This window comes from Hyperolius riggenbachi, chromosome 3, assembly GCF_040937935.1.
Source record: "Hyperolius riggenbachi isolate aHypRig1 chromosome 3, aHypRig1.pri, whole genome shotgun sequence".
Taxonomy (NCBI): Eukaryota; Metazoa; Chordata; class Amphibia; order Anura; family Hyperoliidae; genus Hyperolius; species Hyperolius riggenbachi.
In genome coordinates this window covers 274081078-274225256 of record NC_090648.1, presented here as the reverse complement: position 1 = coordinate 274225256, position 144179 = coordinate 274081078, and the positions used below count along the sequence as shown (strand labels likewise).

At 43.7% G+C, this 144179-nt stretch overlaps 1 protein-coding gene across 5 annotated transcripts; it reads left to right on the top strand.

Annotated features, from left to right (window-relative positions):
- The first annotated feature begins 36172 nt into the window (after window positions 1-36172).
- BRD1 (bromodomain containing 1) lies at window positions 36173-114469 on the top strand. 5 transcript variants are annotated; one of them, XM_068276332.1, is made up of 13 exons: window positions 36173-36485; window positions 45031-46404; window positions 53215-53371; window positions 58151-58282; window positions 60168-60296; window positions 60532-60844; window positions 62757-63020; window positions 71737-72231; window positions 95871-95952; window positions 103967-104094; window positions 109743-109852; window positions 111398-111552; window positions 113181-114469. In XM_068276332.1, exons 2-13 carry the CDS (start codon window positions 45041-45043, stop codon window positions 113362-113364), a joined length of 3513 nt encoding a protein of 1170 aa, XP_068132433.1. In that variant the 5' UTR covers window positions 36173-36485; window positions 45031-45040; the 3' UTR covers window positions 113365-114469. The 5 variants fall into 5 exon arrangements, with proteins under 5 accessions (XP_068132433.1, XP_068132432.1, XP_068132434.1 ...); XM_068276331.1 differs by having other exon boundaries at window positions 95871-96006; XM_068276333.1 differs by lacking the exon at window positions 71737-72231 and having other exon boundaries at window positions 95871-96006.
- Window positions 114470-144179: the final 29710 nt, after the last annotated feature.

Genomic DNA, 144179 nt, shown 5'->3' with positions numbered 1-144179 from the left:
GTGGATTTGTACAGCAGAAAACAAAGAAAAACTTTATGCCTTACGTACACATATACATTTTCTTGTTCAATTCTTGGCATATTTGATCACTGTGATTGAAGCTGACTGGATGGAAGATATGTGGCAGGAGGTGTGGTCAATCAGCGACCCTTAGGGCCCATTTCCACTATTGCGAATTCGCATGCATTTTTCGCATGCAAATTCGCATAGCAATACAAGTGAATGGGACTGTTTCCACTTGTCAGGATTCCTTTGCGGTTTTCTGTGCAGAAAAAATTTGCGTGGCAGAGCCATCAGAATTCGCATGCTGCATACCACTATGCGAATCGCATACAATGTATTTAATAGGAAATTCGCATGCGGTTTGGGTATGCAAATTTTCATGCAAATTCGCATAGAAACAATGGAAATACACACCAGCACTGCCATGGTTAAATTCGCATACATCGTCATCCATGCGAATTCGCATGAAAATTTGCATAGACCCGCATGCGAAATTCGCATCCGCATGCAAATTTTTACCGCTGCGATTCGCACCGCACAAGTGGAAACGAGCCCTCAGTGTTGCACTGCATCGAACGGTGCAACGCTACGGTTCAGTTGATTTTCAATAGTTTCCAAAACCTGCAGTGTATGGATGAAATTGATTCCGATCAGAGAGGAGTTTGGGACCATGGGGAAAAAAAATCTGTGTGTATGGCTTACCTTACCTACACTTGCGTTTTGGCATGCAAATGGACCGGATCGTATCAGGACCTGATCCGGATTGGAACCGCACGGTTCCGATCCGGATCCGGTCCGTTTACATCAGGACTGCTTCAGGCTGCCATCCGGATCCGTGGGGGAAAAAAAAACAACAACAACAAAATACCATTAAAATTTGTTGGGGTCTGCAGAAGGTGCACCTGTAGAATTAGGTCCTCCGCTGTAGGCCTCACCTCCACCTCCGACATACTGCCAAAACAGCTCCAGCACGTGTGTCACTGCTGCTCCAATCCAGATATGCTGGGCCCATGTGTCCCCATCCGAAATGGCAGCTATGATACTCATAGGAAGTGGGGTAGAACGTCCGGTGTTGTCTCCAGTGTGTTCTGTGCTTCCGTTTCCCATTGGTTTTCTATATCCGGATGGTGCAGTCAAGCTCCGGTCCGGGTGCGTGGGCCGGATGAGCCGGACCAAAAAATAGCGCATGTTGGAAAAGAGTCCGGATCCGGTCCGGCTCCGTACTGTACGGAACGTACGCATGTGAACGTCCGCATAGCCTTTGCATTGCTATGCGGAACGTACGTTCCATTTGTACAGTATACGGTCCGGATCCGATCAGGCGGATCTGGACAGGGAACGCTAATGTGAACCGGGCCTAACCCTTTGGGGACTGACTGCCTAGGACCAGGCCATTTTACATGGAAGGGGGTGCATTTGGGGGGGGTGGCAGCCGGATCCCTGGTAGGGCTAGCTGGGCATGGTGTGGCCAGGTGTCACCTGTATTGCCAGCAGCCTTTACTCACCTCCCAGGCTCCAGTGATGAGCAGCTCTAGCCCCTTCTGCTCTGGCCGGTGTAATGTCTGATTGTGCTGCCCTGAAGCTTCCTTCCACACAGAGTAGCACGCATGCTCAGTGTGAAGTTAATGATGCTGCTGGAGGTAAAATACTAAATATCTTCACTTACACTCCCCAAATCTTCAGGGTAGGGAGGGGACTTCCGAACTACCTCTATACCAAATTTCAGCTCCCGAGACCCGCTGGTTCAGGATATAGATTACAGAAACATATCTTGGGAACCAGCAGGTCTCGGGGGCTGCAATTTGTCATAGAGGTCGGTCTGGGGGTCCCCTCCCTACCCTGAAAATTTGGGGAGAATAAGAGATGTGGGAGCAGAGATATTTCGTATTTTACCACCAGCAGCGTCATTCAATAGGAAATGTGGCCGCACAGTCTCCTACTGCGCATGTGGGGCAGCGCAAATTCTTTGTCTGGTCCTGTCCTTTCCCCTTCTGTCTGTCATGGTAAAGTCCCTGACTGAGCCAATCTACTTTGTGTTTGACTACTGTGCATGTGCAGCCCTGGCCGTGCGCCTCCTTGGTCGCACTCCTGCTACCGGGAGCATCCTGGGCTGTGCAGTTACAAGCCTTAACTAACCGTGCAGGCACTGAATGCTCCAGGCCACCAGAGTGCGACCAAGGAAGTGTGCGACCAGGGCCTAAATGTACGCTGGCGGAAGCCTACTGACTATAGGGGGCTAGAGGAAGCCTTAGGCAAGTATAGATTCTTATGTTTGGGGGATTTTTGCCCCGGGAGTTTGGGTTGATTAATTGAATGTTCAGCCACGGAGTTGCAGCGTTTCAGGTAGGGCATTAATGCTAAAGAGGTCTCTTAAGTAAAAACAGGGTTTTTTGGGAGGCTTCAGAGTCTCTTTAAAGAGAACCTCCAGGCTGAAGTAAAAAAAAAAATAATCTCATTAAAGGGGAACTGCAGCCTAAACAAACATACTGTCATTAAGTTACATTAGTTATGTTAATTAGAATAGATAGGTAATCTTTTACCCATCCTGTTTTAAAAGAACAGGCAAATGTTTGTGATTCATGGGGGCTGCCATCTTTGTCATGGGGGCAGCCATCTTTTTGGTTGAAAGGAGGTGACAAGGAGCAGGAGACACAGTTCCAACTGTCCTGATTACCCCTCCTAGCTGCACACGCTAGGCTTCAAATGTCAAATTCAAAATGTAAAAAAAAAAAAATTGCACCAAAACAGCAGAACGTGAACAACAAAATCAGAAATCCCATCATGCTTTGCACAGCATCAGAGGAAAAAAGCCCGGGCAGTTTTCTTCTGTGCAGCTAAAAATGAGGCTTGTATAAGAGAAACAAAGTTCTGATGCTGTGAAACTGTTAAAGAAACACAAAGCCTTTTCAGTGCTGCTGAGTTGATTTTTAGTCCGGAGGTTCACTTTAACTGCTAAGTTTAATAAAGGAGATAATATACTGGACATAACTACTAAGGTCTTCGATATGTCCCATTTAAGCATTTTCTTCCCACAAAATGCTGGTATGCTTCTAGAAAGATTTCCAATAGCTTTAGAATCCTGTTCTCACTATAAATCATTTGTCATCAAAGCAGTTTATTTTAACCCTTTCTGGACCAGCACCCTCTGCCCCCTTAAGGACCAGAGGGTCCTGGTCCAGCAAACCGCCGCTTCCCGACGAATCACCGCAAGTTACCGGCGCTCCCGCCGGACACGCCGCTCTGTCCCCGCCGCAGGCTGCTCTCTGCCGTCGCTATGACGGCAGAGCGCTGTGCGCCGGTCAGGAGCCGCTTTCATTGGCTCCTGACCCTGTCATTCCATGTAAGCCAATGGGAACGGCTTACATGAATGACAGGGCCAGGAGCCAATGAAAACGGCTCCTGCCCGGCTCACAGTGCTCTGCCGTCATAGAGGCGGCAGGGCATCACATTGCGGCGGGGGCAGAGCGGACCGAGCGACGGGGACGGGCGGGGGCGCGCGGTCAATGGGACGTAGAGCTTACGTCCGGTCGGGACCGCAGCGCCCACTGCCCGCCGTAGATTTATACTCGCTCGGTCGGCAGGTAGTTAAACTTGTTAACAGTTTTTGTGTTGAAATGCCTACATTTTTTTCTTTCCAACGTCCCTCAGGATGGCCTCAAAATGAGAGATTCCGTGCCCCTCCCCCTAAGGAAACACAAGCCAATTAAAAAATGACAATAAATAGCTCCACCTCTTCCCCCTATCTTCAGTTTTTTGTGTTTCCCGGTCCACCCGGGAGCATAAGCCAATGTCTGCGACAAAATTTTTTATTTTTTAGCATGGCCTGGTGGTTCTGGTGGGAGCCAGGTCCCCCTGTAATTCCCCCTGTATGGTCTCTTACCGGGTTGCGGGGCTCGGAAGGAGGCTTATATGGCGGCTGGTGCGCGGTTGAAGCGGCGTCTGAGGCGGCGGTTAGTGCGGAGACTGATGCGGCAGCCATGACGGCGAGATGGTGTCCGGCAAGGTTGTATCTCGCGCGGAGTCAGGCGTGCTTACGTATGCGGAGGCACATACGTCACGCGTACATGCGTCTAGGGAGACGCATGAGTCATGCGCACTTTCGTCTAGGATGACGCATTTCCGGCGGAGGTACTACGGCTTCTGTGTTTTCTTCCGCCTCGTGGATTCGGCATCCGGATGTGACGGAGGCAGAGGACAGCTGCAGGTAATTTAACTTTAGTTCATTGCCTGGCAGGGGGCGGAGGAAGTTTTATTTAACAGACTCAGGGTCTGTGTTCGTCCTGACACTCTGTTTGTGCGGAATCTGGGAGATGGAGCAGCCCTGTTCTCCTGCAGATTCGATATTACCTGCTACAGTGCAGAGCGCCCAGAGCAATGCTCTTGCCTCAGGACAGGTATTATATGGTTGTTTTGGGGTATGTGTGATTTTGCAGAGCAGGATTCAACTAAAACTCTTTTTTTCTCTGGTATTTTTTCAGAATAAAAATACAGAGAAAGGAAACAGCTCATCCAGATCCAGACCTAAGGGGGAGGTGACGGAGGAGCAAGATGGGACCAGTGTGGATACAAAAAAGCGGGATAAGAGATCGGATAGTAGTTCTGCTAAATCTGGTCGTCCTGCTAAGTGTTTAGAAAAATCCAGAAGATGTGATGTATGTGATGTAAAGTTATCCACTACTTGGAAAAAAGCAATTTGTCAAAAATGTGAAACCCCTGTAAAATCTAATACTAATGTGGTTCAAGATCTGGTCTCTATGATTAGAGAAGAATTATGTACTACTTTCAAGGCTTTTCGTACGGCAATGGTTGATCCGGTGCAAAAGAGCCAGGTTGTGAGTAGTCAAGTTTCCCAGCCTGAGGTTGCTTTGGAGGAAGGGGAAGCCTCAGAGCAGGATTCAATGGAGGAAGGAGAGCAAAGAGATAATCCTTTACTGGAGGAAGAAGCCTCTACTTCTAGGGGGTCAAAATATCTTTTTTCTGCAGAAGATACTCCTGAGTTGTTAAGGGCTATATATGAAAATGAGGGAATCCAGGTGTCGGAACCTGTATTGTCTACTCAGGATAAAATTTATAAAGGGTTAAAGGGTCAGCCTAGCAGATATTTTCCAGTACATTCCTCCCTGAAAGAAATTATTTCGGACCAGTGGAAGGAACCAGAACGTAGAGCCTTTATACCAAGTTCTTTTAAGCGACGATTTCCTTTTTCCGAATCCGATGAAGCAGTTTGGGTCAAATGTCCCAAGATAGATGCGGCGATCTCTCAGTATTCAAAAGATTCTGATTTATCTTTTGAGGATTCTGGGTTGCTGAAAGACCCGATGGACAAAAAATCGGACGTACTTAGTAAAAGAACTTGGGAGGCAGCTACGTTCTGTTTCAAGCCAGAAGTCTCTTCTGTTTGCGTGGCACGTAATTTATTATCTTGGGTAGAAGCTGTTGAGGAGGATCTCATTAAAGGAGTTCCGCATGAGCATATTTTACTGTCTATCCCCTTGATTATGAAAGCAGTAGCTTTCTTGGCAGATGCGGCTGCAGAAGCTTTGAGGTATTCGGCCAGGGCAGCTGCTTTGGCTAATGCTACCAGGCGATCGATTTGGCTGAAAACCTGGGAAGGGGACATCACTTCAAAGCAGAGACTTTGTGCGATGCCCTTTGAAGGTGATTTGTTTTTTGGTAAAGATTTAGAAACTGTGTTAACTAGATCAGCAGAAAAAGGTAGAAGACTTCCTGACAAAAAGAAGAAAGTGGTTAATAAAAAATTTTCGTGCAAAAACAGGTTACTTCGCCAGAGGAAGAGGTAGAGGGGCTCAGTCTGGAGTTCGAGGCAGATGGGCTTTTTCCAGAGGAAGAGGTAGGGGTTCATCTGCATTCAATAAGCCAGGGAACCCCAAGACTTCCGAAGATAAATGACTATCAGATACAGGTAGGGGGCAGACTGCAGTATTTTTTTCAGAGCTGGTGTCTGATCACCGGCAACCGTTTCATTTTGAAAATCATAGAAGAGGGTTATCGTCTGGAGTTTCAAAGTTTGCCCCCAGTCAGAAAATGTATTACAAATCTTCCAAAGGTTCGCAGCAAAGCAGATTTTTTGTGGAGGGCTGTTGCAAAACTAGTTTCTCAGAAGGTAGTTTGCAGGGTTCCTCTAGAACAGATGAACGGGGGTTTTTATTCCCATGTGTTTCTAGTTCAGAAGCCATCAGGGGATCAGAGATTAATTCTGAATCTCAAAGAGTTAAACCCGTTTATAAAGGAAAAGAAATTTCGTATGGAAAATATTTATTCAGTGAGGAATGTGCTGATGAAGGGTATGTTTTTGGCATCGATAGATCTCAAGGATGCTTACCTGCACTTGCCAATAAATCCGGTGCATCAAAAGTTTTTGAGGTTTGCCATTCAGAAGGGAAGTGTGGTTGCCCACTACCAGTTCAGGGCTCTTCCCTTTGGTCTGACATCAGCCCCAAGAATTTTCACGAAGGTAATTGCGGAAATGATCCAATTTCTGCACTTACAGAACGTAAATGTGATACCTTATCTGGACGACTTCCTGATCCTCAACTTAAACAGAGATCAGTTGAAAAAGGACTGTTTACTATGTCTACAGACTATGCAATCTCTAGGCTGGCTAATAAACACAGAAAAATCGAATCTGACCCCATCAAGAAGTATGAAGTTTCTAGGCTTCATGATAGACACGGACCGAGAAATTATTTCTCTAACTCAAGAGAAGAGCTCAAAGTTAATAATGTCGGTAGAAAGGGTCCAGGGGTCAGAAACTCTAACGATAAGGGAATTGATGTCGGTGCTGGGATTAATGACATCGGCAATACCAGCAGTAGAGTGGGCCCAGTCGCATTCAAGAATCTTACAGAGGAGCATTTTGAGGAACTGGGACAAGACACAGGATTCACTGGATCACAGGATATTGATAAGCAGAGAGGTGAAGATTTCACTAGATTGGTGGAGGAGTTCAGAGACTCTTTCCAAAGGAAGGAAATGGAGACAAAACGACCCAGTAAGGGTTACAACAGATGCCAGTGCCTGGGGTTGGGGTGCTCATTGTGCTCAACTACAGGCCCAGGGAAAATGGTCCACAGAGATCTCGAGGAGATCGTCAAATTTCAGAGAACTATTAGCAGTAAAGAATGCCTTGCTAAGTTTCCAGGACAGGATTTGTCAAAGAGAGGTGGTCATTTTTTCAGACAATATGGTGGTTATATCGTACCTCAACAAGCAGGGAGGAACGAGGTCGGAAAGTTTGTTAAACCTGTCACTGGAGATCATGGAATGGTCAGAGAAGTATATAATTTCATTAACAGCAGTTCACATTAAAGGAGAATTGAATGTGTGGGCAGATACTCTGAGTCGTCAGTTAATACTGGAGAGCGAGTGGGAGTTAAATCCACGTATTTTCAATATGCTGGTAAAGAAATGGGGTCAGCCAAGCTTAGACCTATTTGCTACAGCTCAGAATGCAAAGACCAGAGACTTTTGCTCTATACAGACAGGAACCCAGTCGAACCGAATGGATGCCTTCTCAGTCCACTGGGGGGAGGGACTGATGTATGCGTTTCCTCCTTTCAGATTAATCCAGAGAGTTCTTTGCAAAGTGGTAGAGGACAAAGCCCAGATGATATTAGTGGTACCTTTTTGGCCAAAAAGATGTTGGTTCCCACAGTTAGTGAACTTGGCTATGGAAGACCCATTCAAGATACCAGTGTCTCGGGACATTGTGATACAGGGGAAAGCTGTTCATCCAGATCCTCACTGGCTTCAACTTTCAGCCTGGATCCTGAAAGGGTCCTGTTAAGAGAGAAAGGGTGTTCAGAAAAGGAGATTGACACTCTTTTGAAAAGTAGAAAGCCTATCACCAGGAGAATATACTTTCGTGTTTGGAAGACTTTTTTAGCATGGAGAAAGGCTACACGTAAAGGAGTTGGTGTACCTGATGTGTTGGATTTTTTTACAAAGAGGCGTGGATCTTAAATTGGCTCCAGGTACATTAAAGGTTCAGGCAGGTGGCGGCTTTATCAGTTTTCCTTGACAAGCAGCTTGCTAGGGATCCTCTTATCATGAGATTTTTGAGAGTAATCAAAATGGGAAGATGGGTGCCAGAGAAGATTATGCCAGCTTGGGATCTACCATTAGTTCTACAGGTATTAATTAAGGATCCTTTTGAGCCGTTGGAAAGAATATCAATACATTTATTAACTTTAAAGGTGGTTTTTCTGGTGGCAATTACATCTGCAAGGAGAGTTGGAGATCTTCAGGCACTATCAGTGAAGGATCCATTAATGACTATTTTAGATGATAGGATAATTCTTAGACCAGATCCAGCATATCTTCCTAAAGTGAATTCATCTTATCATCGTTCCCAGGAAATTGTCCTACCTTCATTTTGTGATAATCCAAAAAATTCAAAGGAAAAGGAATTACACTGTCTTGATGTAAGAAGAGCGATTCTTAAGTACCTGACTACGGTGAAACAATTCAGAAGATCGAGTCATTTGTTTGTTTTATTTGCAGGTCCAAATAAAGGGTTACAGGCTTCAAAATCAACTATTTCACGTTGGATTAGAGAAGCAATTGCTATGGCATATAAAAACAATGGCAAAGCACTACCTGAAAGATTGACGGCTCATTCCACAAGATCATTATCTACGTCCTGGGCTGAAAGAGCAGGCGCATCCTTGGAACAAATCTGTAGAGCAGCAACTTGGGTGTCTCCAAATACCTTCATTAAGCACTACAGAGTGGACGTTTTATCAAATCAGGATCAAACGTTCGGTAGGAAAGTGCTGCAGGCAGTGGTCCCACCCTAGAGGTAAGCAGTTTCTCGCTTGTCTCTCATTTTGAGGCCATCCTGAGGGACGTTGGAAAGAAAAACCTTGTTACTCTTACCGTTAACGGTATTTCCCAGGACGTCTATCAGGACAGCACCCCTTCTTGAGACTTGTCTCTCCACCCCACCGCTGGACAGGAAGCTAAAAGATAAAAATTTGCATAGCAGATATGCGGCAGCATAAATACCCCCCAGCTCACCTAGAGCCCTCAGTTGTTTTTCTGTCCTGGACGGAGCGCAGGGGATCCTCCGCGGTGCCATCATTGTCAGGCGGCAGGGGCAGCGGTGTTGCGGGCTGTAGCTGGAGCTGGTCAGGGGAGCCGGCGTGCAGCCCGGACAGCGTGGAGGAGGCTTCTCCCAACTTGGCAGCACCTATATACGCGCATGGGCGCGCAAAGGGAAATTCCAGACGTTTACCGGAAGTGCGTCACGCGCTGCGTCCCGCGTGACCGGAAGTAGGAGCGTCATTTGCAGGGGCAATTCGGCGCACCTGGATGGAGATAAGGTAATTACCCAACACTATTTAAATAATTAGCAGTACATGTTCCCACCCTTTGGCAACATGGAGGACGCTACAGGCCCTACTCCACTGCTATCTGCTGAGTCTGGCGCTGAACCCTCTCTGGTAAGCGGCACAGGGGTGCTCTAATACCGGGGGTATAGATGTGTGATGGGGTTTGAATGTTGCTGTATAGAGCTTCACTAATTTAGCCCATATTTTGCTTTATTTTAGCCTAAAAAGGATAAATCAAGTTCCCAGCATCATTCATCATCATCTGCATCTGCTTCTACATCTTCTTCTAAAGATGTCCTCAAGTCGGAAATTATGTCACCATTGTACAGATAAAATAGTGAAAAATGAATCTCCTGTGATATTTAAGGATCTAATGGGATGGATGAGATCAGAAATGACCACAGCTATTAAGGAAATCAAGGATTCCGCCATAGCATCATCATCATCCTGTATCCAGGGCTCTCTACAAACACAGGTGGCGCAGCCTGAGGACCCTAATCCTCCTCCAGGATCCCCTCTAGTCTCCTTAAATCCGGCACCAGTTTCTAGGAAGAGAAGGGCTGAGGAATCGATAGCATCCGAATTATCTGAGGGAGAATTAGGAATTTCATCCTTCGAGGAAATTTCTGAGGATGAGGAAAGAGAGAAATCGGGGAAAAATCAAAAATTTGCTTTTTCACCTGATCTTATTAATGATCTATTAGCTGCCATGCATAATACTATGGGCATTGAGTCAGAGAAGAAGTCTCTATCACAGTTGGATCAAATGTATGAGAGCCTATCTGATCCTCATTCCTCAGTTATCCCGGTTCATTCTTCCCTAAAAAATATGATAAGAAAGGAGTGGGATAACCCTGAGAAACGGGCTTTTTGGCCAAGGACCCTTAACAGGCGGTATCCTTTTGCCGTTGAGGATCAGAAATTCTGGGGTCCCTCTCCGAAGCTTGATCCAGCTTTGTCTAGAGTTTCAAAGAATACAGATTTACTCTTTGAGGATTTCGGGCACCTCAAAGACCCTATAGACAAAAAGACCGATAATCTTTTGAGAAGAGCATGGGAGTCCTCCTCACTTACATTCAAACCCGCCGTGGCGTCTACAGCTGTAGGTAGATCCCTTAAAACCTGGTTAATGGAGACTCAAAATAAAATTGCCACGGGAGTACCTAGGGAGGAAATCTTACAGGATTTTCCTAACCTATTTAATGCCACTAATTATATGACTGATGCAGCAGACGACACAGTGAAACTTACTGCTAGGACTACTGCATTAGTCAACTCAGCCAGGCGTGGTGTTTGGGTCAAAACATGGAGGGGAGACAATTCCTCCAAAGCCAAACTATGTGGAATTCCTTGCGAGGGAGAATTCTTATTCGGGTCTAAACTAGATGAGACATTAGACAGAACTGCTGACGTCAAGAAGAACTTTCCTGTTAAGAGGAGAGTTTTTCCTTCTAAACGTCCCTTTCGTGCCAACACAAAGTCAGAGTCTGATAATAAGGCCCCTACCAGGAGAGGTGGAGAGAAAAGATGGGCCCCTTATAAAGTACAGAAGGGTAAACCAGTCTTTGCCACCCATTCTTCTACCCAGGCTAATAAACAATGACGCCAGCATCCCAGTGGGGGGAAGGCTTACCCACTTTTACGAGACATGGCAGGAAACCTTTCAAAATCAGTGGCTATTAAAAATAATTCTAGAGGGATACAGCATAGAGTTCTCGCAGACACCTCCTCAAAAATTTCTTGTTTGCCCAATTCCAGAAGACATTGTACAGCGTCTAGCATTGGAAAAGGAAATATACTCTCTGCTACACAAGAGAGTGATCAGGGATGTTCCAAAATGTCAACAGGGATTGGGATTTTACTCCCCAGTTTTCCTGGTAAAGAAACCTCAGGGAGAGTTTCAATTTATCCTGAATCTAAAGGAACTAAACAAATCAATAAGATACAGAAGATTTCGAATGGACAATATTTACTCTGTGATAACTCTCTTACAGAAAGATTGTTTCCTGGCATCCCTGGACTTAAAGGATGCATATCTGCATGTTCCAATTCATCTGAATTCACAACAGTTTCTCAGATTTGCGGTGCACCTGGAGGGAAAGCAGGCCCACTACATCTCCCTCAGAAAAGCAATGGCGGTTCTGGGACTCCTAACTTCTGCCTTTCCGGCCATTCAGTGGGGTCAATTCCATGCCAGGACCTTGCAAATTTGGATTCTGACAAAATGGAACAGGGATATAAAACTTCTGGACAAGAAGGTGTTCATTCCCTACAGTGTAAAGGTCTCACTCATGTGGTGGCAAGATCTCACTCATCTATCAGAGGGTCGGCTGTGGCATTATCCATCTCAGTTAGTGATAACAACGGACGCCAGTCTATGGGGTTGGGGAGCACACATGGATGGTCGTCCAGCTCAGGGACAATGGTCCAACAGGATGAGAACCAGGTCATCGAACAGCAGGGAGCTTCAGGCTGTTTGGTTGGCGCTACAAAACTTCAGTCAGGACATAAGACAGTGTCATGTGCTGATAAGGTCAGACAACAGCAGCGTGGTAGCTTATCTGAATCGTCAGGGAGGAACGAGAAGTTCATTACTGTGGTCCCAAACCAGACAAATCCTAAATTGGGCAGAAAGGAATCTAATGTCCTTAAAGGCCCGACATCTAAAGGGTACAGCCAACCAGTTGGCAGACTTCTTAAGCAGGTCCCCTCTGAAACAGGACGAGTGGTCCCTAAATCCATCAGTTTTTCAAGAGATCAAGGATCAATGGGGGTCCCCGGAAGTGGACCTCTTTGCCAACAAGGACAATGCCAAGTGTCAGAGGTTCTGCTCACTATGTCCCCTAGACAAACCTTGGGCAGTGGATGCTTTTTCAATAAATTGGGGAACACAGTTGATGTACAGTTTTCCCCCAATATCACTCATTCCACAGGTTCTGAACAAGGTTGTACAGGATCAAGCTCAAATGATCCTGATAGCCCCCTCCTGGCCGAAGAGACCGTGGTTCACTTTGTTACAGAAATTGACAGTAGGTCAGCCAATTACTCTTCAGAGTCGACAGGATCTACTACAGCAGGGCATAACCTTTCACCCAAACCTTCAACTTCTTCCCCTTACAGCATGGAGGCTGAGTGGAAAATCTTGAAGGCTAGAGGATTCTCGGATAAATTATCCGAAACCCTGATACAATGTCGTAAAAAGGTAACCAGGGATATTTATAATAAGACATGGACAGTGTATCTGAATTGGTGTAAAGAGAAATCTTTAGATTTATCTTTATCTACGTCAGTGCTTGAGTTTCTTCAACAGGGATTACAAAAAGGATTAAGTGTCAGTACCTTGAAGGTTCAGACATCGGCAATCAGTGTCTTCTTGGAAAGGAGACTGGCGGCAGAAGAATACTTTATCAGATTTTTCCAGGCTCTGAAGAGAATTCGGCCATTAGTTCGTTCTCGAATTCCCTCATGGGACTTAAATACTGTTCTCCAGGCTATGTGTGAACCACCATTCGAACCCATAAAGGAAATATCCGACAAATTTCTTTCTTTAAAAACCACCTTTTTGTTAGCCATCACATCAGCTAGGAGAATTGGTGAAATTCAGGCTTTGTCAATTCAAGAACCGTATTGTATTATTGCAGACGATCGAATTACACTAAAGTTAGACAACGCATTTCTCCCTAAAGTGGTATCTAAATTCCACAGATCCCAAGAGATATTTTTACCTTCCTTTTGTGCTAATCCAACCAATGAGAAGGAAACACGTCTACACTGTCTAGATGTAAGAAGATGTGTGATTCATTACCTTGAAAGAACTAAGGAATGGAGGAAATCTGATTCAATGTTGATACTGTATGGAGGAATATCTAGGGGGAGACAGGCCTCCAAAGCTACATTGGCCAGATGGATTAAAGAAGCTATTACTACATCTTACAAATCCCAGGGTAAATTACTTTCTACTCCAATCAAAGCTCATTCAACAAGGGGTGTTTCCACATCCTGGGCAGAGAGGGCTGGTGCATCCATCGAACAGATCTGCAGAGCGGCCACCTGGTCCAGCCAAAATACTTTTGTCAGACACTACAGGCTTAATGTCTTATCCAGTGCAGACTTAAGTTTTGGCAGAAGGGTTCTTCAAGCAGTGGTCCCACCCTAAGATTTCATCTTGTCTATCTCTCAAGAAGGGGTGCTGTCCTGATAGACGTCCTGGGAAAGACCACATTTACTTACGGTAAAGTCTTTTCCAGTAGTCTGAAGGACAGCACCCCTGCGACCCACCCTGTGTGGGAAATATTAAGGTAAATATACATATGGTTTTGTTTTTTGTTGTATGCATACGTCCATATAATCTTTTTATAACTGAGGGCTCTAGGTGAGCTGGGGGGTATTTATGCTGCCGCATATCTGCTATGCAAATTTTTATCTTTTAGCTTCCTGTCCAGCGGTGGGGTGGAGAGACAAGTCTCAAGAAGGGGTGCTGTCCTTCAGACTACTGGAAAAGACTTTACCGTAAGTAAATGTGGTCTTTCTTCCAGTCCCTCAGGATGGCCTGGGTTTCCCGCCCTATAGGGAAAGCGTAAGTATGAAAGTGTACGTTACTAGTAGGCTTTATATGAATATGCATATTTTGGGCTTTAGTAAATTTTTTAGAATTGGTTATTTAGAGGGTGTTTCTCTATACATTAAACTGAAGATAGGGGGAAGAGGTGGAGCTATTTATTGTCATTTTTTAATTGGCTTGTGTTTCCTTAGGGGAAGGGGCACGGAATCTCTCATTTTGAGGCCATCCTGAGGGACTGGAAGAAATACCGTTAACGGTAAGAGTAACAAGGTTTTTTTCTTTTTACTGAGGAAAGATTCAAGATTCTCTTTTTAGAATTTCACTTGTCTGTACATTTAGTACTACTTCCCTTATGGTGATGGAATAATTGATTGTAGAAAGAGTATTTTTACTTTGTAGTTTGTAAAGTTATAGTTCTTTGTCACTGGTAGTTACATCACCACACATATACCCATATAAAGGTTTTTAGGAAATCGGCAGAAGTGAGGTAGTTCCAGTTCGGCAGCAGCAGTGGATAGGACGTTGGTGGTCTTAGCCTTCCTCTTTAAAATGAGGGGCTGGCAAGACATTTTTAGTACGGCAAATCGTAAAAGGTTTTCACTGGAAACCCTCAACACAAGGTGATAAGTGGGACCCTATAACCTTTTTTTATATTTATTTATTTATTGTATTTATAAAGCGCCAACATATTACGCAGCGCTGAACATTAATTTAGGTTACAGACAATATTTAGGGGTGACATACAGCAATATGACAATACAGGAATACAAGAAAACCAGATCACACAGCACAGTATAAGTACTAGGTAATGCTTAGTCAGTCACTGGATGGAGCATGGAGATTAGGCAAGTTAGGTTCACTCAGATGCATAGCATGGGTTCACAGGAATGGAGGTGCATGATCAGGTAGGACACAAAAGGAGGAGGACCCTGCCCAAAGGCTTACAATCTAGAGGGAGAGGTAAGGACACGAACGGTAGGGGACCAGAGTTCAGCTGTGGGTTTAGAGCACTTGTGAGGGGTAGTAGGCCAGAGTGAAAAGGTGAGTTTTGAGGACTTTCTTGAAGAAGTTGAAGGAGGGGGCTGCCCTAATGGGTGGAGGTAGGGAGTTCCATAGGGTTGGAGCAGCTCTTGAGAAGTCCTGGAGGCGTGCATGGGACTGGGTGATGCGGGGGGCGGTTAGGCGAAGTTAATTGGAAGAGCGGAGTGAGCGGTTTGGTATGTACCTCTGAGTAAGATCGGAAATGTAGGTTGGACAGACTTGTAGGTCAGACACAGTATCTTGAATCTGATTCTGGACTGGATAGGAAGCCAGTGGAGGGATTCTAGGAGGGGATCTGCCGTGGTGGAGCGATGGGAGCAGTGGATAATTCTGGCTGCCGCATTCATGATGGACTGCAGTGGGGCTGTTCGGGTCATATGGAGAGCAGACAGCAGGGCATTGCAGTAGTCAAGGCGGGAAATTATGAGGGCATGGATGAGGAGTTTGGTGGTGGCAGAGGTCAGGAAAGGGCAAATCTTACAGATGTTACGAAGGTGGAAGTTGCAGGACTTTGTGAGGTTTTGGATGTGGGAAGTGAAGGAGAGTGCGGAGTCCAGGGTGACACCCAGACAGCGGGCTTGAGAGGTAGGGCGAATGGTAGTGTGGTTAACAGTGACATGCACATCTGGGAGGTTTGTGGATGGCCGGGGTGGGAAGATCATAAATTCCGTTTTGTCTAGATGTTTCAGGAACCTAGCGGACATCCAGGAGGAGATGGCTGATAGGCAGGAGGAGACCTTGTCCATGGTAGTGGTGGATATGTCAGGGGTGTGGAGGTATACTTCTAGATTTGCTTGAAGCAGTGGGGCAGATATGCTGCGATGAGTATGAAGCACGTTTGTTCAGGCTAGCTTTTTATTTATGGAGTTAGTCAGCCCCAGAAAAGACGGGAGCGGGGGACTGCAGCATAAAAATGTCTCTGCAACAGATAACATGCTTACAGTCTGAATATTGTGGTCAAAAACTGATCAAAGGGGTGTACCTTTCAGCTCAGAGCAATCACAGGTTGTAAATCATGCCCAATCAACTTTTACAACAAGTACATATGGCACAAACCCAATGGCCTGGGGCTGCTCCTAATACATGAGGATGGCTCATCGCTTCGGTGCAGCAACACAGGCAACCAGGAGGGGGTTAAGCGAGGAAATAGTCAAACAAATAGGCCATTGGCAGTCCCATAGGTTCAAATCCTATATTCGCCCTCCCTTAGTGTGCGGTGTATCACATATAACTTGCTAAGCATATATAGGGGCTGAATCTTCTTTTGTAAATAGCTAACCCAATTCTTCCTTTGTGCAGGTATAGGGTGGAATTTTCTTGTGCAAATAGCTAACCCAGTTATTTCCTTGCGCAGGAAATCAGGTATGTAGAGTGTGGTTGATGGGTCACTCATTTATCGTTAGGGCCAAAAGAAGGGGGGCGATGAGTTGGGACGTACGCTCAGGCAGGTATCTGGTAACGTGGAAGTGCTTTCGTTTGTGTATCTGGAATTAACCATAGAAAGAATGATCAAAACGAATTTCTATCTCATTGCCCTGTGGGGTCAACCTGATATAATAATCATTCACATGGGGGCAATGACCTGCGGTGGCTCCCAATGCATGCTGTAATGGGGTCATAAAGTCCGGGTAACAAAACAAAAAAAATCCTAATATCATAGTATGGTCTGAAATTATCCCAAGGCTGAATTGGCGTTCCCTATGCCGGTAAAAAATTGTATAGAACAGGTAAACAAAAACGTATCAAGGTTTGTATGTAGCCTGGTTGTGTTTTTGTCTATCATAATGTTTTCACTGTCATCGTTTTCTTATTGTCACATACTGCTGCTGTAATTTCTTTCTTTCCTTCTGTTTGTCAATGTGCCATTGACAATCAGTGTTTTTATTTCCATGGTGCCCTGTTGTTGCTAAAACCAATTCCGGGCATGACCCAATCATGCTTGGTGAAATAAACTGATTCTGGAAGGGTCCCCGGGTCATTTTCAGGAAGGTGGGGGTACACCTCAATGATCTGGGAAATGACGTCTTCCTATTTGGTCTAAGGGGAGCGTTAGAAGCATGTTGGTGGGCATTCGAGCTTGACTGCCAAGCATAAATTACATGAATTGCTGTGGCGGGTCCTTGACAATGCCGTTCCTTATTGTTCCATTAAAATCAAGGATGGATATCCTCACTTCATCTTTAAAGCGGAATATAACCCTGCATTTCAACTTTGCTCTAAAACATTATTTACAGCATATTATATGCAACCAGCATTTTTTTTTTTTTTACTAGACCAGCATTGGAAGGGTTAAACACAGAGGTTTAAAGTTCCTGGAGAGAACTGCAGAAGTTCAGATAGATACATTTAACTAAATAGAATGTAACAAGTGAGAAATGTTACACACTCTTTGGCTGTCCTCCAGCTCCTTCTCAGTCAGAGAGAGTGAGTCACATACCACACTTAGATACATTTATGTAAACAAAATGTATCTATGTAAGCTTCGGATGCGTCTGCAGTTCTCTCCAGGAACTTTAAAGAGAATCTGTAACGACAAAACGTCCCCTGGGGGGTACTCACCTCGGATGGGGGAAGCCTCAGGATCCTAATGAGGCTTCCCACGCCGTCTGCCGTCCCTCGGGGGTCTCGCTGTAGCCCTCCGTACAGCGGTGACGTAATATTTACCTTCCTGGCTCCTGCGCAGGCGCTCTGGCGGCTGGCGGCTCCGAAGGAGGCGGAAATACCCGATCGCCGTCGGGTCCGCTCTACTGCGCAGGCGCAAGTCTCCGGCGCCTGCGCAGTAGAGCGGACCCGACTGAGATCGGGTATTTACGCCTCCTTCGGAGCGAAAGCAGCCACAGCGCCCCCGCTGGAGCCTGCAAAGGTAAATATTGAATTGAACAGTCGGGCCTGTCGCCGGCTGTTCGGAGGGCTGCAGCGAGACCTCTGTGGGACAGAGGATGGCGTGGGAAGCCTCATTAGGATCCTGAGGCTTCCCCCACCCGAGGTGAGTACCCCCCAGGGGACGTTTTTGATGTTATATTCCGATTTAAAGGGGCACTACGACAAAAAATTGTAAAATTTAAAATATGTGCAAACATATACAGTGATGTGAAAAACTATTTGCCCCCTTCCTGATTTCTTATTCTTTTGCATGTTTGTCACACTTAAATGTTTCTGCTCATCAAAAAACGTTAACTATTAGTCAAAGATAACATAATTGAACACAAAATGCAGTTTTAAATGATGGTTTTTATTATTTAGTGAGAAAAAAAACTCCAAATCTACATGGCCCTGTGTGAAAAAGTGATTGCCCCTGTAATGTCAGATATTGCAGCCCGGAAGCAGCCTTCCTCACTGAGTATCGCGCATGCTCAGTGGGAAGTTAGACATTATTTACCTGAAATATCTCTGCTTCCGCACCACGTACACTCCCAACATTTTCAGGGGAGGGAGGGGACCCCCAGATCTAGCTCTGTGTCAAATTGCAGCCCCCTAGCCCTGCTAGTTCCCAAGATCGGTTTGCTTCAATCAGTCTCGGGAACCAGCGGGGCTCGGGGGCTGCAATTCGGCACAGAGCTAGATCTTGGGGTCGCCTCCCTCCCCTGAAAATTTCGGGGGTGTACGTGGTGTGGAAGCGGAGATATTTAGGATGTTTTACGTGGCTGCACAATTTAATGGGACGCAGGCTCCTACTGCGCATGCGGGGCTGCACAATGTGCTCGGCTGCAATAGCTGGCATTACACCCCGCTTGTTAAAAAATAACTTAACTGTGATTTATCACACCTGAGTACAATTTCTGTAGTCACCCCCAGGCCTGATTACTGCCACGCCTGTTTCAATCAAGAAATCACTTAAATAGGAGCTATCTGGCACAGAGAAGAAGACCAAAAGCACCTCAAAAGCTAGACATCATGCCAAGATCCAAAGAAATTCAGGAACAAATGAGAACAAAAGTACCGTAATTGCGATCTATCAGTCTGGTAAAGGTTATAAAGCCATTTCTAAAGCTTTGGGACTCCAGCGAACCACAGTGAGAGCCATTATCCACAAATGGCAAAAACATGAAACAGTGATGAACCTTCCCAGGAGTGGCCGGCCGGCCGACCAAAATTACCCCAAGAGCGCAGAGAAAACTCATCCGAGAGGCCACAAAAGACCCCAGGACAACATCTAAAGAACTGCAGGCCTCACTTGCCTCAATTTAGGTCAGTGTTCACGACTCCACCATAAGAAAGAGACGGCAAAAAACGGCCTGCATGGCAGATATCCAAGGCACAAACCACTTTTAAGCAAAAAGAACATTAAGGCTCGTCTCAATTTTGCTAAAAAAACATCTCAATGTTTGCCAAGACTTTTGGGAAAATACCTTGTGGACCGACGAGACAAAAGTTGAACTTTTTGGAAGGTGCGTGTCCCGTTACATCTGGCTTAGAAGTAACACACCATTTCAGCAAAAGAACATCATACCAACAGTAAAATATGGTGGTGGTAGTGTGATGGTCTGGGTTTGTTTTTCTGCTTCAGGACCTGGAAGGCTTGCTGTGATAAATGGAACCATGAATTCTACTGTCTACCAAAAAATCCTGAAGGAGAATGTCTGGCCATCTGTTTGTCAACTCAAGCTGAAGCGATCTTGGGTGCTGCAGCAGGACAATGACCCAAAACACACCAGCAAATCCACCTCTGAATGGCTGAAGAAAAACAAAATGAAGACTTTGGAGTGGCCTAGTCATAGTCCTGACCTGAATCCTATTGAGATGTTGTGGCATGACCTTAAAAAGGCAGTTCATGCTAGAAAACCCTCAAATAAAGCTGAATTACAACAATTCTGCAAAGATGAGTGGGCCAAAATTCCTCCAGAGCGCTGTAAAAGACTTGTTGCAAGTTATCGCAAACTGATTGCAGTTATTGCTGCTAAGGGTGGCCCAACCAGTTATTAGGCTCAGGGGGCAATTTCTTTTTCACACAGGGCCATGTAGGTTTTGAGTTTGTTTTCTCACTAAATAATAAAAACCATCATTTAAAACTGCATTTTGTGTTCAATTATGTTATCTTTGACTAATAGTTAATGGTTTTTGATGAGCAGAAACATTTAAGTGTGACAAACATGCAAAAGAATAAATCAGGAAGGGGGCAAATAGTTTTTCACATCACTGTACAAGTAAGAAGTATGGTTTTTTTTTCAGAGTAAATTGAGCCATAAATTACTTTTCTCCTATGTTGCTGTCACTTACAGTAGGTAGTAGAAAACTGACAGAAGTGACAGGTTTTGGACTAGTCCATCACTTCATAGGGGTTTGTCAGGGATTTATTTATTTTCAAAAGCACTTAGTGAATGGCAGTTGCTCCATCCAACTGCCAAAAAACTGTTTAGCGAGCAGGGGAGCTGGCCAGCATCATTGTTTAAATCCTTTTTAGGGGATATCTTTATAAAGAATAAAAGCCCTGCTGAGAATCCCCTATGAAGAGATGAACTAGCCCAAAACCTGTCACTTCTGTCAGATTTCTACTACCTACTGTAAATGACAGCAACATAGGAGAAAAGTAATTTATGGCTCATTTTACTCTGGAAAAAACTTACTTCTTATTTGTCTATGTTTGCACATATTTTAAATTTTACAATTTTTCCCTTTAACTATGTACCCACTGAGCTGGTTTAAGAAACTGGATCGCTAGTGCCCGGTATGGTGGTTGTTTAAAAGCAGAGGCATTGTTAAAGGACCTTTAGAGCACAATGCTTATGATTTTGATTATCCAAATATGATTGTATTATGTATCACTATGTTTTAAAAAAAACCCTGTTAGAACTTACCGGTAGCGGTATTTCAACGAATCCTCCAGGATGGCTAATACATGAGAGGAAGCCTGCTCCACCCCAAAGGAAACACCCCATCAATCATTCAATTAGATAGACCATATAGGTCCTCCCCTGCCATAGTCCCCCAGTAATTATAGAGTACAACCCAGGAGGACCCAACAGAGAGAGCAAAGAACAATACTTGCATATATAATTATATTCATAAATCTAATATCTCCCAAGATAGGGAGGGAACTAAGGTAGCCATCCTGGAGGATTCGTTGAAATACCGCTACCGGTAAGTTCTAACAGGGTTTTAACAACTCATCCTCCAGGATGGCTAATACATGAGAGACCAACGAGAAGTTTAATAAAGTTACCTTAGGGAGGGATGATATTTTGTAGAATTTTCTCCCAAAAGATAAGTCTTGACTTGATAGTAGGTCGACTCTGTAATGCTTCACAAAAGTCTGATGACTAGACCAGGTCACCGCTTTACAAATCTGCTCTAAAGAGGCCCCTGATCTTTCGGCCCAGGAGGTAGCAAGGGATCTGGTAGAATGTGCGTTCACAGTTTGAGGAATAGACTGTCCTGCCTTGCTATAGGCTAAGGTGATAACCTCTCTAATCCATGTCGCTATAGTACTTTTTGAAACCTGTAGCCCTTTCCTTGATCCTGCAAAGGCTACAAACAGGTGATTAGATCTTCTGAAAGGTTTTGAAGCTTCCAGATAGGATAGTAGAATTTTCCTGACATCTAACCTGTTAAATTTTTCCTCCTTTTCATTGGAAGGCGGATCACAAAAAGACGGAATAATAATATCTTGAGATCTGTGAAAGGCAGAAGAAACCTTAGGGAGGTAGGTGGGATCTGTTCTAAAGACTATTCTATTGGGAAACACAGTCATGTACGGGTCCTTTATTGAAAGGGCTTGAATATCCCCAACCCTACGTGCCGACGTTATGGCGACTAAAAAAGCCGCCTTCAGAGTTAGCCATTTTATCGAAATTGAGTTGAGGGGTTCAAAGGGAGACTCAGTTAAATAATTCAAGACTAAACTTAAGTCCCAGGGAGGTAATAATTTTGACGGGATCGGTTTTGATCTGGATACTGCTTTCAAAAAATCAATAACTGCCTGTTCCTTGGCTAGTTCAAAATTAAGAAAAAAGGATAGAGCCGCAACCTGGACTCTTAATGTACTAGTGGCTAGTCCTAGCTCAACACCATCTTGTAAAAATTCCAATATAATAGGTAGTGTAGTTTCTTTTATGCCCTTTCTTTTCTTCCAAGAAGCAAATACTCTCCAAACTTTACAATAAATTTTTCGTGTCGTCAACTTACGGCAATTGACTAACGTAGAGATAACCCTTTTCGAGAATCCTCTTAATTTCAGAGACTCCCGCTCAAGAGCCAGGCCGCTAGGGCAAATTTCTGAGGGTTTGGGTGCAAAATCTCTGCTTGTGACAAGAGATCCACCCTGGGAGGTAGAAACAAAGGCCCCTGCATAGAGAGTTGAAGTATTTTCGAAAACCATGCTCTCCTCGGCCAGTGGGGGGCCACAAAAATCACTAGAGCTGACTCCTGCTCTATTTTCCACAGGGCTCTTGCTATCAAGTTGAAGGGAGGGAATGCATATAGAAGGCCCTTCGGCCACGGTACTGCTAGAGCATCCAGGTGTGAGAGCATGGACGAGGGATGAAGGGAAAAGAACGCTTTGACCTTTGCGTTCTGTGGCGATGCGAACAGATCCACTATCGGCTGTCCCCAATGAGTTACTAAAAGGTCGAATACCTCTTTGCTGAGAGACCATTCTGCCTCCGTGCATGGCTCTCTGCTTAGTCGATCTGCTAAAATATTTAGAGAGCCCTTTATATGCACCGCCGAGATCGTTTGCAGATTCGCTTCTGCTATCTGTAAAATTTGTAGCGCCAAATCCCTTAGATCCTTTGACCTTGTCCCTCCTTGTTTTTGAATATAAGATACGGTTACTATATTGTCTGACAATACGGTTACGTGGCAATTTTGTATGGCCGGGAGAAATCTGAGCAGTGCCAATTTTACTGCTAGGAGCTCCCTGAAGTTTGAAGATTTGGCTTGAATTTCTGGAGTCCATTGTCCCCAGGGCCGGATTTGTACTTTTTACCGCCCAAGGCCAACTATACCATCTGTATGGTTGTTATCTCTGTGTGCCCCAATGAGAATTCTCCTTACTCTCCATCATTGGATGTCACAGACAATAACTATTTTAGTAATACGCGTATAGATTATAAATTATTTTCCTTAAGAACCGTTATGTTTGCCATCTCGTTAATGATGGACCCATTGTGTCACCATGAGAGTTAGGCTGATGTGTACCTGCAGGATAGAGCTTTACAGGTCTTGCAGGGACGACACAAGTACAGGACACAGAGTTCAAAGCTTAAAGCTGTACTTGCAGATAAGGATGGCTGCATATAACAGCTTTACTGCCCCTCACTGAGCCGCCCCTAAAGTTCTGGTGCCCTAGGCCATGGCCTATGTGGCCTTGCCAGAAATCCGGCCCTGATTGTCCCTGAACCTGTAAATGATCTAAATGGGCTCCCCAGCTCTCTAGACTGGCATCCGTGTATAGCCTCTTCAGAACTGGCGGATTCCATAAACGACCCTGATTGAGGTTCGTTACGTCCTCCCACCAAAGAAGGGATGAGATCACCCAGGGTGGAAGTGAATAGGACTGATCCAGACTCTCCTTGGATTTGTCCCATACTGTTAGGAACCATTCCTGAAGAATGCGGGAATGAAATTGTGCCCAAACTACCCCCGGGATCGTTGAAGTCATTAAGCCCAACAAAGAAAGAGTCTCCCTCAGGGATACTCTTGACTGGGCTTTGAAGTCCCGTACTCTGAGTATCAGATTTAATTGCTTGTCCTCCGGCAACAGAAACATTTCGTTTATTGAATCCACCCAAAAACCCAGAAATTTTACTTTCTGGGTTGGGACCAACATTGATTTTTCGTAATTCACGAGCCAACCCAACTGGGAGAGGTAATGGATCGTTAGATCTATATGGTGCAGAAGGGTCTGCGTGGAGTCTGCTACCATCAACAGATCGTCCAAATATGGAATTATTTGAATTTTCTGCAGACGCAAAAAAGATGTTACCTCTGCCATGATTTTCGTGAATATGCGAGGAGCGGAAGAGATCCCAAAGGGAAGGGCCTGGTACTGGTAGTGGTGGATTGTATCCCCCACTCTTACCGCAAATCTCAGGTAGCGTTGATATGCCGGGTGTATTGGCACATGCAAATATGCATCCTGGATGTCTAGAGTCGCCATAAAGGCTTCTTTTGGGATCAAATTCCTTATTGTAAAGATATTCTCCATTCGGAACTTCTTTTCCTGAATGAACGGATTCAATTGTTTGAGATTTAAAATCATTCTGTATTTGCCGGAAGGTTTGCAGATCATGAAAACTCAGGAGTAAAAACCCCTTCTGTATTGGGTAGCTGGCACCCGGGTAATCACATTCTGATGCAGGAGGGCGCTTATTGATTCTAGCAGGGCAGATGCTTTTTCCTGGTCCCTGGATAGACCCGTGAGAACAAAGTTTTGGGGAGGACAGGAGGAGAACTCGATTTTGTAACCTGTTTTTAGAAGGTCCAAAATAAACTCGTTCGTGGTAATATTTGTCCACACATGGCTGAACGATAGGAGTCTCCCCCCGACCTGTTCCCTGTCACTTATTTTCTCTTGGATTTGAGGTGGCTGGCTTGTTAAAGAGAAAAGGAGTCCTTGATTTTGAGGATTTATACGTCCATCTCTTTTTCTGGGGTTGCGACTTCGCATCCCTCTGGGTAAACTGTCTTTTGCCCTGAAAGTTTTTACGAAAGGGCTGTTTTTTTCCTTTTGTCTGGAAACTTTTTTCCCTTTCCATAAGATCTCTTCAGGATATCTTCTAACCCTTTGCCAAAGAGATCCCCATCAAATTTCATAGCACACAATTTTTGTTTAGAGACTATGTCACCCTCCCAGGTGTTTAGCCATAGAGCCCACCTAGCTGTATTGATAAATGCTAGAGCTCTAGCCACTGATTTCAGAGATTCAGTAGCTGCGTCCGCTAAGAACGCTACTGAACGTGCGATTACCGGAAAAGATTCCAGAATAGTAGCATGAGGCGTACCATCCACCAGGTGTTTATTAAGCCCTGCTAGCCACTAATTAAAATTACGGGATAAACAAATAGCCGAGATTGCCGGCTTAAAAGAGAAGGAAATAGATTCCCATGCTCTTTTTAACAAATTTTCAGCTTTTTTATTCATAGGATTTTTCAGGACCCCTGCGTCCTCAAAAGACAAATCAGCATTTTTAAAATATTGCGATAAAGCAGCATCCAGTCTGGGACATTTTTCCCATAAAGCAATATCCTCCTCTTTAAATGGGAATTTGCGTTTAAAAGACCTGGGAATATAAAGCCTTTTTTCCGGGTCCTCCCATTGGGACAAAATAATTTTTTGAATAGCCGGGTGGACCGGAAAGGTTCTACCTTCTGAACACTCCAACCCAGAATATATATCGTCTCTTGCTGACGACGAAGCTACCGGCTCAGCCAGCTGCTCTGCCTCATATACCGCTTTAAGTAACTCGGAAGTTTCTTCAGCATTAAACAGGTATTTGGATAATTTTTTTGGGATGTCTTCCAGGTCAGAATCAGGCCCACTCCTCTCCTCACCCTCCTCTAAGGAGTCAGCAGAGGAAGAAACCGCGAAATCCTGAGGGTCAGGGACCGATAGGTTCCCACTAGGATTAGCCGGGATGGCCGGAGGAGGAGTGGGGGAGGGAGAGGGCTGAACTGGGAGAGTCGGCACCAAGGGTGGGGGTAATTGAGGTACAGCCCACTGAGCCGGGGAAGACATGACTGACCTAAATGTCTTAAATGTGGAAGAAAACTCTTTGCGCATGGACTCCATAAAGTTCATCATAACTACCGAAGGGTCTGGGGTCTTAGGGGTAGGGGATGACTTTATACACTTCTCACACGGAGATCTAGTCCAAGTTTTTGATAATTTAATATCACAATTTTTGCAGCACCTGGACTTGTCAACAGACTTATGAGGTTGGCCAGAGTCCTCAGGCAGTGAAGGGACAGTCTGCAAAACACAATAGTAAACAATATTCCTATCAGCCCTGTGACAGCTAAACATAACATGCAGTTTACACTGGTAATATAGGATTAGCTTTGCCCAGCAACCCCCACAGAAAACAAGGCAGACTTCTCTGTGGACAGACTTTAGGCAGTGCTTTCCCAAAAAGCCTCAGTCTGTCCACCTCTCACTTGTCCTGCCGCTTGTTTGGTAGCCGCCAGGGGTCCGCTGGGCTCAGAGGGTAAGGTGTCTGACTGCTCCATGCCTTCCTCTGCCAAGCACTGTCCGGCATGTAATGGCGAAGAAACGCCGAATAACTTCCGCCTTATGCAGAAGCAGCAGTGCGTCGTCACGCTGCCTCCTCCCCCAGCGAACCGTTAAGATCTCGCGCGTTCGCCTATGGACATACAGTCTGCCCACGGACACGGCCAGCACAAGACGCTCCATCTGCGCCGCCGCCGCCCCTGGACGCATGTGCTCTCTCTGCTACCACCACAGGCGAGAAGAGCTCAACACGCAGTTCCGTCCACTGGAGGGGGAAGGAGGCCTGAAAAAAAGAACGTAGGAGACAGGTACTACTCTGCCTCATGTAGGTGTCCTTCAGGTGTAGGAAACACACTAAAACTGGGGGACTATGGCAGGGGAGGACCTATATGGTCTATCTAATTGAATGATTGATGGGGTGTTTCCTTTGGGGTGGAGCAGGCTTCCTCTCATGTATTAGCCATCCTGGAGGATGAGTTGTTAAAAAGGAATTGTATAACAAATGTTTAATAAAGTTGTGGCCATTGAAGTCTCACAGCGTTATTTTGTGTGGTGAAGGGTGGGGTTGCCTCATTGGGCCATGCCCAGGTCAAGGTTTTTAAGAAATGGGCCAGGAGTGAGGTATTCCAGTTCACAAGGGTGGGAGGCGTACGTTAAAAAGGGGCGCTGGGAAAAAAGGGCGCGGGGTTCTAAACAATAAACATGGATAACTTTTAAAAATATAATGTACTATATTTCGTTTAAATATTTGTTTTTATGAAGTTATAAATCATTAAATAATGTTCATGAAATCGGCAATTGTGAAAACGTTAATCTTTCGTTTAAAAAGTGAAATGAATAATGTTTAAAAAAAAATTAGTAAGTAACCCTCCCTGTACCTACCCCTAACCCCTAGACCCCCTGGTGGTGCCTAAACCTAAGACCCCCCTGGTGGTGCCTAAACCTAAGACCCCCCTGGTGGTGCCTAAACCTAAGACCCCTCTGGTGGTGCCTAAACCTAAGACCCCCCTGGTGGTGCCTAAACCTAAGACTCCCCTGATGGTGCCTAAACCTAAGACCCCCCTGATGGTGCCTAAACCTAAGACCCCCCTGGTGTTGCCTAAACCTAAGACCCTCCTTAGTGATCACTATTGTGTGTAGAATAATGTTTTAAAAACAGTAAGGGATAAAATATATTACAATTTACGTTACGTACTGATCGCTTTATTTTGTGAATAATAATGTTTTACAAACAGTAAGGGATAACATTTAAAATAATGTTTTATTGAAATAGGAAACGTAAATCATCACAAGCAGTTATAAAACATGAAAAATCTTCGGGCACCCTTGGAAAACGTTATTATTCTCGGGCACCCTTTTTTCCCATTCGGCGCCCAGTAAACGATATTTATTATGGGAGTGAATGGCGGCGCCCGATTTGTCCACTAGCCTCCTGCGCCCTTTTTTTACGATTACCGGGTGGGAGTGTGTCAAGACTTCCATGAATAGTATAAATCTCTCATGCAATCTATTTTAGCACTGGGGAATGAGGATGCAAAGATACCATCCTGGCTCAGTGATTTTACTATAGTTTGAGAAGGATTGAATATGCTTAGAACTTTATTTCTGCATATATAAATAGATTGTAACTTTTGGCCTATTTTACAATTGCTTGCAATCTCAAGGACAAATGTACCAAGTTTGACACGCCTCTAGAAAATGTAGATTGGCAGGACTGTACCATCTGCTGCTCCCAGAGCTTTTCACAAATCAGACCTTGCTGGTATCAGGGGAGTCTCTTTTGAGCATATTATATGCCAATTATATTATTTCTTAGCAAATTAAATCACCTGCGATCTTTCATAATGAGTCTCCACACCGCTTACATTCCGCAAGAGAGCACTAAACAGTAAATAACTAAGGTATGTCCTAATTTTCTCAAAAAACAATAACACTGGGTACTATTATAATGATCACTGTAACATTGTACACCACAACAAACAACAAATTACAACCCGCTATATTAGAAATATGTTTTGGGGATGTGCTTACTACTAGGATGGTCAATGAGATGCAAATTAAGTTGATGCAGGATTATGCCATTTTTTTTTTACCTCAGCAGGATTTGAATTGTTCATGTAATGATCGCTGCTGCAGCAGGTGTTGCTGGAAGTAGTAGTGCTGCAGCTCAGGCAGTTCTGATGTCTTTCCATGCAAGCTGCATAGCTTTGTCTGTCTTTCCCTGCTGTCAGCTTGTGACTGATTATCATTCACCTGTGTGGGAATCTGCATGTCTGCTCCCATTGGATGACCTCAGTATAAAGATCTGCTTCCTGCAGGGTTTCCTTGGGTTTTCATAGCTTCAGTTTAAGCCTGTCTTGCTGTCGCTTCAGCTCTCGATCGTGTTTCTTGTTCTAAAGATACTTTGCTGGTCTTTGCATCATATATTGGTTCATTGCCAATATATATGCATACCAGCACGTTTATTATTTTCCTTGTATTTGTGTTACGTTGATACATCAGTGTCGCTGATGTATACGTACACGAACTGTTTATATCCTGTGTGCAGTTAGTCAGCGTTCCTGCTTATGTCATATATCGGTTCATTGCCGATATATACATATGTTAGTCAGACGTTACAAATAGTTTCATTGATAGCTGTAATTGTAATACGCTAGGAAAACATACTTATTGTATATTTGTCTGTGTTACGTTCATCTATCTTGATCCTGCTATTTCCTGACTATCCTGTCCTGTCTTTGTGAGGCACGCCATCGCTGCAATCGCATTGGCTGCCTCATTCCAGTCTGTCTTGTTTTGGACGCTTGCTGTCGCTAAGTAGCCGCTAGCTAGCAAGCGTTCATTCTGTCTACCTGTCCTGATCTCCTCAGTTCTGGTTTATGCGCTCAGCGCTACTTTGCGCTGAGACGTTATAACGAAAGCATTGTTTGTGGCTGTCAGATCTGCACCGGCTCTGTGCGCCACAATCTCCTATTGGAGTCAGTCCTCCCCTCCACTATACTAGGGATAGCCTGTTTCCTTGTGCTGGTGTGTGTACCTCCTCCACGCCAGCTCATGCGTTGCATGCTGACTGTGGAGAATACACCACCAAGCCTTACAGTTCATGTTTGAGCTGCATATATATGCATACAAAATGTGTATAATGCTGCTTCAGCTCAAAATTATTTGCATCTCATTGACCACCCCTACTTGCCACCACCAAATACAGTAATGTGAAATGAGACTACTAGTGAAACTGCTATTTCATTTTAGCATCTCACTGTCTATTCTACCAAAAATAATTTAGAGACCCTTACCTGCCATGTGAAACACAAATACTTTCTGTTGGAGGTTGAGTACTCCACTAATAACTTACGGGGCCCCAATGTCAGCAGACTGCGTAGAAGCTCTTCCACTGGCCAGTAAATAGTTAGGAACTCAGGCATTGTAGCTAGGCCCTCAATAGTCAGTCACCCCTATGTTCACCTCATTTTTGGGTTTTATTAATACTTTTATGGTTTACCATTGTATTGGATTATTATTCCTTTTTTTTTCAAATAAGTTTTATTGAAATGTTTTCCGTATACAAACATACATACATTGGTAACATCAACACCACTCCCCCCACCCTATCCCAACCTGAAATTCCACCCTCCCCCCGCCCAACCTTATTTCCTCTCGCAGTCCCCAACCCCGCAGAATCGTTTGTGAGCTTACACATCAGTGTCATAGGCAACGCCATGTTTCTTAAGGTGTTCTAACCACGGGATCCAGATATTGTCGAATTTTAGGGGACAATTCCTCTGAATATAAGTTAATTTGTACATGGGTATGGTAGCATTTACTATTTTGATCCAGGCTGCCGCGGATGGGGCCTCTGACTGTATCCAATGCAGAACAATGGTTTTCCTGGCAAAATATGAAAGTATGTCCCAAAGCAGAACTAATCTCCTAGAGGGTGTAATGTCGCCTGAAATACCCAGTAGATGCGTTTTAGGATCCAAATAAATAGGTCTTTCAAATATTTTTTGTAGCAATTCGTTAATCTGTTCCCAATATAGCCGAATGTTTGGACAATTCCAGACCATATGCATAAAGTCTCCAGGGGACTGCCTACACCTAGGACATTCATCAGATCTGTCAGGGTACATATTTACTAACCTGGCTGGAGTGTAATATATACGGAATATAAACTTCATTTGGATAAGCCTATCTCTACAGGATATTAAGTATTCCCCTGGGTTTTCCAACAAGTCCTGCCACTCCTGTTCCTCTAGGGTAGGTATATCTGTTTTCCAAGCCTGATAGGCCCTATCCACTCTAGGAGTCGACGTGCCTACCAGAGTTGCATGTATCGCTGATAAAGGAGAGTCTAGGTGTTTCTGTAGCAGGAGGGACTCCAAAGGATCAGACTTTAAAGTAATAGGATTGGGAAATTGAGCTTGTGCCGCATGCCGAATTTGAATGTATCTGAAGAACATTTTATTATTTAAGGCAAAATCAGATTTAAGTGAATTAAATGTCGTCAAATGTCCGTCAGTAATTATGTGCTGCAGCCACTTAATACCATATGATGCCCATAAGATGGGATCAGGGATGTTAAAGAAGTGAGGTAATCGGGGGTTACACCACAATGGGGTAAAGGGGGAGTGGACATTTGCTTGTTTATACTTCTTCTTAGCTGTTTCCCAAACCTTAATAGTGAGGATCATTGGTGAGGGGAGATTTGAGAACGCTTTATGGCCTCGGAATGGTAGGAGGGAAAGTCCCTCATAAGATCCCACTACTGCAGCCTCAAGAGTGGAGGCTGTATTTCTGTCATCCTGGGCAAACCACCACCTCAGGGTAACAAGAGCTGAAGCCCAAAAGTAAATTTTGAAGTTAGGAAGCGCCATACCCCCCAACGTGCTAGGAAGCTGGAGGGTAGAAAGAGCTATCCGTGGAGTTCCTCCTGCCCAGAGAAAGGTTGTCAGTATCTTATCAATTTTTTTAAAAACAGACATAGGGATCCATATTGGAGTATGACGGAATACGTAGTTAAATCTTGGTAAGTACAGCATTTTTATAAGGTTGGCTCTTCCAATCATTGTGAGGGGTAAGGTGGCCCATGTTTGGCAATGTTTTTCTAAAGAGGTTATGATGGGAGTAATATTGGTTTTAATGTATTGGTTAAGTGGGAATTCAATTACTATACCTAAATATTTAAATTTGGTTACCCATTGTAGGGGGGTGGACACAGCATTAGATTTTGCAGCTTGATCTATGGGGAATAAGGAGGATTTGTCCCAATTTATTTTAAGACCTGAATGGCTTCCGAAAGTATCTATTAGAGAGAGCAGATTTAGCAAGGAGCCGCTGGTGTCCCCAAGAAAAAGGAGATCATCCGCGTAAAGCGCAATTTTCTCACTGAGTCTGCCTATCTGTGGATTATTATTCCTTACTCACCCGGGGTAGTATTATTATTTATTGTAATTATAAAGCGCCAACATATTACGCATCGCTGGACATTAATTTAGGTTACAGACAATATTTAGGGGTGACATACAGCAATATGACAATACTTCTGGGGGGGCTCAGCGCACCTCTGATTGGAGGCCATTCGAGGCGGAGGACATTCGGAGGCGGCCTGGTGTTGCGCTGATCCACCTTTTGCGCAATTTTCAATTTTATTTGATTAGCCGCACCCAGGCTATGCATATACATAGGTTAGGATTTAGTTAGTGTTAGGCCCCTCCCATGGAGGATCGACTTCTTCGCAGTGGGAGGGACGAGTACTTAATAGGTTGCATGCAAGCTGTTACAGGAAACTAACATCCTCCTCCAGTGGTAGACAGGTCATGTGTATGCTTGGTGTGTATTATATCCCACAAGTGGGGCTTGCACTCTTTTGCAGGTAGGCACTTGCCTGTTTTTAAGTAGCGCTGTTCATTTCCTTGCTATGTACTAATATGACAATACAGGAATACAAGAAAACCAGATCACACAGCACAGTATGAGTACAAGGTAATGCTTAGTCAGTCCCTGGATGGGAGCATGGAGATTAGGCAAGTTAGGTTCACTCAAATGCATAGCATGGGTACACAGTAATTGAGGTGCATGATCATGTAGGACACAAAGGAGGAGGACCCTGCCCAAAGGCTTACAATCTAGAGGGAGAGGTAGGGGACTAGAGTTCAGCTGTGGGCTTAGAGCAATTGTGAGGGGTGGTAGGCCAGAGTGAAAAGGTGAGTTTTAAGGGCCTTCTTGAAGGTATTGAAGGAGGTGGCTGCCCTAATGGGTGGAGGTAGGGAGTTCCATAGTGTTGGAGCAGCTCTGGAGAGGTCTTGGAGGCGTGCATGGGACTGGGTAATGCGGGGGCGGTTAGGCGAAGTTAATTGGAGGAGCGGAGTGAGCGGCTTGGTATGTATCTCTGAGTAAGATCAGAAATGTAGGTTGGACAGGTTTTGTGGATGGATTTGTAGGTCAGACACAATATCTTGAATCTGATTCTGGACTGGATAGGAAGCCTGTGGAGGGATTCACGGAGGGGAGCACCTAGAGGTTCTGTCTGGCATATTACTGAACAGTTTGTATTTACTTACTGGTGTGTCTGTGTATTCTCAGGTAGAACCCCAGGGAAGGCCACCATACTAGTCTAGAATACAAACAAATTGTTAACATAATTAAGAAATACTTACGCATTCTGCACTCGGACCCAAAACTTCACGAAATTTTGAGTCAAGGTTGCGGTTTCTCTGCACGCCGAGCTCCTACCCTGGGGTCCCAGCTCTCCCCGAGCCTTTTCTCCAGTCTGGAGAGGAGGGTTCCTACATGGTTAACTTATACAGGTTCTTTTAAATGTGGGTACAGTACCTACAGGTATTGTACTGTACATGGTGCGACCCGCGAGATAGTTTCCATGTCCAATGGGACTAAATTTCGTATTAAACAATACATTAATTGTGGTACGAATTATGTGGTCTATCTTGTCGGCTGCACCGCTTGCAGGTTGCAATACGTAGGCTGTACCACACGACCTCTACGTCAACGCATTTCTGAACATTATAACGGAGCCTCCAGATGCCTCAGGAACAAGTCCTACATCTCTCAGGTCTCTAGTGTGTCTAAACACTTTTTACATGCACACCAGGGAGACATGAGGAGCTTTATTTTCCAGGGGGTGGAGAGGGTTTTGCGTTCTCTTAGAGGGGGAGATATGTACAGGGTTTTGCGAAAGAGGGAGGATTTCTGGATTTGGAAATTGGGGACTAGGATTCCACAGGGCTTAAATTCCAGAATGGATGTTAATTTAACATATGACCTTAATCCATAGTGTCACAATCGCTTTGGTACTTAGTAGCATCCTTACTCGAACCCTGCCATTCATGTTTGTGTTTTTAGGGTATCTGGACATTTTGACATAGTTGTTCTATGCATGTTATTGTGTATACATGATTTTATGTTATTTCATATTTTTGCTTATTGCAATTTTAATGTGGTATATATACATGTGTCACCTTAAGGCCTGAGGCCACGCCTCCCTCCCTCCTTGTGGTGGGAGGGCCGTGCACTATTTAAACTCATGCATTATAACAATGTACAAGCTATGATTAAGGAGCCATGAGCTCCGATACGCGTGAGCTTTTTTAAACTTTTGTACTCACTGATTGATGTATCAATAAACGGAGAAACCTTTTTGCACCTACCCAACATATACCAACAGCTCCTGCTGGGGGTATTGCTACATGGCACTCTGAGAGAAAATAACATGGGTCCCCTCGGAAACAGCATTAGGCGGCCTTTTTGTTCTTGAACCTCCCCCCACAGAAAGTTTTGGGTTGTCCCCTGTGGCCCTAGATCTGACTAGGCCCTAGTCAGATCTAGGGCCACAGGGGACAACCCAAAACTTTCTGGGGATCCCCCAGGCCTTCCCAAAAGTGATTAGTGGTCTCCTGGCATCCCTGCAGAGTACTTGCGGTGGAGCAAACTATCGTAACATGCGGCTGTGTCATGGAGAAGAGGCGCTGGGTAGCAAGAAAATGAAAGGACGCAGATTAGAAGAGCATACTGGCCTAACAGGTAAGTTGCCTCCACTGCAAGTAGTCTACTGGGGCCCTGGGGGACATTTTTCATTTGGTGGTAGGGAAGCCGTCAGTTGGCTCCAGGGCACTGAACAATTGTCCAGTTTGTCCCTGTGGAAGTGCTGGCCCTGTCTGCAGTTTATCCACCTTGTGGAATGGCGATGGGAAGAGATCTCTTTCACAGTACAGCAAAGTCCTTTATCCGGAACTCAGTCAAGCGGAAGTCTCAACTAAATGGCATACCTGAGGGGGATAACGGACAGAACTTTTGGGGGTTTGCATGGCATAAAAAAACTACTTACAGATCCTCCGGGTCCCGTCTTCCATGCATCCTGCAGCTCCCAGACATCTATTCACGGCTCTTGGGAAAGCCGCTGGGAGCTTCCATAAATGTAGAAGACGGATTGGTAAGTAGTTTCTACTGCACAGTGGAGGTTTGTGCTATTTTTGGCAGGTTGCTCAAGCAACCGGTAAGCACACGTATCAGGGGCATTAGGCATTCCCCACCTGTGCCAGGTATTAGGCCCCGTTCACATTGCACGCGTTCCCGTCCGCGTTTCGGGAACGCGTGCGGGAGGCCGACACGCACGACATCAGACAGTGCATAGAGCGCACTGTCTGATGTTCACACTGCGTGCGGTCCGGAAACGCATGCTGCGCGCGTTTCCTAGCAAAACGCGCGGCTGTCCCATTCACTTTCAGTGAATGGGATCAGCCACGCAACGCACAGAGACGCACATGACGTGCATTCCTGTGCGTTGTGTTCTGAATGGAACGCGCCTGCGTTCCGTGATATGAACGAGGCCTTAGGGACTTAGCTGTACTATTCCCATGTAATAAATTCTACCTGAATTGGGCAAACACTTTTTATTTTTCAGTTTTTGCAGAATTTACAGTATATGCTCCTGTCACTACTGTAGAATAAAATCTCTGTACTATACATTCAGGGCTCAAACCCACTAGATTTTGTGAGCATTTAGGGAGTAAATCAAACCGCTAGCGATTTCCCTAAATGCTCAGCTAATGTTACTGGATGGGCCAAATTCCACTGGAGTGACTGCGATTACCAAATCGCAAAATATGCAGCATTTTTCGCGTTAGCCTTTCTGCAATATAAAGGGTATCATTCATAAACAGGCTGTCGGTAGTGCGGGAAAACACCGTTCTTCTCCGCAACCGGTAATTAAGACTTCTGGGTGGCCATTCATAAAGAAGTCTGCCTGTTGCGGAAGAAGTGCGGAGGTTTTCTGGAGGAAGCTGGCGGTAGGCATGCGGAAACTTAAAAGCTGCCCGATTCCCTCCCTGCGCTGCTCTGTCTGATGCTGCTTGGGAGGTCCCTCCCATTCATTTATATGTATTCCGCCCGCCTATCGCTACTGTCGAGCAAGCGGTATTTTCCTTCCGGATACCGCTTGCTCTAATCTTTATGAATGGATGTGTTTGTTACTTTTTCTAGATTAATCTAGAAAAACTCCGCACAAGGCGGAAATGTATCGCTCTGTCACCTTTTCATGCGGAAAGAGCCTTTATGAATGGGGCTTATGCTGAGTGGTCGGGAAAGTCACCGGTGTTAAGCATTTCCGCATGCGGAAATGCTTTATGAATGATACCCATTGTATATAAACGCTGGCGTAATCGCTCATCAAAACCTCCGAATTAAAACCGCTAATCGCTACACCATCGCTGGCAAAACGCTTACACTTTTTAAAATCGCTACCCAAACCATCAAAAGACGCTCATGAAATCGCTTGCAAAACGCTCATACAAATCACTAGAGATTGTGACTTGTAGTGGATTCCAGGCCTCACTCCTACTGATGGGAACCGGTGTAATATCACACCGGATTCCAATAGTGCATCATAACATGGTTGTCCTCTGTGACGGAGCAGCGTTCAGCCTTCCCTTGCTGTTGCCACAGTAACAGAACCAGACAAGCCTCTTGCCTCGCCTAACATGGCGGCACGTACAGTATGTGACGCGGCTACGTCTAGTTAGCGGAGATGGGCGGCACGCGCTCTAGTGAAACCGCATTGTTTGTTTCAAAGGAGGAATCTGGGCCGAGCTGCGGCCGCCGTACGGGGATTCATAGTGCCAGAGCCTCTAAACGGATCCGAGCGGAGAGGCGCTGCGGGGGGATTCCGGCTCCCCCGCCCTTCCGCCCGGTCGGAGGAGGGAGCCTGGACTGACAGATTTGAAGAGGAGGGGACATCTTTTGTAGTCGGCTCCGTGGCTTTTGGCCGCAGTCTGCGGTCAGATCGGGAGAAGCATCAGTCGCCATTATTAGTGCTAAGGGCATTGTCAGCGTCGTTTTGTCGCCAGCAGGTAAACAGCCTGTAATCCACAATGCTAATCCAGCGCATACGAGCAAGGCGAGGCTCGCAGCCAGCCGGCGTCAGGGGAAGGAGGATCGCTGCTCCTGCCTCTCCTGTGTGTGTATGTGTACTTTGTGCGCTGGTTTTGTTAGACGCCATGTTTGCAGCTCGGCTGGCTGGTTGCTTCTCCTAGGAGGTGGCGGCGCAGGGCAGCGGTAAACTGTGGCACGGAGCTGCTCTCTCTCAGGGACCGGAACGGCCACCCATTGATTTGAACGGGCCCGGGAAAAGTGTTTGGTGCAGTGACGTCATGGGGGCTGGCAGCTCTCCCAAGGTTGAGGGGGATATTTAACTTTTTTTTTTTTTTTTTTTACCCCCAACCACGGGGAAAGTTTGGGACGGGCTACTTCCTCCTTCAGCACAGCCTGTGATCAGCTGATAGGCAGCTAAGCAGAGTCCTTGTATGTCTGCTATAGGGAAGGGCCACAGAGATGAGATTTGGAAGTGCTGAGAGGTTTGCTGACTATATTCATACATTGCTCATTCTTGTTTACATACTGTTACCACTTTGAAGGCCTAACTATGTAGTTTTATGGTCAGGTGGCCTTATACCGTTTGTCAGCTGAAAATCTCTGCGTTGAAGTGGTAAAGTCCTCACTCATGTTGGATTACTTTTGTTTTAGCTGTTGAACTCCAAATTTCTTTTTATTTACATTTGTCAAACAGCGCATCTGTATGAAGTCTCTTGAGGGCTGTACAATCAATACCATTGAGTATATTGTTTTGGTATTCAAATGAGTCTTATGTCTGATAATGCATAATAGTAGGCTACATACAGTTCACTTGCTGGAACACTGCCTGATCTTTAGTTAGTTATGTATTCATACTTGTAAGTTCCTCGTTATTGCTGTCAGTTGTTTGTCCTGTTGCCATGGTGATCGCATGGCTTTTGAACATTTTCATACTGTGTTGAAAATGTGTGGCGTGTAACCTAGGTACTCAACACTTGGTATGCATACCTCTGCCCTAGCCACATGTAGGCAATTATTTATAGTACTATTTTTAAATTAATATTTCAATTATAAATGTAAACCAACATGAGCAAGTAGATTGTTAGTATAAAGTTACTTTCACAATGATGCTACCATAACATGATGCAATTTAATAGTAACAGTATGTTCATATTGGCACCGTTAGAAGTACGGTGCAATGGATCCTTCAGGCATAACACGTGTTAACAGTGGCAGTAAAGCATATTTACTGTATGTTTTACTATATGCTATGCAACACACACGTAACATTCATTGCAACATTTACCCTTTTTTTTTTTTTTGCGTTCCTGTTTTTACAGGAAATGTAAGGCAAGTTCCCAGTGTGAAAGTAGCTGGAGGTAAACTTTGGTAGATATTTATGCGCTAATCTAGTTTAGGGGACCCAGCAGAAATGTCATAGGGTAGTTCTGCTTACGTGATTGATTGGGCAGTACCCTTTTTTTTAACAGCTAGGTTTCAGATAGGTTGCAGTAAACTACGCCCACACTATTCAGCCAATCACAACTCTTTGTGCTGTGATATAACTGTTCTCTAAAGGGTTACTGCCAATCCCTAAACCAGACCAGCACCAACATTCATACATGGTCACTATTCCTAACAAATATATCTTTGTCAGGTAATATCATTTGAGTAGTGGTGTGTAATATGAGGCCTCTGTATAAATAAGATAACTTTTTGATTTTTATAAAAAAAATTGTGGGTGCCTAAACAGTCTTTCTTAAAGCGAACCCGAGCCAAAGCTCGTATTCAAAATCTGGTACTTACTATGACGAGATGGAAGCCTCAGGATCCTAATGGGGCTTTCCTCGGTGCAAGCCTCCCATTGCTGCATTCGTCCCCACCTCACATCGGGGTCGCGCAGCTCCTCTTCCTGGATGAAGTGCATGCAATGACCATGCGTGCATGCAGTAATGCGCACACAGCAGCGGGGGGACCACGGAGTTAGCAAGGGAAGCCTCAATAGGATCCTGAGGCTTCCCTCTTAAAGGGAACCTAAACTGAGAATATGGCTTTTTCCTTTTAAAATCATACCAGTTGCCTGGCAGTCTTGCTGATCCTCTGCCTCTTATGCTGGGCAGACATGGTTAGATTTTCTCTTATCAATCGAGCCGCTGATTGCTCGATTGATAATTTCCGACATGTCCGATCACCGCGCGGATCGATTCCACGCTCAATACCCGCGGGCGGACAATAGCGGAAATCGAGTGGAAGATTAGGAAGCGCCCGCGGGGACGCGGCTAATTGAGCCGCCGGATCTAACCTTGTATGCCCAGCATTATGACTAGTACACACCATACAATTTTCTGTAAGATTTTCTGTTAGATTTACCTGCCAGATAGATAATTTCCAACATGTTGGAAATTATCTATCTAACCATCTATCTGCCTAGCAATTAAGCATTGTTCTACTCAGCAGGAGATAACCAGAAGACAATGCACCAGATATAATGACCAGTCTCTACCAGTACTTTACATAAAATAATCTAATTACAGAAAATCTAACAGAATAATCTAACAGAAAATTGTATGGTGTGTACTAGGCATAATTTTAGCCACACCCACTGAACAAGCATGCAGATCAGGTGCTCTGACTGAGGTCAGACTGGATTAGCTGCATGCTTGTTTCAGGTGTGTGATTCAGCCACTACTACAGCTAAAGACATCAGCAGGAGAGTCAGACAGCTGGTATTGTTTAAAAGGAAAAATCCATATTCCTCTGTTTAGGTTCCCTTTAAGGTAAGTATGTGATTTTGTACCCAAACTTTGGCTTGGGTACACTTATTAAAAGGACTACATGCTATGATAATGAGAAATGCTGGGCATAAAATGCCACCCCATAAAAGTCCACCGCTTTTGTAACTAACATTATTACAACCTTGTGTACCGAAGAATGTATCGAGAACCATTATCAGTTGGGCATAATCTGTCACCCAATAAAAACACTAAAGATTGAGGGACACAGTTATTGAGCGTCAGTATAAGGCTTTAAAAGTTTTCCAAAAATGTTGATTGAGACAAAATTGATTAAAGCCCCATACACTGGTATGCGTATTGGATAGATTTCATCTAACGTATCGATCAATCAAAAGGAGCCAGATCCTCCTCGGTCAGTAGTTTTCATTTTCAGCCAGATATCGATAACTGCTAAAAGTATATTTGAGTCGCCCTAGATTTGATTTAAAGGGAACCCGAGGTGAGAGGGATATGGAGGTTGCCATATTTATTTACTTGTAACCAATGCCAGTTTCATGGCAGCCCTGTTGATCTTCTGGTCTTAATCAAAACTCTGGAACAAGCATATGGCTAATCCAGTAAAACCCGAGTCATAGTACCTGATCTGTTGCATGCTTGTTCATGGTCTATGGCGAAAAGTATTAGAGGGCATAGTAGCAGGACGACTGCCAGTGTTAAAGGAAATAAATATGGCAGCCTCCATATCCCGCTAACCTCAGATTTTAATATAGAATTTCTAATTTATCCTGCCAAATAACTTGGTCTTTTATTTCAATGATATGTCGACTTATTGTAATTTAGATTTAGGAAAGGCTTTTTATATGCTTTTAGTAAATACCTCTTGGCATTTTATAGCATCCTGCAACTTTTTACAAAGCATCCCACAGTCAAACCACAAAACCAGAACCCTTGATCTTCTAGTTTTGTTCCACTTTATCACCACTTCTTTGCATATAGACTGCATGCTTGAGCTCCTCCTGTGAGCTTGCCTCATGAAGAATAGTCTGGTGGAAGAAAATCAGTGCACCCACAAGTAATATAGTGTTTATGATTTTTGTCTGATCTTCTCTCTTTGTTTGTGTTTAGATCTGTTCATTACACGACGACTGTAACTCTATATTCAAATATAGCAATGTATTTGTTAGTAACATTGTACGTTATTTAATGTAGTAAATATGAGGTGTGACCTGTGTGGGAGATGCTTACAGTTCAGGTTCTGTCAAAGCTAAATACAATTCAATCTGACCTTGATCGACAATGCTGGCCTGAAGCAGAACTGACTCATTGTTAGCCACTAGGCTAGCAATGTGTTCTGTTGCAGTGCAAGGTGGAGGAGGATCTATGAAGCTGTGCAAGAAGAGCATCACATGGTGGGAGGGATGAGAGGAGAGAACAGCACTCTAGGGTGGTGCTTGGTCAAATCAAGCCACCGACGAAGGTGGGGGGCCACTGTACTAATGCTACATGCTTGACAGAGGCGGTTGTTTTGGCTGAGTTTAATCTAGCATATGCACAAGGCTTTAGATTGGTTGCTTAGGGCTTACAGTGACTTGACTCAATGTATGAACATTTTGGATGACAGCTATGTCAAGTCTTTTTGGGCAACCTTTCTCATTTGTCATTGAGTCATCTGTCGATCGAATTGTGCTGGATGTTTTTTGACAATTACTTTTTGTGTTCTAAAGCCCCATCTACACGATAAGATTTTGTACGATTTGATTACTTTCCATTACGATTCTATTTACGATCCGATTAAATCCGACATGTCCGGGATTCAATTCGATTTGCCATTATTTTGCAATGGCAAATCAAATTAAATCCAATCGAATTCCGATTGGACATGTTGGATTTAATCGGATCGTAAATAGAATCGTATAAAGAAAATCGTATCGTGTAGATTGGGCTTAAAGTGACTCTGTAACAAAAATTACAACGTTTTTTCTACCATCCTACAAGTTCCTAAACCTATTCTAATGTGATCTGGCTTACTACAGCTCTTTCTACTATAACCATCTCTGTAATAAATCAATGTATCTTTCCCCTGTCAGACTTGTCAGCCTGTGTCTGGAAGGCTGCCAAGTTCTTCAGTGTTGAACTGTTCCTCTATGCACACTCCAGTGTGTGTTTTATTTACATAAGCCAGCAGCTTCTCTGCTATCTTATCAGTGATAGAAGAGAGCTGGATAAAAATCCTCCTCTGGAGGCTGTGAAAGGAGCTGGTCCCTCACATACTGAGGAATTAACGACATAGGCAGAGCTGTCTGCAGGAAGCCTGTAATGTTCAGTGCATGAGAGAAGCTGGGGACAGAAGGTAAACACACACAAGTGATCTCTTGAGATTCAGAAGTAAAGCAGCCCATACACTCAGCCGATTTTCTGGCCGACCGATCGATCCCGATCGATCAATCGATTGCAAATCGGTTGGCCGATCGACGGCCGATTTCGATTGATTTCGATGGATTTCCATCGAACTTGCAGGGTGGAAAATTTAGGTCGATCTGATGAGATTGCTTATCAGTTTGCATTGGCCTTAATGGAAATCTGATGGCAAAAAAATGCCATCAGATCGAATTTCAATAGATTTCAAACTGAAATCTATTGGAATTCTATCCTGGTAAAAAATGTTCTAAAAACGCATCAGATAGATCATCAGATGCATTTCTTATCTATCTGCTGCCAATCTGACGAGTGTATGGGCACCTTAAGGCTGTATACAGCCTGCTTGTGTATGGATGTATTTTCAATGTGTGGACATGCTGTACATCAACCTACTTCCTGTTTTGGTGGCCATTTTGTTTGTTTATAAACAAACTTTTTAAAACAGTTTTTGACTACTTTTAATGCGGCGGGGAGCGGTGAAATTGTGACAGAGGGTAATAGGAGATGTCCCCTAACGCAGTGTTTCTCAACATTTTATTGGTATGTACCCCTTTAAAACCCTTGTACTCACCAAGTACCCCCTAGCATAGTAACCATTATGACAAGTACCCCTTAACAAATATATATTGAATCGTAGTGCATAATGGTTCTAAACAACTTCCAAGTATTTACTATTTTAAGTAGCTAAAATACTAATTTAGTGTTGTTAAAATAAGATTTATAATTTTCTAAAACTCTAAATTGGTTATTCTTGGTTAAGTGTATCAAGCCCGAGTACCCCCTGGAAGCATCAGAAGTACCCCCTGGGGTACGCATACCGCATGTTGAGAACCTAGGCCCTAACGCACTGGTATATGTTTACTTTTGTGCGATTTTAACAATACAGATTCTCTTTAAAGCAGCTGACCCTAGGAGGCCTACAGATCTTTTTGCTATCTGTATTTAAGAGGAAGCATAGTTTGTATACATAAATGATCATTTGAATCATCCTTGACAGTTCTGTACAGCAGGTTCTGGTATTTGGTTATAGAACAAACCAAAAAAGAAAAACCTGCAGTAATTATCCATAGGCTCTCTCCTGTAGTGTAAAAGCTGTAATTGGAACTCCCTACATGTACTGTCTGTAACTGATCTGTTTACCTGACTCCGGCCCTGATTTGTGTAGAGCTCTACTGCATGTGTATCCGCTGACAGTAGACCTATGTCCAGTTGTTCTTGATGGGAGGCGCACATCACCTATGTAATCTTGATAGTACAGTACATATGTGAAATTTAACCACTTAAGGACCGCAGCATTTTTCTGTGATCTGTGCTGGGTGGGATCTTTAGCCCCCAGCACAGATCGTGTGGCAGGCAGGACGGTCACACTTGAGGAGCCCCCCCCCCCCCCCCCCCCCCCCCCCCGCTACACACAGCAAGCCGGCGGCGATCAGACACCCCCCCCCCAGCAGGACATCCCCCTAGTGGGGTAAAAGGGGGTGGGGGGGTCTTATCACAGCCGGCTTGCTGTGTGTAGCGGGGGGGCTCCTCAAAGCCCCCCTCCGCAGCGATCTTCCGCCCTCCCTCTCCTTATCACTGTGGGCTGTACAGGACAGCGATCCCTTCTGTACCGCCTCAGGCTTCAGCCTATCAGATGCCGGCGATCCCCAGCCAATCAGAGGCTGGGGATCGCCGATCTCCTTTACGGCGCTACTGTGACAGCAGCGACGTAAACACCGGGGATTTCTTCCCCGGGTGTTTACATTTCACCTGCGAGCCGCGATCGGAGACTCCCTCTGTGAACTGACAGGAAACGGCCGCTCGTGTTTCCATGGAAAATCCTCCTGCGAACAGCCGCCGCCTATCGGCGTTGGCTGGTCGTTTAGAGACTACCTAAATTAAAGTATCCATTCAAAGTATCTTCAGTTTTACCTGTTTTTCACATAAATTTGGTAATGCACTCATTGATTATTTCCCCGCCCCCCCCCCCCCCCCCCCCCCCCCCCGATTTCTGTCAGATTCGGTCAAGATATTCTGCAGGGAATAAAGTCCCCCAAAAAGTCTGATCGACTTTTGATTAGTTTTGGTCAAAACTTAATCAAAAGTATTGATCAGTCAGGATAGAATACTAAGGTAGATCAATGATCCATTGCGTTGCACTGCATCGAACAGTGCAGTACTGTAGTTAATCGATCTGCACTTGATGTGAGACGGCATCTGGATCCCTCTAGCCTCTACAGGGGTTTAGGTTTGCCATTTTCGGCAAATATATGCCATGTTGTTAATACTTTGTGCTATAAAAAGTAACATTTATCTGCTTCCATAATTTTGTTTTCTTGCCCTTCTTCTTGAAGAAGCAGAAGTCGGAAGCAATGTCAACTGGCTTAGCGAATATGTTACATTTTGAGATTAAATAAATAGGTTACTGGAATAGAAATGAACAGGTGGAAGAGTGGTGGGCAGATTTTAGATGCCATACTGCAGCTTTACTAATGACATGGAGTGTGACAAAGATCAGACTAGTTCTGCGTGGGGTGGATCTACCTGAAGCCTGATCTTGTAATCATCCCATAGCAGCTCCAATCAGGGCTGGGATGAAGGACATTTTTGGTAGGAATCTTCCTATAGATGCTGATAACTTTGATTTCATGCAGAATTGGATTGAATCAGTTGAATGCAGTGGCTGATGATTTTGCTTGTTCCAATGCCAAATAACATATATTTGCATCAGTGAAGATAACCTTTTCATGACCTCAATTATTAGCATCTCATTGACTGTCTTTCTACCTCAAATAATTGAATATTTAAAATACTAATGCACAACTGTAAAGTTGCCACAAATTGTGCTCCTTGTTACTGTGCTAGGTGACCGTAGCAATGTATCTTATTTAAAGGGAACCTGAAATACGAGGAATATGGAAGCTGCTATCTGTATTCATTTTATAAACCATGCCAGTTAATTGGTTGTCACGCTGAGCTTAAGTTTTTTGTTGTTGTTTTTTTTGTTACTTACCTGCAACAAGCATGCAGCCAGTGGAGGCAGACCAGAGTCAAATTATCTGATGTGCATGCTCATTCTGGCAACTGGTGTTTAGAGCATGAAGATGGCAGCCTCTTTATTCCTCTCACTTCAGATTCCCTTTAAAAAGTGGTGAAAACAGTTGGACCAATGGTCAAATCTTGGGTTGTGACTCCTGTCTGCAAAGTACAATGGCGGCTTGGTTTGATACTTTTACTTGCTGTTGTGTAGCTCAAAACCCGTTAATATTTAGGTTGCCGTGGATATGTTTTTACTCCTTTTATAGGAAATTGATTTCAAAACACCTTGTGCATTTTCTCATTTTTAAATTTGAAGTAAACCTTTAAATTGCCTTTTATGGTTTCCTAACTTCTATTTTTTTCCATATTTCAGACCATCTAAAATGAGGCGGAAAGGGCGTTGGCATAGAGTTTCTGCACCCAGAACATCTACTTCTCCCTGCAGTATTAAGCATTCCCCTACTCGGGAGACATTAACTTACGCCCAGGCACAGAGAATGGTTGAGATTGAAATTGAAGGCCGTTTGCACAGAATTAGTATTTTTGATGCCCTTGACATCATTTCTGAAGATGATCCCACTGCTCAAGAAATGAGCGAATGCAATAGCAATAAAGAAAACAGCGAACAACCACCCCAAGTTTGTATACGGTCCAAAAGACAAAAAGCCAGTAAAGCAAAAAAGAAAAATGAAGTTCTTCCAACCACGCATGGACATGCTACAACCAGCACTCTTCCAGAGCCCAAAGTACGTGTCATAGAATGTAGTCCTCCCTCTGCTCCCGGCAGACCTGCTGCATATTATACGTTTCAGGAAAAGTCTTCAGAGGAGCTCGACAAAGAGGTGGAGTATGACATGGATGAAGAAGACTATGCGTGGCTGGAAATTGTAAATGAAAAACGGAAAAGTGAAGGATTTTCGATTGTGTCTCAAGACATATTTGAATTTCTCATGGACAGGTTTGAGAAGGAATCGTATTGTGAAAACCAAAAACAGGGGGATCAACAGTCATTAATTGATGAGGATGCAGTATGCTGCATATGTATGGATGGGGAATGTCAAAACAGCAATGTGATTTTGTTTTGTGATATGTGTAATTTAGCAGTTCATCAAGAGTGTTATGGTGTGCCATACATACCAGAAGGACAATGGCTCTGCAGGCATTGCCTTCAGTCTCATAACACAACTATTGACTGCGTGTTGTGTCCAAATAAGGGAGGTGCCTTTAAAAAGACTGATGACGATCGGTGGGGACATGTTGTTTGTGCACTGTGGATCCCAGAAGTGGGGTTTGCAAATACCATGTTTATTGAACCAATTGACGGTGTTCGTAACATTCCCTCAGCGAGATGGAAATTAACTTGCTACCTCTGCAAGCAAAAAGGTGTTGGTGCCTGCATCCAGTGCCATAGGGCTAACTGCTACACCGCTTTTCACGTAACCTGTGCCCAGAAGGCTGGGTTATACATGAAAATGGAGCCTGTGAAAGAAGTGACTGAGAGTGGCACAACATTCTCTGTTAAAAAGACTGCATATTGTGATGCACATACTCCTTCAGGTTGTATCAGAAGGCCGCTAAACATCTATGAACTACCAGAAACAAAAAATGGCATTTGTAGGAAAGGAACTGATAAATTCGATAGATCAACATCTAAGGTTAGGAAAAAAGCAAAGAAAACAAAAAAAGCATCGACTGAAACTTGTACAGTAATACCAACAGTCAATGTACCTGATATTCCACCTCAAAGGTAAAGAGTTAACTAAGATCTGATGTTAATATCTGCTTTTTCTTCCTTTATAGGTTGCAGGGATGTTGGCACAAATAGTTGTTACATTGTTGTAATTTCCCTGTCAGATAGGTCTGCAAAGGATATATCCATACAACAGTTTCATTTTCATTACATTGATACTGACAGCAGACTGGATGGTAGTGCATTTTGCTTTGCAACTATTTGGTTTAGATCTAGCTCTCTGAACTGGCACTTCTTATATCTGTATTGTTTTTTGCATTGGTTTATTTAATTGAATTCCTATTTGAAGCTGAAGCTTGGTTCCAGCAGTAGTTTACAAGTGGTTATAACCTTAAAGCAGAACTGAAATAATAGTTTCACTTACTTGGGGCTTCTGCCAGCATCTTGCAGCCTTTCTGTCCCATGCTGGTCCTCCACGATTCTCAGGTTTCCAGCCGCTTTAGGTACTATTGCGTCTGTACGCCCCGAGCCACGCGTATCTTTCTAGCGTCCTGCGCTATTAGCGCAGGATGATATTGCGAAGAAAGATACGTGGGGCGTGCAGTCGCTGAATCCCCCGAACCGAAAGTGGTGGGAGAACGTAGGTTCGAAGAGGACCGGCGTGGGACAGGAAGGCTGCAAGGGACTGGCAGAGGCCCCAGGTAATTGAAACTTTTTTAAAATTTCCGTTCCGCTTTAAATGCGATTTTTACATGCAGAAAGAAACTTTACAACAGTGCAGCACTGCGTATGTTTTTGCTATGAGTTTTTAGCTACTGTGTTGTTGGAGCAATTTTGGGTACTCTGAGTCAGTGGTTTCATAAACTGAGGAGTGATGATTTTTGTATCGTCTACACAGCCCTGGCAAGAACGTGCATGTTCTTACATACAGACTGCTTGTTGTAGGTATAGCGTATGGACAATATACATTTCTCAGCGTCTTAAAGAGACTCCGTAACAAAAATTGCATTCTGTTTTTTATCATCCTACAAGTTCCAAAAGCTATTCTAATGTGTTCTGGCTTACTGCAGCACTTTCTACTATCACCATCTCTGTAATAAATCAACTTATCTCTCTCTTGTCAGACTTGTCAGGCTGTGTCTGGAAGGCTGCCAAGTTCTTCAGTGTTGTGGTTCTGTGATGCATCTCCCTCCTCCAGGCCCCTCTCTGCACACTGCCTGTGTATTATTTAGATTAGTGCAGCTTCTCTCTGCTCTATTATCTTTTACAAGCTGGATAAATCCTCCTCTGAGCTGGCTGGGCTTTCACATACTGAAGAATTACATACAGGCACAGCTGTCTGCACTCTGCAGGAAGAAACAGCCTGACACTTCAGTGGAAGATAGCTGCAGAGGGAAAGAAGCACACAAATGATCTCTTGAGATTAAAAAGGAAGGGTGTATACAGCCTGCTTGTGTATGGATGTATTTTCTATGTGTGGACATGCTGTACATCAACCTACTTCCTGTTTTGGTGGCCATTTTGTTTGTTTATAAACAAACTTTTAAAAACTGTTTTTAACCACTTTTAATGCGGCGGGGAGCGGCGAAATTGTGACAGAGGGTAATAGGAGATGTCCCCTAACGCACTGGTATGTTTACTTTTGTGCGATTTTAACAATACAGATTCTCTTTAAAATTCAATTGTTATGAAACTCAAAATGTATTTTTTTTTTTTTTTTTTTTTTTGCTCTAAAACCTTTAACGCAGCAAAAAAAAAAAGTAGACCGCATGAAAACAAATATGTCATGAAAAGGCATGTTTGCACTTTACTAAAACTATTTGATAACATTGCAGGTTGCAAGACATTTTACCAGATTGTAACTTGATAAACAAGTTGCTGAGCAAACAAAGTAGAAAAAGGTCTCTGCTTCCCCTCTCCATAAAGTAGAAGCTTTTCTGCATTGTATATACAGCTTAAACCCCACAGACACTCTAGATGAAACTTGGCCGATTCTAACGAGAATCCAGCATGCCGCCAGCGAAATCAGATCCCAATCTCTGCCTGGCGACATACAGCTAGTATGTGTACGGGTCTTCAGTATTGTCTCAACACAATATGATTTCAGTATGGCAAATGCAGTCCTATCAATTGGCTTATGAGTGAAGTTGAGGAATGACTTTGAATTCTTCCAGTAGCTTCAAAACTATTTGAATCCAGCCCCCCCCCTCCCAGTTAGTTGTATGCTGTTTAATGCTTTAGACCACAGTTCCCCAACCCTATCCTCAAGGCACACCAACAGTACATGTTTTGCAGAAAACCATGAATATGCACAGGTGAGTGAGGTAATTAGTGTCTCAGCAGAGCTGATTAACTACCTCTGTGGATTTCCACAAAACATGCACTGTTTATGAGCCTTGAGGACAGGGTTGGGGAACACTAGATGACATTTGAGTTTCATCCTACTTGAAGCACAGATTGCAAGCTTTAATTTTTAGGCAAAAAAAAAAAAAAAACTTTCACCCTGTCACTACCAGACATGTCTAGCCCCTTAAGGACCAGAGAAGTCCTTTCCCTATTTTACGTACTGATTGGCTAAAAGTGATCATTGGGTCAGGAGTCAATGATATTTGCTCCTGACTGGCGTACAGTGCTCAGCTGTCACTAGGACAATTGAGCAGGTGAAAATTGCACAGAGTGACGTGAATGGAGGAAAGCGATGGGACCGATTGACTGTGGGTACTTAAAATCCACACCCTTGCAGATATAACAGGGCAAAAGTATTTACATGATTAGGCTCTGATGTAATCAGCTGTTCCTCAACTAATGAACAACTTCTTCCAAAGCAGTGATTCATTTGACAGGACCAAATTTCAGAGGCAGCTCATTCAGAATTTAGTCATAAAGATATTCTGCTCCTTCACTGATGACATTTTAGAAAAAAAAGTGTAAAACTCAAAATTCTTTTTTGTAGGCAGTCTGTAAAATGGGTTTTGTCTCCGTTTTCAGATCAACAGAATAAATATAGCCTTATGAATATGACAATACCTCCCAAGTACGTTTTTTTTTTTTTTTTTTTTTTTTTTTTTTTTTGGTCTTAATGACACTAAAGCTTTCAAGCAGTATCCTTTTATGGCAAATCTCAAGAGACTGATTTGGAAGTCTCTGCTATGCAACTAAAGTCAAAAGAAATCTGGCACTTCCTATAATAATCTTTATTGCTTCATAGAAACCATTAATAAAGCCAAGGTTTCGGTCCCACACTCAGCACATCACTCTGACTGTATAGAGGTGATTTCACCAGTTCTGCATTTGGTGTTTGCAAGTACAAGAGGCAGACAGTTTCTTGCCTTGAAGCAGGCGTTTGGCATCATTAGCGGTTTCTGTAAAGCAATAAAAATTGTTTTAGGAAGTGCCATCTTTCTTTTTTGACGGTATAGGACAGGAGGCATTATTCTCCCTTCAGCTGTAGTGCTCTTGCATCTGACAGCAGCTGATCCAACTGAGTGTGAGACAACCTCAGTTGTAACTGCCATGCTGTCTGGCTAATGCACTATACGAGTTCTTCCCAACCCTGTTCTCAAGGCCCACCAACTGTATATGTTTTGCAGGAAACCACAAACATTTACAGGTGGGGTAATTGTCTCAACAGAGCTAACTACCTACCTCTTTGGATTTCTACAAAACATGCACTGTTGGTAGTGCTGGAGGACAGGGTTAAGAAACAATACCGTACAGATATCATCTGGATAGGACACAATTAGGCCTCAGTTTGCTCCCCAGAGGAAAAATGTAGCCGGGTGGGGCGAGATGAGAGAATGCAGGGCCAGCGCTTCTCTGCACAACTCTGCTTACAGCAGAGAAGAAGATGAGCCGGCGACAGCCGGGTGCTACCCAAAACTAGCCGGGTGGAGCACTCTGTTGAAAGAGCCTGGGGAGAACACTGGGCTTTGACATCCATGCTGCCATGCCTGTACATATAGAAGGTGGTGCCTAAAAAAAAAAAAAAAAAAAGTGTGGCTGTATAAAGATGGGTACGCTAGTGCCACAATTGTCTCCGAAATTACTGAAACTGAAAAAGTAATGCAATCTGGCATCCACATTTGTCTGTTTAATAAAAATCGTAATTTTTATATAACAGAATATTATAAATGGGATGGTCAGTGAGATGCAAATAACTCAGGTGATGCAGGATTATATCAGTCGCGTCCAGCTCATCAGACTGGACACGACTGAGCTGGTACCGAGGCTGATCCTGGCTGAACGGCAGACCGCGGGAGGACGACGTGGGACTCGACGAGTTTATGGGGCTGGAGGAAACCCCGGGTAAGTGTCAAATCTTCACTTGATTTGATCTCTGATTCACTTTAAGTAAACTGTTAACGTGCAGTGTACTAAAATAACAGAATGTGCATAAATCCATCTGTTACAACATAATACTCTTGTAAAATGAACCCCGTGAGACCAAGCCAGTTCAGACGGACGACATAGGGAGTTCAGGCGGTTGGGAAGCCGCGGTGTCATGTGACGTCTAGTTTGGGGTCGGCGGTACGGCGATTGTCGGCTTCGCGTCGCAATCGGCGTTTCTTGTCCCTGCAGGGGGACATGAAGCCGCGGCGGTTAGCCGGCCCTGGACGCCGCATGCTGCTTCTAGGGTCGACCGAAATGACGCGTTAAATCGGGATTGGAACACAGCGTTTGAGCAATTGCCGGTAACCGCGCGATGCTAATCGCTCCCATTCACTTGAATGGGAGCGTTTAGCCAACGAGTCCCGAACGCTTGGCGGTAAACTCTGCCAAGCGTTCGTGTGAACCAGCCTTTAATGCATCTGTCAGTATGTAGTTTGGACCTCTCCTCCCGAGCAAACTAACTTTTTCAGAATTCCATTCCATTCTTCATTGCTTTCCATAGATGTGCTCATGGAATGCCAGTTCAAATAGTCCAGTGTTCCTAGCTAATTTTGGGTGCTGTTTTTTGTCATTGTCCTGTTGGAGGATCACTGATCTGTGACAGAGCTCTCTTGTCTCTGAGCAGTATGTTTCACTCTGGGAAGCTTTGATGTGTTTAATTGTTCCCTACATAGACACAAAAAAGCCCCAAAATATAACCAAGCCTCCCCCATGTTTCACAGTATGTTCTTTGATAGCTCCACTTTGTTGCCTGGACTTGGGGTAGAAGTGACTTGTCAAAAGCTCCAGTTTGCCTTCGCAAAAGGCGCTTTATCTGATGCATTGCGGCTTATCCATATGCATTTTAGCAAACCCTCATCTGGCTTTTGTATTTTTTTTTCTATTCCCCAGCAGTGGAGTCGTCCTGGGTCTTCTTCCATTGTACCCACTGTCTGATGAGTGACTACTTTTCTCTGCTTTAAAATGAGCTGAAGGACAGATTCCACAATTGGATACATGTTTTACAGTATCGTTGTAAAATGAGAAATCTATCAAAGCAGGAAAAAAGGCACAGGAGCACTTATGGCAAGAAACAAACTGTGCCGTCGTAGGCGCCTATAACAAAAGTGGCATTAGGGGGAAATTTGGGCACATGGCGAAGGGAGTTAACGGGTTCCTCAGGGCACCCAACTTTACCTTTTTTTTTTTTTTTTTTTTTTCTTTTGTCGCAAATTGTGGGTTCTACAAAGCCACAGTATGCAGCTATGAAGGTAAATTTGGACACTCTCTGGAGTTGCGGCAAGAGGGGACATTTCTTCGCACAGGCTTGCGGGACAAAGACATGGCTTGCGGATACCGATATTGCGGCATTGGATAGTGGGTGTGGTGCAAGCCTGTGGGGAAAAAAATGTCCCCTCTTGCCGCTAATCCGGCGCCCAAATTTACCTTCATAGCCGCATATCGCGGCTTTGCAGAAGGTGTGTGTGTGTGTGGGGGGGGGGGGGGAGGGGGTTTGGTTTAGGCACCACCAGTGGGATCTTAGGGTTAGGGGAGAGTTCTGTGTTAGAGTAGGGTTAATTTTTATTTATTTATTTTTTACAATAAATAGGGTTAAGTTTAGCAATAGTAAAATATCAGTATATAATACAGATATTCTAATATTGAAATTTAGCAGTAGAAAATCGCTTGTTTTAGCAAGATTCTACACCCGGCAAACGCGATGCCCTTTTTTTTCCACGCACCTTTTTTTGGGTGCATATTTTATCTCTCTTCACACTTGCTTTGCCTTACTTGATGACCTATCAACATTATGCAGTTGTATTGTATATATATATATATATACAATTGCATTTCACAAACTAAATTTTTTAAGGCGGCATGTTTATAGTGGCAGGTAAGGGTAAAAATAAAATTTTCTGTGAGGCCCCATTCACACCTGAAAACGAAAACGCAAGCGTTTTGCGTGCTGTTTTTTTTTTCCCTTCCGTCGCTCCACTGCACTGTTTCTGTAAAAAGCGCTTTTTTCAGGGCGGTTTTGTAATTCACTCCCTGACGCAAGTCAGGAAGTGAACTCTTTGACCCAAAAATAATAAATACGGTGTATGTATTCTTCAAAACACGAACGCAATCGCTACACAAAGCGGTTGTGAGCGTTTTGCGCTTTTCCTATTCCTTTCATTATAGCATAAACGCCTCAAAAATGGTACAGGCACCGCTTTGCAGAGCGGATCTGAAACAAACCGCTCAACTGTGAAGTCTCTCATAGGGAATCATTGCACAATGTTTTGTGGGTGATTTTTAAAAATTGTCTGCGCTTGAAAAAAGGTGGAAAACGCAAAAAAGTGTGAACGGGCCCTCAATGCATGCATTTGTGGGTGTATTTGTACATGAACATAGGTGTACATACATTCACAAACACTGCACATTTTTCTTAAATTGAAGATTTATTGTATTAATGCCAAATGTTATAGTATTTACATATTTTTGTTTTTGTTTTAGAATAAACAAAATATCCAACCAGGTATCTATTCAACGGAAGAAGCAGTTCATTGACAGAGTGCATAGCTACTGGCTTCTGAAACGGCTCTCAAGGAATGGAATTCCTTTACTAAGGCGATTGCAGTCCAGCTTGCAGTCACAGAGAAACATTCAGCAGGTGAAGTTTGGGTTTTTCTCTTTTGAAACTTTTCTATTAATACTTGTTTGATTCAGGGCTGTGGAGTCTGAAGAAATTTTTGGGCCCGAAATCCATCAGCAGAAATGTACTTACTCCTAATTTTACTTAAAGGGACTCAGAGACGACAAAAAATAATAGATTTATACATACCTGGGGCTTCCTCCAGCCCCTTCGGCATGGATCGCTCCCACACTGCCATCCTCCGCTGCCTCTATCGCCGGTACCGGGTCTTGTAACTTCCGCCGGACGCGGCCAGTTATACGCATGCGCAGGGACTCCCTCTGTCTCGCCGGCGCCTGCTTTACGCATGCGCAGTACGGAGGGAGCGCGCTCTGCTTGCATCGATTCGCCGAAGTGACGGGACCTGATATCGGCGATAGAGGATGGCGGCGTGGGATCGATCCATGCTGATGGGGCTGGAGGAAGCCCCAGGTATGTATAAATGTATTTTTTTTGTCTCTGAGTCTCTAAGGCTGGTTTTACACTTGTTTTTTGCGTTGCGATGTCTCAGGAGCAACGCAAAAAACGCTCACTCATGACCCTGCAGCAGAGTGCGCCGACGGGGTCATATACATAGTGCCGCTTCCAGCTCAGTGGTGTACTCCCTCTTGGGCAGGGATTCCCATCATTGCGCAACGCACCGTGCTCCATCGTTTACCCTATATGCGTCGCTTATAGATTTCCATTACCCCAAACACTAAACGTTAAGCGCAGTGCTTGCGGTAGCGTGCTGCTGCCCTTGCATCGGCTCAGATACTGCCGCCGCACCGCAAGAGACTGCAATAAGTGTGAACGTCTCATACACTTTTTCATTGCTTTTGCGGCTCCTTGTAGTAAATTAAGGTGACGCAGCGCAGGAATAACCTGCATAAAGTGAACCAGAGACGAAGGACCCTCATGTATTTTACCATATACAGTATATCAGTGGGAACAATAGAGAAAACACCTACCCTGCTCTCTGTTCCATCCTTCAGTGCTCAGCCTGCTTATCAGCCCTGATAAAATCCCTGACTGAGCATTGTCTGTCTTTGCTCAGGAATCATTATAGCTGAGTCATTATAGCAAAGTACTTTCCACAAGAAAATGTATGTATGCATGCATCAAGCACCAAGTTTAACCCTAACAAATCTGGCTTTTCAAATTTGGCCTAATTGGCTTATCATGGGGCATTGCTCATGCAAATATGCATTTGCTTTCGCATGCCAATTTATGCAGGGGCAAAAAACAAATACCGCAAAGCGGTTGCCCTACGGGGATTAGCTCATGCTACATTAGCACTATCCAGGAGCGCCACAGGGAGGCTTCCCAATGCCCCCCATACAACCGGGGGGCCGCAGGGCCCCAAGCACTCTCACTGCTTGGGAATCACAGCGGCACCCCGGAGGGGGAGGCTGGGGGGCACGGATTTAGTTCCTGCTACATTAGCACTATCCAGGAGCACCACGTGCTTGATGCACGCGTAAATTATCTTGTGGAAAGTATTTTCATAGTTATATCCTTTGGAGGTAGGTGGTGGATGGCTTACTCTAGGTGGTGTGAGCTGTCTGCACCTGTCCTCACCCCCCTCTCTGGAGTGTTGAGTGTAAGCCAGCCCTGAGCTCCAAAGCTTCACTCCTTTCACATGTGGTGCTCCCAAGTTATGCTCATGTAGCAGAACACAATGGACGTTAAAGTAAGTGCCTGTTTGTAATATTGGGGGGTGGGTGTGGACGGCCCTCCCCGGCGCTGGCCACGCTTGGGGGGGTCCTCTGTGGTGCCGCTGTGGTTCCCAAGCAGTGAGTGCTTGGGGCCCCGCGGCCCCAAGGTTGTATGGGGGCATTGGGAAGCCTCCCTGTGGCGCTCCTGGATAGTGCTAATGTAGCATGAACTAATTCCCGCTGGGCAACCGCTTTGCGGTATTGGTTTTTTGACCCTGCATAATTTGTCATGCGAAAGCAAATGCATATTTGATGCACGCATACGTTTTTCTTTTCGAAAGTATTGTCATTATAGCAAAGCCAGACTGAATGCTCAGTCAGGGATTTTATCAGGGCTGATAACAAGCAAGCTGAGCAGTGAAGGAAGAAACCGAGAGCAGGGTAGGTGTTTTCTCTAATGTTCCCACTGATATATATGGTAAAATACATGAGGGTGCTTCGTCTCTGGTGCACTTTAAACTGTAAAGGGGCCCTTAACTGTAATAAGTATGTTAATGTTAGTATGTCCTATTGCACAAATCCTATTCATAATACTAGTACTTCTCTGCTGTAAGACCCATTCGTAGTTTCACTAGTGTGAAGACTGGTCTAGCAACCGGGCATTTATCCATAATTTGAATCTGGATTATAGTACTTGTCAAAAAGTGTTTTCATTTCATTTAAGCTGTAATAAATTAACCACTTTGTCCTCCTTGACGTATAAAGACGTCGAGGACATGCGCGCTCCCAGGGCCGATCGCGCGCGTGCACGCGCACTCCCGGCCGCGGATTAGTTAGCCCAGGAATCAATGTATCGGGCTATGGTGCCCGATCACTGATTCCTCTCCCCCGCTGAAAAAGCAACAGCTTCTCTCGGAAGCTACGCTTTTTCTGACGCTATGTCCCTCTAAGCGTACATTGTACGCTTAGAGTGACGTCATGTAAACAAACGATTGCCATCTTGTGGCCAAAAAGTAAAACTACATCTAAAAGTAAAAAAACATTACAATACACAAATATTTCCCCAAATAAAACACTATTTATATCCCACCCTCCCAAAAATACCCACATAAAATGTTTAATAAAAAAAAAAAAAAAAAATTACTATAAAAAAAAAAAAAACACAAATATTTACCTAAGGGTCTAAACTTTTTAAATATCTATGTAAAGATGAAATATTTCTCTTTTTTTATAAGCTTGTAAATAGTGATGGATGCAAAACGGAAAAATGATTGTTTTTACATTGTGATAGGGACATAATTTAAACGGTGAAATAACCGTGACAAATGGGCAAATACAATACGTGGGTTTTAATTATGGAGGCATGTATTATTTTAAAACTATAATGGCCGAAAACTGACAATGGTTTTTTTTTCTTTTTTTTTTATTCTTACTGTTAAAATGCATTTACAGTAAGGCAGCTCTTAGCAAAATGTACCCCCCAAAGAAAGCCTAATTGGTGGTGGAAAAAACAAGATATATAGATCAGTTCATTGTGATAAGTAGTGATAAAGTTATAGGCTAATGAATGGGAGGTGAACATTGCTCGGATGCATAAAGTGAAAACGAATGAGAGCTTAAGTGGTTAAACAATGTGTAATGGTCAGCTCTAGGACCAGTTCCATGAGTTTAAAGCTCATTTGGTTAATAAAATCATTTAATCTGATATATTATTACGCATAAGCTTAATGTTTATGTACTTAGAATTATATAGTATTGCTGTATTTTACATATATATTACAAATTAGAATGTTGTGTACAGACCACAGAGGTGTTCTCTGTTGCCCACAAACCCAGTGCAGTTAGTGCATGAAGAATGAGTAATAGACGAAGATTCCCCAAATGGAAACCTGGCTATCAGAGGTATTGCAATACTCTAGGCATCATAGGTGCCTTGTAGTGTTGGTCAAATTTGCCTCAGTTCTGTTCGCAGTTTGTCCTCCTTGGTTCCAGTAGTCCTCTTGAAATGCAAAGTGTTTATTTTTTATGTCCAAATCCATTTATTTCTATGCTTCTGTAAAAACTGTCAAAAAGGCATTGCAATGCTAGTATTGCCACTATTGTCTAGGTCCTGACAGGTCTGCACTTGCAACATAAGCTCGTACCCAGACCTTTACTTAAAGAGACTCTGAAGCGAGAATAAATCTCGCTTCAGAGCTCATAGTTAGCAGGGGCATGCTATCCTGCGGCTAAACAGGGGTCCCTTCACCCCCAAACCCCACCCCCGCACACCTTGGTCGTGATTTATTTCTTCCTGGAGGCAGGGCTAACGGCTGCAGCCCTGCCTCTAGTTGTGTCTATCAGCGGCGCATCGCCGCTTCTCCCCCGCCCCTCTCAGTGAAGGTAGACTGAGAGGGGCGGGGGAGAGGCGGAGATGCACGCTGACAGACACGCGTGGGCAGGGCTGCGGCGGTTAGCCCTGCCTCTATGCGGAAGAGGGAATGCGCTGCACGGAGGGGGATTTGGGGGTGAAGGGACCCCCGTTTAGCGGCGCGATAGCGGCGTTTTAGCAGGGGCACACATGCCCCTGCTATTTATGAGGTCTGAAGCGAGATTTATTCTCTCTTCAGACTCTTTAAAGCATAACTTATTGCATTCTGCATGGGAATATTAAAAGCTGAAGGTACTGTGAACTGAGGAATCTAAGTGACATGATTAATGTTTAGATTTCACAGGGTGTTTATGAATATCCGAGTTTTGCCAATGTAGCATGAGGGCCAAGCAGGTAAGCATATTATGTGTAAGTGGTAAAATTGGCCTATTCTTATTGGATGTGCGTATACACCTGTAGGGCCTGTCCACATGTTTGCCTTGTTGATTTCAGCAACGCTATTATGATCCGCATGGACATCAGACAGTGCATAGATGGTGCTGGCTGGTGTATCAACCCATGTGCTGCATGGTAATACATTTCCAACAATGCATTGCTGCATGCATTTTTGTGTGCTGAGCAATGCAGGGATCACACTACAAACTGCAATGCGTTTGCATACATGTGCATTGTTACGCCAATGTTACCCAAAGAGTAAAAAAGCCAGATATGCTTTCTTGGTTTAACCAATTTTTCCTTTATTTCATTTAGAGAGATGATGATGAAGAAGTCCAAATCTTAAAAAAGAAATTGAAATACTGGCAGCGGTTGAGGCATGATCTTGAAAGAGCAAGACTGTTAATTGAACTGATACGAAAGCGGGAAAAATTAAAACGTGAACAGGTGGGGTCCATTTACCAAATACCAGTAGTTGTTTGCCAGTTATTTGTTGAATGGCTATTTCTGATAGAAATGGGTAAAATGGTGACTAAAATATGATTGAAGGTACCCATAAAATATGGAATATTTTTAATAGGCTATACATAATAGTCCTAATAGATTTGATTCCATAAACACTATGAATAATAAACTGACCCTGAAGTGAAAACAGTGCCCCTCTGAAGGGGGAAGCCTCTGGATCCTAAAGACTGTCAAAAGTCTGCAGTAGCGGCTTTCCACTCAGGCTCCACCGGAAATAGCAGAGCCCAATCAGGTCCACTCTACTGCACTAGCAGCCTGTGAGCAGGCCAGATATGGCTCTATTTCTTCTGGAGCCCGAGCAGAAAGCAGCTACTGAGTCTGTGCAGGCAGGCCACATTTACTGTTTTTCTTGGGGGAAGCCTCATTCGGATACAAAGTATCCCCTACTCCTGCGGTATTTGTTTTTTTTTTTTGTTTGTTTTTTTTAAACTTAAACGTCTTTAAATATATGAAACATTTAGGCTAATTTCACACCAGGACGTTGCGTTAGAGGGGGCGTTAAGGTCGCATAACGTCCTCCTAACTCAACGCCTGGTGGTGCTGGATCTGGACGTCAGAGTGAGCCGCGTTGTGCAGCTCACTCTGGCGTCAGTGATGCCGTGATGCGCACTCTTGTGCGCATGCGGCATCACGTGGTCCCGCCGGCCAATCGCCGCACAGAGCGGCTGCTCCAGGAAGTAAACACTGCACGTCATAACGTGCAGTGCATATTAATTAGCCATGTGCCTGGCCGCTCTCCGCTCCTCCCCAACATTACTGAGCATGTGCAAGCAGTCTAACGCGGCTCAGCCGCGTCCAAAGTACTGCATGCAGTACGTTGTCTTGTGACGCAGCGTTACAATATAATGCAACGTCCGCACTGTGAACAGCCCCATTGATTTTTCATTACTGTGCGGTGGGCTGCGTTACAGGCTGCTCTAACGTGCGCCTGTAACGTCCCACTGTGAAACCAGCCTTAAGTACCTTTTCGATCAATGTTTGATCATATAGCAATACAACGTTTGATAGAGGCTGTTCTACATAAAGCTGTGCAAAGCTCCACTCCCTAATTCCGAACACTAGCCTCCCCTCCTAATGTCTAACACTAACCCTTCTATGTATCACTATAATAGCCGACCGGCTACTCACAGCCGAAGTGCTAGCTTCTTAGCTGGTTTTAGGCATCCAATATAGGATTTGCGCCGTCTAAAGTTTGAAGGTGTCTGATCTTCCTGAAGACTGGGCACATGGTTTGCACCTAGAAATGGTATTTTGATGACTGGGTTGAACTGTACCCAGTATTCAGAGTAACTGGGCACCTTATGGCAAAAGAAAGCATAATGGTAAGTAAATCCTTATTCCCTTTTTTTAGTCCTTTAGGCAGGGGTCACGCTTGTCTTTGCTTTCTACATTTGTCAGAAAACTGAAAGTGTGACAAGTGGGACCCCTGCCTTACAGCAGCTAATGTAATTTATATAGAAAACTGATTAATTGTGCAAGATGAGTATTTTTTTTTTTTTTCTTTGTGCGTTGAAATCTGCATTCAGGTGTGCCCTAGTCCACTGATTAACATGAGTTCAGTTGAAATCAGTTTCTGTGCAGAAAACATGCAAGAAAGCAGACAAGTGTGACCCCTGCCTGAAAGTTCTCAGTGAACTGCTATATTTGTATCAGAGGGAATCCTTTTTTTTTTTTTTTTTTTTTTTTTTTTTTTTAATCATTTCAAAACAGAAGGGGAATATGTTTTTAATGATCTTGAAATAATCAAACCTACAATTGCGTGTTTGTCTATCACTTCTTTTAAAGTTAACTCTGTTTCATTCATCAGGTTAAAGTTGAGCAGGTTGCCATGGAGCTTCAGCTTACGCCTCTGACAGTAATACTTCGATCAGTGCTTGAACAATTACAGGAAAAAGATCCTGCTCGTATTTTTGCTCAGCCTGTGAATCTTTCTGAAGTGAGTTTACCAGCAGCATGCATGCAAGTCAAAATTATTTGCATACCTGAATTTAGATGTTTCACAAGGGTTTACTTATCACTGCTACCCAAAAAATTACTGCTATAGAATTTGGCTGTCTAGCTAGCACCACATTCATAGGTACATCAGTTTTGTGTTTCACCTATAAATGTTTTTACCCCTCTGTCAAACACTTCTTCTTTTGCTCCTTATTTATTTATTTTATTTTTTTAAGGTTCCTGATTACTTGGACCACATAAAACATCCCATGGATTTCTCTACGATGAAGAAACGGTTAGAAGACCAGACATATATAAATCTGAATGCATTCGAAGAGGATTTCAATCTAATCATTGAAAACTGCTTGAAGTACAATGCCAAGGATACCATGTTCTACAGAGCTGCTATTCGGTTACGAGATCAAGGAGGAGTTTTACTAAGGCAAGCGAGACGCGATGCTAATGCTATTGGCTTTGATGATGAAACAGGGATGCATTTACCAGAGCAACCAAAAATTGAACCTCCCCCACAGTTTTCATGGGAGGATGGTAAGTTTTTTTATGATAGAGCTTTATGCAAAAATCAGAAGTCTTAAAAAGATATTAAAACTGACCCAATTTTTTTCAAATTTAAATTGGAATTTCATCTACAGTCAACTTGTCTGTTTTGGAAGGATAGTCAAAATAGGAAAACATATTCTGCCAGGATTGCTTTTTATGAGTTTTCCTCTTACTACGTCTTCATGTGGGAGTTGGCAGTTTGGCAGGAGTAATATTGAAATGCAAAACTTTAGTAGTCCTCTGTGCTAATCTACTTTAAAGAAGGCAGCAGGAAATCTCATAAGGAACAATTCTCCAATCACAGTGTTGTGATTGGCTGAATAGTGTGGGAGTAGTTTACTACAACTTTTGGAAACCTAGCAGTTCGAGAGGGTGCCGTCCACCCATTTACGTTAGGTGAATTTCTCTGAGGTTTCTTGCTTGGTCTCCAATAAAACTGAAATGAGAGGGCTATTGAGGCTTCAATATTTCCATTTAAGCAATACCAGTTGCATGGCTGTTCTGCTGAGCCTCTGCCTCTAATACTGGACAAGCATGCAGAAGGTCAGGTGTTTCTGACAATTTGGTCAAATCTGACAAGATTAGACACTACTGCTGAGAAATATACCACCAGGGCTGCCAGGCAACGTGTATCGCTTAAAAGGAAATAAATATGGCAGCCTCCATATCGCTCTCTCTTCAGTTAGTACCCAGTGACCAACCGATATTGATTGAAGATCTTTTTCTGGGAAAATGGAAGTGTCTTCTATTACTGTTTTGTAATTACACAGTAGTGTGTTTGTCTCTCTTGTCAATGATAGATATAGATAGTATTGCGCGCAGTGGGAGCTTTTACTCCCCGGGGGATAATCTTCCATCCTCATCCTTGACTCAGAATGACTTCTGGGCTCTAAAGGTACTTTTTCAAGCCGCTTTACTAGTGCCTTCTGTACCTTTTGCTCTGTAAAGAAACTTCATTTCCCTTTGGGTTTGTGACATGTCTGATTTTAATTACAATTGCATTTGTGTTTTTGCTTTTGAAGCAAATCATGTTGTGTTCAGCTGTTTACTGTGAATGCATAAAACCTTTTGGTATGTTGCTAACCCACTTGCGTCCCATCACTCACTGTTCCTTTCCCACTTCCCTCCAGTCTTTGTTTTTTTTTTAAAGAGAACCCGAGGTGGGAATTACTAATACTATTGGGGCACAGAGGCTGGTTGTGCACACTAAGACCAGCCTCTGTTGCCCCATCGTATGCCTCCATGTCCCCCCTGCTCGCCGCTATAGACCCCGCAGTGCTGGCGACACGCAGCGCGTCGCCAGCACAATGTTTACCTTAGCGCTGTCTATCAGCGCCGCTCCCCCGCCTCCTCCGCATCGCCGCTACCCGCCCGCGTCACTTCCCTCCTATCAGCGGGAGGGAAGGGACACGGGCGGGTGCGCCGATGCGGAGGAGGCGGGGGAGCGGCGCTGATAGACAGCGCTAAGGTAAACATTGTGCTGGCGACGCGCTGCGTGTCGCCAGCACTGCGGGGTCTATAGCGGCGAGCAGGGGGGACATGGAGGCATACGATGGGGCAACAGAGGCTGGTCTTAGTGTGCACAACCAGCCTCTGTGCCCCAATAGTATTAGTAATTCCCACCTCGGGTTCTCTTTAATATACGTATTATGCAATATTTAAGGTTTTTTACTATTCTGATTTGCAATTCCGATTCACAATTTATTTGATGCTAGCAACTCAAGAAGAAAAAAGCAGCATGCAGGACTTTTTTTTTTTTTTTTTTAAATCGCATCCAAATCGGAATCTTATATAAAATCTCATCTGAATCAGAATTGCATGTCACATAAAATACAGTGCAGTTGATTGGAAGTACTTAGCAATTCAGTTAATCCTTTGCTATCCTGTTCTATAATTGTAGTTGATAAACTTCTGAATCCTGAGAACCGTAAACATATGCCTTTGGAAGAACAGCTAAAAGAGCTGTTGGAAAAACTGGATTTGACTTTTGCAATGAAATCAAGTGGATCCAGGAGTAAACGGTTAAAGCTGTTGAAAAAAGAAATAAATAACGTCCGTCAGTTATTGTCACAACAGCAAATACAGCCTCCACAAATTGAATCGGGTATTGGAAGTTTTGAAGAGGAAAATGGATCCACAGTTGAGAATGATGGTGAAGAAGATGGTAAGGCAATTTTCTACTTTGTATAAACCAAAGTGATTTTTATGTTGTAAAGAGTTTTTTTTTTTTGTTTGTTTTTTTTTAAGTTGTAAGTAGGTATTACTATATTCATTGTTCAACAGCCATTACAGTGAAGGTTTGCAAAAGTAAAGCAGTTGCCCAGAGCACCCGTAAGAATCATTAATTTAACAGCTGAAACCTGATTGTGTCCTGGACTGTTGTTTCAGTAACGAGTTTAGGTAGTCATACATATAACGATGATGGGCAGTTTCGACCAAGCGATAATCTCTCCCTGATCGAATCTGATTAGAGAGGGATCTGTCTGCTACTCATACACCACAGGCCGGTTCCTGACAAAATCAGCATGAAATCTTTTGGGAATCTGCCTGATGAGGCCGGATCTGGTGCCTCCCATGCTGCTCCCCTCCATATAAAATGTGCCTGATGCAGTATACTTCACCTGTCCGCAATCTGCATACACGCGCCCCACGTGGTTGCTGCATACACGTGTCGTTACTGCCATGTGTCCGATCAACCACAACTGACCAACATCTTGCAGCAAGCCTGATAGATACATGTAATGTCGGCCCGAAATTGGTCGCATCATCGATCCAGCATGCTCTTGGCAGCACCAGTTTTCATCAGATTTGATAATTATTGAATCACATGCTTGATTAGGGATAGATATATGGGCACCTTTAGTCAACTTAGACACCGCCATTCCAATCTACCTCCACGGGAGACTTTCGGGAGCCCGAGTGCTCTCGAAAGACTGGCGGCTCCGCACTGCGCATGTGCGTGTTGACACAGGCACTGTACGGAGCCACCCACTCTGGCTTTCGAAGCCTCCTGTGGCAACACAGAGCAGTATTTGACAGATCTGTCAGATACTGCAATGGGGGGGGGGGAGTGGGGTATGACAACGAGGGTACCAGGAGAGGAACGGGAAGGCTCTATAGGACCCAAAGCCTTCCCTCCACTTTGGTTTTTGGCCATGAGTATTACTATGCCTCTGGTATCCTTCTTTGGAAACCCCACGTGTGCAGTTCAGCTCGAACCCTACCACACCCAGCCAGTGAATTGGCTCCTTAAAGAACAAGTGACACCCTTGCTAACCTATAAATAAACACATATATAAGTAGATAAATATTACTTCTACTTACATAACAGATGTATTGTGCTATCCACGTAATGATTCCTGTGAATTTTACAAAGGAAAAGCAGAAAATCCTATTCTAGGCAGTGGCCATCTTGCCAAGCTAATGCTGACATCATATCCTTCCTGACTTGTTTTCCCCTTCCCTTCTCTTGCTCATTGTGTATTCATTAGCTGCCCTCCTCCCAGTCTTCAGACACTCCCACCGAGGTGTAGACTAACTGCACGGTCTTTTTTTTTTTATTTACACATCCAATCACTGAGCCACCTCAGCCTTGCTTGTAATCACAAGTAATCAGAGGGTGTTTCTGATAAGCAGCTAGGCAGGGAAATAAATGGAAGTGGCGGAATATATTATAGATAAAAAGATCTCCCAGCATTCAACTCTTTGGCACTGGAACTAGGGCCAGTGCTCCTAAAGTATGTGATGACTACAAACCATAACAGCAGAAAAAGTTTAGCAAGTTTTGAATGCAGGATTAGCATCTTTATCACTTAATACACTCAGACCAGTTGCAGTTGACATTTGATTTTTATGGTGACAATACCGCTTTAAAAACCTACTCCTTTCTATCTCAGAAGCTGCGTTGCTAGCTTGGATGTTTCACTTGTGTGGTTTGGTAGGGGTGCTGACTGGCCAGATGATTTCAGCTCTCTGCTGCTGTAATTAAACTTAAAGCGCATCAGATGAAGAACTAACTATAACAAGTAACTTGTCTATATATCTTATCTAAAGTTTAGATGGTTTACACAGCAAATCTAGCTGCAAACAGTTTTAATAGAATATGATTATTCCTGTGATACAAAGACAGCAGCCATGTTGTTTGTAAACATTACACAGAGGCAGGCTTATCTGTATCTTGAGCCATCAGCCTAATCCCCTCTCCTCCTCCCTCCCTCCCCTCTGCCTCTGAAATCAATGGCTAGTAACACCTCCCCCTCCTCCTGCCCAGACTGAGCTCCCATGAGCCCTTGCTACTGCCAAGGCTCTCTGAAAACCTGTGGGTGTGGTTTATTTAGTTTATTGGGAATTAGAGTATTAAAACAAAAACAAAGTATTTGGCTTGAGGAATGCCCTATAAACAATAGGAAAAGAACACAATTATGCAATGTGTTAAAGTTCACCTCAGATCCACTTTAACTCCCTTCATACAGAAGTTTGCTTACAATCTCTGATGCAGCTTGTTTCAGTCAACTTAAGTGACTCACATGGCTTCCTATTGTCTGCACATGGTTTATTGATCTGTCTGCCTTCTGCTTTATAGATGGCTCATTGATCTGCTGCTTAAAACTATGCTTATATACTGAATGTCTGCAGCAATTTAATTTCTAGTCTTATCTTCTGTACATAACTGAGGAACTCTCATCACTACAGTACTGCAAAACATGACTCTAAAAGTTGTGCCATCTTTATTTGTGGTGCACTTTACCTAATTCAGTTAGGATTTATCATTTGGTTGGTAGGTATGACTGTACTGTACCTGTGATTTTAAAAGATGTCTTTCAAGCTGGATGGGTTTTTGAGTCCATGTAGCTTTTTGATTAAAGCAGACCTGAACTCAGACCTTCCAATCTGCTCTAAAAGATACGCAACAGCATAATTATCTTTTAAAGAAAGACATGTCTTTGTTACAGCTGATAAAAATCCTACAATAAATCTGCTGTTTATACTTCCTGCTTTCTTAGAAGCAGACATATGGTTAACAACATCCTGTGCTTTCAAATGAGCTTATGTGGCTTATCTGCCGTAGCAGTCAGGTGACACTGAAGAGATCAAATTACAACTTGTGATTAGACACAGATGAGAGGGAATTGGGCAGGCTAAACTCTAAATTCATACAGGGTGCATCTCTCGATGTTTTTCTTCTGTCCTGTGCAAAATTTAAGGTCCACGTTAAGCATATATTTTGGTACTTGGAGTTAAAAAGATAATTTAATTTTTGTTCACCAGTTAGGTGGGTAAAACCAGTGACATCCAACAGTCATTTTTATGATTTGTGTAGATGTGACATAGTGATCTCAACCAAAAAAAAAAAACACACCGCCATAAAGGGCCATTATCTAATATCAGTCCATAGTAAATCAGGCATTTCAAGAAAACTATGTATCTTCATTGAATATAAGCTTAGATCCATTAAAAACCATTACAACATCAAAGATCTCCCAGAAAACAGACTGTAATCGGTATGCTCCCCTACTATAAATATTTCATAATCCATACATAAATTCATAAATTATCCCTCTGGGATAAGCAGGTATACAGTGAGAGTGCAAACACAAACAAATATAATCACATGAGAATAGCTCCTTCAGTCTGTAAAATAGAATCATGTGCCATAAACCTACCATCAAAACAAGGGGAGGATGTGTGCATGCCCGCACACCCTAAACAAGTGGGCGTGCGCATACACACATATACAGTGCAAATAGTGCAAACTAAGCAATACAGTACCTCAATATAATGTAAATTGTGCTATCGAGCAAGTGCGTGCACGCCAACCCCCACCAAAAAACAATGGGGGTCCGCGTGCACACAAGCACCTACGGCAAAAAACTGTGCAAAAAAAATGTAATAAAGTGCATATAAGAGGTCAAGATACAAGTATTGAACAAGGTGCCTTGAAAAGAGCGCACCTCTAGCGCCAGTGCTAAATTGCTGAGTAGTGCAGTTACAAACTAATATTACTGTGTAATAAAAGGTCTGCTTACCCGCGGGAGACTAAGTAGGGGACCCCAGGATTTCGCCTTGCGCGTTCGCAGCCCTGTACTGCTTCTTGGTAACCTCCATACGCTGCTGTCTGCTCGCACGGTGCGGGTCTCCCACTGCATAGTAATACCCCGTTCCGGCTGCGTTGCCCGCCGGTAGAGTCCTTCGTCAGACCTCCAGATCAGCGGCAGCCTGCAGGGATATGAGAGAGAGGAGCAATGTGCGGTGACGCGCCCTAGACTTCAAATGTAGGAAGTGACATCACTTGTATTGAAGTCTATGGCGCGTTACTGTACATCGCTCCCCTCTCTCACCCCTGCGGGTTGCCGCTGATCTGAAGGTCTGACGGGCGGGTAGCGCAGCCTTAACTAGGGAGCACATCCTCCAGTCCCCTCCAGTACTTCCTTCCCCGTCTGTAGAGCGGCCTGGCCAGTGCTCCCCTGGGCTGCAGCCAGTCTCCTGTCTGCTCTCCTCGCAGGCAGCCGATCATGGCTTTGAAGGTTGTCACCGGGCTCCAGCAGAAGCCCCAATGCATGCAGAACTTCATTCAGAGCATCATGGAGTGCACAGAGCCCAGCGAGCTTGTGGTCGGGGGGATGGGCGCTACTACATGAGGGCCATCCAGCTCATAATCCAGATCCCGGCTGCCAAAGGGGTGAGCAGGAGTGGGTGACATAGGGGAGGGGGAGGTGTTAGAGTGCAAGCTTACTGGAACAGGGCAGAGGGGTGCCCTATACTGCAGCGTGTAATAATCATAGTGGCATAGAATGGTTGTGTAATGGTTGTAATGCATGGGCTGCAATGTATGTGCTGTAATGTATTGTCCTGTGCTGTAATGTAAGGAGGGTGATGGGATGTTATCACTAAAAAAGCTATGGAGCCTGTAGGTCGGTGCAATATGTGGTGTGTGATGGGTGCTCTATGGGGGCTTACTGAATGCAGCAACCTGTGGAATGTGATATTAGTGTATGAAATGTGTTTGAGAGTGCAATAACCTATGTTATAAGGAAGGACTCAGTATTGTTTGCGTTATCTATTGGGAGATTTGTGGAGCTGCAGTAATGTATTAGGTGAGGGTAATGGGGGTGAAGGGATGCATGGGACGTCATAAGGAGCACAAGGGTGTATGGGGCGTGATAGGGGGTACAGGAATGCATGGGACATGATAGGAGGTGCAGGTATTCATGGGACGCGGTAGGGGTTGCAGTACTGGATGAGATGTGATATGGGGTGCAGGAATGCAATGGGACGTGATAGGAGTTGCAGTAATGCATGGGACATGATGGGGGGGTGGGTGGGGGGGGGGGTGCTGGGAAGCAAGGGCCATAAAAGGGAGTGCAGGGATGTCCTATGGTGTAAGCAGCGTTGCCGGTCCTGCATTCACCCAGTTGCGCCCCACACGGCTACTTTTTCATGCCACCCGGCTGGGGAGAACACTGACGTGTCCCTCATTCTACTGGACAAAAAAAGCCCCTGGGAGGGTTCTTACCTCAGGGGAGAGAGCCTCTGGATTTTGAAGGTTCCCCAGCCCTCTTCACCCTCCGTGACCCAGTGCTTGCTCCACTAAAAGATCAGTAGTCTAGCATGTCTACTATGGCGCAGTAGCGGCTGAAATATTTATCTCCGGCGCAGCTTTCCGATGGGCTCCAACAGAAATAGCCGACCCCAATCGAGTCCACTCTACTGTACAGGCACAAGCTGCCTCTGCAGTAGAGTGGACCCAATCGGGCTCGGCTATTTCCGCCAGAACCCATTGGAAAGCCGCGCCTTCGATGGAGTGGGGAAGGTAAATATTTACATCGCCACTGCTCAGGGGTTGCCAGCACTGGATCCTGGAGGGTGAAGAGGACGGGAGAAGCCTCATAAGAATCCAGAGACTTCCCCCTCTCTGGAGGCAAGTACCCCCCAGCGAAAGGAATTTTTTTTTATTTTTCTTCCTTATTACTGATTCATTTTAAATTCAACACTTCTGTCACTGGGCTTGATAGAGGGATGCAATTCGAATTTAAAGAACTATAGGAGTCCTCTTCCTGGTACAGTATTATTGTAGATCTGTGTTTTCATATTAAAACCAGTGCAAAGAGAATTTGAGAAAATCTGGTAGAAAACAGGTGTAGACGTGGAAAAGATGCTTTGTGACCAACTAGAATTTTTGATTTTCAAGTCTTCCCCATTTTTGTTCCAGTTCTGTTGCAATTTTCCTTGCACGCAATGGGTCTTCTTATCTAAACTTTTAAAGCAGACCCAAACCAAACATTTTTTTTTTAATTCAAAATATTTAGTTGCACCACTCTGACACATACAAAGATAAACACTCCTTCAAGCCTATGAGCATTTCAGTGCATGCTTGTCACCCTTCTCTTTGCATAACTAGGGTTATACAGGTGGCAGCCATTAGCAATTCCTCCTTTCCCGGACACCACCTACTCCAGCATTTTGCCGGATTCTGTCCCGGCAATATGAAAGGGAAGGGTTATTCCAATAAATGTAAAATATTTTATATTTGTCATCATGCAGCTAAAAAAGGCTGCTATTTATTATTATAATTTAGAAAATAGATTTTATTCCTGAAATCTTGTATTTTTAATTTGGGGCCACTTTAAACCCTAGTTCAGCCGCCCATATTTTAAATGCATGTTATAGTATGTTTGCATTAACCTCTTGAAGACTGCAGTGATGAACCCCCTAAAGACCAGGCACATTTACATTAAATTGGCCACTGCAGCTTTAAGGCCAAGCTGCAGGGCCACACGACACAGCACACAAGTGATTCCCCCCTCCCCCAGTGTTTGTTTGTTTTGTTTGTTTGTATGCATTTGTGGTGTTTTTTTTTTTTTTGTTTTTTTTTAAACAGTGTCCCCCCCCCCCCCCCTCCCCTTGTATACCCCCGCCGGCCAATCCCTGTGATCAGCTGTCATAGGCTTCAGCCTATGACAGCCGATCACCTCTGTGGCTCAGGAGGGGACAGCCGTGTGACACGGCTGTCCCCAGTTCAGTGCTGCTGCTGATCGCAGCGTTGTACGGGTGATTAGACAACGATTACGCAGTCTAACAGACTGAAGCCATTTTTACTCTCATCACCCTGCTCTGTCTGCAATAAGAAACTCTCAGTGCCCTTTCATTGAAGGCTGTTATAAAGATGGTGGGTCGGAAGGGTCCATTGCTTTTCCACACAGAACAGGGAAATGAAGCTCTGTTCGGTTGTAGTGTTGCAGCACTCAGAAATCCTATATTTAGAGCTGCATCCTTGCATGCATTATTTCTCGTGTCATTTATTTCCATTTTTAATGGAATAATTTGCAGGATTCCGAAATGGGAGCCTTTTTGCATCATGCGTTTGCTGCACCCCCTAAGTATCATCTAGGGATTTTTTTTTTTTTTTTTTTTTAAAGCATTGTGTCCTTTGTTCTTGTATAACATGATGCCCATGTCGGACAGCTGTTCTTTTGCATCTTATTGTTCTTATTACCACAATACCAATGAATGAGTGCCATATGGCATACTCTAGAATTCATCCTAAGGAACCATGGAGAGATTACGTATACAGATTTATTATTCATCCCATTCAACTTCATAAACGCCTTTTGTTTAGTCCTAACTACTGTCCACTGAACGCAGTAGCCCGATTTTAGAATGGCAAAAACTTACTTGCTTTTATTGAGTTTTTGAAATAGATTTTTTTCTTCCCCCAGATATCATTTAAGTTAGAAACCAACTTATTTGGTTAAATCTGCAAAATGTAAAATACTGCCTGTTTTGGCTACTTTTCTTTGTAAGTCGATAGAATGCTTTTCGAGTAGGGATGAGAGGTGGTCTAGGTTAAATTGGTTAAATTGCTTGGCAAATCTGTTTAATTTCAAACCCAATATAATCTATGCAAATCTGTATTACTGTGTGAAAAGTACCGCACAGTGGTTTTACATTGTATATATTTGGGTTTCATTCATGTTGTTTGAGGGAAATTTTTTTTTTTGTTTGTTTTTTTTTGTTTTGTTAAAAGCATGCCATTTATAAACAGGGAAAATGTAAAGTTGCATATGCCAGTTGCTGGTGTATTTAAGAATATTATGGGTTTTGCGATATACAGGTTGGCTTACTACCTACTTCTGGCAACTTTTTTTTAATGATAGGCTTTCTTTAAAGTACACCTGTAACTTAGAAATACAGGTAGTGGGAGGAGGAAGCCTCTGGCTTCTGAGCATTACCCCTGTCGTCCTCGGCAGAGGAGTTTCGGCGCTGGCAGCTCCTGAAGAACATAAACAGCAGGTAAAATGCACGCAGTGGACAAGTGCGCACCAGCACACTAACGTCTCTCCTCTCGGGCTCTGGAAATAGCCAAGCCCGATCATGTCAGCTCAACTGCGCTGCGCAGACTGCTCGCACCTCAGTAGTGAAGTGGACCTGATCAGGCATGGCAATTTCCGCCAGAGCCCAAGGGGGAGCTGATACTGTGTCTGCACAAGGCTCCTGACAAGCAGATCTTCAGGGGTCCCTGTGCTGGATTCCCTCTGGTAAAGAGGATGGGGAAGCCTCTTCAGGGTCCAGAGGCTTCCCCCTCCTTAGGTAAGTACCTCCTGGGGCACTTTTTTTCCTTTCAGTTACACTTTTTAAGATGGACGGTTATTGTCCACTTGGATTAATTTATTGTCGCACTAGATTGTGGAAAGGGAGTAGTGCTAAGTAAATTTCATATATAACTGTATAAAATTTACTTTCATGATGTTGTAGTTTTTGTTTTCATACTGTTATGTAATTTTGTAGTTTTGTGTTGAGACTTCAATAGATTAGTTTTGTTTGTTAGAAAACATTTGTAATACAGTTTTCAAAAATGGCACTTTTATTTATAATTTTTTCAGGAGATAATTCTCCCCCTAAACTTGAACCATCTGATGCATTACCTCTTCCTTCAAACTCGGAGACTAATTCAGAACCGCCAACCCTCAAACCAATAGAACTCAATCCAGAGCAGAATAAGCAATACAAAAGAGTCACTTTTGATAATGAATTACATAGTGCTACTGCTCAGGATGAAGTGTTAAATGGACACAGTTCAGAACATTTACATAAGGACAGTAATCTCAGTGATTCGACAGATTCTGAAGTTGCGGAATCATCAGCTGATGTAAACAGACGTACATCTATTCTCTTCCACAAATCAAAAAGTGTAAGCCCCCCAAAGCCTGCAAAGAACAATGAGATACAGCCAACTTCACCACAGCTAGGGACCAAAACATTTTTGTCTGTAGTCATTCCAAGGTTGGAAACACTCTTACAACCAAGAAAAAGGTCAAGGAGCTCCTGTGGAGATTCAGAGGTAGACGAGGAGTCCCCTGTGAAACGATTGGACACAGGTAAATACATTAATTTACTAGTCCCATAAACGGAAGAAATACTTTATATAGATTCTAGAGCACTAACTAAAAATGTTTATTTTCTTTACTAAAACTTCTTCATTTAAAACTTTGTTTTCGTTTTGTCATTCTTTGATTTTGCTTTTTTTTATTTTAATCTGCTTGTTGTTTTCAGTAATATTCGATGGCTGTAGTCTTTTTATATCATTGCTTCCCAAGCTTGTCCTTAAGTACCACCAACAGGTTTTGGCTTGTAGGTGTACACAGAGATAATACTATCTACATTACTGAGACATTTACTCAATTTGTGCATATGGTCAATTACTACAAAACGTTCTGTTGGTGAGATTGGAAGACAGATTTAGGAAGAGCTGTTTTGTATTGTTTTACAATTTATTTATTTTTTTTACACAACACAAACTAAAATCAGAGTATGAATGAATGCATACCTCCATACACGTTTCTCTTTTCACATTTTTCATGTCCTACTTTTTTCCTTCAGTCATCCTTTAAGCTAAGCTCCAGGCATAGAACGCATGTTAAAAGTAACTTTTACAAAATTGACTTTCTACCAACCCTATTGCATTGCTTTTATATCATAACTGCAAATTGAACTTTGCTACTGTGGGACCTTAAAACTACATTTAAAAAAACATTTCAGTGGAAGTGAATATTTCAGGGAAATGTTAAGCTAAGCCCTAACCAAAGCTTTATTTTTACTTTATAGCAGGAAGGGCTTCCTGTGTTTGTCCCCCATAAGGGACTCTAGTCACTCTTTTCCCACTAAGTATCCTCTGCTGAACATGAAGTGGTGATAAATCAATTAAATCCATATTTAGAGTATATTAATTCGTAGCATGCAATCATTTAGAAAATGTGGAAGATTTTATTGCACCTTCTCGCCTTTTATCATTACCAGTAAATGTGTGCCGTTATTTAAAGAGAAAGTCAGAGGATGGGAATTAGTAAGACAGTGCTGCCTAAGGACCTGAGCCATGTTTTTCTTAAGTTGCCAAGTTTGGAGCTTGTGTTGGGATTGGAGAAATATCAGGTGGTCATAGTATCATGGATAGAATGAATGGGTTGTACGTTGTTCTATGGGTGCAAGTAAATTAAATATTAGAAGGGAAAGACTTATAAGTAGGTCTAGTATCATTGGGGTATGAAAGATTAGTATATTTAGGGGTTAATTAGAATAGAAGAGATTTGAGTATTTTGGTGTCCATAATTTGACAGATTCAGAGTGCATCGATTTTAAGAAAGCATGGTGGTAACTTGTCGTCAAGTCTGTGGGGAAGGTTCAGCTAGGGTTCTCCCATTCCATAGCTTTGTGCAGCATTGAGCAGCTCAACCTTAGTGAGAGCAGTGTTTTTAATTCTCTTCAAATTACTGTCAAAATGTAAACAAAATTGAGTGGGACAAAATGGTACATTAATCACTACTACGGGATAGGGAAGTCCCTTCAAGAAGGTGGCTGTTGACTGGTATATTAGAGTATTGTTACAAATAACTCTATCACTAAGGTCAGTGGTGCTGGGATATGTATAAAATATGTAGGTCCCCTTTTGTTCATTCTCCTAGTCATATACACCAGCCCTAATCTTAGTTTTGTCCCTTAGTGTTCAGCACCTACGTAGAAAGCGGACCTCCATGACCTCCCTTAAGATAACTTTTTGTTGGGGCAATAGCTGAAAAGTGTATCTGTACAGCTCTTGTGCTCTGAAATGACACCCTAATGTTCAAACAGAAATTAATATGTGGCTTGAAATCGGGCTTACAATCTATAGAACTTCTCAGTGTATAGTCTGGCTTCATTACACTGAAGTGTGCAACAAGACAAGAGCATGGACTGCTAAAGATGCAAGAGTCTGCTGCATAATTATGAAGAATTTTTCAAAGTCATGGCGCTGAGGATGTGAAATGGCATCAAGTTTGCATTTAGTATGTGGTAGTGGATTATGCATGAAAACTAGGGAGCAGGGATATAATGCAGAGAAGCATTGCCTTAGAACATAAAAGGGAGACATTACTGAGCAGTCGATCTGATGACTATATTAGTAGTAAACTGTATTTGTAGGTATTTCATGTACTGAATTTTTTTTTTTTTTTCCACCTGGAGTTCAGCGTAAATGGCCATAAATAGGCGCTAACTTAAGAAGCCCCAGTGTCTTATTGAAGAGAGAAAGAAACATGCAGGAGAAATGTTCAAAGTTATAAGCTACTGACCAATATTAACCATTTTCGCCTTCTGGACGTGACTTTTACTCATAGCTTTCATAGGATTTTTGCTGACCCTTGGAGCAATGTGGATGCCTCTTTATTGCTTATAAAAGCACCGATAGGATTTATAACATTCTAAATTGTGGACTCTGTAACAAAGCAAATCAGCACTGAGGACTTCTGGAGACGCAGAAAAATAATTGCTTATAATACCTATCCCAGGAATAGTGCTTATATTAGGCCTTGCTCACACATTAGCATATTTCCACCTTTTTCTTCAGTACAGAGATACACATTAGATCTGACAATTCATGTTAATCAGTGGGCTTTTTTTTTTTCTTCACTAAGAAAAGGTTTTTTATTACAGAAAAGGAGCATAACCTTACAACACTGCTGATGCCGGAAGATAACATTGGATCACATTAAATGGGCTTCTTCACATCTGTTTTTCCATCCATAAAAAAAGCATGCATGGAAACATAGATGCCATTTTTTTATAGTTATTTTCACTGGTCAGTTGTCCTTTAACTTAGTTAACCACCTAACACTAAGATTTTCTAAAAGCTTAAATTGTTCCATTACGCAGAACCGTTAAGCTAGCACCATTGTCTACACTAGTTATGCTGGGAATACACCATACAATTTTCTGTTAGATTTACCTGCCAGATAAAGTTCAACATGTTGGAAATGTATCTATCTTACGATCTATCTGCCGAGCAATTAGGCATTGTTCTACTCAGCAGGAGATAAACAGAAGACAATGCACCAGAGATAATGACCAATCTCTACAGAAAATAATCTAATTATGCATTCTAAAAGAAAATCTAAAGCTACATCTACACGTGCAGATGACGCGCTGATGCAGCTCGATTGATAAGATCCGACCGGTCGGATCCTGCCACCGCCGATTCCCTGCTCGTTCCCCGTGAGGGGACAATGGCAGGGAATCGAGCGGAAGATAAGCAGCGCCGGCGGGGAATCGAATCCGGCGCACACGCGGGCGAGCGGGGACGCGGAAGAGGCGATCCAGCGGCTCGCATGTAGATGAGGCTTAACAGAATAATCTAACAGAAAATTGTATGGTGTATTCCCAGCATATTCTGCAGGGTACACACGTTGCGATTTCCCCCTCTATCTTAACCAGTTCAGCCTTCAGTCATTTTCACTTTATGCATCCGAGCAATGTTCACCTCCCATTCATTAGCCTATAACTTTATCACTACTTATCACAATGAACTGATCTATATCTTGTTTTTTCCGCCACCAATTAGGCTTTCTTTGTGGGGTACATTACTAAGAGCTACCTTACTGTAAATGCATTTTAACAGTAAGAATAAGAAAAAGAAAAAATTCATTATTTGTCAGTTTTCGGCCATTATAGTTTTAAAATAAAACATGCCTCCATAATTAAAACCCACGTATTGTATTTGCCCATTTGTCACGGTTATTTCACCGTTTAAATTATGTCCCTATCACAATGTATCGTGACAATATTTTATTTGGAAATAAAAGAGCATTTTTTCGGTTTTGCATCAATCACTATTTACAAGCTTATAAAAAAAAAAATAGAGAGAAATATTTCATCTTTACATAGATATTTAAAAAGTTTAGACCCTTAGGTAAATATTTGTTGTTGTTTTTTTTTTTTTTTTTTTACTAAACATTTTATGTGGGCATTTTTGGGAGGGTGGGATATAAATAGTGTTTTCTTTGGGGAAATATTTGTGTATTGTAATGTTTTTTTACTTTTACTTGTAGTTTTACTTTTTGGCCACAAGATGGCAATCTTGAGTTTGTCTACACGACGTCACTCTAAGCGTACAATGTACGCTTAGAGGGACATGGCTTCAGAAAACAGCGTAGCTTCTGAGAGAAGCTGTCGCTTTTTCAGCAGGGGAGAGGAATCCGTGATCGGGCACCATAGCCCGATTCACTGATTGCCTGGCTAACGCGGACGCGCACGTGGCCTCCTGGACGTAGGTACTACGTCCTGGAGGCATAAATGGTTAATATGCAAAATCGATGGCTGTATCCATCAAAACCCGATTGAACATGTTGGAAATAATCGAATCGATCCTGCGGATCGAGCGGGAAATCGCAACGTGTGTGTCCAGCATCCCCCCTTATCAATTGAGCCGCTGATGGCTCGATTGATAATTTCCAAAAGGTCCAATGACCCTTGCGGGCGGACAATAACGAGTCGTCGAGCGGAAGATTAGGAAGCGCCCGCGGGGACGAGTGGGAATCGATCCAGACTGCGGCGGGAGTCGATCCAGCGGCTAATCGAGCCGCCGAGTCGTACCTTGTATCCCCAGCATAAGACACCTTTGTATAGGGGCCTCCAATGCAGCCAGCTTTTGTTCCATTGCATATAGTGACTTTGATTAAGAAAAACATAATTTAAACTAAATGGACAACATGTGAATTATTCAGTGTCTACAGCCCAGCTAAAGGCAAAAACAATTTAATCTAGTTGTGTAAAGTGATCATCCATAACTTTGGGTGACAATCTAGCATCTGCACAGGTGTTCCCTCAGTGTTAGTGACCTTTTTAGCAATACATCGGCCTGGGTAATTGTAGTTGCAATAATTCTAGCTCTCAACAGGACATTTCCTTCATTGTTTTTTTTTTAAGACAGGTATGGGTGCTCTTCAGAAAACCAAGCAGCATCTCTGTATCATTAATGAAACAAATGCACCCCAAAATAATCACACATAGTGGTTTTTGGGGGTGAGACCAAGAACAAATTTCTTTCCATTGTACACTATGAACTTGACTATAGAAGAAGAAACTGTAATGATCACATCAGTGTTGCTACTCTTCAGTCTGGTTTGTAAGCTTGGTGTGATTCCTACTTGTTTTGTTAGGAGTGGAGTGACGAAGACTGAGCTTGCTTTGCTTGCTAAACAATTTGATAAAAGGTTGAATCAGAATTATAGGCTCACAAACTCCAGTTTAATATATACAAGTCTAGAAGGGGAAAGAGAACAGTGCTTAAGGGAGATGAGGCTCCAGTGATTATCAACGAGTCTGTGTTCTTCACAGACCAGTCAACTGGAATATAGTACAGTAAAGTGATGTCAGAGGGCAAGCTGTGCTGTTTGAAACTGTCCTGAGTGACAGGACTGGCTGATCAGGGCTTTCAAGACTGTGGCTTGTTAATGCAGTTCAACATTTTTGGAAATCTAGTTTATTTTGCTTCACTCAACCATTATACAAGGTGATGCTGATAAGTCCCTGGCTTTGCACCCTTCCAGATGAAGTAGAAAAAGGTAGTGTAGGGACATATAACAGTCTTCTATCTTAGTATGTAGCTCTGCAAATATCAGGTGTTTGCAATTCTTAAAACTTTTTTTTCTTTAGTGAGAAGCTGTGATGGCGAAGGCACAAGCAAGTTTCACGTCGTTGGAATTACGGGTCATCATGAAGTTTTTTTTTCTCTAGGGAAAGTCAGCAAAGGACATTCACACTGACATATGACAAACTCTGGGCACTGTCAAAACCTGAATATCCCATATCAAGACTGGGCATTTCACTGAGGAAATGATGAGCCTCCCAGTGGGCACCCCCCAACCTCAACTGGCCCGGCAACCTGTGATGCTGTCCTTGAGCTGATTACTGAAGGCCGATGAATAATGGCAAAGAAGATATCCCAGATACTGGACATGTCACCAGAGCGTGTTGAGTTTATTACCACTATTCTATACATGCGCAAGCTTTCAGTGAAGTGGGTGCCGAAATGTTTGCACAAAAGAGGAGATGAGTTGAAGCATGCAAAGCAGGTTTGGCTCATTTTGACTCTCTGCACAGGACTTTTTGTCTAGGTTAGTGACAGACAATGAAACCCGGCTCCACATACGTATTTATAATCTTGAAACCAATCTTAATCTATGATCCTGAAACCAATCAACAGTCAAAGGAATGGCGCCTTAATAGCTCCCCTCGGCTAAAGAAGGTCTGCACTCAGAAATTGGGCAAAATAAGTTTTATAGCGTCTGTTTTCTGAGGCAAAGATTGCATTCTTTTGGTGGTCTACCGACCCCAGGGCTCTAGTATAACTGGACAGTATTATGCTAACCACCTGGACCAGCTAAAGGAGGCTATTAAGATGAAACGCAGTGTAAAATTTACAAAAGGGATCCTTTTTTTGCAGGACAATGCACCTACATAAGCACCCAGGGTTGTGGCGGCCAAATTGAACACCCTGCATTTCTTATTGGTCCATCATCCCTCTCCCCTACTTACCTGACCTGTCCGCTTTATCAGTTCCCGACCTTGAAGAAAAACCCATAGGGGCAAATATTTGAAGACATTTCTGGCGTTGAATCTGCTGCTGGTTTGAGGTCAAAGGACATTTTTTATTTTTTAGTGGTTTAGCAAAGCTGCAACTACACTGTACTAAATGCATCAATCTCAGGGGGAATTTGTTGAATAAACTCCGGCTCTCTTCTTTCTGGGCAAAGCCATAAACTTATCAGCATCTCATCTTACTTTAAACAAACCGGAAAAAAAAGACTACACTTTTTACAAGATCTTAAAAATTAAAAATGCTTTTATTTCTTTAGAAGTGATCAGATGACTTGAGTTTAGAATGTCTACTGAAGACAAACCATAGAATCTGAGTGGCTGCTAAAGAGCTCAAGTGGACGGCTGTTGAGAAAGGCATCTCTTAAAATATATTGGTAAAAAAAATAAGCATACCTAGGCTTGCATTGTTAGCATTTTCCATGGAAACTATTTCAGACAACTAAAACATGAGCAGTTTGTTCTCCTGTCAATTGGTCTATCCCTCAACGCATAAAACCAAAATGTTGAGAAATTTAAAATGAGAAGGCGATTTGATTAGGTTGTGCTCTGAGTAAAAACAAATTATATTCTGTAAACTGCTTATCTAATCAGCTACCAACCAGTTCCCAAAGATTAAGGTGCGTACACACGATGGGCGCTGAGCGGATCAGTCAAAATCAGTCTTATCAGTCTGACGACAGCCTGTATTCATGTGCCCAGCGGTCGTTCTGCCAGCTAAGTGGCTTTCCTTTACTAGTATGGCTTCCACCTCCTGAATTAGTGGGCGTTCCATCTCATAAAAAATTATGCTTCTATCCAGCCTAGGCTTCCTGGAACCCCAGGGTTCCTTGAGTACTCTACAGGGGTTCCTTGGCATTTTTCCCCATTATGGGGGGGAGGGGGGGGCTATAATGGAGAACATTATAAAAGGGGGTACTGTAAAAATTGGCACCAAATTAGAAGTCAGAGTAATAATTAGCGCACATTAATAAAAAGCTCTAGGATAAGGAGACTGTACAGGTTCTTCTCAAAAAATTAGCATATTGTGATAAAGTTAATTATTTTCTGTAATGTACTGATAAACCTTAGACTTTCATATATTTTAGATTCATTACACAACTGAAGTAGTTCAAGCCTTTTTATTGTTTTAATATTGATGATTTTGGCATATAGCTCATGAAAACCCAAAATTCCTATCTCAAAAAATTTGCATATTTTATCCGACCAATAAAAGAAAAGTGTTTTTAAAACAAAAAGTCAACCTTCAAATAATTATGTTCAGTTATGCACTCAATACTTGGTCAGGAATCCTTTTGCAGAAATGACTGCTTCAATGCGGCGTGGCATGGAGGCAATCAGCCTGTGGCACTGCTTAGGTGTTATGGAGGCCCAGGAAGCTTTGATAGCGGCCTTAAGCTCATCCAGAGTGTTGTTGGGTCTTGCGTCTCTCAACTTTTCACAATATTCCACAGATTATCTGAAGGGTTCAGGTCAGGAGAGTTGGCAGGCCAATTGAGCACAGTAATACCATGGTCCGTAAACCATTTACCAGTGGTTTTGGCACTGTGAGCAGGTGCCAGGTCGTGCTGAAAAATGAAATCTTCATCTCCATAAAGCTTTTCAGCAGATGGAAGCATGAAGTGCTCCAAAATCTCCTGATAGCTAGCTGCATTGACCCTGCCCTTGATAAAACACAGTGGACCAACACCAGCAGCTGACATGGCACCCCAGACCATCACTGACTGTGTGTACTTGACACTGGACTTCAGGCATTTTGGCATTTCCCTCTCCCCAGTCTTCCTCCAGACTCTGGCACCTTGATTTCCAAATGACATGCAAAAGTTGCTTTCATCCAAAAAAAGTACCTTGGACCACTGAGCAACAGTCCAGTGCTGCTTCTCTGTAGCCCAGGTCAGGCGCTTCTGCCACTGTTTCTGGTTCAAAAGTGGCTTGCCCTGGGGAATGCGGTACCTGTAGCCCATTTCCTGCACACGCCTGTACACGGTGGCTCTGAATGTTTCTACTCCAGACTTAGTCCACTGCTTTCACAGGTCCCCCAAGGTCTGGAATCGGTCCTTCTCCACAATCTTCCTCAGGGTCCGGTCACCTCTTCTCGTTGTGCAGCGTTTTTTGCCACACTTTTTCCTTCCCACAGACTTCCCACTAAGGTGCCTTGATACAGCACTCTGGGAACAGCCTATTCGTTCAGAAATTTTCTTTGCGTCCTACCCTCTTGCTTGAGGGTGTCAATGATGGCCTTCTGGACAGCAGTCAGGTCGGCAGTCTTACCCATGATTGCGGTTTTGAGTAATGAACCAGCCTGGGAGTTTTTAAAAGCCGCAGGTGTTTAGAGTTAATTCGTTGATTCAGATGATTAGGTTAATAGCTCGTATAGAGAACCTTTTCATGATATGCTAATTTTTTTAATAGGAATTTTGGGTTTTCATGAGCTGTATGCCAAAATCGTCAATATTAAAACAATAAAAGGCTTGAACTACTTCAGTTGTGTGTAATGAATCTAAAATATATGAAAGTCGAATGTTTATCAGTACATTACAGAAAATAATGAACTTTATCACAATATGCTAATTTTTTGAGAAGGACCTGTATGAGGGAGGATGCAATAGGGGGTAGTAAAATAAACAGCCTCACTGACTTTTAAAGACCATGTTCCCTGCAAAATAAATGCAGGGGTTCCTTAAGATCAAAACCTTATTTGCAGAGTTCCTTGAGATCCAAAAGTTATTTGTAGGGTTCCTTTGGGGTAAAAAGGTTGAGAAAGGCAGCTCTAGTGCAATAACTGGCAAGGTTCAAAAAACGTTTGCATCCAACCAGGGGGAGGGGTTTATGTAAAGTTGCTAAATTTATTAAAAGTCCAGGTATGCTATAAGGGATCCTACCAGCATGTTTGCTGCAAGGGCATTTCCTCGTAATGAATAAATCACAAAGCAGGTCTCGCCTCCTGAAAACCTCATTTTGCAGATGGTCTTTCATAGTAAAGCTTGATTGTGCACTAGCTTTCTGTTCACTCACAGGAGGATGTGCCACATAATACTAGCAGAGAAGTCTTCCTTTGTACCCGCTTTGCATTAAACTTCAACTGCAACCTTAAAAAAAAGTTAAGCCTCATCTACACGTGTAGATGAGGCGGCGATCCGGCGGCTCGATTAGCCGCCGGATCGCCTCTTCCACGTGCCCGCCGGTTCGATTCCCCGCCGGCGCCGCTTATCTTCCACTCGATTCCCTGCCATTGTCCCCTTACGGGGAGCGAGCAGGGAATTGGCGGAAGCAAGATCCGTCCTGTCGGATCTTATCAATCGAGCCGCATCAGCGGCTCGATTGATAAGGAACATCACGACTGCATCTACGCGTGTAGATGCGGCTTTAGATACTTACCTGAGAGGGAAAGCTCTGTATCTAGAGCCTTCCTGTTCATCTCTGCATCACCTTGATCCATTGCAGGCCCCCTGTTTCTCCCTCCAACTTAAATGTCAAAGAGCACTTCAGGTCTCCTTGAAAGGCCACAGAAGTACTTGTATTTCCAAGTACTTCCAAAGACGAGTGGCTCTGTACTGCATGCACAACGCTTTACTTTAGAAATGCTCAGCGACCCAAGTACTTCCAAAGAGACCCAAAGATACAGGTGGTGAGAGATTTGTCGGAATGTGGGGGACACAGAGGAACAGGAAGGCTCTAAGGGATCTAGAGCCTTTTCTTAGGTGAGTATCTAACTTTTTTTGTTTTAAAAGGTTAGTTGTACTTTTTAAGTTTTACTCAGCAGGTGAGACCTGTATTAGTATTTACACAATATGAAGTAGAACGAGGTGTAGGTTTAGTTGGGCTTTAAATGGTTCCTCCCCCACCAGATTTATTGATCAGTTATGTCATACGTGTTCGTAGTTCGAAAAGCTGTATTTATTTATAGATGGTCTATATTTTGTCACTTTTTTTTATTTGGTGTTATGTTTTTTTTTTCTTCTTTTTACATTATACATATATTATGCGTTAAGGCGGAGGTCCCCATTCTTTAATGAGCCACACTAAATTCAGAATCATTTAAAGAGCCACACTAAATTCAGAATCATTTTATTTATCTTGCCAAGTACAAACGGGGGGGGGGGGGTTGTACCCAGAATTGTTTTTGGCTCATACAGGTTCTGGAAAGACGGGGGGGGGGGGGGGGGTCAGGAGGAGAGATAATGTCCAAAAGCTAAGATCAGCGGCTGCCATACTACAGTCTTTCAAAGTCATGTTAAGTACTGGAGGAAAACTGACTCATTAGAACAGTACTTAGTACACATTTGAATAACCCCTCCTTTCATGTGCCAAACATATTGAATATTGGAGCACGGTCAGGTTGCCACCCAGAACATCATATGTATGTCTTACAAAAAATTTTGTGCGACAGGATGGGAACCTCCTGCATTAAGATTGATAATGATTGCTCATTTTTATCATGAAGAAATATATATAGAATGTTTTTGCTTTAGTTTTTATTTTTTGTTTTTTTAAACAGAAAAAGAGCTGATTCCATTTCCAGTAAAAGCCAGTTTATGCATTTGAGGAATATCTGATACCATCTATAAGTCAACACAGCCAATGCACAGTTTTGGGAGAACTGATATATTTGCCTACAGTTTGATTGGAAAAATAAAAGGAATGTGAATGGTTAGAGAACTTCTGCAGACACATCTCTTCAGTGTTAAAATCCGAAAATGTTACTACTTGGGCCTGTATGAATCAGTGGTCTAAGGATTTTGTCATTTTGAAAATATTCTGTAACAGAGCCATAACTTGAGTGACATTTAGCAGTAATTGAAGATTACTTTATGCCTTTGAAAAACATACCTACCTCATGCTATATTTGCAGATTTGTGTTTTTTTTTCTCTAGCTTTTAACTTTTATGGGTTTGAATTTTTTTGTTTTTCAAATGTTCAGACCAGGTTTCATTTTATAAACCTACCACTACAAAGGAGAAAGACTTGTGCTTTTACGTTGTTGTTAATGTTGCACAGTTATCAAATTGACCGTTTTACAGCGAAGCATCACATGGACTGTAATGTGCTATCATATGTTTGTTTATACATGACTAAATATTTAGAAATTTTTGGACGAAAAATGAGCTTTAATACTAATGGAATATGCAAGAATAAAAAGATTCCAAATGGAGGAACCTCACTCCAAGATTTGTGGGGAGTTTCTCCTCCTCTGTATTGGTTTCATAACAGATATTTTGTAATTTAAATGTTTTCATATGTGTGAAATGTAAATGGTTAATTGGGTGTTTCTTAAAAATAAAATGGGTTAGGTTTTATTATACAGTGGTTTTTATTGTAGTTTAAGCCAAAAATGCTTTAGCTTACAAAGTTAGTTTTTAACACGAGGATCAGGCAAAGAACCTAATTCATAACGTAAACATGAGATGGGAGTAAAAGGATTAATATTTACCTTAGGCTTTTTCCAGCCCCTGTAGTCTGTTGGCTACCTCAGTATCCTCCTGAACCACTCCGCTGTGCTGCTGTGAAGTCCAGGATCCAGCTGCGTTGCGAGCTACGCACCTCCTCCATCATGCTTCTACGGCCGGGAGGGTTCTGTGCAAGTGCAGCTATGAGTCTTTTGAACTGTACATACGCAGAACACTCCCGGCTACAATAGTGCGATTGGGGAGGCACACTTCCAGGTCCACGCAAGCGCAGTAGTCCGTGACTGAGCCGAGACATGGGGCTGAGAGCACACAAGGGAGGAGACCAGAAAGACATCAAGGCAGCTGACAGACTACAGGGGGCTGGCAGAAGCCCCAGGTAAGTATAAATCCTTTTGCTAACTTCATCTCCGCTGCACTTAAACCACTTGATGCAAAATGGTTTGTAAACATCCTATTTGGGCATTAATTAGTGCAAATAGGATGTATGTTAAATGTGCGTTCTGCCAATATGCCACTTAAAGAGAACCTGAGATGGGGCACGGGCAAGTCCTCTGCCTCATGACATGCTTCTGTGTCCCCCAGACGCCGCTTTTATCCTCCACTGCCACGCTATAGCCCCTCAAAATTAATGACAATATTTGTCGCTGTTTTGGAGGGTAATGGGAGGAGAGGGATTCCCTGTTTAAAACGCCCACTAGGGGTGTTCCTGCAGGCTTTCCTCAGCTACCATTGGGCAGCTGTCTCTCCCTGGCCAAGCACTCTGCTACTCCCCTGCCTTCCTGCACACTGGGAGAGAATCGCTTTCCTTCCAATGTCGTGACCCCAAAGGTCACAAAAGCGAAAGCAACTTGCTGCAGGCCAGCGGAGCAGAGGTGGTGGTTACCTGATCCGCACAGCCCCCCAGATCAGGTAACCTATTTTTTTTTCAATTTTAGGTGCCCGCCTTGGGCTCTCTTTAATGGATGGTAAGTGGTGAAGCCTGATAGACATCAAGTCTGTGGTTAGTTAGGCATGCAAAGTATGATTTAACTAGAGATTCATTTTCCAACTGCTGCTTTTTCTCTGCCATTTAGTGGTGGTGGGGGAGGACACTTGAGGCGTTAGCAACTTGGCTTGTAGGCATCCTGCTCAAACACAGCATTCTTGCAGATGCTTAACAACCATTTTTTCCACCACTACAGTATATCTGTTCTATGTGACTTCATGTAAGCCACGAGGATGTAGATAAGTCTTGTAACTGAAGCTGTGCTTGATTGGGCTGGCTCCTGTGCATAACCTCCTGCACTATCTGATGCAATACTAATTGTTGAAAGCAAATGTATGTTCCTGGAGCTAATACGATTGATTTTTTTACCACTAAAAATACTTTTATTTTCTCAGTTCATAGTGAAAACTACACACTGTAGAATTTCATAATCTAACTAAATAATACTCACTATAAATTAACAGGAACATAATTTTATAGAGACTCTGTAATTACCAAAAAAAAACCCTCTGGGGGATACTTACCTCAGAAGGGGGAAGCCTCGGGGTTCCAATGACAGGGGACAGGGGAAGCCTCGTTAGGATCCAGGGGCTTTCCTCTACCAAGAGAAGTATTTTTTATTACAGATTCTCTAAGTTTTGTAATGGTAGAAATAGCCAAACAAAATTTTTTTTTTTTTTTTTTAAGCTGGAATTGGTAAAACAGAATTTTTTTCCAATTTTTTTTTTTCTGTTAAAATATATAGAAAACAAATTTGTTCAAGGGAAAAAATGCCATAGGATGAAAGCCTTGGGAAAAAAAACGCTATATTTTTCATTTAGGTGTCATAAGTAGGGATAAAGTTATTGCTGATCAAATAGGGACATAGCTAAAATGTCAAAACTGCTCTGGTCCATAAGGGGGAAACAAGGTCTGGATGCAAAGTGATTAAGGGAGACCTGGGATATAAAAAAAGATGGATTTATTCTTACATGGGGCTTCGTCCAGGACAACGGAGCAACCGGGAAAGTCGGCGAGGGGGGCACGGTCCTTGCTTGTAAATATAAGTGAGCAGAGGATTGTGTTTCAGATAGGCAACTAGGCAGGGAAATAAATGGAAGAGGAATATATTATAGATAAAAAGAACCCCCAGCATGCAACTGTTTGGCACTGACTATTAAAGGGCCAGTGCTCCTAAAGTATGTGATATCTCCAAACCATAACAGCAGAAAAAGTTTTGAGTGCAGGAGAAAAGATCTGCTTGCAGTAGCCAGTGTTCCTCAGTGTGGCATCCATAGGAGAGAAGCATAAGATTTTAGCTTTGTTGTGTAGGCAGCCACTCTTTAGTAGCTGCAGGGTCCTCTTTGTTAACCTGTTTCCTCTCCAATACTCAACTACATGTGATAATTTTATTTTTCTTTCCCTAAGTGGGAACGTAATAGTGACAGGGCCGGGCCCGCTCATGAGGCGTAGTGAAACTTTTGCCTCAGGCGGCAAAGTTCTAGGGGAGGCATCCGCCCGTCCGTGAGTGCGGGGGTGCCGGCCGCCGAGCTGGAGGGGTAGCTGCCAGGACGGGGGTATTGGGCCTAGCGGTGGGGAGGGGGGTCGGACCCCCCCTCCCTCGCCTGGGTCCCCCGATCTGCGCTCCCTGTCGGCTGCTTACGCTACATTTAAAGCTGGAGGGGAGCGCAGATCTGGGGACCCAGGCAAGGAAGCTAGGCCCAATACCCCCGTCCTGGCAGCTACCCCTCCAGCTCAGTGGAGGGGGGGGGGGGGGTCGAGCGGGCGGCAGCGGCAATTTTTTCAAAACTTGCCTCAGGCGGCAGAAAGTCTAGGGCCGGCCCTGAATAGTGATGCATTATTAAAGTTAAAGTGAGCATTGTGTCCCTGGTTAGTGACTGCATATGATCTCAGACTCTCACTCCACCTGAGACGGCATAAAATGGTGCAAGGAAATTTGGCCACATCATGTGCCTCCATAGGCCGTAATATGCATTGGAAATCCTCCCCGTGGCGTTCCTGGATAGTGCTAATGTAGCATGAACAAAATTCCGCAGGGCAACCACTTTGCGGTATTGGTTTTTGCCCCCTGCATAATTTGGCATACGAAAGCAAATGAATATTTGCATGAGCAATGTCTCGTGAGAAGCCAATTAGGCCAAATTTGCAAAGCCAGGTTTCTCAGGTTTAAATTGGTTTGATGCCCACAAAATTCTCTGTGCAGTGTAATGTGAATTATGGCAACAGCAGCATTTAGACCAGGGGTCTCAAACTCCATTTACCTGGGGGCCGCAGGAGGCAAAGTCAGGATGAGGCTGGGCCACATAAGGGATTTCTCAAAAAAAGTCAATCAGCAAAAACTGACTTCAATCGCGGCGCATCACCGCCTCTCCCCGCCCCTCTCTGTGAGGAAGAGTGAGAGGGACGGGCAGAGGCGGCGATGCGCCACGATTGACGTCAGGAGGGGCAGAGCTGAAGCTGAAAGCTCTGCCCCTTCCAGGAAATGCCGGCGGATTGCCCCCGGGCGATTTGGGGGCTCTGCAGCCCTCGTTTAGCGGCGGGGATGCGGCGGATTACTTGGGAGCACTGAAGCGAACTAGAAGGAAGCTTTTGCCGGCGCGGGCCACAAAATATTGTATCGAGGGCCGCAAATGGCCCGCGTGCCGCGAGTTTGAGACCCCTGATTTAGACAGTAATTAAGGTGCCGTAAAAAAAAAGCCCAAATTACTATAAAAACAGCGTAATTTGGCCGCCAGCAGTAGCCATTACGGGAGCATAGTAATTAACGCTGCTGGAACTTTTGTAGGAGCAGATTGAGATATTTTCCAGCTTTACTCTGCGCCCAAATTTCCTGGCGCCTTAATTACATGGATTCCATGCTACTCATGTTTCTGCTACAGATTCACACCACCCAAACTGCCCACAGCCTTGGGCACCCTCTGTATTTTCACACCCTACATATTGGGCAAGGGCAACTGGCACGGCACCTGTAGTGGATGGCTCTGCCTGTTAAAAGGTTAATATCTGGCGTTGCTGTTGAACTTCCAGTAAAAGGAGGTGAAACACACACAAAGGAAAGCAGACAGGTGGTTAGATAACCAGTGCAAAGAAGTTGTCTGACTGCAAGGATATTTCACCAGTATCTCTGTTTCCTGCTGATAGGATTGTGTAGCTATGACAATATTCACTCTGAGGAAATCCTCTTCTGATCGTAAACTATGCACTGTGGAAGTATAAGCTCCTCAACCACTGCACTGGGGAAGTACTAGCTTCCACTTCTATTGATCATAAACTACACTGGGGAAGTACAAGCCTTACTTCTATTGATCATGAACTGTGCACTGGGGTAGTACTACTTCTACTGATCATAAACTGCACTGGGGAAGTACTAGCCTTACTTCTACTGAACACAAACTGCACTGGGGTAGTACTAGCCTTACTTCTGCTGATCATGAACTGTGTACTGGGGAAGTGCTAGCCTTACATCTACTGATCATAAACTGTGCACTGGGGAAGTACTAGCCCAGTGATCTGCAAACTTGGCTCTGCAGCTGGTAAAGAACTGCAAGTCCCACAATGCATTGCAGGAGTCTGACAGCCACAGTCATGATTCATAAAGGCAAATGCATTGTGGGACTTGTAGTTCCTTAACAGCTGGAGAACCAAGTTTGCAGATCACTTTACTAGCCTTACATCTACTGATTATAAACTGAGCACTGGGGAAGTACTAGCATTGCACACACTACCATTTAGGCTTGTTAGGTGCATATGTCGTCACCTGTGTTTTATTTATAGGTGCTTAGGTGAAGACAGCTGAATGAACCGGATTGTAGGTCCCACCGAAATGCCTGCTGTGCAGACTTGAGTTAAAATGTAATACTCTAAATTGAGTATGAGAATGTTTGACTGCAGGGAGGTTCTATATTGCTACTACATTTACTATTTATTCTCCTTGTTTTCAGTTCATATTTGCTTTAAAGTAGCTGTATGACTTTGCCATTCCTACAGAACTACAATTGAAAAAAAAAAAAAGGAAAATATGTTTTTGTTTAACCACTTGAGGACCCACCCTTTACCCCCCCTTAAGGACCAGCGCTCTTTTTTGTGATCTGTGCTGGGTGGGCTCTGCAGCCCCCAGCACAGATCAAGTTTCATGCAGAGCGATCAGATCGCCCCCCTTTTTTCCCCCTATGGGGATGGTGTGCAGGGGGGGTCTGATCGCTCTGGTGGGCAGGCTAGTTGCGGGGGGCACCTCAAAGCCCCCCTCCGTGGTGAAATTCCCCCCTCCCTCTCCTACCTGCTCATCCCCGGTGATCGGGGCTGCACAGGACGCTATCCGTCCTGTGCAGCCAGTGACAGGACGTCCCCTGTCACATGGCGGCGATCTCCGGCCGCTGATTGGCCGGGGATCACCAATCTGCCTTACGGCGCTGCTGCGCAGCAGCGCCGTACAATGTAAACAAAGCGGATTATTTCCGCTTGTGTTTACATTTAGCCTGCGAGCCGCCATCGGCGGCCCGCAGGCTATTCACGGAGCCCCCCGCCGTGAATTGACAGGAAGCAGCCGCTCGCGCGAGCGGCTGCTTCCTGATTAATCAGCCTGCAGCTGGCGACGCAGTACTGCGTCGCTGGTCCTGCAGCTGCCACTTTGCCGACGCACGGTATAAGCGTGCGGTCGGCAAGTGGTTAATTTGTAACTTTTGAAAGCCCATTTATGTAAACTAAAGCAGCCTAGCCAAAAGAGTTACCGTAACTAGGAATTTGGACAGGGTTTTGCTGCAGTTTGGCTATTACCATGCTGTTGCAGGGAAGAGGATACATGAGGATTAATAAAGGAAGCCTGGCAACAGGTGATATACTTTGTGTATTGCTTGTAAGCCTGGACGCATTTTATTCTAGAGTTTAATTTGGGTTTGAAAGAGCAAATCTTTTTTTTTTGTAGTATTTTAGATCCATTTATAATGGTTATCTGGTGATCTTGTTTGTAATATTCATTTTTAAGGTAGCCTTGTATAGATCTGTAGATATTACACATTTAAAAAAATAAAGGCAAGGAACACTGGAGCAAAATGGGAGCAGTTGCCCTGAGTGACCAGTCAGAATACCTGAAGCGATATGAGGGCTAGTTTACATTGGAGTTGCCACACTGTAGCGCTTTGGTAGCATTTCGCTGATCGCCGCCGATCAGAAAAACAGTTTTTCACTGGAAAGTGATTTTAGAATGATTGCATTTTGTGATTCTGTGACATTGAAATGCAATCGCTCTAAAATTGCCCTAAAAATGCTGCGTGCACCATGTTTGAGAAATCGGTAATCACTGGTGCTCGCTACAGTGTGAACACTACCATTTACTTGCGTTAGCAGCAGCGCTTTGCTGATCATTGGCGTTCAGCAAAGCTCTGCCAAAGTGCCCAGTGTGAACTAGCCCTGAGATAAAAAAAAAAATGTACAGGTGGTACCAATTCTATTCAAAACTTGTCCTTAAAGGACACCAGAGCTGAGAGAAATTAATTTTTTTTTCTTCTCTATACATACCTGGGGCTACCTCCCCAGGTCCTCAGTCTTCCTCTTCGGTACAGTGACCCGTAACTTCGGCCAGTCTGTGCAAAAGAAGTGCACCTTCTACGTATCTCTCCAGCAGCCGCTGGAAGGATACGTAGAGGGCGCATTTCTTTTGCGGCGACTGGCTGGAGTTACGGCACCCAGTACCGGCGATAGAGAAGGCTATGGATGACGACGAGGGAGCGAGCCGTGCGGATGGGGCCGGAGGAAGCCCCAGGTGTGTATAAAACTTTAAATTTCTCTCTTCCCTCCACCTTTTGTAAGTATCTAACTTTTTTTTATTTGCCTTGGGTTTACTTTAAATAAAAAATAAGAATATCAGACTCCAGGAGAGATGTATTTACTAGTTATACCACACATACAATTATCTCAAGTTCATTTTCACTTTAGGTTTGTTTTTGTTTTGTTTTTTTATTTGGGCATCTGCTTTAGTTTTGCTCCAGTTTTAGGCTCATTGATATCCCAGTGTCTTCTCCCAAATGTCCATTAGTACCCATGCAATCCTGTTGAGTCGTTTTATATTATTCGCCATTGGTGTCTGACACAAGAGTGGATGAAAATTCAGTGATGACTCACCTGCTAGTTATACAGATGCCTAAATCCAAATGCAGACAGAACCTACGACCACCACATACAGCAGTTCCAATGAGAAGACAGTGTTGAGCTCCTCAGAAATAATGCTGTTTAGTAAAAGCCATCTTTATTCTTCATCACAGGTAAAAATAATATGCCAATACTAGAGACTTAGATAAGTTATCAGCTCTTTGTCATAAATTATTTTGATATGACAAATAACAGTGTTTTTTAAGGAGCAGTATTTAATGTGGTGTTTTTCTTTGCCAACAATAGTGGCCATCCCAAGACAAGTGTGTGCCACCTCAATGACTTACGACACACCACCAGATCACTTGTTATTGGTAAGGGTGTCAGGTAGTTATATACTTGGTCATGGATGTACTAGGTTGAGCTGCTAGAGTGGCAAAAACTAAGGTACATAGCAATAATATGTAATACAAGGGTTCTACTCGAATTTACCACTCTTTGATCATTTCTTAGTAAACATTGGGGACAGGAGCAGTAGTTATTGGTCGTGTTGGGGCATCATGAGACTAGTCTGTCTGGCAAGCCGGCTCACCCTGCAGTTTAGTATGAGAGTTGTCATGCTGTGGTGAAGATGTCTTAAAGGAAACCTGAAGTGAGAGGGACATAGATGGCCATATTTATTTATTTACCAGTTGCCTGGAAGTCAAGCTTGATCCTCTACCTCCAATTCTTTTAGCCATAGACCCTGAACAAGCATACAGATCAGATGTTTCTGATAAGATTGGCTGCATGCTTGTTGCAGGTGTATTCTTTAGACACTACTGATGCCAGAAAGATCAGCAATGCTAGGCAACTGGTGTTGTTTAAAAGGTAATAAATATGGTAGCCTCCATATCCCTCTCACTTCAGGCTCCCTTTAAGAGTTGTCTGTCATAATCTTTTTGTGTATGCCAGGAGCACAAATTCCTCTCCACATGTGTGCTCACTGTGGGGATAAAGCTCTCTCCTAGAATCTACGAGTGTATAAGAATGTATGAATATGCACATTCTAGTGTGACTGGTGCAGATTTTTATGAGATGATGATTTGAAAGCAGTGGTGCATCAGTGACTATGTACTACACCGCAACCATATTTGGTTATGGCATTAAAAAGTTGGTACACTGCTTGGAAAAATGCATAATAAAGGAGGGTGACTTTAGAAGAATTTAAACATTTTGAAGAAGCCTCATCATAACCTAATTAACATATTATTATTTATGTATTTATTTATAAAGCGCCAACATATTCCGTGGCGCTGTACAATGTAAGAAAACAAACAAGGGATACATAATGATACAGACAATGATATACATGAAAATATGAACACTGATACAAGATACAGCACTGCTGATTACAATTTGATTTAACAGGATGACTAAAATGTATAAATGTCTAACAGTGTGCAAGCAATTGAATTAATAACATTCCATGACACAAAAGGATGGGAGCCCTGCCCTTGCGAGCTTACAATCTAAAGGAATGGGGTGGAAACAAGAGGTGGGGATGTATACAGTATATGTACAGGCAGTGCGTAATTAGGTTATTTAGTGGGTGCATGGCCTAAGCTAGAGAATATGCTTGTCGGAAAAGGTGGGTTTTGAGGGAGCGTTTAAAGATTTCAAAGGTGGGAGAGTGGCGGATGTGTTGTGGAAGGGCATTCCAGAGGAGGGGTGAGGCACGTGAGAAGTCTTGTACACTTGAATGAGAGGAGGTAATTGTAGAAGAGGATAGAAGAAGCTCGTGTGCAGATCTGAGATTGCGGTTGGGTTGGTATCTGGAGACTAGTGAGGAGATGTACAGGGGAGAGAGATTGTGGAGAGCTTTGTAGGTTATGGTTAAGAGTTTGAACTGAATCCTCTCATTAATTGGTAGCCAGTGAAGAGCTTGACAGAGAGGGTCAGCAGAGGAAGAGCGAGAGGAGAGATGAATGAGTCGAGCAGCAGAGTTCAGTACAGAATTGAGCGGTGTTAGTCGGTTAGTTGGAAGTCCACCAAGCAATATATTGCAATAGTCCAATCGAGATATAATAAGAGCATGTACTAACATTTTGGTTGTGTCATGGGAGAGAAAAGGTCGGATACGTGCTATGTTTTTCAGTTGGAAATTGCAGGAGCTGGTTAGGGAGTTAATGTGAGGAGTAAATGAGAGAGAAGAATCATATTACCCCCAGGCACCGTGCTTTGGGAACTGATGTTATAGACGTGTTGTTAACATTTATTGTAATATCAGGCAAAGGGGTGGACAGGGATGGTGGAAAGACTATTAGTTCAGTTTTATTCATATTGAGTTTTAAGAAGCGAGAGGACATGAAAGAGGAGATAGCGGACAGGCAGTCGGGAACCCGTGTGAGGAGGGAGTTAAGGTCTGGGGCCGAGAGGTACAGTTGTGTATCGTCTGCATATAGGTGGTATTGGAAACCGAATGAGCTGATTAAGTTACCAAGACCGTGCATGTAGATGGAGAAGAGGAGGGGACCGAGGACAGAGCCTTGAGGTACCCCTACAGACAGAGGATGTGAAGAGGAGGCCTGATCTGAATAAGAAACAGTGAAAGACCTTCCAGACAGGTAGGAAGATATCCAGGAGAGAGAGAGGTCCTTTATTCCTATAGATGAAAGGATCTGTAGGAGTAGAGTGTGGTCGACAGTGTCGAATGCTAATGACAGATCTAGAAGGATGAGTATGGAATAATAGCCTTTGGATTTAGCTGTGAGGAGATCATTAGCTACTTTGGTGAGTGCTGTTTCTGTGGAGTGGTTTGGCCGGAAGCCAGATTGGAACTGATCGAGCAAGGAATTTGCAGATAAATACTGACTTAGTTCAGCATGGATGTGGCGTTCAAGTAATTTAGATGCAAATGGAAGAAGTGACACTGGGCGGTAGTTAGCAAGTTCGGTGGGGTCTAGAGATGGTTTTTTAAGTAGTGGTGTTACAACAGCCCTCTTGAGTGAGGAAGGAAAAATTCCGGAGGAGAGGGAAAGGTTAAACAGCGATGTTAGGGCAGGGATGAGGGATGTGGATAGCTGTGGAATGAGATGTGATGGGATAGGATCCAAAGAACAGGTGGTTAGATGGGATTTGGAGATAAGGGAAGAGAGCGAATGTTCAGAGAGTGGAGAGAAACTGGAAAGAGAGCAGTCAACAAGAGGAGTGGAGATGGAGTTTGATGTCTGCGTGGAAAACACACTACGGATTTTTGCAATTTTATCTGTAAAGTATGTTGCAAATTCTTCAGCTGATAAGCATGAAGAAGGAGGAGGAGGGGGTGGACGGAGAAGGGAGTTGAAAGTACTGAACAGGCGCTTTGGATTGTGCAAGTGGGAGGATATGAGGGAGGAGAAGTATGTAGTAGTTTGTTTTGCAGAAGAGAGAGCGGTTTTAAACTTGTTCAACTCTTTTTTGTAAGTAATGAAATATATACATCGGTAAGACGTGCACAAATGCATCCAGAGCTGAAAGAGGCACATCTTGGGGGCGACAAATTTATAAAATATCGAGACATTTATGCAACACTTTACTTACAGTTCTATTCTCCTCCTTCCCACTCTCCACAATATATGTATGTAGGCCACCTGCAATTAATCACTTAACCAATTAATTGGGCACAGAGTTAACAGTAGGGTAGTTTTAGGATTAGCTAGAGGGATGATTAGTGTTAGGAGGTAGGAACCTTAGTAGAATATCTGCAACATTCTCCTAGCAGCTTAACCCTGTGCCCATTTTACATGCAGTCTCTGCATAGACTTAAACAAAATTATTTAAGTTAAATAGACATATTTGTGGCTAAACTGGGGCTTTAAAGCGGACCTGAACTTAGAACTTCCCCTCTGCTCAAAAAAGATAAACGGCATAACCTTTAAAAAAAACATTTGTTACAGCTGATACAAATCCTGCAATAAATCTGCAGTGTCTACTTCCTGCTTTCATGGAAGCAGACTTAGGGTTAATATTCTGTGTTTATCAATTAGCTGCTTTGTTGAGATTCCTGAGCTGACACAACTGAGAGATCAAATTAAACTTGTGATTAGTCACAGATGGGGGGGGAATTAGATAGACTAGACTCTTTAAATACATACAGGGTGCAATTTTCTGTATTGTGCAAGAGTTCCGGCCCACTTTCAAGAAAGCCTGGGTAACCTGGCATTACTTTACTGACAGATTAGACCGCAGGCAAGGCCAACAAAAATGGCTGCCCCATTACATGTACTGATGGGTATGTTTTAGGGTAGGTAATAGATGTGTTATTTTAATATTTGCATTCAGTGCAATTGCATACATATGTTTCATCTGCAAAGTTGTCATTTTTCTGATGAATGGCAATAATTCTGCTGTCCTGAAAATTGTGCAGTACTGTTTTTACAGAACGGCAGTGAACATTTGTGAAAGGGTCCTTGCAAAAGCATAGATGCGTTGCTTATGCCCAATGGGTCTGGTGTTTGCTGCTTTCCGTTATTTTCCTAAAATGTGCAAAAATATTAAACAGCATGGTATAACTTGTGAGATTTGTCTTTAAACCCCTTAATTGCTTTTGGGCAGAATATGTTTATGCGGATTTAAACCTGTTGCTTATGTATTGTGGCATTTTTATCTCTCTCAGGGCTTCCAAATGGTTTTTCAGATGGGGACAAGGACAAAAATCTTGCAGCGACTCCAGTACGAAAGTTGGAACCTCGCAGAAGGTGTGCCTCAGAATCCAGTATCTCTTCAAATAACAGCATGTTGTGCAACTCAAAGTAAGACTTTAGACAAAAATGGGAATAAGAATTTAGATGAATAAGTGCACTTCCAATTTTTTGTATCTCACACATTTATTTCCTATAGAAAATTTACTTGTTAAGCTTTTACGAATGCATAAATATGCTCTTCTTTAAGCTTATAGATAACTGTACAGTCTCTGAAAGCTATAAAGCTATCTTTCCTTTATGTGACAATCTTTATACTGATGACATTTATTTTCTAACCCTTTCCGCACGAGAATCATATGTGCTGTTTGTATTTAAAACATTTAAAGCCCATATCATTTAAAATGAACAATCTCTTTCGTCCCACCCCCTTATGCTGATTTATTCACTTGAAGCTGTAGTGATGACATACTTTGTGGGTTTCCAGCCAGAATATTGATGTCTTCTGGAACAGTTCTGCCACATAACAGAAGTGGCCCTGTTTTCACACTAACTCCTGGAAGGGCATGTAGGTTACACCACTTAACCCCTTTGTTATTACAACTGCTAGACACTCCATCTTCTGTTCATTGACAGGGATCTTATTCTTGTGGGTACATGGGATTCTTTGAGGTGCTGTTTGTGGTAGGGGTGAACTTGGGTCGTGCTCTACCATCCTCCACTAAAACGAAGTGCACACACTAAACTAATCAGTGCACTCAGGAAATGCAATCCATAACCAGGGGTACAGATGGAGCTGTCACCAAGGGCACTCCAGTAAACTCTCATGCTCAAGACAAAGATACAGTACTTAACAGATGAAGGAGAACGACAAGTCTGGCACTATGAGGCTTATTGATCAGTAAAGTGCTGGTGCAAGCATGAGCAAAAGTCAATGCAAAAGACAGTGTTTAGTGCAAGACAATACTTGGCAAGTCTGATGAGCTGGAGTGAGAGGTTGCGGCAATGGATGCCTGTGATGCACAGCCTTCTGACCATTTCGCTGATATATTCCTGGCTTCTTTAGAGGCTGGGTGCATAGGTCCGAAATAAGCGTCTCTGGTGGAGATGTACTTCCTGACTTGACCTTTGCTCATGTTTGCACACGCACTTAACTGATAATCATTAAACCTCATAGTGCCAGACTTCTCATTCTCCTTTGTCAATAAACATGCATGCTGAATCCTAAGCGACACCCGAGTGAGAACATATTGCATTGTTCTCCCACTCACTCTCGCGGCTGTAAGCCAATCTGACACACAAACACACACCCCTACAGACATGTCTCTGACCTCTAGCCTAGTGACTAGTCTTTACAGAAGTCCACGGCGCGGCGAGCGGCGGACAATCGGCGGGTAGCGGCGGCGATCGGCCCAGCAGGGCCTGAGAAATCCTCCTGCGTGGCATAGCCCGTGCTCATCCGAGGCGAAAAACTATAACAAGTAACTTGTCTATATATCTTATCTAAAGTTTTAGATAGTTTATACAGAAAATCTAGCTGCAAACAGCTTCAGTAGAATGATTATTTCTTCCTGTGATACAATGACATCAGCCATGTTGTTTGTAAACATTACACAGAGGCAAGCTTATGTGCATTTTGAGCACTCAGCCTGTGAAAAAAAACTAATCTCGCCCCTCCTCCCCTCTGCCTCTGAAATCTCTGGCTAATAATACCTCCCCCTCCTCCTGCCCAGACTGAGCTCCCATGAGCCCTTGCTACTGTCTGAAAATGCCTTGGCTCTCTTAAAACCTGTGGTCGAGACTTGTTTAGTTTATAGGGAATTAGAGTATTAAAACAAAAGTATTTGGCTTGATGAATGCCCTATAAACAATAGGAAAGGAACACAATTATGCAATGAGTAAAAGTTCATCTCAAATTCACTTTAGTTACTTTTATTCAACCAGCAAGTATTTTTTTGTCTGGGAATGACATAGGTGTCTCCCAAAAGATAAGATGGTATACCAGAGGGATTATTGTGGAAAAAAATATTTCTCAGCTTTTATTTACATTTGAGCAAAAAGTGTCCAGTCCAAAATTATTCATACCCTTCGCAAACTGTCATAGTCTGTGGGAAAATCCAAAGTTCTATACCATTCCAAATAGTCCAAGCTGCTCTAAAGCATTCTAATTGCCCTGAATAATTGGGAACAGCATTTTTAATCAACTCAACAGGTGAAAAACAGCAGCTTTCTGCAGTTGGTTTGTGGACAGTCATGGCTAAGACAAAGAAGCTCAGTGAGGTCCTGCAGCTGCGCATTGTGGCTGCTCACAAGTCAGGAAAGGGCTACAAGGCCATTTCTAAATGTATTCAAGTTCCAGTGGCTACAATGTAAAACATACAAGATGTTCCGCACTGTGGAAAATCTGAGGATGTGGTCGGAAGCCAAATGTGCTGGCCAGAGGATAGTGAGAGGTGAAAAAGAATCCAAGGATCACCAAGGCTATACTGGTGAATCTGGGCTTTGCTGGTGGCAATGTCTCAAGGCAGATAACCCAAGGGACAATGCACACTGCTGGGTTCCACGAATGCAGACCAAGGAGGATGCCACTTCTCCGGATAAGGCACACAAAAGCTTGCTTGACGTTTGCAAATGCTCTTCTGGACAAAGAAGGCTTCTGGTAGTCTGTGTTATGGTCAGATGAAACAAACATTGAATGGTTTGATCACAATGATGTTTCCTTCATTTGGCGTAAAAAATGAAGCATTCAACCCAAAGAACACCATCCCCACTGTCAAATATGGCAGTGGGAACCTAATGCGTTTGGGTGTTTTTCAGCCAATGGCCAAAGGAACCTAATCACAGTAAATGGTACTGTGAAAAAAGGGCAGTATATGAGGATTCTCAATGACCTCATCAGGCAGTCTGCAGAGAAACTTGGCCTTGGTCACCAGGGGACATTTCAGCATGACAATGACCCAAAACACACAGCAAATGTGAAGAAATAGTTAGCAGACAACAACTTTAACATTTTGGAGCGTCCCAGCCAGAGCCCTGACTTGAATCCAACTGAGAATCTGTAGAGGGAGCTAAAGATCAGGGTGATGGCAAGAAAACACTCCAACCTGAAAGATTTGGAGCTCATTGCTAAAGATGAATGGGCAAAAATACTTATGGAGACATGCAAAAAGCTGGTGTGCAATTATAGGAAGAGTTTGATTGCTGTAATTGCAAATAAGGGCTTTTCTATTGATTGAGAAGGGTATGAATAATTTTGGACTGGACACTTTTTGCTCAAATGTAAATAAAAGCTGAGAAATGTGGTTTTTTTTTTTGTTCCCCCCTCCCACCACCACCACAATAATGCCTCTTGTACATAGTCTTATTATCTTTTGGGAGACACCTATGTCATTTACGGTCAAAAAATTACTTGCTGGTTGAATAAAAGGAAGTCAAAATTTGCCAGTTGTATGAATAATTATGGGCAACACTGTACCCCTGTAGACAAATATGGAAGCTGTGGGTGGATGTGTCCGGTGGCCAATGGGGCAGGAGGTAAAAAATTATTTGGGCTTGAAAGGAAAACTGAGATGGCAGGTACTGCAGTATTCTTACCTGGGGCTTCCTCCATCCCAGTGTGGTCGGTGGGCTCCCTTGCTGTCTTCCCTGGCTTCTCCTTTCTCAAGCTATCGCCTTCGCTAATTTGGCCAGTTGTGCGGCATTCGTCTCATTCCCATGTCCGGGACCGTTCTGCGCATCAAGCTTCTGGCTGCAGCAGCATGAGGATGGGCTGCACATGCGCCAAAGAGCGTGACTGACTGAATTAGTGGAGAGGAGAACTGAGTGGCTGGGGAGGACCGCGAGGGGGCCCACGGACCACATGAAGCTGGAGGAAGCCCCGGGTTAAGTATAAATACTGCTGTACCTGCCATCTCAGGATCACTTTAAGGTTTTATATATTAATGTATGTAATATGGTAACATTTTGCACACATTTTGTATGCACAAAATCGTTTTGCTTAAAGGTGTTATAGCATTTCAAATACTGTTGTACAGTTAACCAAAAACCTAGATCTCATAAAAAGGAGAAAAAAAAATAATGTGCACTTAATTCCCATTTTTAAACTGTTAATGTATTTAGCAGCAAGTACTTCTTAGGTTTTTATGATCACGCCTTTTAATTTTATGCACGCAACATTATTTGTATTTACTTCTGTAATAACTGGGTTGCATTGTTTTCTTGAGCAATGAACATAAACGTAACAGTATTAAACTGAAAATGACCTTTTACAATAAAATGTAAAGAAAACTCTGATATAGTAAACCTCTGGCTATAGTAAACTCAGTCCCCAGGTCACAACCATGCACCTGTATAACTAATACAATGTATGAAGTCTTCTAATATAGTACACTTATTGGCCAGGTCCCTTGAATCTTCCTAGAAAGGGACTCTACTGTGCAGTAGAGTGCCTGTACTTACACTCCAATAGATAACAAAAACAATAGTGACTTGACTACTGGGGGTGCAATCTGTGCATTTATTCAATGCAGAATGATACCGGTGTTCGGTTTCAGAGTGATGACTGATGCAATAGCCCGTATCCGAGCATACTGTATCAGTCCACCTTTACCTTGCCAGTCTGTCTGTTAAGGAGATGCTGGGCAAGGAAAGACTTTCCACTAGAGGTAGAGGCCAACACTGCATTCTAATCAAGCTTTGATTCCTCTGTCAGGGCTGCCCAGAACTTGACACAGATTACTTCATAATACTTATGAGAGCACAAAATCATTGTGAGGCGTTTCTCAGTTTAATACTTGTAACTTCAGGTAAACGCTGGTGTGCAGGACTGGAGTAGTACTGCGCTTTACTGACATGACACGTCACTTCAGCTAATACTAGATTCATAAAAGGCTGTGCGAGAAAAAAATCTAGTCGGAAAAATACCGCATTCGGTATTTTAGATTTTTGTGTGCCAATTCATAAAAAATTTCACAGGTGTGTGGTAGAAGTTCGGTAAATTACCGAAGCCCATTGACAAACACCTTTGCGGTAATAGCAGAGCAGTGTGGAGTGTCTCTGTTAAAAGCTGTTCCGTGCAGTGTAGGTATTGAGACACCCTGACATTCCTGTAGATGTACATGTTTTGTTATTCTGCCTCTGCTTGCTATGAATCTGCCTATTCGTTTTTCTTAACATTCTATTTAACCACTTGAGGACTACAGTGCTAAACCCTCTTAGTTAGGACCAGGCCAGTTTTTGCTTAATAGGCCACTGCAGCTTTGAGGCCAAGCTGCAGGGCCGCACAACTCTGCACACAAGTGATAGTGATTTCCCCCCCCCCCCCTTTTCTCCCCACCAACAGAGCTCTCTGTTGGTGAGTGGTGAGGTCTGATCAACCCACCAGCACCCCAACCCCCCCCCCCCCCTATCCCCGGATGTCTGTTGCTTTTTTTTAATAAATATTTATTTTTTAAATTTTGTGCATTTTTTTTCTCCCCTGCTCCCCTCCCTCCCCTTGCCAGCCAATCAGCGTGATCAGCTGTCATAGGCTTCACTCCCCAGCCTATGGAGGGCACAGCAGAGTCACACAGATCGCAGCGCTGTACCCAGTAAATAGACGACGAAACCCGCGTCTAACAGTCTCCCGACTGAAGGTGGGGCGGAGCTCCGCCTCCAAAGCAGGAGATGCGCGCGCATCCTGTGCATGATCATCTGCAGTAGCCGTCCCCAGGCGTTAGGTGGTTCTGGGGCTGCTGCTGCGGTCACGCCCATTAGTTAATTGCCACAGCTTAGAAGAACGTCAAGAAACTTTACACATGCAATGCTTAGGTGATTTTCCCCACTAGTTCCTACACATCTTCAAACAGGAACCCAAGAGGTTAAACAGCTGAAGGTATTTTCTTAAGTGCTCGGTAAAGTCAGCTGTTTTCTGCATTACCGAATGCGGTAATGCTTTATGAATCGACCAATTTAAAGTGTTCCTTGCACTTTCTCACTCATAATAAAGGAAATTCAGCTTTCTAAGCAGCACATTTCTGGTTTGAAATACTGTGCTTCCAACACTCAGCTATAGTCTCCTGGAACACCATTACTTTAGCAGACCATGTGTGAAAAGGGGATGTCTCCAGTTAGCTATGTATATACTAATAAAGAGCTTATTTAATTTACCATTTACCCCAAATGTTGTTCAAATGCATTATAGGAACTCATTATGGAAGCATACTGTGTATCATTGTGCAGAGCTTCGTACTTCCCTATGCTGTGGCTGTGAGACTATGACTAGGTTTGATGCTTTCAAGATAAAGGGAGGGGGGACACCAACAGCCCAATAGTGTGATATTGTATAGATGATGATTAATAATGAGTAATATAACAATTTAATACTCACAAACCAGGGTTACCATTAGGCAACCACTGTGAAGGCAGGTGGGGAGATTAACCTGACCCCACTCAGGATTAAAAGTCGCTCTCTGTAGATGGGATGAAGATGGGTACAACCCTCCACCAAGGGTGGACTTAGCAATATGTAGAAGCTTTCCAGAGGCGCCAATAGAATAAGTCACTTAAACGAGCTTAAAACCGATGGGGCAGTGGTGGGCCTATCCCATCCATGCAAACAAAGGAAGGACTGTGGCATCAACAGTCAAACAACAATTTATTTATACTCCACAGTAAAAAATAGGCCTATTCTATTGGCGCCTCTGGAAAGCTTCTACATATTTGATGCTTTCAGGGCGGTCAGGTAGCCTTTACAGCGTCAAGTCTCATAATGTTATGACAGAAGATGCATATTGCAGGAGTATCAACTGTCAAGGCTCTGACCTAGTTTGACAGCAGCAACCATTATGCTTTCATATGGTGAATAAAATTCAAGCTCTTACACAGCAGTCTGTCATGCTGTAGTTTCCATGCATGCCAGATCTTTGGATTGTAGTAATGAGTATGTGTGTGGTCTCTGGTACGCCAAAGCCATTGTGTACCTTTGCAAAGTGTTAAAGTATTAGCGGAAGAAGTGACAGAAGTGCTTTAAGTGCATGATGGATAGAATTGTGTACTATAACTCACACTAGCCATATACGGTACTTCGGAGCATTTATTTCAAATGAAAACTAATCTAGAACTAGCTTTACATTATGTTAACAAACAATGTTGTAATATACCGGTATTCACTAGGTACAGTGTATATTAGAATTTTAAAAACCACTGTACTTGCTTCTGATATAGAAAGCAATTCAAGTAATACTGAGCCTGTTGCAGATACACAGATGAGAATTCGGTGAAACCAAATATGTATTCTGAACAGTAGCTGAAGTTTCCTGCACTTTGCCCGCATCCTTATGCTCCTTTTACTGTAGGTCAAATAATGCTGTAAGAAATGCCTGCACAGTATAATCTCGGTATAGTAGACCCCAAGGGACCAGGAAAAGTGGTTTACTATATCAGATGTGTACTATATCAGCCCTGGTACATTCTCTGCTGCAAAGTATCAACTCTGTCCTCCCATTGGAGGTACAGTACAAGTACTTGCACATTTGGTGGACTACAAGGTTAAATATACCTTACAGCTGCATAGCCAGGCTGGCCAAATCACTGGTACAGTATCCACGGCTCATTAAAAATTGCAGCTGTCACTGAATAGAGGCAGCCACTTGTTTCCTATGAATGGCTCCACTACCTCTGCCAGTGAGACTTGCAGCACGTGTCCTGCAAAACTTTCTACTCATGTTTGAGCCAATCATGAAGCCTCTGTTCAAAATGCAGCCAATCATAAGCCACTCGTATCTGTAACGAGAGTGCCTCTGATAACTCCGCAGGTTGTCTTACAAATGTTATCAGGCATTAACTTGCCTGAAGAGAGCAACAGACCACGGGTTTCACACTGACCTGTGACACACCGCCACTTTTTTTATATCCAGAGTCAGCGTCAGGTGGGGCCCAAAAATGTTTACTAAAACAGAGCTTCTAATAAAATAAACTCCTGGTCCCTTAGAGTTTACTATAAAGGGAGTCTACTGTGTTGTGATAATGGAATATAGTGATATAAGAAGTTGAATTCTATAGGGTCACCTCTTTATCTTTCTTTATCCATCAGTTTTACTTTGCCAAAATGCGGTAGAGGTAAGCCTGCACTTGTGCGACGTCACACTATCGAGGACCGAAGTGAAATGATATCTTGTATAGAGAATGGAAATTATGCAAGGGCAGCAAGAATTGCAGCAGGTATGTTTTTGTTATTGCTCACTATTCTTCCAAACTCAAGTTTTCCCTCACCCCACATCCGTGGTGTTTTTTGCAAAGTCCTTCCTGTTCAGTCAAGGGGTTGATGCAAGATTATGCAAATTTTTATGAAGCTGTATGCAGCTTAAAAAATGGACCAATGGAATCCCACCTTGGATTTATTGTTGATCCATTTCCAAGCTGCTCGCATGTATGGTCAGAAAATATTTGTGAAATCCTGCATCAACTTGGAGTTCTTTCCATCTCATTAATCCTAGTTTAGGCCAACATGCCACCATGTTCATTTCAAACGATACATGTAAAATAAGAAATTTAGACCACTGTGTCCTTGCTTTTACACCACTGTATGTGGTGATTTATGCCATTGTCCATACCCTAGTTTTTAATAATGTTAAAATGCAATAAACTGGTGCAGCCATATTCAAGCCAATTTTAGCCCCATCCGCCTGTTTTGCTCCCACACCGCCTGCCTCCACTGCCCGCAGCTACGAGAACCGGTTCAGTCACGGACGTCATCGGAGCCAGCCTACACAGGAGAAGTGCACCCTCTATGCATTTCTCCAGCGAGCGCTGGAGAGATACGCAAACGGCACACTTCTCTTACGCTAGACTGGCTACGACTGCGGGGACTCTGTTTTCGTAGCTGTGGGCAGCGGAGGACGGCGGTGTGGGAGCGATCCAGGCAGATGGGGCTGGAGGAAGCCCCAGGTATGTATAAAATCCTTTTTTCAGCTCTGGTACACTTTCAAATTAGAATTTGAATGGAGATTTTAAACTGCCAATCAAACCCGGGTGTTCCTGGTTAATTAACCTACTGCCAGCTAATAATTAGCCCCAAAGGGCTTGGGGTACTTTTCACACTGTGATGCGCATCCTGAAACATAAGATTGCAACCATATGTGGGTTTTTACTTATGTGGGGCTACTTCCAGCCCCCAGTTGTTTTTCAGGTCCCTCTGTGTCCTTTGGGTCCCCTCCACTATCCCCCTCAGGAAGTTCTTTATTGTAATGGTGGGCCAGTGCATGTTCCTGTCCATGCACCCCTTAAATTATGCCCCTGCCTGCAGGATCATTCAGCACATGCACAGTTCTCATTTCTGTGTTTATAGGTTACAGTTAAATGTTTTCACTAAGACATCCAGCAAGCTTTCAGACCCGCACCTATGACCCGTCGGAGTAATGTGGGTTGTTTTGTTCAAATGTGCAAAACGATATATAAATGGTTTCAAACCTTTCCATGGAAATGTTTTGATCACACAAATCTTTTGATTATTTATTCTTCTTTTCAAGAAAGAAATCAGGGTTGTTGATAGACCTTTTAAAGCAAATCTGAAACGAAAGTAAGCTTGAGATACTGAATTGTATGTGTAGTATGGATAATAAATAGAACATTACTAGCAAAGAAGTCTCATATATATAGCTTTATTTATAACCTTGCATCAGACTGTCACAGTTTGCAGTTAAGAATCCACACTCTTTGTAAGCTGTAAAACAAAGCAGACATAATGACCTTTTGAACTTTCCTGCAATAAAACCTTATCTCAAGCTGTCTCCCATTGTTTCTTGGCTGTTTAAAGGGAACCTAAACTGAGAGGGATAAGGATGTTTCCTTTTAAACAATACCAGTTGCCTGACTCCTGCTGGTCTCTGTGGCTGAATCACACACCTGAAACAAGCATGCAGCTAATCCAGTGGCGTCCCTACAATAGAGCGCAGGGGGGCGGGGCGCACCGGGTGTCAGACACCCAGGGGGGTGTCGCCACGACCCCCCCACAGCAGCACAATCGGAGGGGGAAGCAGGGCTAGAAGGAGAGGCTGTGGAGGCAGCGGTGGGGAGGGGGGAAATATCCCCCCCTCCCTCACCTGGGACCCCTCCTTCTGCCTCTCTCTCCCCCTCCAGGAAAGCGGCGATAAGTGCGGGGCGGCCGGAGGCAGGGCCGCGCCTGGGCGAGTGCTGTGGTGTGGGTGCATTGCACCCAGGCGCCGGGCTGTGCTTGCCCCCAGTCTGGTCTTCACCGGTGCCCTCTGCCTCCCCCTCGGTCGCCGCTCTCTCCCCCTGGCCGCCTGCAGCATCAGACCTCATCAGCGGGCGACCAGATAGACGGGCGCCGGCGCTAGGACCTAGCGGACACCGCTCATGCGGAAGTGACATCACTTCCGCATAGCGGTGCGCCCGCCGCCCGCTCTAAGGTCGGGTCGTCCACTGATAGAGAGGTCTGCTGCTGCTGGAAGGTGAGGGGTCCCTGTCACTCACCCTCTACCTAGCCTGGGGGCACCTGTCACTCACTGGGGTCCCTGTCACTCACTACCTACCTAGCCTGGGGGCACCTGTCACTCACTGGGGGCACCTGTCACTCACTACCTACCTAGCCTGGGGGCACCTGTCACTCACTGGGGGTCCCTGTCACTCACTACCTACCTAGCCTGGGGGCACCTGTCACTCACTGGGGGCACCTGTCACTCACTACCTACCTAGCCTGGGGGCACCTGTCACTCACTGGGAGTCCCTGCCACTCACTACCTACCTAGCCTGGGGGCACCTGTCACTCACTGGGGGCACCTGTCACTCACTACCTACCTAGCCTGGGGGCACCTGTCACTCACTGCCTAGCTAGCCTGGGGGCACCTGTCACTCACTGGGGGTCCCTGTCACTCTCTACCTAGCTAGCCTGGGGGCACCTGTCACTCACTGGGGGGTCCCTGTCACTCACTACCTACCTAGCCTGGGGGCACCTGTCACTCACTGGGGGTCCCTGTCACTCACTACCTAGCTAGCCTGGGGGCACCTGTCACTCACTGGGGGTCCCTGTCACTCACTACCTAGCTAGCCTGGGGGCACCTTTCACTCACTGGGGGGTCCCTGTCACTCACTACCTAGCTAGCCTGGGGGCACCTGTCACTCACTGGGGGGTCCCTGTCACTCACTACCTACCTAGCCTGGGGGCACCTGTCACTCACTACCTAAAGGGCTCCCTGTCACTCACTACCTAAAGGGCTCCCTGTCACTCACTACCTAAAGGGGGTCCCTGTCACTCACTACCTAAAGCGGGTCCAGGCTGGCTACATATACTGGGGACACTGGCTGTTTGTCATTATGTGCATTTACTGGTGAAAAGCTGTCTCTTATTATGTGCATTTGCTGGTGAAAAGCTGTCTCTTATTATGTGCATTTACTGGTGAAAAACGGTTTCTTATTATGTGCATTTACTGGTGAAAAGCGGTTTCTTATTATGTGCATTTACTGGTGAAAAGTGGTCTCTTATTATGTGCATTTACTGGTGAAAAGCGGTTTCTTATTATGTGCATTTACTGGTGAAAAGCGGTCTCTTATTATGTGCATTTACTGGTGAAAAGCGGTCTCTTATTATGTGCATTTACTGGTGAAAAGCGGTCTCCTATTGTGTGCATTTACTGGTGAAAAGCGGTCTCTTATTATGTGCATTTACTGGTGAAAAGCGGCTTCTTATTATGCGCATTTACTGGTGAAAGGCTGTCTGTCATTACGTGCATTTACTGGTGAAACGCTGTCTCTTATGTGCATTTAGTGGGGAAATTTTGTCAGTAAAAATAATCTTTTGTCCGTAAATTTTTAGGTATTTGTCAGTAAAAAATAACGTGAAAGGTTGGCAACACTGGCAGGCTGTGTGGCGCAACGGGAAAGATACAGGCAGCCCACCTCACACTTGGGCTTGGCGGGGGGAGGAGCCGACGATAGCGAGCGAGAGTAGGGTGGCCGCAGGCAGCCATAAATACGCAGTGTGTGACTGTGTCGCACTCGCAGAGCCTCTCAGCCTGAATCAGTCCAGAGACTCGCAGGCAGCCAAAGCCAGCCAGGAGCAAGCCCATGGAAGAGGGGTAGGAATGGACTATCGCATGCATGCGTAAAGAGGTGGAAGGTGTGGGTGTGATGAGGCAGGACATGGGTGTGGTTATGTGGTTGGGCGCGGTTAATTTAACCACTCCCATAGGCGCCAGAGAAAATCTTGCACCCAGGTGCCAGGCACCCCAGGCTCTCACCCCTGGGCGTATGGACAATTACTTACTTGATTTCCGCGTTCCAAGCGTGGAGCGCAGCGTCATGATGACGTTACAGGTCTCCGTCTTCAATGCCGCCCACTGTGCTTCCTGATTAGCGGAAGCACAGTGGGCGGCATTGGAGGCGGAGACCTGTAACGTCATGACACTTGGATCTCCCCACCACTACCTCCACAGCCCCTCCATCTAGCCCTGCTTCCCCCTCCTGGGGCACCTACACAGGGGGCAACTATACTAGCTTACTGGGGGCAACTATACTAGCCATACTGGGGGCAACTATACCAGCTATACTGGGGGCAACTATACTAGCCATACTGGGGGCAACTATACTAGCCATACTGGGGGCAACTATACTAGCCATACTGGGGGCAACTATACTGGCCATACTGGGGGCAACTATACTAGCCATACTGGGGGCAACTATACTAGCTTACTGGGGGCAACTATACTAGCCATACTGGGGGCAACTAAACTATACCAGCTATACTGGGGGCAACTAAACTATACTAGCTATACTGGGGGCAACCAAACTATACTAGCTATACTGGCTGGGGCAACTATACTAGCTATACTGGGGGCAGCTATCCTGGCTGGGGGGCAACTATACTAGCTATACTGGCTGGGGGCAACTATACTAGCTGTACTGGCTGGGGGCAACTATACTAGCTGTACTGGCTGGGGGCAACTATACTAGCTATACTGTCTGGGGGCAACTACACTAGCTATACTGGCTGGGGCGACCATACTAGCTATACTGGGACAACTATACTAACTTCATTGGAGGCAACTGGCTACACTGGGGGCAACTGTACTAGCTATACTGGGGGCAGCTATACTGGGGGCAACTATATTACCTACACGAAGGGCAACTATACTAGGTATTTTGGGGGCAACTATACTAGCTATACTGGGGCCGCTATTCTGGAGGGGGAAGAGAGAGGCAGAAGGAGGGGTCCCAGGTGAGGGAGGGGGGGATATGTCCCCCCTCCCCACCGCTGCCTCTACAGCTCCTCCATCTAGCCCTGCTTCCCCCTCCTGGGGGTACAGCCTCCATATCACTCCTATCCCGGGTTCACTTTAAATTAGTTAGCTCCGCCCTCATCTGGTCATGGCCATGCCCATTTTCCACCACAGCGCGCTTTGCGCGCCGCAATTTATAGCCACGCCCATTTTTTTTTTTTTGGGGGGGGGGTGTCTTTTAATACCCAGCACCGGGTGTCAAATGCCCTAGGTACGCCACTGAGCTAATCCAGTCTGACTTCAGTCAGAGCACCTGATCTGCATGCTTGTTGAGGGGCTGTGGCTAAAAGTATTGGAGACACAGGATCAGCAGGAGAGTCAGGCAACTGGTATTATTTTAAAAGGAAAAATCCATAATCTTCTCAGTTTAGGTTCCCTTTAAGCTCTTCAGAAAAAAAGCTCTTCCTATACTGGAAAGGCACACATAATTTATTAGTAGTGCTAGTATCCTATGTGAATATGTGTCTCATCATGTCCCTTCAGATTCACTTTAAATATCATTGCTAGTTACATTCACTTGATTTTTTTTTTTTTTATATATTTTGCCAAACAAGTTTTATTGTTGTTTCCATTTAGAATCTGGACAGACGAATATGTGGGTATCTGCAAGTGCAAATTCAGCTTTCCTTGAACCTTTAAAAGTGGTCTGGGCCAAATGTAGTGGTTATCCTTCTTATCCAGCATTGGTAAGTAAGAGTGGTATTATTTTTGAAGGTTTGGACAAAAATTAAAGTGGATATCCAGTGTAAAACACACATTCATATGGATCCTCTTCTCCTGTAAAGTTATAATTACGTGTCCATCGACTTTTGGTGCATAGCCCCACTGAAATCACCATGGTGTTATCTCTACTCGAAATAGAGGAAAGAACGTGTGTACTAATGGGCTATAGAATCACATGTAGGGATGATCAGAGAAATTCATGCAAATTTTATGGTAATTTATATTGTTGAATAGCTCCCTGTTCAAATAGCTGGCCATTCGATCTAATAGGTCCAAATTCTTTGGGTTGCCTTTTATAACTGTAATCCCGAGCCTGGGTCAGGGTAGCTACCGGAAGAAACATGCGGTGCACTTGTATAGCTCGGCTCCCCCGGGATCTGGACCCTTGTAGCATGTCGTCTTCCTCTCCTCAGTTGCTGGCAACCCCTAGGGTGAGATCGTTATCAGTCACCTGAAGACAGCTATCAATTTCACAATGGAGAGAGCACCACTTGGAGGTCAGGAGGAAGTAATGTGGCGCTGGATCCTGAGGAAGTGTTTTCTATGCAGGGGCTGCAGGAAATCCCTCTGGGGTCCAGATTGTAGGGTCTAAGAGCAAAGAAAAAATTGCATCGCTTTTAGACCCTAAAATATGGAAAGAATCATAACTCTAGGGAGGTTAATGGCAAAGTATACATGTTGTAATTGCCAAATTTGCAAAAGTGACTATGTCAAGGAGAGCCCTTTGTGGAAACGGGCAAGCAATACCCCCATTTCACCTGGGAGTCTTGTTAAAGTAGACTTGAGGTAAGAGTTATATGGAGGCTGCAATATTTGATTCTTGTACCCCTTGTTTAGGAGGAATAGCTTGGTAGATAGGTTTTTCAGCATTTTGGAGATGTCTGAATGAGTTGTGATGGTTTTATCCGTCTTTCTGGGGAGAAAAGGGAAAGGACGTCACTGTACTGCTACTCATTTTAGACTAATTTGGGTAATAAGATACTTGAGATTCAGCATGCAAAGGACACAAATAAAATTCTGAAAGTGGACCCCAGTTTGCATTTCCCACTAATGAAAAGATTTTTCACTGGAACTGAGCAATTAGAACCACTTTATTATATTTATACTGCTTTGAATACCCAGATAATCGTAATGGCTGCCTTATTTCAACATAATCTCTCTCCAGTCAGACACAAGCGAATATGAAATTGAAACCTATTCTTGGAATCCATTTGATATTTTAGCCTGAAACTTGGATGCCTCTATACTCTTACCATCTTACCCTGATGGTCTTTTTGGTGCAGTCACACCACTGCTTCTTTATGGTTACCTGTCTCATCTGAAAAAAAATCTATTTGCTCCTTATGACTTGAGTAAGAAATTGGAGTACTGTGAAAATATGGCTTTGGAAACTGGGAACCAACCAATAGAGAGCTGGGTGAGGGGTATTCTAACACTGGGAATCCTGAAATGACAATTTAAACTGACAGATAACTGTATTGATATGTTTCTATTTTCAATGTCACTAGATAATGGATCCCAAAATGCCACGTTTGGGTTGTGACCATAATGGAGTTGCAATACCAGTTCCACCGATGGATGTTTTAAAGACTGGAGAACAGATGCAAACTAGAGCTGAAGAAAAGCTGTTTTTGGTTCTTTTCTTTGACACTAAAAGAAGCTGGTAAGAGCTTAAAACGTTATACTAAATAGTTGTCTGTGTCTGGTGATATTAGCATAGCATGGGGAAAGGAGGGGGGGGGGGGCGGGGTGGAGAGGGAGGGAAAAGTGTGAGGCTTTGTGTGGCAAGGTCATACACAACAGAGGGTGCTGTTACCAGTAAGATGGGACACCTAGGACTAGGAAGTAGATGAGCCATGTGGACCCTGGAAAGGTGAGTTCCCTCTGAATGTGTTACTGCGCCCCGGCTGATGCCCGGCCCTAAAAAATGGGCATGATGCGACTTCTGTTTGCATATATAGATTTTTATTACCAGACAGGCTAACCTATACAAATAGTTTTTGATTTGGCTCACTCTGCCATTATAACAGTGTACGTGTTAATGGTTAGTGGGCTGTGGATATTAAGCATAGGAGAACTCAATTTGTTAAATGTGAAAATTTTCATAGTTGTGCATTGCTTTTAAAGGTGAATTCAATTTGAGAAAGTATAGCATGCTTTGCTGTACAGTCGGTCGAGAAAAAGATTTTGTTTTGTACATGTTGTCAATAAACTGTGTACTTATGTAGACGATCCCTTGAGCAATTGTGATTTGTCTAGCAAAATCGAGTCCGTTTGCAGAAGGGGTTAGGATGGATATGGTCTCGGGGTATCCTCCATTTCATTTTCTTTTGTGTGATAAAACTATCTTATGGCACATGCTGGGTGAAGTATTTGAAAAGCTTTCTTGTATAACAAACGTGCATGTGGGTATGAGATAATGGTGGAATATACAGGATCTTCTCACAAAATTAGCACATTGTGATAAAGTTCATTATTTTCTGTAATGTACTGATAAACATTAGACTTTCATATATTTTAGATTCATTACACACAACTGAAGTAGTTCAAGCCTTTTATTGTTTTAATATTGATGATTTTAGCATACAGCTCATGAAAACCCAAATTTCCTATCTCAAAAAATTAGCATATTTCATCCGACCAATAAAAGTGTTTTTAAAACAAAAAAAGTCAACCTTCAAATAATTATGTTCAGTTATGCACTTAATACTTGGTCGGGAATCCTTTTACAGAAATGACTGCTTCAATGCGACGTGGCATGGAGTCAATCAGCCTGTGGCACTGCTCAGGTGTTATGGAGGCCCAGGATGCTTCGTTAGCTGCCTTCAGCTCGTCAAGAGTGTTGGGTTTTGCGTCTCTCAACTTTCTCTTCACAATATCCCACAGATTATCTATGGGGTTCAGGTCAGGAGAGTTGGCAGGCCAATTGAGCACAGTAATACCATGGTCAGTAAACCATTTACCAGTGGTATTGGCACTGTGAGCAGGTGCCAGGTCGTGCTGAAAAATGAAATCTTCATCTCCATAAAGCTTTTGGAATGTGGGAGGAAACCGGAGTGCCTGGAGGAAACCCACGCAGACACTGAGAGAACATACAAACTCTTTGCAGATAGTGCCCTGGCTGGGATTCGAACCAGGGTCCCAGCGCTGCAAGGCGAGAGCGCTAACCACTACGCCACCGTGCTGCCCAATATGCTAATTTTTGAGAAGATCCTGTATATATAATGAGATATATATGTAATGGTGGAATATATATTTTAATACAATGAATTTTGCCTTCCTCTGTTTTAGGCAGTGGCTTCCAAAGTCAAAAATGGTTCCTCTTGGGATAGATGAAACCATTGACAAATTGAAGATGATGGAGGGACGTAACTCAAGTATTCGGAAAGCTGTTAGAGTTGCTTATGACCGTGCTCTGAACCATTTAAGTAGGGTTCAAGGAGACTCAGTTAGTGACTTCAGTGATATTGACTAATGAAGGTGCTATGAAGATACACCATGCCTCATGTACTCTTAAGCTTTATCTCTAACCTCTTCCTCCGAAAGAATGTACTGTAAACAGGATTCCTAACCTATGAAGTTTGAAGATGTTTTGGAAAGGCGCATGCAACTATTGCTGCCGTATGGGTGTTTTTACCTTACTGTAGATTGGAGGAGCTTCCACTAAAGTTGTTATACCTTGTGAATAGTGTTCATAATATGTACATAAATGTATATTGGGAAATACTTAACTTATTCTGACTTTTGACGTAGTTATTCCAATCAGGTGTAAGCCTGTTGAAACAGTTTTTATTTGCTCCAAATTTAGATGTACAATTGTAATTTTTTTTAAGTTTGAAAGGGTTGAGCCTTAGCACCACTTTACATAAAGACAAATGTTTTGTAAAACTTCACTAGATTGGAAGATAGCTATGTTTAAAATATATTTAATGTATTGCTACCTAGCATGTCCATTCTCATATTTTGACTACTGTAACGATTTTAAATGCTGTAATTACCATTGCAAAGAGTACAATGTGCTATTAAATGTAGACCATTTTTATTTGAACAGGGCATTGGAAGAATCCACTGGCCTTTGAATGTTGTCGCTATATGTTGTTCCCTTTGCTTATTTAAAGGGGTTTTCCACAGATTTGCTACTCTTCATGAGTTTACTCTTTCTACAGTCCCTTCATGACAATGGGACCCTAGATTTTGGTAGTTTCACAATTTTATTTTAATAATTGGATCTCCGTTTTAAGATCGCCTTGCAGTGACAAAGGGCTCAATCACAAAGACCTGTTTGGTAAAAATTTAATGTGAATTACCTCACGATGCAGTAATTATTTTTTAATATTGACATATTTTCACACGTGCGATAATAGTTAGGTAAATTATCAAACAACTTCATGACAATTCACAAAGGTTTTTACCTCGTGGTATTTCATTCGGTATTTTAACCTTTTTGCATGCCTAGGTTTCAACCCCTTAAGATTGCTAACAATTTTGTAGTTTTGGATGTCACTATTGGTGCAGCAATAACTTTTTGTTACTTATGCCACCAAAGTAATATAGTTTTTGTTTTTTAGGACAATCTAGGCTTTTGGGGGGGGGGGGGGGGGGGGAGAGTAATATATTTTCCAATAATTGTTTAATTTTACGGGCATTTTATGAGGGAAAATTAGGCATAAAGGCAAAAATTACACTTTTTTTTTTTTTTTTGTTTCACCCCAATTTTTGATATGACAAGTTCCACAGTTGTAAAACACCTCAAAATACATTTGGCTCTTTACCATTAAAATACCATCATGCATGCCATATTTCATCAGTAGTTGGGCATGTAGCATACCATTATCGCCAGTCTATATGTCTGAAGCTTCTGGATGCGATTGCTAGGGCGCATAGTTTGTAGATCCCAATGCTGAACAGACATTGCTAGGCAACAGCATAGCGATGCATCTATACAGCGCTGTGTCCCCGAGCTGTAACCCTAGTGATTGCATCTGATTGCTACGGGTGACAGCCATTACAGGTGTACATGTATTTAAAGCCAAGTATAGGTGGTGCAAGGGTTTAATTAGGTAGGCGTTAAAAGTTAACCATGTGGGCACTTTATTATTTAATGGGACACTGTCACTTTAAACTTTTTCAACTTTCAACGAACTATTGCTGCTATGAAGCAGTCATTCACTTTTTAAACTGGTCCATGTACATTCACGTGCTGGAGTGTGCGGCGGCGGGATTAGTGCAGAACCTGACTCTTGTCCAACAACACCTAATGGTTAATGAATTATGCATCATAACATTTGGTATCTTAAAGAAGCATGCAATATTTCATTAGATAGCTCAAAGAATCATGCAATTTTTCATTAGTCGTTTTAAAGAATCGTGTGGTATTCTGTATCTTAAAGAATCCTGCAGTACTTCATTCAATATTTTTTATACTAACCACTGAAGAGCAAGTCCAAGCTACGTAAAATTAACATAAATTATGTATCCGCTCAAAACCATTGGCATCTTATTAACCATTTTTAATTGCTAAACAATATTGAGGATTTGTGTTTTACAGCACATGAAATTGGAGAGAAAAAAGTTTTCATTAGCTTTCTAACTTTTCTGAATAGTTTTAACTTGCCTCTTTTTTTTCTTCCACTTGGTTTCCTCTTTTCTCTTCTTGCACAGGACAGAAGGAAACCATAGACAAAGGTACCCTGTAGGTATATAGAGAGTTTAGCCTGTCTAATTCCCTCTCATTTGCGTCTAATCACAAATTGTAATTTGATCTCTCCCCTGTGTCAGCTGACTGCCACGGCAGATAAGCTCATTTGAAAGCACAGGATGTTAGCAATATATCTGCTTCCATGAAAGCAGGAAGTAGAAGCAATGGAGATTTATTGCAGTATTTGTATCAACTGTAACAAAGAAATCATTTTTATTGAAAAGTTATTATGAAGTTCTAAGTTCAGGACTGCTTTTACACCGATCTGTTACCTTTGGAATGGCTGTTTCTTACCAACAGCTCCAGGCTGGAGATTAAATAGCAAATATGTTATTTGTTTTACTGCTTGTGTTATCCTTTGTGAATTGACATTTTTGAAGTATTTACCTTAGAAGTTTGGTCATTTATCTTACTAGTCGTTAATTTTTCTACTTTGTGAATTGAGCCCAAAGTAAGTTAGTGTACCAGAGACGACTACATGAAAAGTTGTATACATACCTGGGGCTTCCTCTAGACCCATCCTCACGGATCACTCCCACACCGCCGTCTGCCGCCTTCATCTTCAGTAACGGCTCCAGTCATTTTGGCCAGTCGACCCCTGCGCAGTGCACTCCTCCATCTCGCTCCCATGGCTGGGAGCGTTCTGCTTTGACGCAGTGCGCTCCTCAGTCTCGCTCTCCTGGCTAGGAGCGTTCTGCACTTGTGCAGTTGCAGAACTCTCCCATCCACAGGAGCAAGATGGAAGACTGGTTAAAATTACGGGACCCACTAACAAAGATCAAGTGGGCTGAGGACGGCGGTGTGGTAGCAATCCGTGAGGGTGGGGCTGGAGGGAAGCCCTAGGCATGTATAAAACTTTTACATGTAGTCGTCTCTGGTTTCCTTTAAATCTGAAACTGGGGTTTGCCTTCTAATTTGTGTGGAAAACTCCTTTAAAGCTCCCACCCAAAGTCCTTCCATGTAGAAAGTACTAATTTTATTTAACAAACCATTTTGTATTCTTGGTGTCATAATAGTATTTCCAAAAATGCATTAAGCAGAATATGCTGGCAAAACGTATTGTCTCTTTCAAAACTGTTGCACTCAATTGCAGCCCAAAGTTTGTTTTATCATTTTTTCCCTCCTTCCTTATACTTCCCTCATTATTTTTAAGATTTTTTTTTTCATGTTTTAAATCCTTTTAATCGTTTGGAGATGAGGGTGTTTTGGCACATTGTTCCCTTTAAAGATCCCACTACCTTTTATCCCATAGATTTTATTTTTTTTATATGCACAAATATATATAAATTTAATTATGTGTGCCTGGGTTTTTTGTTTAAAATATTCATTTGCTTTAAATGGAGAATTTAATTTTGTCAGAATCTATTAACATGTATTTTATATTGAGGGCACATAAATGTCAACATGCTTTTCAAGAAATATGCATCAAAATCTGTCGAAGAATATAAAAGTGCTTTTTGTGTTTTCTTTTTTTATGGAAAGGGGTTTAGGTAACTTGTTCTACTTTAAAAAAGCTTGGTAGCAATAGAACCTTTGGATACATTTTGTATGGTACATGTGATGTATATAGAATTAGTACTTTATTTTTATTTTTAAACCTAAAGCATTATGTTAGGGACATATACGTATGATGGGTTTCCAGAGCTGCATTTTTATATTAAATAAAAAAAGTCAAGATTTTGATGTACTTCTGAAATCTAGTCCTACTATTCTTTGATTATCTGACCAATGTGTTTTTATTCTGTTAATATGTGTACTGCAGCTTTTCTGGTGCAAGAGTTGCTTTGTTGAAAACTTTTATGCTCCTTTTTTTCTTTTTTCTTTTTTTTTTTTTAAGAATTTGCTACATCCACAGCTTGAATTTAACTCGCCCAAGAATGTTTTGAGTGAAAATCCTTGATGTAATTGAGTGTGTTCAACTCAGTCTATGGCCTCCCCTGATCAACCAAAGAGTAACATCTCTATAGCTACCTTTAGTGATGCTACTTCTACTCATCCTTTTCTCCTTCCAACCCTCTAAAGGTGGCCACACAGGATACAATAAAATGATCCGATTTTACGGAAATTCGATAAATATGATCAGTTCTCCCGAAAAAATCGAAAGTGTTTTTTTTTTTTTGGTTTTTTTTTTTCCATTTGACTGAAAAATCAAATCAGATTTCCTGTTTATTTCAATTTTATTGATCTGGAATGCTGGAAAATTTTCTTCAATTTTACTAAAGATTGTATGGTGTCTGTTTGTCAATTTATTCATATACACACCCTAGCAATTTTCTCAGTTTCCAATAATTTTTATCATAATTGGGTAAAAATTGAACGTGTGTGGTACATTAGTCATATTATATAAATGTTACAATCAGTCAAACATTTATTGCAACTTTTGAATTGAACAGATATTAAAAAAAAATTGTATGGTGTGTGGCCACCTTAAAGTGAACCAGAGACGAAGCACCCTTATGTATTTTACCATATATATCAGTGGAAACATTAGAAAAAACACCTACCCTGTTCTCTGTTACATTCTGCACTTCTTAGCCTGCTTCTAATCAGCCCTGAAAAAAATCCCTGACTGAGCATTCAGTCTGGCTTTGCTCAGTAATCATTATAGCTGGGTCATTATAGCAGAGCCACAAGGGGACAGGCTTGGGCTTGAAAAGACTTAAGAAAAGACTCTGCTATAAAGATTCCTCAGCAAAGCCAGACTGAATGCGCAGTCAGAGATTTTATCAGGGCTGATTAGAAGCAGGCTGACCAGTGAAGAATGTAACAGAGAGCAGGGTAGGGGTTTTCTGTAATGTTTCCACTGATGTATATGGTAAAATACGAGAGTGCTTCGTCTCTGGTTCACTTTAAGACTGATGTTGGCTGGGAGCCAGACACCATGTCTGAGCAGTAGTTGTGTATCAAATATCACGCACAGCAATAATTTTGGGTACTAAAAATCTACATGAGTACAAAGTTTTGCTCTATGTAGTGAAGAGAATGATGTCTCCTTACAAATTCCAGAACTACCAGAGCTAGGTGGAAGAAACCACCTTTGGCATTAAAAAGGGAAACTCTGCACCAACAAATTTAAAGGGATACTATATGGGGGTAGGTGGAAAATGAGTTGAACTTACCCAGGGCTTCTAATGGTCCCCCGCAGACATCCTGTGCCCGCGCAGCCACTCACCGATGCTCCGGCCCTGCCTCCGGTTCACTTCTGGAATTTCAGACTTTAACCACTTAACATCTCAGTCGTTTTCAGCTTATGCATCCGAGCAATGTTCACCTCCCATTCATTAGCCTATAACTTTATCACTACTTATCACAATGAACTGATCTATATCTTGTTTTTTCCGCCACCAATTAGGCTTTCTTTGGGGGGTACATTTTGCTAAGAGCCACTTTACTGTAAATGCATTTTAACAGGAAGAATAAGAAAAAAATGAAAAAATTCATTTGTCAGTTTTCGGCCATTATAGTTTTAAAATAATACATGCCTCCATAATTAAAACCCACGTATTGTTATTGCCCATTTGTCACGGTTATTTCACCATTTAAATTATGTCCCTATCACAATGTATCGCGACAATATTTTATTTGGAAATAAAAGAGCATTTTTTCCGTTTTGCATCTGTCACTATTTACAAGCTTATAAAAAAAAATAGAGAGAAATATTTCATCTTTACATAGATATTTAAAAAGTTTAGACCCTTAGGTAAATATTTATGTGTTTTTTTTTTTATAGTAATGTTTTTTTTTTGTTTTTTTTTTTTATTAAACATTTTATGTGGGCATTTTTGGGAGGGTGGGATATAAGTGTTTTATTTGGGGAAATATTGGTGTATTGTAATGTTTTTGGGCATTTACTTGTAGTTTTACTTTTTGGCCACAAGATGGCAATCTCGATTTTTTTTTTTTACATTACGTCATTTTAAGCGTACAATGTACGCTTAGAGGGACACCGCTTCAGAAAGAGCGAAGCTTCCGAGAGAAGCTGTCGCTTTTTCAGCGGGGTAGAGGAATCCATGATCGGGCTCCATAGTCCGATACATTGATTCCGTGGCTACCGACTCCGCGGCCGGGAGTGCGCGTGCACGCGTGCGATTGGCCGCGGGAGCGCGCCTGTCCTCCTTGACGTTTTTATACGTCAAGGAGGACAAAGTGGTTAAAGTCTGAAAACCACTGTGCCTGCGTTGTCATGTCCTTACTTTCACTGACGTCACCTGGAGCATACTACGCAGGTGCAGACCGTACTGGGACTGCGCAGTATGCTCCTGGTGACATCAGAGGGAGCAAGGACACGGCAACGCAGGCGCAGTGGTTTTCAGACTTTAAAGTCTGAAATTCCAGAAGTGAACAAGAGGCGAGTCCGGAGCAACAGTGAGTGGCTGCGCGGGCACTGGATGTCTGTGGGGGACCATTAGAAGCCCCGGGTAAGTTCAACTCATTTTCCCCCTCCCCCCCCCCAAAACCCCTTTTCCCTGTCAATCTCATATTGACTTTTATTTGTGTATCTGTCAGTACAGCTATCAATCTTGCTACTTCCCAGATATATTACTTGTAATAACATTTTCAGTGGAAAGAAAGAGGGTAGGTAGGCAGGCAGCAACAGTATGACAGTATAATTCTAAAAGTAAATCAATCTTCCTATGCCCCTCCATTCCTCCGCTGGGACCAGTTTTACATTGCTCATGGCCATGTTCCCCTCAGTATATGAGGCAGGGGCAATGTATGGTATTGGCAGTAGCAAAGGAGCTGGCCCTGCACAAAGGAAAAAGCTCCATGCTACTGGGCAGGCCTGCCTGAGTAATGCAGCCATGCTTCTACACAGAGGGGACATTGGCTGCAAATAAGCAGATCCTGGCCAGCAGCAGAGGGATCTGGGTGAATCAGTCTACAATTGTAAGTATCTATTCTTTTGTGTTAATGTAATTTGTTCTACACTGGAGTAATACAGGCATAAGAATCATTTTGACAAAGGCTTTCAAATAGGCTCAGGTAGAGCCATTCAGTACTCAGATAATGTCTTTATTAGTACCTACATTGTTTGCATACCCAATGTTCTCTCCTTTTTATAATAGGCAGTATTTCATGCGTCTTAGTGCCATCTTGTGGACAAAATGAAAACTTCACCGCTTGGAAAAGTTCAATGAACAATGTCTGCAGAAATAATGCAGCCATATTGTGAAATGGATGCATTCACCAGAAAATGACACACAAGTAGCCTGCATAGCTGAGTTACTGCCAGCTATTCAAGTTGTATAACCTCCTTAGCAATTTTCTGTGTGCAGATGTATTGGCATTTGTAGTTTTTCTGCAACATTTTAGTTGCATGTTCTTTTGCTATTTGCAATCCACATGATCTGATGCACTGTATGGAAGACTAGATCTGATGTGCACAGTAGTTGATGGTCAATAATATGCTAATCTGGCTTACATGAAAATGTAATCCAAATTGTATGCAGTTTTGAATTACATTAGTCAAAATGACAAAAAGTGCTTTTGGAGTGCCTCAATTTCAAACTGCATACAATTTGCACTACATTTGTATCTAATTGACCATCACTGACAATAATGTCACTTTTTTGGATGCACTGCAGCCTGCTGCCACCATGCAGGACAATTGATTGGGGCAAGCATGGCAACAGGACCATTCAAGTTCATGGATCTTTAGCAAGCTCTTGCGTACTTCTCTGTATGTAAATCTATTCATTTGTTTGTGTAAAAGGAGTTCACAACAATGCCATACAAGTAAGGCTGTGGTCACAGTGCGGCGTTGTCTAGCCTGCAAAAGCAGGATCACATTGGGGGAAAAAGTAGCTTATGTAGTTACTGAAATTTTAGTTTGAGTACAATACCACTTTAAGGTTCCTTAATGGAAGGAGAAGTGGAAGTTACATATAGTTATTTGGGTTGAAAAAAGGAGTTCAACCAGAAAATAAAGTACAACACCAGCCTGCCCCCTCACATATCCCTGTTGATCCAGAGGAAGACAAAAAAACCCTTACAAGGCATTGTCCAGTTAGCCCCAAAAGGGAAAAATGTCTTCCCGACTCCAGATGGCAATTAGTTAAAATCCCTGGATCAACACCACTGGGCATTACCTAGTAATTATAGCTATGGGTGTCTTTCAACGCAAGGAAAGCACCCTTTAAATGCAGATGTAGAATTTGCCATAACTACTTCCTGTAGCAATGCATTCCACATCTTAACCATTTCAGCCCGCGGGGATTTTTCACCTTATGTATCAGAGCAATTTTCACCTCCCATTCATTCGCCAATAACTTTATCACTACTTATCACAATTTATTGATCTATATCTTTTTTCCGCCCTTTAGCAAACCACACCACACATCTATAGTCTTCAAAAATATGCAATTTATTCAATACGATACAACAGCACTATAAACATGTAAAATCAATTAAAACATGTGCCGCCTATGTCTTTAAAAAACCATGAGATTATACAGCGCTCAATATATCGATATGAGTAGCCCCAGGGGTGCTCACAGAAGAGCCACCCGCTGGGCATGAACCCGGGTTCAGTTAATTGCAAGTATACATGTGATAAAGTGCAATCTGTCCTAATGACAGTAACTCCTAATACATGTGCTAAGTGCTATCAATATGATGCAATATAACCAAGATGCAATATGATCAAACAATCCTAAGTGAATACACAAACCTGTGAGGCTGAAACACAAATTCCCAAAAGTGACTATGATACTGCATACTAAGCAAGCAACAAAGTGGACACAAGAGCAATATACTTATCCGGACAAGAGTGCTCTTGTCCGGATAAGTATATTGCTCTTGTGTCCACTTTGTTGCTTGCTTAGTATGCAGTATCATAGTCACTTTTGGGAATTTGTGTTTCAGCCTCACAGCACTTTATCACATGTATACTTTCAATTAACTGAACCCGGGTTCATGCCCAGCGGGTGGCTCGTCTGTGAGCACCCCTGGGGCTACTCATTGATTATTATATATCGATATATTGAGCGCTGTATACTCATGGTTTTTGATGACATAGGCGGCACGTGTTTTAATTGATTTTACATGTTTATAGTGATATTGTATTGAATAAATTGCATATTTTTGAAGACTATAGATGTGTGGTGCTGTTTGCAAAAAGGCCTAGTTCTTTTGCCTCTACACAATTCTCTGTTGGTCCTAGCACACACATTGATAGTGTTGCAGAGATACCTCCCTTGTTTTTTCCGCCCTAAATTTAGGCTTTATTTGGGTGGTACAGTTTGCTAAGAATTCTTTTATTTTTATAAATGCATTTTAACAGGATTTATGAGAAAAAATGGAAAAAAAAATGATCATTTCTCAGTTTTTGGCCATTATAGCTTTAAAATAATCCACACTACCATAGTTAAAACCTATGTATTTTATTTGCCGTTTCTCGGTTATGACACCATTTACATTTTGTCCCTATCACATGTATGGTGCCAATATTTTATTTGGAAGTAAAGGTGCATTTTTTCTGTTTTGCGTCCATCACTTTTTACAAGCTTATAATTTAAAAAATGTTTGTAGTATACCCTCTTCAAATGCATATTTAAAAAGTTCAGACCCTTAGGTAAAATTTAATGGAAAAAAAATACAAAAAAAAAATTAGACAAATAGTTATTTGGGTAATATTTTGGTGTGTTAATTTTTAATGTTATGTGTAAATTGTAATGTAAAAAATATGTAGATGTAGTTTTACTATTTGGCTATAAGATGGCCACCTTGAAGTTTTTTTCCCCTCCTTGTGCTTCTTGCTAAGCGGAAGCACAAGGGGGATGTGGAGATTTTTACGTGCAGAAAGACAGAAGCCTCTTGTAAGAGCGATTCGGTTTTTCTGCCTGCGACACGGATCGGTGATCGGAAACCATGTTCCCATTCACTGATCCCAGGGCTACCGGGGGATGCGCCGAAGCGCGGCACCGTGACAGAAATGGTTAAACACTTGCTGTGAAGAATCCTTTTCTAAATAAATGGCTAAAACGGTTTTCGTCCATGCGCAGATCATTTCCCCTAATCCGTTGTAAAAGCTTTGGGACAAAAAGCTCATCCGCCAAGCTTTTATATTGCCCTCTGACGTATTTATACATATTAATTAGATTCCCTCTAAGGCATCGTTTCTCCAGACTAAATAAACGCAGTTTATCTAACGTTTCTTGGTAAGTGAGACCTTCCATCCCTCATATCAATTTTGTTGCTAGTCTCTGTACCTGCTCTAAAACTGCAATAACTTTCCTGTAGAGTGGTGCCCAGAACTGAATTTCATATTCCAGATGTGGCCTCACTAGAGTTAACTTGTTGAACCAACGCAGTACGAATCTACATCCAGCAGGTGGTGCTACGGCTCTGACTGGACTTAGATTCAACGTCGCAATGAATAGCGCGTTACCGCCCATCTGAACCTGCTACAATTCGCTCGCTCTGCCGCCTAGAAGATAGCAGAACCCTGTAAGCAGGTCAGGAGCTGCTTTCATTGGCTCCTGACCGCGTGATCACGTTAGCTCCTGTTGATAGACGGCGTCAGGAGCCAATGAAAGCAGCTCCTGACCGGCTGTCAGCATTCTACCGGCAGAGAGAGGAGTCTGCGGAGATGAGGCAGCGTCGTGACCGGTGAGAGTGGTGAGTATGTGCTGCGATTCGTTTGGAGGCAGCGTTTTACCATAGCAGCAGTCTCTGGGGGAAAATGGCAAGATTGCTTTCTACTGCATCTTCCAGGTCATTAATAAATAAAGTGAAGAGCACTGGACCCAGTACTGACCCCTGTGGGACACCACTGCTAACAGTCACCCATTTTGAATAAGATCCATTAACCACACTGGTTTCTATCCATTAGCCAGCTCCCTATCCATGCACAACACTCTTCCCCAGTCCATGCATCCTCAACTTTTGCACCAGAATTTTGTGAGGAACAGTGTTGAAGGCCTTTGCAAAGTCCAAGTATATCACATCTACAGCATTCCCAATATCCACATTAGCGTTCATTACCTCATAAAAGCTGAGCATGTTAGTCAAACGGGACTGGTCCTTTGTAAACCCATGCTGATGCTGAGAAATAAGATTTTCTACTATGAAGTCTTGTATAGTATCTTAGTAACCACTCAAATAGTTTGCACACAACTGACGTTATAACAGCTTACAGGTCTATATATACCCAGATCTGATTTTTTGCCCTTCTTAAATAATGGGAAAATGTGGGCTGTATGCCAATCTATTGGAACTCTGCCAGTTGAAAAAGAGTCACAAAAGAAAAGATAAAGGAGTTTGATAACTGAGCTTATATCCCTTAGGACCTGAAGATGTATGCCATCCAGTCCCGGTGCCTTATCTATTTTTAATTTATTTAGTCTTGCCTTCTCTTCTTCCTGCGTTAAAGAGACTCTGAAGTCTCTAAAAAAAATAATTTTTTTATTACAAAATCCACTTTAACATAATAGTCCTACCTAAACCGCCGCATCCCCGCCACTCTAACGAAATCTCCCAAACTCGCCGGGGGGGCAATCCGGGCAGCACTTCCGTGTGAGGCAGGGCTATGAGCTGCAGCCCTGCCCCACACGTGTCTGTCAGTGGCGGATCACCGCCTCTCCCCCGCCCCTCGGTCTTCCTTCACTGAGGGGTGGGAGAGAGGCGGAGATCCGCCACTGACAGACGCGTGTAAAGCAGGGCTGCAGCTCATAGCCCCACCTCACACGGAAGCGCGTAGGACAGCAAAATCCACGACCAAGAAATTTGTGGATTATGCAGGGGAGAGGGAGGGTGCGTTAGGGGGGATTTAGATAGCTTACAGCCGCAGGGATGCAGCGGTTTAGTTAGGGCTAATATGTTAGAGATTCTAAAGTCTCTTAAAAAAAAACAACAATTTTTTATAGCTAAATTCTATAAGTATTTAATATTACAATTGGAAGATTGAGACCTTTCTGCATCTGTAATTTGCAACAGCAATGTTTCCCTTGTGAAGGCAAAAACAAAGAAAGCATTTAATAACTCCACCTTACCTTAGGCCATTCATCATTGAGTTCCCACCCTCATCCTTTGAGTCCAGTACAGTCAACCTTTCTTTTTTTTAGAGTTGAAATACTTGTAAAACTTCTTTGGGTTAGATTTGATATCCCTAGTGATTTTGATTTTCAGCTTCAATCTTTGCCAGCCTAATTTCTTTTTTACAACTTTTATTGCACTCCTTATAATTGCTTAATGCAGCCTCCCTCCTGTTAGGACCTTTTAGGCCAGGGGTCGGGAACCTATGGCTCGCGAGCCACATATGGCTCTTTTCGCCCCTTCATATGGCTCTCTGGCTCACTAAAACGTGTGACAGAGCGGCCAGGGAGACTGAGTTAAATTCAAATCAATGTGCTGCTGCCGCTGCCTCCTCCTTGCGTCTATCTGCGGTTCTGTGGAAGGGGGAGGCTGAGATCAGAAGATAGACTCTATCAGATGAGTCTCCGGCTCACTAAAGAACGGGTGACAGAGTGGCCAGGGAGACTGGGGTAAATTTGAAATTAGTGCGCCGCCGCCCCCTCCTCTGTACCCGGCCTCCTCGCTGCACTGCACCGCCTCCTCTCACATGGCCAAGCTGTGAGCCGCCTCCTCCAACCGCCGCGGCCAGCGTATTTTAGCTCCGCCCCTATTGTGACACCGAGTGCAGGGACTGGGGGTCTGAGATTGCAGCTAGTGATATCAGCTGAGCCTGCGCTTTGAAACTCCGCATTGTTTGAACTTTGAAGCTGCTTGGCCTGGTGATTGTGTTTGCAGCACTATTATCCTATTAAACCTGCGATTCAGCAGCTCACCTGCCTGCCCCCCACCAAGCAATATCACCTGCCCACCCCACACCTTGACCCCGAGCCGGGACAAGGTCCTCCAGCACCCAAGGCTGAGACACCAAAGTGCGCCCCTCCATCCCTCCCACCCCAGCCGTCACACACTGATTACTATTAGACTAAGAGGTGCCGCAGAGTCCCCAACAACTTAATCTCTAATTATCTGGCTTGCAGTCACTGCCATGTATCCCCTTTTTCTTATTTTTCTCTGCTTCAAACACAATAGGGGAATAATAGCTGAGTTGTGCGCCCCCTCCTACACTGTGCCCCGAGGCTGGAGCCTCTCTGGCCTTGGCCCGGCCCTGCCTTGACCTACCTCTCCACACCCTGACCTGCCGCTTCAATCCTGACCTGCCTCTCCCACCCAGCATCCTAACGTGGCTCCCCCCCACCCTGCAACCTTACCTTCCTCACCCCCACCCTGAAAGCTGACCTGCTGCTCCCACCCTGCAACATTACCTGCCTCCCCCCACCCTGCAACCTGACCTGTCTCCCCCCACCCTGCAACCTGACCTGCTGCTCCCACCCTGCAACCTGACCTACCTCCCTGCAACCTGACCTGCTGCTCCCACCCTGCAACTTGACCTGCCTCCCCCCACCCTGCAACCTGACCTGCTGCTCCCACCCTGCAGCCTGACCTGCCTCCCCCCCACCCTGAAACCTGACCTGCTGCTCCCTCTGCTGACCAGCCTCTCCCATCCTGCAACATTTCCTGCCTCACCCCACCCTGCAACCTTACCTGCTGCTCCCATCCTGGCCAGCCTCTCCCACCCTGCAACCTGACCTCCCTCCCCCCACCCTAAAACCTGACCTGCTGCTCCCATCCTGACCAGCCTCCCCACCCTACAACCTGACCTGCTGCTCCCTATGCTGACCATCCTCTCCCACCCTGCAACCTGACCTGCTGCTCCCACCCTGCAACATTACCTGCCTCACCCCACCCTGAAACCTGACCTGCTGCTCCCATCCTGCAACCTGACCTGCCTCCCCCCCACTCTGCAACCTGACCCGCTGCTCCCACCCTGCAACCTGACCTGCTGCTCCCATCCTGGCCAGCCTCTCCCACCCTGCTACCTGACCTGCTGCTTCCATCCTGACCAGCCTCTCCCACCCAGCATCCTGACCTGCCTCCCCACCCTACAACCTGACCTGCTGCTCCGTATGCTGACCAGCCTCTCCCACCCTGCAACCTGACCAGCCTCTCCCACCCTGCAACCTGACCTGCTGCTCCCATCCTGCAACCTGACCTACCCCCCCCCCACACACCCCACCCTGTAACCTGACCTGCTGCTCCCATCCTGACCTGCCTCTCCCACCCTGCAACCTTACCTGCCTCACCCACCCTGTAACCTTACCTGCCTCACCCCCACCCTGCAACCTGACCTGCTGCTCCCATCCTGACCTGCCTCTCCCACCCTGCTACCTGACCTGCTGCTTCCATCCTGACCTGTTTCTCCCACCCAGCCTCCTGACCTGCTTCTCCCACCCAGCCTCCTGACCTGCTTCTCCCACCCAGCCTCCTGACCTGCCTTCCCCCACTCAGCACCCTCACCGGCCTTCCCCACCCACCACCCTTAGCCATCTACAAATGCACACATTTCTTTGTATTTAGTGTTAATATTGTATGGCTCTCACGGAGTTACAATTTAAAATATGTCGTGTTTATGGCTCTCTCAGCAAAAAAGGTTCCCTACCCCTGTTTTAGGCATTCTTTTTCCATTTTATTTTATCTCTAATGCTGGGAATCCACGGTTTGTTTCTGCTCTCGATGGGTTTTTTTGCTGCTCGATTTCAGCTCTCTATTCTTATCTTCCTCTCGTATTTTCTTATTTTTTTTCCATTCACTTCTATCAGAAATCAAGTGGCAAAAGAATCGAAAGGGAGATCAGACATGTTGGAAATTATCTATCAAACCATCTAATAAGCTACAAAACGAACCGTGTATTTTCAGCATAACCTTTCTATTCATCCATAGACACCTTTTTTTTTTTCTTTTTTTTTTTTTTTTATTATTCCTAGACATTTTGTTTCCATATGGGATATACAGGTAATTACTACAGTATTGATTGAGAATAATTTTAAAAGTTTGCCATTTCCCTTCAGTGTTCTTCCTTTTTAGTTTATTATTATTAAGTTATTTTAGTGTATTACAGAATCATAACACCTGTTACTCTTTTTAGTGTGCATATTTATATTTTAAAGTACCACTGACCTGGTCCCCGATACTTTTAATATATTTTGCTCCTGGTGCTGTGTGACTAGTACACAGCACCATCCTCCCACCTCCAGCGGCCCCTTTCTGACATCAAATATATGTGCTTCCTTAGCCCCGCCCCATCCACTCACTGCTGTAGTTCACCATATGAATCGCTGCACATAGCATGCAGGGGAGTTGGGCTGTGTGCGGTCTTGTGTTAACTGAGGGCAGCAGGATATCCGACCTCAACTACCACAAGATCGCATACAGTGCAGCTCTCTAGGAGGAACTATAGCGGCAAGTGGAGGGGAGTAAGAACTGCCACTTCCCACACATATTTGACATTCTGCTCAGTCGAAGATTACGACTGAGCAGAACGGGGGCACTAGAAGGGGGGGGGGGGGGGTGGGGGGACAGCACCAGTAACAATACTTATTAAAGTATCGAGGGGGAGGGAACCAGTTCGGGGTTACTTTAAGGTCCCTTTCACACAGTCCATTGCATTGCGTCACAACTGACAGTATGATGATATTCTAATGCAAGGCAATGATATTCTTATGGGGCTTTCACGTCAAGAGCAGCGGGTTCCAGTGCAGTAACACAAAACATGCTGTCTTAATCGAGCAACCCATGTGGTCGTACTGCCCTGTGTGCCGTGGCCAGGGCGAAAAGGTCTGTCACATACTGCCATTGGATATTCGTTTTAATAAAGCCCAATTTATATTGGATGATACTGCCTGGAGAGTACAGATTTATCTGTGATGCAAGTTTGAAGTCGGTGAGTGAACTCACGAGGGGGGGAGTCTACCTGTTATATTACCAAGGTGGTGGCATATCCCCAGGAGTGCAGCACGAGGTGTCAGAAATTGTTTTTAAAAGCAGTGCTGGGCACTATGTACACATTTTATCTTTTATAGGGATATCATACTGTGTGCAGTAAGGACGATTGAGACGCGCAACTTTGATTTGGATTTCATGTGTTTACAGTGACAGTGAAGCATCCTTTTTACTGTATGCTTCACTGTATAGTTACACTACGAACAAACACAGAACATTTATATTGCGCTTTTCTACTGGCGGACTCAAAGCGCCAGAGCTGCAGCCACTAGGACGTGCTATATAGACAGTAGCAGTGTTGGGGAGACTTGCCCGAGGTCTCCTAATGAATAGGTGCTGACTTACTGATCAGACAGAGACAAGATTTGAACCCAGGACTCCTGTGTCAGAGGCAGAGCCCTTAACACCATCCAGCCACCACTACTTTTCTTATTTGTGGTGCAACGTTTCAGCAGCGTTGTGAACATACTGCAACATAACTTGCACATTAGGAAAGGGTCCTAAAGCAATTATTTGTCCTAGGTAGCCATTACTCAGAGCCTATTATTAAAGTGTACCTGAGACAGTGCACTTTGCAGTATTTATACTTACCTGGGGCTTCCTCCAGCCCCAAGCGGTGTGTGGGCTCCCTCTCCGGCCACTCCCTCTACTTGTAATCTTTTAAGATGTAAATCGGCTGTTGCTGGCGGCTGAATTACGCTGTTTTTAAAGTAATTTTGGCACCATTCTTGATGGTGCACAAATTATTGTCTGAGTGCCGGCATACCTATAATTTCTATTACAACCTATGAATGCACCAAAATCTCTGGCGCTCTTTTTCTCTGCTTCGCCTGTACAGGCCCCCTCCTACTCCACTCCGCTGTGATTGGTCTCTGTGTTGATTGGATGGCACACGTGACATCCAAAGAAATTGCATGGGCACTCCTGCCCTGCTAGTGAAGTGCATGCTAGTGCCTTCTGTTTACTTCTTATTTAATTTATTTCTGGCTGGACTTGATGTGCAAATGCTTTCTTTTTTTGTTGTTTTTTATAACCAAACTAACATCTCTGCACATTATTCTGACTCCATGCAGGCTTTGGATAAACCTCTATGTACAGTCTCCATTGCAGTTCACACACTTAATAACGCATGTGTTATGCAATGTGCACAGTGAGAATCCAGCCTCAGTCGAGAAATCAAAGTAGATCCAGCATCAATCACAGTGTCCACCAATATAATCCACACAGGTCTCTGCTGAATGAAGAACCCTCTCTGCAAACGTAAAGGAATTCTATCAAACTTTTACTATTTCTGTAAGCACTATAAATCAATTTGCCAACAACAGTAAGAATAAGCACAGCATATAATTTTGCTGTGCAGCGTCTTTGCCTTTATCTAACTACTGTCGGTGTCCCCTGAGAAAACTGACGGGGAATTGGGGCAGTTCATTATGCAAGAGGGGATCCTCTTGCTTAGTACAGCTGTGGTTTATTCTATTCTGATGCTCAGCTCCCCCCACAGCAGAGCGAGTTATACAGCATGTGATCCGGCTCATAAAGTTACTGTGAAGACTAGGAACCCTCTCTCGCTGCTAGTCTGAAGGAGACTCTGTGCTGAGCTGCCGCTGCGTAATTAGTTGTTGCTACACAACAGCAAACATATGAGCGCGCCCTCCTCCAGCTCATGTTTGCCGTTGTGTAGCAAATCAGCTCAGCAGAGTCTCCTTCAGACTTGCAGCGAGAGAGGGCTCCTCACAGTAACTTTATGAGCCGGATCACATGCTGTATAACTTGCTCTGCTGTGGGGGGAGCTGAGCATCAGAATAGAATAAACCACAGCTGTACTCAGCAAGAGGATCCCCCTCTTGCATAATAAACTGCCCGAATTCCCCATCGCCGTCAGTTTTCTGAGGAGACGCCGACAGTAGTTAGATAAAGACAGACACGCTGCACAGCAAAAACATATACTGTGCTCATTCTTACTGTTGGCAAATTGATTTTATAGTGCTTACAGAAATAGTAAAAGTTTGATAGAATTCCTTTAACCACCCTGGCGTTCTATTAAGATCGCCAGGGCGGCTGCGGGAGGGTTTTTTTTAAATAAAAAAAAACTATTTCAAGCAGCCAACTGAAAGTTGGCTGCATGAAAGCCCACTAGAGGGCGCTCCGGAGGCGTTCTTCCGATCGCCTCCGGCGCCCAGAATAAACAAGGAAGGCCGCAATGAGCGGCCTTCCTTGTTTTGCTTACATCGTCGCCATAGCGACGAGCGGAGTGACGTCATGGACGTCAGCCGACGTCCTGACGTCAGCCGCCTCCTATCCAGCCCTTAGCGCTGGCCGGAACTTTTTGTTCCGGCTACGCTGGGCTCAGGCGGCTGGGGGGACCCTCTTTCGCGGCGATCAGGCAGCACACGCGGCTGGCAAAGTGCCGGCTGCGTGTGCTGCTTTTTATTTCACTAAAATCGGCCCAGCAGGGCCTGAGCGGCAGCCTCCGGCGGTGATGGACGAGCTGAGCTCGTCCATACCGCCCGGCTGGTTAAGACCTAAATGCTTTTACAAAGTGCAATTTTTTCAACATGAGCCCCCTGAGTCTCCAAACTGATTCCATACCTCTGTTACCTGTTTGCAGCTTGAGTGCATCATCCAACTCTAATGCACCCTTGAGGTGGATTCAATAGGTGGAAACAGGTACCTGTGTTTGGTAAGTGAAATTGTTTTTGATAGAATTAAGGAGGAGTAATTTCACATAAATGTGCGTCCCCTATTAGAACAAACTCTCCATTCATGTGGAAATTAGCATGAAAAGAAGGCAGATCCAACTCAAGTAAATGTGATGTATACCTGAGCTGAACCTCTGGTCAAAAGGCAAATATTTTCTTAAAGGGGAACTGAAGAGAGAGGTATATGGAGGCTGTCATGTTTATTTCCTTTTAATCAATACCAGTTGCCTGGCAGCCCTGCTGGTCTATTTCTCTGCAGTAGTATTTGATTAAAACCAGAAACAAGCATGCAGCTAGTCTTGTCAGATCAGACTTATAAGTCTAAACCACTGAAACACCTGATCTGCTGCATGCTTGTTCAGGGGCTATGGCTAATAGTATTAGAGGCAGAGGATCAGCAGGACAGCCAGGCAACTGGTATTGTCTAAAAGGAAATAAACATGACAGCCTCCATATACCTCTCTCTTCAGTTCCCCTTTAAGACGGAAGCCTTTGGATGCTGTAGACGCTTCCCATGCTGTCCTCTAGTCCACAGTTGCGGAATGCAGACCCCGCAAAGTCTTGTGGGATTCCAAGTTTGCGACTGTACACCTCCATGCACGAGCATGGCTGCACCTGCACAGTAAGTCGGAGCCGCTAGTGCAGGAGAGTTGCCTCTCCTTAGGTACAGTGCTGCCCATAATTATTCATACCCCTGGCAAATTTTTACTTAAAGTTGTTACTTTTATACAACAAGCAAGTAATTGTTTGACAGGAAATGACATAGGTGTCATCCAAAAGAAAATATGACTATGTACAAGAGGAATTATTGTGGAAAGAGAACATTCCTCAGCTTTTATTTACATTTGAGCAAAAAGTGTCCAGTCCAAAATTATTCATACCCTTCTCAATAATCAATAGAAACACCTTTATTGGCTATTACAGCATTCAAACGCTTCCTATAATTGCACACCAGCTTTTTACATGTCTCCACAGGTATTTTTGCCCATTCATCTTTAGCACTGAGCTCTAAATTTTTCAGGTTGGAGGGTCATCTTGCCATCACCCTGATCTTTAGCTCCCTCCACAGATTCTCAATTGGATTCAAGTCATGACTCTGGCTGGGCCACTCCAAAACATTGTTGTCTTCTAACCATTACTTCACCACTTTTGCTGTGTGTTTTGGGTCATTGCCATGCTGAAATGTCCCCTGGTGACCAAGGCCAAGTCCTCATGTATTGCTCTTTTTTCCTGGTGCCATTCACTGCGATTAAATTCCCTGGTCCATTGGCTGAAAATACACCCACAAAGCATTAGGTTCCCACCACCATGTTTGACAGTGGGGATGGTGTTCTTTGGGTTGAAGGCTTCTCCTTTTTTATGCCAAATAAAGGAAACATTATTGTGACCGAACAATTACATTTTTGTTTTATCTGACCATAACACTGAAGACCAGAAGTCTTCTTCTTTGTCCAGATGAGCATTTGCAAAGGCCAAGTGGGCTAATCTGGAAAAGTGGCGTCCTCCTTAGTCTGCATCCATGGAACCCAGCAGTGTGCAGTGTCTGTTGGTTTGTCTGCCTTGAGACATTGCCACCAGCACCAGCAGAGCCCAGATTCACCAGGATGGCCTTGGTGGTGATCCTTGGATTCTTTTTCACCTCTCTCACTATCCTCCTGGCCGGCAGAGGTGTCACTTTGGCTTCCAACCACGTCCTCTGAGATTTTCCATGGTGCGGAATATCTTGTATTTTTTAATAATACTTTGCACTTTAGCCACTGGAGCTTGAAAACATTTAGAAATGGCCTTGTACCCCTTTCCTGACTTGTGAGCAGCCACAACGTGCAGCTGCAGGTCCTCACTGAGCTCCTTTGTCTTAGCCATGACTGTCCACAAACCAACTGCACAGAGCTGCTGTTTTTCACCTATTGAGTTGATCAAAACGGCTGTTCCCAATTAATCAGGGTAATTAGGATGCTTCAGAACAGCTTGCACTATTTGGAATGGTATAGATCTTTCCACAGACTGTGACCGTTTGTGAAGAGTATAATTTTGGACTGGACACCTTTTGCTCAAATGTAAATAAAATCTGAGAAATGTTTCCCCCCCCAACAATAACGCCTCTCCCCCCCCCCCCCCCACATCGTCTTATTATCTTTTGAGAGACGCCTATGTCCTTTCCCATCAAAAAAAAATTACTTGCTGGTTGAATAAAAGTTCACTGGCAGGAAAAAGAAAATCAAAGTGGTATGACCGTCACCATTACGAGCGCAGTAACAAGCACTCGCCACATGCGATCATGTTGCTTCTCCCGGCTCTGTCCTCTTCCACTGGCCACCTTACTCCCCCAAGATACTCCCCTCAGTACACATTAGCTAGCTATAGTATAGGTGCCCCCCTCAGCAATGCCCCCTGCAGTAATTTCTCCCTCCTCTACCTGTGCAGCGATAGCAGGCAGGCAGCTCGGCGCCGGAGTGCCACGGTGAATAACCACACCAACGGCCCGTCTGCTATCGCTGCGGAGGACTTGGGGGGGGGGGGGGGGGGAGGCATCTATACTGAGGTATCTATAGCTAGCTAACATGTATTGAGGCACTTATAGCTGGCTAACCTGTACTGCAACACCTATAGCTGGCTAACTTATACTGCAGCACCTATAGCTGGCTAAACTTCACTGGGGGAACCTATACTTGGCTATCTTTACTTGGGGAACTTATACTCACCATTGGCGTGCTAATCCCTTGTCATGTACCTCCGACACCGTGACATGTTCCCCGGCAAATGGTGTTGATGACTCCAGGGTCATGCAGCATTATCAACATCTGGCGGCAAACTTTTTTTTTTATTATTATTATTGAATTCAATACAATAACCTGCTGGGGGATTCTAAAGACGAGCACTGCAGTGGGTGACACAGGACAGGTAATGCATAAATGTACACACCGGGGGTACATTTATACACTAAAGGGGCAGTGGTGAGGCAGCAGATATAGCCGATTCCTTAGAGATTTCATGTTGAATTTGATAAGTAATCAGCCTGTGGTGTATGGGCAGCTGACAGATCTCTCTCTAATCAGATTCGATCAGAGAGAGTTTTGTCTCTTGGTCGAATCGGCCCATCACCGCTAGATGTATGGCCACCTTTACATTCATATTAGTGCAGGTTGAGCAGCTGCAGCTCGGAAGTGTACATTATCAGAGCTGTTGGGGAGTTATTTTCAAATTTTAGTTTTGATATTGTTTCAAGCCACGGGCATAACAATAGGGGATGCAGCCCATGCTCTCGCAGGGGGGGGGGGGGGCGCTCAGGGCCGTTTTAAGGGGCTGGAGGGGTCGCAGCATGAGGGAAGAGCTTGGTGGCATGTCGGTAGGGAGAGGGGATGGTCCCCCCCCCCCTCACCTTGGGCTCTCCCCTCCAGCATTGAATAAAGTGTATGCAGGCGGCGGGCCAGTGGCAGATACATACCTTCCGTGCGCTCCAGCGCGGATCTTTCTCCCTCTAGTGTCTGACGCGACTTCCAGTTTATACAGGAAGTTGTGTCAGAAGCTAGAGAGGGACATCCGTGGAACACACGGAAGGTGTGTATCTGCCGCTGCCCCGCCACCTGCATACACTTTATTCAATGCTGGAGGGGAGTGCAGAGGGGAGAGCCCGAGGTGAGTGAGGGGGGGACCATCCCCCCTCCCCACCGACGTGCCACCAAGCTCTCCCCTCATGCTGCGAACCCTCCAGCCCCCCAAAAATGGTCCTGAGCGGGCCCCAGGGGGGAGTGGGGCCTGCTCAGAATTTCTGCAGGGGGGCCCGGCGATTTCTAGCCCCTGTTTCAAGCTATTATATTAAAAATGTGTACTAGACCCTTGCTTGGCACATTTTGGTAAGTTATAGGAAAAAGAGTTATGAAAATTAATTGGAACAGTTTTTGCACAGAAATCCAGCAGAAACTGAATGCCAGGGAGGTTAAAGATGGTGGCTGAGGCAGCATTTGGTGTCATCATCTTTAGGGCCATGTGTGAAAATGTAAATAAACTTGACAAGCTGCCACTTTTATGGAAAACTGGGGGAAATCTGGGGTTCAATGATTTCCAACACCATTCACATTTCTATCTGCTATTTGGAACAAAGGACTTCCTGATCATTAGTTATCTGATAAATTAATACTTCCAGGTTTATCCCTATAATTCTGTATAAATAGGCCCATATTGAAAGTTATCGGGTGGTGTTCCTCGCAGTATCTTGAAACTAGTGCAGGTCAGCAGTGGTTATCAGTTGGTTTGTGTGTACTATGTGTCCTCCTCTGCGTGAATTGTGACACATCTGATCAGTGGACATGTTTTGATGATTTTCTGAATGAAAAAATAGTTATTCAACCACTGGAAAAAACAAATCTTTAACACAGAAGTAATGACATTTCACTGTTCTGTTAAATGGTGTCAATGGCCGGTTCACAGTGAATGCACTGCACTACATCTGTTGCTGGGGAGATTTAGTGCCTTTCTCAGTGTAATAGTAATGAATCTATATACTAAAAATACATTCAACAGTGCGTTGTGTACTGCAATGGATGCATAGCCATAGCGTTGTATTGGCACCACATCTGGATGGCAACTGATACAGCGCATTCACTGTAAACCATCCCCTAAAGGATAAGAAAATAGTGTAAGTGATTCTTGACCTCCGTTACTTAAAGAGGAACTCCAGTGAAAATAATGTAATAAAAAAAGTGCTTCATTTTTACAATAATTATGTATAAATGAAGTCAGTGCTTGCCCATTGTAAAATCTTTTAAATCCATGATTTACATTCTGACATTTATTACATGGTGACATTTTTACTGTTGGCAGGTGATGTAGCTGCTGCATGTTTTTTTGGCAGTTGGAAACAGCTGTAAACCGCTATTTCCCACAATACAGCAAGGTTTACAGACAGGAAACTGCCAGGAGTACGTACTCAAGAGTCTCTTGTGGGAGGGGTTTCACCACAATATCAGTCATACAGCACCCCCTGATGGTCTGTTTGTGAAAAGAAATAGATTTCTCATGGGAAAGTGGGTATCAGCTACTGATTGGGATAAAGTTCAATTCTTGGTTGGAGTTTCTATTTAAAGACAGGCCCCAGATTTAAAAGTTCGAACCACAGCCTACAGCACTGTTATCAGTTAAGTACAAGAGAATTAAGTGGCTTTCTTGGCTGTGCTTTTCTTGAAATAGTAATTGACAGTTGCACAACTGCCATGATCAGCAAAGGCTTTGATGCTAGTTTGTTTGTGTCATGGACTCGGGCTTTACTCACTGGTTTTCTTCATCTGTGACTGTAACGATTGCGGAATCATCTCCGTGGTCAGCGCACCAGACGTGCGCTGACGTGGCGGATTTCCTCCACAAGCGTATAATTGAGGACACCCAGGCTAGGTGCTATGCACCTGCAGAGGGAAATTCCTGTCGGCAGGTGGAGCTGTGGAGTGCAGAGGAACAGCTCCTCTGCCCTACCACACACGCCAGACAGGAATTGTACGAAGGGAAGAAACGCAATCGCAAGAGAAGTGATTGAGAGTGAGCACAGAGACAGATTGTGTGTGTGTGCATAAAATTAGTCGCCAACCCGCGACTGTGCACACACCACAGCAGATAAGAAGCAGGAACGTGATCGCGAGAGGTGCGATCGACAGACGTGACACAAGGTTACAGCAAGGTGGAGCACGAGAGTAGCAAAGGCACAGCAAATCATACAATGAGGAAATACGGAAAATAACAAACGCTAACTAACCGCGAACACCGCACTCATTCGCAACAGTGCACGCGGTTACGCGCGGTCTCCACGTGATAAGCACAATAGAGACAAGCATGCCTAACTAACCATCGACAGACAAACATGAAACAGAGGACGCGAACGCTTGCTTAATGGGTACCTCACCGAGCCTCCAGCAAGCGTCCGTAGCAGACAAGACAGACACACGAAAACAGGGACAAGCGAGAGATAGGATCCACAGCACTAGCGAGAAGTGAGTGCAATCCAGGTACAGAGTAGCAGAACAGAAGGATCCACAGCACTAGCGAAAAGTGGCTAGCGCGATCCCAGGAGTCAGAACAGAAGGATCCCCAGCGCTAGCGAAAAGTGGCTAGCGCGATCCCAGAAGACAGAACAGAAGGATCCCCAGCGCTAGCGAAAAGTGGCTAGCGCGATCCCACGAGACAGAACAGAAGGATCCCCAGTGCTAGCGAAAAGTGGCTAGCGCGATCCCAGGAGACAGAACAGAAGAGATAGCTGGTAGCAACCGCTGCACCAGCTATACTCCAAGAACAGAGATCAGAACCATTTCCTGTCGACCACCGCTGGGACAGGACAACAGCAACAGAACAAACAAACAGATAAACAATCCTAACTGCACTAGGGAAATCTGCCTAGCACAGTTTCCAGGAATTACTCTAAGATAACTTCAACAAAAAGTAGCATGGCTGACACTCTCTAGGAGTGTGTACTACAAACCCTGAAGGAATGACCAGCAAAGGACTGTGGGTAATCCCAACCTTTATACTGCCAGTCATCACAGGAGGCAGGTAGGGGATTTGCATAACGAATGTATGCAAATTCCTCAACAGCAAGCTGCAGGACTGACAAAATGTCTCTCTTAAAGAGACCTGCAGAATGCAGACGTGAACAGTGATCAAAACGCTGCCTGTCTGCACAGGCAGCTGAGCAGATTCTCACAGTGACCCAGAAAATATTGAAGCCAGACACAACAGAACAGTCTACATTTTTTGTAGGGAACCGGCAATTGTGGCCGACATATTCTCAGTAAAGGTTTCCTTTACACATAGCTGAATTGGTTCCTTTCATGAATGAAGTCTGATGCCTTCCATGTTGACCTCAATTGTCAGTTTTTCTTATGGTGCAAACAATGTTCTGATATTTTATGACGATAAAGCCTACAACCCATAAACACTGCTAAAGAAATACTATTTCATGAGTATCAGAATGTTAAATGTCATGATGCATCACACTTATGTACTATACATTAGATTTAAGATTGCTGCACCTTTATTGAATAGGTCATCCATGCCTACAAAATCTGTATTATTGTATACATTCAAATGGAAATTGCAACATGTATGCCTAATTTAGATTAAATTCAAAAGACAAGGAGGCAGTAGTAGGTTGGCACTACAGTATAACACCTGATGCGTAGAGCTGTGAACTGTTGGCACTCTAGTGTGCACTCCTCCATATGCAGCTTCACTAGCATGCTCAAGCATTATAGTAGATGCAGGAGTATATAGAGGAGATGCAAAGCTGGCACTGCTTGTGAACGCTGGTTTATTAGTATAAAAATATAAAATCACAAGTGCAGTCTTGCAAACATGATAAATAGGATGGTACACATACCAAAAGTGAGAAGAGACACAATGATGGTGATGGTGGTGGGTGGATGCCTGACTGCTGTTACACGCCAATTTGCACTTCTACGGAGGCTACCTCCATAGAAGCCTCCGTAGAAGCGCAACTTGGCGTGAAACGGCCGTCAGGCATCCTGCACCCAGCACCCACCACCACCATTGTGCCTCCTCTCACTTTGGTATGTGTACCATCCTATTTATCATGTTTGCAAGACTGCACTTGTGATTTTGTATTTTTGTACTAATAAACCAGCGTTTGCAACAGTGCCAGCTTTGCATCTCCTCTATATACTCCTAATTTAGATTAAACAGGCTTGCTTTTATAATGTCTGAGCCCCTTAATGGTGCTGCATGTCAACCCTGGTTATTCACCCATGCAAAAATTGCCACTGGAATACACATTGGAACGAGTCCTTCCTCTATTATGCCCATTGCCAAATCTCAGCAAGCTGTCATATGACATCAAAGAACAGATGAGCAGAGAGAAAGTAGCAGAAGAAGACTCTGCATGTGCAGATCCTTGTGCCAGATTCTAATGTGCTTTCCGGCACCGATTTGTAATTGGAGGCTCTACTTACCATAGAGATTGGGGTAGTATTAGAAACGTGCCTATGATTTCCACAGGCAGTCATCTGTGACTGAACAGCCAAGATACTGACAACAAATACAGAGTACACAAAATATTGAGGGGAAAATAGTAAGGTTGAGTATTAAGCTTGGTACACACATCCAATTTCGATTGGCCAATGTTACTGCTGTAGTATGAGGACCAACAGACAGGCCTAGTGCACACCAGAGCGGTTCGGCTGCATTTTGCGATCCGCTTGCGGCTGCGGATACGCTAAGGTAATGTATTTCAATGGGCTGGTGCACACCAGAGCGGGAGGCGTTTAGCAGAAACGCATACTCCCGGGGTGAGGCATTTTTTGGATTGTGGAATGTGGAGGCATTTCTGCCTCAATGTTAAGTATAGGAAAAACGCAAACCGCTCTGAAAAACGCCTGGTCAGAGCGGTTTTGCCGGCGTTTTTGTTACAAAAGCTGTTCAGTAACAGCTTTACTGTAACAATATATGAAATCTAGTACACCAAAAACGCTTCACAAAACCGCAAAATGCTAGCTGAAACGCTACAGAAAAATAAGAAAAAGCGTTTTAAAATCTGCTAGCATTTTGCGGATCTGCTAGCGGGTTTTGGTGTGCACCAGGCCATATTGAATACTATGAACAGACTGTGTAGAAAAACTCTCATACTACGTGCAGGTGGTAAAATTGATCAGTGATTGGGCATTCATGATTGAAAGTGTGTACCAGGCTTTAGTTTACTCTGTTTGACCCTGTTAAAGGGAACCAGAGATGAACGTTTTCACACAAAATAAACATATCAGTTGATAGCTTGTAAAGAATAAATGCTCTACCTGATAATTTTGCCGCTCTGGTGTGCCTTTTTTAGTGTTTTTTATCCATTATTGCTCCAGGAAAAATCAAATATGGCCGCCGGCTCATATCCCTTCCGGGCAGGGGCGTAGCAATAGGGGGTGCAGAGGTAGCGACCGCATCGGGGCCCTTGAACCAGAGGGGCCCCGTAGGGCCCTACCTCAACTACAGTATTAGATCTCTATTGGTCCTGTGATCATTATAATCACTTCTATAGATACTTTGAATAGTGGTAATCATAAACAAACTGTTCCCCATCCCCTTCTTGCACCTCTGACACTGTAGTTGCCATTGGCAGGTTTTGGTGCGCTGTACCAATTGTTATGTATAAAGTGCTTGGGGGGCCCCATTGTAAAACTTGCATCGGGGCCCACAGCTCCTTAGCTACGCCACTGCTTCCGGGTTATCAGTTGTTCTGGATGTGCTGTCTAGGCTATATGAGACTAGGCTGCTATCTAGGCTATATGAGAAAGGCTGCTGCAGCCTTCCATCTGTGTGCTTTCATTTTGGTATGATATCTGCCTGTAGGAAGTGTCTCTCATAGGAATGAAACTGTCGTTATTATCAGTATCTAGTGCACACAGAGCACACAGGGATCATATTACAGCCACAGAGCTTCTCTCTCAGGAGCAGCAGCCCCTCCTAGTCATCACAGCTCTCAGTATGCAAAGCAGAAGATCTAAGCCAGGAGAGGGGAAGGCTTGGGCTTGAAAAGACTACACAGAAGAGTGACTCAGCTATAATGATTCCAGGTCAAACCTCGACTGAATAGTCGGTGGATTCTTATCACAGTTGCTAATAGACTAATTAAGCAGATAACAATGAAACTAAAAGCAGGGTAGGTGTTTACTGTCATGTTCCCACTGATAAATGTAATAAAATACATGAGGGTGCTTCATCTCTGGTTCTCTTTAAACTGGACATTGTGATGGCTAAGTTAAAATGACACTGGGAAAAAATATTAACTATAACTGTTTCCTTTTGTATAGAATGTGATATTCCACTCTCTCTACCAAACATAGTGTATCTATGAAAGATCATATATGCCAGTCAGTAATGTACGATGCCTGTCCTGCCCCACCCCAAGGCTGGGCACTCACCTGAACGCTTAGGGCTCGTTTCCACTAGTGCAGTGCGGAATCGCTGCATAGCACCGCTGACGAAATCGCATGCGGATGCGATTCCGCATGCGTTTTTTGCCGCGATTTCGCATGCGATTTCGCATAGGCAGGGTATATGCGATTTTAACCATGTCACTGCCTGTGTCAATTAACATTACTTCCAATGCGAAATCGCACGCGAAATCGCGGGAAAAAACGCATGCAAAAAACGCATGCGATTTCCCTATTAAATACATTGCCTGCGATTCACCTGCATTCCACACGCAGGCGAATTCTGCAGGCCCTACCGTGCAGAAAAATCCTGCACAGAAAAACGCAGAAGAAAACTGACAAGTGGAAACAGGGCCATCCACTTGTATTGGTTATGCGAATCCGCATGCGGACAACGCATGCGGATTCGCTCTAGTGGAAACGGGCCCTTACTGTATCTCCTTCCGTGCAGAAGTGTGTGGGTGTAACCCTTATGCAGAGTACACTCCTTCTCCCCCCCCCCCCCCACCCCCACCACACACACACACACTGTTATGGACCATGTGGGCTGTGAGTGCATAAGAGTGAATGTGCAGTGCTGTAAAAAAATTACATTACCAGCATTCACAGTGCTTAGCCATTCCACCCAGTGATGGACAGCTACATATAAGGAAATATGCATGGATTTGCATGCTTTGTCTGTTCACAACAGTGGAGCCATGGGGTCCCACAATGTTGCTGACAATGTTATGGACTTAATATGGGACTGTGGCAACAACACTGAACATTAGCACATTGGCAGCACACAGGGCTGGTGCACACCGAGCGGGTTTTTTGGCGTTTTTGCAGCCGCTTGCGGCTGCGGATACGCTTGGTCAATGTATCTCAATGGGGTGGTTCACACCAGAGCGGGAGGCGTTTTGCTGAAACGCATACTCCCGGGGTGAGGCATTTTTTGGATTGCGGAGGCGTTTCTGCCCCCAATGTAAAGTATAGGAAAACCGCAAACCGCTCTGAAAAACGGCAGTTCAGAGCGGTTTTGCAGAAGTTTTTGTTACAGAAGCTGTTCAGTAACAGCTTTACTGTAACAATATATTAAATCTACTACACCAAAAACGCTTCACAAAACCGCAAAAGGCTAGGTGAAACGCTACAGAAAAATAAGAAAAAGCGTTTCAAAATCTTCTAGCATTTTGCGGATCTGCTAGCGGGTTTTGGTGTGCACCAGGCCATACTTTGCTTTATTCCTGTGCAGTGCAGCATAATGGATGCTTAAAGGGGCACTATGGCTAAATTCTTCTTTATAAGTCCCTTTAACATAAATATTTGTATGTGCAGCATTGTTAATGGCATTTATTGTGGCTGTTCAAATTTTTTTTTTCCTCTGGCACTACCCATTTATTGTCAAGGAGGCACGTCAGAAGATTTACCTTACTGACGCCAAATCAGCATAATCCATTGAGTGGTAGGAGGCATCTAACTGTGTTCTGTCTTGCCGTTTTTTTCCTCCCCCCTCTGGTTTGCTCAGCGAGGATTATTCCAACTGTATCTGCAGTTACTGAGCTACGTGTACAGCTGCAGCCACCGTACAGCGCAGGACGAGATAAAGCAGAACACAGCAATAGCGAGCGTGTCTGCTAGCTGCCGCCGCTGTGTGCGCACTTGAAAAGACTAGAGCTGGTTACCACAGTAACGGACAACAATAGGTGTCCGTTGCTGTGCCAGCTTCAAAGAAGGGGTCCTCAGCAGGCAGCTCTAGACTTTTCAAGTGCGCACGCAGCGACGGCAACTAGCAGACACGCTCACTATTGCTGTGTTCTGCTTTATCTCGTCCTGCGCTGTACGGTGGCTGCAGCTGTACACGTAGCTCAGTAACTGCAGTTACAGTTGGAATAATCCTCTCTGAACAAATCAGAGGGGGGAGGAAAAAAACGGCAAGACAGAACACAGTTAAATGCCTCCTACCACTCAATGGATTATGCTGATTTGGCATCTGTAAGGTAAATCTTCTGACGTGCCTCCTTGACAATAAATGGGTAGTGCCAGAGTAAAAAAAAAATTTGAACAGCCACAATAAATGCCATTAACAATGCTGCACATACAAATATTTATGTTAAAGGGACTTATAAAGAAGAATTTTGCCATA

What these genes read in the sequence shown, in the direction of transcription:
- BRD1 (XM_068276331.1), top strand. Translation starts at nt 45,041, where the DNA reads ATGAGGCGGAAAGGGCGTTGGCATAGAGTTTCTGCACCCAGAACATCT. An exon ending in ACAGTTTTCATGGGAGGATG is followed by an intron (nt 60,845 to 62,756) that starts GTAAGTTTTTTT and finishes CTATAATTGTAG; the next exon opens with TTGATAAACTTCTGAATCCT. An exon ending in GAATGATGGTGAAGAAGATG is followed by an intron (nt 63,021 to 71,736) that starts GTAAGGCAATTT and finishes TAATTTTTTCAG; the next exon opens with GAGATAATTCTCCCCCTAAA.